General features: G+C 46.3%; 1 protein-coding gene across 2 annotated transcripts; it reads left to right on the plus strand.

Annotated features, from left to right (window-relative positions):
- The first annotated feature begins 2,778 nt into the window (after nt 1–2,778).
- Nucleotides 2,779–117,550, plus strand: LOC144124982 (synaptogenesis protein syg-2-like). Of its 2 annotated transcripts, XM_077657979.1 has the most exons (13): nt 2,779–3,176; nt 84,756–85,139; nt 89,362–89,472; nt 91,003–91,206; nt 91,760–91,824; nt 92,566–92,803; nt 94,990–95,280; nt 96,290–96,598; nt 99,153–99,461; nt 109,852–109,977; nt 110,648–110,675; nt 111,287–111,339; nt 116,547–117,077. In XM_077657979.1, the coding sequence occupies exons 1-13, from the start codon at nt 3,041–3,043 to the stop codon at nt 116,660–116,662; spliced, it is 2,370 nt and encodes a 789-aa protein (XP_077514105.1). In that variant the 5' UTR covers nt 2,779–3,040; the 3' UTR covers nt 116,663–117,077. The 2 variants fall into 2 exon arrangements, with proteins under 2 accessions (XP_077514105.1, XP_077514107.1); XM_077657981.1 differs by lacking the exon at nt 110,648–110,675 and having other exon boundaries at nt 116,547–117,550.
- The last annotated feature ends 26,629 nt before the right edge of the window (nt 117,551–144,179 follow it).

Below are 144,179 nucleotides of genomic sequence, written 5' to 3' on the forward strand. Positions count from 1 at the left end.
TAACCTCATTCTAGTAAGTTTCATTAAATAGTCAGATAAACCGGAGTCAAAGTATGGCTTTGGAGCGTGTCTGTGAGCACAGCGATGAAAGTAGCGCCATCTGTTGCAAACCTTCTGCATGCATCACAGCGGTTCCGTTAACATTCTCCGATTCCCTCTCTTTCAGGTAGCGCCATCTGTTGCAAACCTTCTGCATGCATCACAGCGGTTTCGTTAACATTCTCCGATTCCCTCTCTTTCAGGTAGGAGAACAAAAGGTTCCACCAAGTTATTCTCTCTTTTTTCATGACCGCCAGATTTGAAAATTGTGAAAACGTGCTGCTTGAGCCTAATCTTACTACACCGAGGTGTGTTTGTTCTGTCCTTCATGACATCTTTTACAGGAACTGTCGTTTACGCGTCATCGTGAAATGTTTCTGTCGGCCGAGGAATGGGAGTACTTTTTTATGAAATGTCATGGTTTGCTTGCGCATCACGATTTCTCTTTATCGTTTCCAGAATGCATTCTAAAAAGCTCCTCGCCTTGTTTGGATGAGTTGATGCCGCAGGCATTTGATTTCACCTTGTTTGCAATGTCTGGCGTCATCTCCGAACTGCGCCATTGAACTCAAGAGCTGTTCCTCAGTAATCCTAACGCACACGTTATGTTGTTGTAATTTTCTTGTTAAAACCGAAACTTGTGTTTTGTGTGTGCACCGTATGAAAGCATTCGCTGTTGCATCTGAGCTTGAACTGACGTCCAAAAAAATGCGGATTCCTCATCACTTGTGGGTGAGAAACTTGCGCTGGAGAAAATGTGATTTTCATTGTGTGGACGTATACGCCTTTTATTATCTTTGCAGATGGCTAGGCCAGCAATAATGGGCCTTATGGTGAAAAACCGCGCTTCTCTGCGCTCCTGCATGGGGCCGACGGCGCTGAAGAATGCGAATAAATTTCATCGCCATCATCAACATCGTCGTATTTTATGCGTATTTCCATCGTGCGATATATGCGCATGCATAGATATCTGCATTGCAGGAGGAGGTCCCGAAGTAAACACTTTGTGGGGATCACTTATGAGAAAATGCCTAAGTTTACTGTTTACTTACAAGGCATTTAAAGAACAGAGTTGTGTTAACGTTTACAGATTTTTTTCATTTAAAAACTGTGCTTTCTTTGCAGGTGGATGGCACAGCGAGGCGGACACTAGGTAGGTGAAAGAGGCGAACAATTATACTGTTAATTAACCGAAATAAACGTAAACTTTTTTCTGTTAAAATATAGGGAACAACGTCATGCATTGAGAAATTTTAGCCGCTAACATGATGAATGAGTGCAGTTTTAGAATTTTCTTAATCGGCAGTGTGGTTTGAAAATTCAAGCGTCAAAAGTGCGCATTTAAAAGCTCGTTCGAGTTGATTTTCTCGCGCTGGACATTTATAAAATGGCATCACTGCGCGACGGTAACTTCAGCGAAATCAAGTTAACTTCTTCTGCATTACCAAATACACAAACTGCGTTGGTATTTGATGCATAAGAAATGCAAGTCAAGCCACTTTATAATCAGGCAGTGCGGGGAGCCCACTCAATAACCTTTCAAATCCATATTTTGATGTTCGCTATTTCGGAACATGCTGCCGATTAAGATAACTTAAAAACAGGACTTAATTTCAATGACGAGGGCCTTAAATTGTGCAATGTGATCTTGCCCCTTGAACAAAAATAAAAAGTTGATTAGATCATTTCAGATTTTATTTCTTTATCCAAATCAGGTACATAATATCCGCCTTGCTGTACAATCAACCAGCACAAACCGCACCGACGTATCTCAATGGTTGGTTGTGGCAGTGGTTTTTTTTTATTATTAAAGTAATAGTAAAAATGAAGGAAAGATTTTTGCTAGCCCCGGCATCTGCCATCGATACTGAAGCACCTGAGCTGGGGCAGCAGAAATTAAGGATAGCAGGCAGAATGGAGAAATGAAATGAAAGACGTGAGGGGACAGAAAGAGAGGATATTGGAGAAGAGTTGAAAGAATCCTCTCACAGGTTCTGAAGTAAAAATCTGTAAGCGCTTAAAAAATCGCTCGGTATATTTATAAGTTATGCGTTCTTCTAATTTTAGAAATTTCCTCTGTGAAACTCAACGATAAGCTGCACACCACTGGCATTGTCACTCTAGTCTCCAATGCGACGTTGTCATCGCAAAACTTTCCATCAGGACTAGCTGCCAGGATGGCTCAGTGGTTTGGTGCTCGGGAGCTGATCTGAAATATGTGGTTTTGATCCCTGTCGCGACTGCCCCATTTCAACGGATGCAAAATGCTACAGAGCTCCATTCTATGTGCTGTCCGAAGATAGTGCACGTTAAAGAACCCCAGGTGGTCTAAATTATCCTGAAGCCCTCCACAACGGCGTCACTGATAGCCTGAGTCGCTTTGCGATATTAAACACATAAAACTGAATGAAACAAACCATGAAGGTGACCTTTCTTTGGGCAGCGGGCTCATACTCCTCATACAACATAAGACATCGTAACCAGCGCCTTGGTAATTAGCTAAATAAAAATGCAGCCGCCGCAGAAATCGCTTTCTGCCACGTAAGTTACCGACTTAGTTGTGTGCAGCGAGCAACATCACGCTTTATGCCAGATTTATGAAAGGTACTTGAGCCCTCTCTATGCCACCATTCGATCTAGCCGATTTTGTAGTTCTATAAACCATCGACAGATGGCGCTAGAGAATTGCGGAGCTCCTTGCCGGCGTCTTTCGCGCCGAGCGTGCGAACGCTGATCCTTGGCTTCCCGCGGGCGCTTGTCCCGACACTGAACTGCCCGATCGACACTGAGCCGAGCCACAGTGTTACGCCAGAGGCGCTCATCGATGCAGGCCGAGGAGTTCGCGAGCTGTTGTCAGCGGCGCTATGGTGCAGAAACGCCTCTGATCTGCGACACTCAGCCATGCGGCGCGCAACAGATGACTCGTGTCGCCTGCGCGTGAAGCTGTCAGCGGGACACTTGGAGGTGTCCGAGACGGGATGGTTATGAGCTGTGCGAGGCGATGCTCGTGTTGGTGAGAAGGAGGACGATGACAGACGGACGCGGTCTTCGTCGCAGAAGTGACTGGACTTGGCTCGTGGTAGCGGCGCTCTTTCTGCGTGGGACTGTCGTGTTGGGCCGCTACCAAGCTTTGACAGGTATATTAGACCTCTCTGCATGGTTACTTCCTAGCTGCGGCAAATGTATTTAAATTTTAGAAGTCAAGATTCTGCTGCAAATACTAGCGAAGGTGCGCGAAACCTGATAGGCAGCCAAGCGTAAGAAAGGTGCGGGGTAACGTGGTTTTCAAGACAAGTTTGTTACAAATTTTCTTCATAATTTTTCAGAAGTATCCGTTGCTTAATCACAGCGAGAAAGCCGCTGACTGGATGTGTTTGGGTATAAGTTTCAGTCGAAACGGCAACGCCAGATCTGCCAGATCGCGAGCACTTATGGGCTCCTCTGCCGCTTTTTCGCTGACTTGTAAAAAACGCAGAATTGAAGCCATATTCGATTACAGCGTTTACGGGTTTATGGGGGTTTAACGTCCCAAAGTGACTCAGGATATGAGGGACGCCGTAGTGAAGGGGTTCTGAAATTTCGACCACCTGGGGTACATTAAAGTGCACTGACATCGCACAATGCACGGGCCTCAAAAATTTCGCCTCGATCGAAATTCGACCGCCGCGGCCCGGATCGAACCCGCGTCTTTTCGATCAGCAGCCAAGCGCCATAATCACTGAGCCACCGCGGCGGCCTACGTTCGATGATAAGTGGGCTGGCTTTCTACAGGACTACAGTATTTACCGCCTCACTTGTACTTTGCCGCAGGACCATTTAAGTGTGGAGTGCCTTGAAATAATTGCAAACATCAAACATTGCATTGAGAAAAACTGCTAGTCGTTGCAGAAAAAAAAAATGTCTGGTGGGGAAGAAGAGTTTCGCACCTTCTAGGAGGCTGGATAACCGACATTCTTCATATGAAATCCAGAAATGCTTCTGCACAGTATTTCTCTCCTAAAGTGCAGCATGTATCACCTTACGCCTACAAGCCGCTTGGGTACTACTTTATGGTGTTTAGCCTGGTAACTACGTATGAAGCGTTAATTTGTGGATGCATCGATAGCCGGAAAAATACATCGAAAACATCGAGTCCAGCCGTAGCTAGCTGTTGTAACATGTCCATTATTATTGGAGAAAATTTCTGAACATTGGAAGATTGTAAGGCACTGTTATGAAAATATTGAAGGTAATGGCCTATTCTCTCAATGTGCAGCAAAGTCGCTTTTAACGTTTTTCCATCACTCGCATCAAGCAGTTAAAAGTGCCATAGAAAACCAAAAGGGAACGATTTTGACGGTAGCGATAACGTTAATAGTGCCGTGAATCTTTGTACTGTTCGTTCATTCTCCAAACGTGCCGACACGCGGCTTTATCTGTTTGCTTGAGATGCAAGACTCGACCCCATTTATCTTGACTGATCGCATCCAGGCGGTGCCGATTCTAGGTTGTTTCAGTCTGTTGTAAGTTTGCACGCTGTACCTTGAAAGTTTATTATCAGCTTTAAACTGGGGACGGCCGAGGGCGGTGGGTATTCTGTTCGACGACCGCCGAGCACGCTTGTTTTCGCCGGCGCCGAGTTAGTCAGCTCCTTTTGGGCGCAGGTCAGCCCAATGAGCAGTTTCCTTAGGAAGGCTTCTTTCGCTGCCTTCTTAACTGCCCGGACTGCTGTCGCCACTAGGTAACAATAGCAAAAAAAAATGCCAGCTCGCCAACAAGAGATCGGCGGATACATTGCTTGTTACAGTGAAATCTTGCAAGAAAAAGTGGCGTTCATAAAATCTTTCCCGTTCAAGAATACTTTTGCCCAGAATTGGTGGTCATGGAATGCTACGTGTGGTGTCTTACTGTGAATTCAAGCTCCGGCGCTCAGCGCTTTATCGCCTCACCGTGTATCCAGATGCGGCTTGTTCATCCGACACAAGTTTCGTGTACATGTTCTGTTCGCCTGCTTAATGAGAAATCTTAGCTGTCTTTGGACTAATGGAGGTGAAAGCAGTAAATTCGCAACTCAGTATAGTTGCGACACCGTTCGTTGCGATATCTTCAGCCGAAACTGTGCACAGGGTTCGTAATATTACAGAAAAGCGGCTTGCTTCTTAGGAGAGCATGCTGCAATTTTGGACGAGTGACTGTTCTGCCGTTTTTGCTTTACCATCCCAGCGGTTAATACTTTTATCGCGCGCCTGTGCTGCAGTTATGTCACGACTTTGTAAGCGATGTTCCCCGCCGAAAAGGGACTGCCGCTACCGGCCACTCAGTCGTTGCGCAAGAGAGAGATACGGTTTCGACCAGCTGGAGGTTTAATGGGTGCTACATCGAAGCGGGTGCTTCGCGCGAACAAGCACTGGACATCTGCGCTCTAATGCGAGGCAGTGTATGGCTGCGCCGCGTTTCGATGTAGAAGTAATGGGTGCCTCTGGCCGTTTGATTGCTTCGCCTTGTACAAGTGGTCCTGGCTCCGGTAATCTTTGGTGAGTAGCTTGGTTAGGTGTGTGTCCCCCCCTAGTACTTTTTTGCAGCGAATGGCCGGTCACAAATGACAGTCGCATTACGCGAGGTGGCAGCAGCAAAAGTACCATGGTTTTATACAACCGAGCAGCTGAGATCAACGAGAGGAACTACAGCCGGGCAACAACATCAACAATTTCAGACAGGAGTAAGACGGACCGGTGAGGAGGGTATTGCACGGCTTGTGTGTATTAAACCACACACAGTGGCAAACGCGAAACGCTGTGCATTTCATGTCCTTGATCATGTGCGTCCGCCTAGCCTACAAATTACGGTTGAACATTGAACTACCTACGTCAGCAGGGCAGCAAAAGAAATATTTTTGTGTATTCTTTTAACACCACATAATTTATCATGGCGTCCGTGGCATAGCCGTTTTATAGCAGACAGATGGAGGCTGAGCTTGCGCCTACGTGATAACCTGAAACAGTGGTCTTAGCGTCATATTTACTCTTTTGTTTTCCCATCAGTTCATGCTACATGTCTCTTGCAATGGTATCATGAGAAACGAAATAAACTTTATGCCACGAGTGCACTGCGGGTAACAGGAAATAAGTACCCGTCTTTTGAAGGCGAGCATGCCAGCAGTTCTAGAAAGTCGTGTGACGCTGAGTTTAAACATTGTACTGCAACATATATTTACTTTCTGAATGAATAAAAAAGCAGACATAAGTTTTTCTAAGGCAATAACAAACCTAGTGCTCGAATTAACCGTTAAATTTTCAGCATTTATAAATGAAGGTATCCCTGAGGGTTCGAGTTCTCTTTATCCACTGCGACAAATGCGCCACAATTGGGCCTAGTTTTAAAATGAGCGCTAGCATTGAGAGTATAGTTCATTTCAACAAGCTGAGATAACTGCAGATGCGCTTAGCGACATTATCGCTACGGAGAAGTGCGGTAGGCGGACTCCCCAAAAACAGAAATAGAAAGAAGACCACGATTTTCTGAAAAAAATATTTGGGCCCTGTATTGTAAATTTTCGCAGAAGCTACTTTATTTGTATCGCATGCTTTTCTTTAAAAGCAAATAACACGAGGAATGCAAGAACTGCTCCTTTTGTCCAAAGAACCACTATTTTCCTTTTCCTTGGGCGACTACTATTAATGATAGATTGGTGCTAGTATATGTTGAAGTACATTACTGGAGGTGACTCTCTTCGACAAGCGTGCATTGTGGATTTCCAAATGTAGGATTTTTGATAAAACGACGCTGCGTGCATCATTGCGCCGCAGAGCGAAGCTCCTTCAAGTTAAATGTTGGGACCAATTACTTTATTATGGCTGGTTACTTGTAGCCACCTTCAAGGAAAACCATTAGGAGAAATGAGCTTTTCGAATACCAAAAAATAAGAGTAAACAGAGATGTGTCAAAGAATCTGATAATTCCTCACGTGTGAAGCAAAACATGCACGATGCTTAAGCTACCCTTAAGAGTACAATGCGACAGCAGAAGAGATCCCTCCCGTACAAGTACTCCTTCTCTTTCATAGATTCATGGATCGCGGAGAGTGCTCGCATCACCACTGGCGCAGTGGTGCAGCAGTTAAGCGATGCGTCACTGTCTCAGCAGGTGGCTGCTTCAAACACTGCATAGGGCTTGCAAGACCCAGGTTGCTTTTACCGAGCTCCGTAAGGCTCACTTTTGCGCAGATAGTTAGTTCTTCGGGAGGCCGTCTCTCTGAGCAGTCTCTAGTGGCAAGGTTGCATTTGCGTGGACTTTATTTCAATTAATTTTATTTCCTCCTGCCATGGCGGGCAGATTTCCCACAACCCCTTGGGCAGATGGGCCATCTGTTTTTTTTCCTGACGCGGACGGGCAGATGCCGGATTTTCTCATGAATGCGACCTCTAATGTTATCGTATTAAAACTTGTTTCAAACTTGACAAATTTCCGGAATCTCGGAAGGGTGTTCTGAACAGAAACAAAGTCGACTGGGCACTTTACTGCGCTTTCAACGCAATAGCGTTAAGGGTCGTTTTCGTCCGATAAGACAAAAATGTTTGCCATGTGGGCATGCGTAGAACGTGTCATGCGAGGATAAGATAACCGACGATCGTTAACGATAACGGACTGGATTTTAAGAGAAGGCAAGCGTAGCGGTGGGCTGCCAAAATCTAGGTTGGCGGATGAGTTTAAGAAGTTTGCGGGTATTAGATGGCCACGGCTAGCGGAGCACCGGATGAATTGGGGAGATATGGGAGATGCCTTTGCCCTGCAGCCGGCATAGACAGACTGATGATGATGATGATGCTGATGATGGTGGTGGTGGTGGTGGTGGTAGTGGGGATGATGATGATGATGATGATAATGATGATGATGATGATGATGATGATGATGATGATGATGATATTGTCTTCGCGCCTTTCAGTCACTGTACAATAAAATATTTGCTAGGACAAAATCTCTTTACTGGGTGTAAAACTGCACGCAGTGTATTTGGAAGGTTAAGGGGCTCCTGCACTGTTTTGATCTTTTCGCAGCTTTTATGAAACTACCGCTTAAATGGACAATTTTCGCCAAGTCTTTTATTTCCTTCCATTGCGCGTCTAGGAAGAAATGCTGGCATCAAGACATCGCAATTTAACACACCATGTTGAAAGTTATGGGCGTGACTTAGTTGAGCGCTTCGCGCAAGTATGGATAAAAGCACAGTTGCGGGATGTGCTGTTGTTTTGAATGAAGAAAGAGCACTAAGGTAGTATTAGAGGCCCAAGGCGAAGTGTTAGCCTGCATTTGTCTTTTTTGCGTCTATGCCTGCTCTCGTACACGTGATCCTTAAAGGACTACAAATGAGATAAAACAAGGACCGGAAAAAAAGATAATCAGTGAAGAAAACGCAGCAGCTTAACACGTATTCCGCTTTCCTATATCTGGTGAACCGTGTATATGAGTTTAATAAACTTCATTTCATCTTCTTCAGAACAACATCGTACAATCGTGAGCTGATGCAGATAAGGGGTCAGAACGGCGAGATATATTTCTGAAGCGTTCACAACTTTATCGCTCAGGTCCTTATACGCCATTAACGTTGCGTAACATCGACCACGAAAAAGTACGAGTGGTTCTTGGCCGCTTCGCAGCTAATGGCAGCACGTTATATTCGCGCACCTTTATCGGTCCCGAATAGCGACCTGATTATTCTGGTTGTTGTAACCGCTGCATTCGCTCTGCTTCTGCTCTCGTTAACTCATTTTTTATCTTGTGTTTTTTTATGTAACTCATACGTCTACATTACAATGCGAAGGGATCTGAATAGGCAGTCGTCATATCGTGCCTTATGTTGTACGTTCGAGAGCTACTCTTTACTTTCCGATCTTTTTTTGCATTCAGTGGGACCCCACTTATTATTAGGAGTGCATAATTTGAGTATAAGCTTATCTACTACCTAACGATTGGCTGGCTCATACTTAATGTTAGCGGAAGCATACTTCAGCTTTGCGAACAGGAACCAGACCAACAGCACACACATCAAGATAGTCGAAACTTGTAGCGCTTGAGAGACACAGACAGATACGAAGCAGACAAAACGAGGGCTAACTTCGTATCTGTCTGTCTCTTCCAAGCGCTACAAGCTTCGTCACGAGAAACCAACTCGCCTGAACAGCCACCCTGAGAAAAAAAGAAAATGATGTGTTTTGAAATGGCTTGAGTTTTCATGTTTTATTTCAAATTGCCTAGAACTGATCGTTACCTTGCGCTAACAAGGACCATCGATCTATTGATTACGCGCCTACAGATACTATATAGAAAGCAAATGCTGCCTGGCCGTGTTCCAAGCTTCCCGGCTCAATACGTGCCGCAGGCTAAAAAGCGCGCCTTACCGTTGGAGCTGAAGGCCGCTTGTAGCACCCAGAGGTGCGATCAAGGAAAACGCACACTGAAAAAGATCTGTAGCACAAAGAATGTGATGACTGAGGAAGCTAGATGCGGCGTCAGGAAGTCAGCCGCCGACGAGTTCCCAAAGCTTGAGTCAAACGCTGGACTGGCAGGTGCCTCGCCTGTGTCACTTTTGGCTGTCGTGGCTGCCGATGCTACATGCTTGAATCAGGTCCCTGGCTTCCTTGCTGATCGTCAGCTGTAAATACTGCAGTATTTTAAAATAAACACCACGAAAAGAGTACGACGGACAGAGAAGAGAACATACAACTCTCGCGTTGTGTTTTCTATACGGACCTTTGCGCTGCTGCACTTCGCCCGTGTCGTGCGATTTCGTTGAACACCGTTTTCGCGAGCTGATCTTTATTGAAATATGAATTGGCACTAACAAGCGCTAATTCTCACTGGAACCCTACTTCGAAAAAGAGGCAACAAAGGAAGCCACGGACTCGAAGTTGAGTACCCGCCTAAGCTTCGGAGAGTGGTAGTTTCGACTTCCGCTGCCCATCGGGTACCAGCTGGTTTCTTAAAATGGGTAAACGCCATTCCCTGGCCTGGTGCTAAAATATCCTGGGCTTGGGAAAGGACCTTGCGCCTCCAAATCTCTCCTTTGTGGGTTTGAGGCAGAAAGAAAACAGAACTGCAATCAGGCTTTACCGCACAAGGCGGACATAGGTCGCTCGAGTATCTACGATCTGTCAAGGAGGGAGTAAGAAGTATACATCCCTGCAAAAAGTATCCCCTACCACGCACTGAGTAGGCCGGCGTCGGGCCATTTCCTAAGAAGTCTCACACTAGGGTAGGCTGACATACCGGAGACCCCCTCTTGTCTCAATTTGAGTCGGTCCGTCTTCGGCCCCGAAAGGCCACTCGGCGAACGTGGCGGTCTAGTCCGCTAATGCCACCTCGTTGGTTCTATTGTAGATCCAACCCACGTTCATCGGAAGAGCAGGGGCGCAACTCCCCGAGTCGACTCCGTGTTATGCCTTTCTGCTAGACGCCGCAAAATCCTCGAACTCTGGCACTCAATTCATGCCGCGTTCCAAACGAGAGCACGTCCCCAGCCATTGTGTTTCAGCGTCTCAGTTTGACGCTGCTCTTGCTTGGTCAGGCCAAAACGTACTGCGTATGTGCCGCAAACGCGAGTGTTGGCTTCGCCCTGCATCCCTATGGTCTCACGGTGGTGCAACACGGCCACGCCCGGAGGGAGCGAGAACCAGTTCTGCTATCGCTTCGTCTTTACGTACTTAGCCTACTGAGACGCCCACACGCCTCAAGGTTTCCTAGGAACGACCCTGGTTTTTGCCCCGAGACGGCCCGACCGCTGATGACTATTGCGAGAGGCGATATCCTTGCACCGAATACCTGCCTGAGAATTAGCCAAAGCAGCCCATCCTATGACTGTAGCGACGTAAAAGCTCTCGTCCACCCTGTCCTGTAAAGTTTATTTCCGACGATACTACCCTAAGAAATCAGTGCCGTAACCTGTAATCCTCTTAATTACAGGACAGTGCAACATCTCTCAGCCTTACACCTAGGGTCTTTCATCGTCAGTGCCGTACCCCGCTTGGTTAAAGGAGCACGCAGCCTCTCCCGGTGATCACCGAGCAGACGTCAATCTAGCCCATCAGCAGTGCAGTCATTGCAACGCCCCGTTAGCTTACAGCAGTTCAACATTCCTCACGGCGATTCCGCGCAGGTCAAATTCAGCGCCACCTGCGGTAGGTGCCACGGTCCTCCGCAAACCAAACCACCTAACTTCGAGTCAGTGTGCACTGTGAAATTGTGACACGTGACGGAGTCACATGCTGCGCCTTGACATGAGTGAGTGTCAACGGCCCTTAGTGAGGGTCAATGGAAGCCCAGCTAGCCTTGGGCTTGCTTTGCAGGCTCACGTTCTCTGCGCCTGGCACTTGGTTTGGGGGATATGTGCAGCACAATTCTCCATCCTCGACCATTTCAGCGCCGCCGATTCGGAAGGTCTGGGCTCCAATTCATTCTTTCGATGCACTAAAATCGATGGACTCTGGGTACCGGAGATCGACGCCTATCTCGGCACTAGGAGTGCGTACTCAGGTGGTACAGTCGGGAGCTTGGAGAAGGGATTAGTTTCTTTTGTCCCCGATAGTTCACGTGTACGTTGTTTGGAATAATACTGTGACTGTGTGACTGCGATGTGCAGAACACGTGCGCGCCTCTGTAGGAGCGCCATTTTATCGTAAAAAAGATTGCCGGGCCGGCAGGCGGCAATATACACTAATCAGCTGGAGCGCGTATCTCGACGATGTTTCTGCGCCGATCATGAGCAAGTAGCGCTGGCCGCGCGTAAAGGGGCAGCAGCTGGGCTACTGTTCTCGCAGTTCTGTCGGCTGTAGCTCAAAGTTACTTTGTGTATTTCAGATTCCTCAGTCTTGTAAAACATTCAGCCGTCGTCAGAGATTCAGAGAAAAACCATGGATGGGTGTGATGACGTTGGAATGATTTGATACTTGCCTGCATTTTGACTATCCCTTCTTTGGTACTCGTGATTAGCCACCTAAGCAGACCAAGTAATCGAGAGCCCAGCTCACCCGATGAGCCCCTTTATAATGCAGACTTTGAGTCACTGTCGCCGTATCTGAATTTCATGAGGGTTAACGACGTTTTGATCGTGAAAGTAAAGAGCGAAGTGAAGTGAGCTCTCTCTTTGGCAGTGACTTGAATCCACGCAAATGTAATATCATGCCACCATTGAAATTCAGTCACATTTAATAGGGAGTCTGAAATAAAAGTATGAAGGAAAGAGGTTTGAAGAAGACGAAGAGGATGGAGATAAGGATGACGCGGGTTAACCGAAGACTAAAGAAGATGAAGAAGTATTCAGTGAGGTGGGAAGAGATTATTGGTGGAGAAGAGAAGAAGAAGACGACGACAAGGATTACGTGGAGTAACACCAAGGGCTATAAAAGGGCGAGGGAGAGTGAGGCACGGTGGGGATGAATAGAGAAGTGCAGGCTCCCGCGGGTCAGGGGCGCTTCGGCTGGAAAAGAGCGACGCCGGCTACTGCTCCGGTGAGCTCGCGTTCTAGGGCTTCGCATAGTGGACTTCCTGCCGTTCATGAGCCCGTTCCGGGGAATTAACTGAAGACACTACCACCTGCTACGGCCAGGGATGTCTTCAGCGCTGTTGCCACCCATCAGGGTGGTGCCCCCAACGCCAACGTCACCGGCATCACTTCCACGGGCGCTTGGACCGGGAGCTTGTACGACGCAGCCAACGACGCCACCAGTGATGCCAGCCTGAGCTCTTCGAACGCCGTCAAGACGCCGGCTACTGGACCCATGCAACATTGCATCCGCACCAAACCAACCATGAGGACGAACGCCGAGAGCTAACAGTAGAACGCTAGTAGTAGACGCTAGTAGCAGTGTTCCCGTGTCGTGTGTATCGGTAGTTTTTGTGTTTTCTATGCTAGCGTTTGTGTCACGTAGGGTGTATTAAATGTGCGTCTGTGCGGGTACACCTGTCGCCTAGATAATTCTTTCGGTCCGAGTGTTATCCGGGGAGATCCGTGCCATATTCCCACTACCATGTCATGTCATCACCAAAACTCTCAGTGACCAACCAATATCGACGTTAATAGCAGGTCTCATTTTGATAGAAGTCTCACCCACGACTCCTTTCGAAAATGTAAGTGTTGAGTAAAACCAGTGAATATCATGGTGTAGTAGGAAGGGGAGTAAGAAAACTTATTTTTAGTCCAGGTATGGTGAAAAGTAGCCATTGACTGTCGTAACACTCTGCACACCAAAATATCACAGTATTTTTTGCAGCTTCACTTGGCATTTCAAATCACCTAGATCCGAAGAAAATTCAGAGAGCAGGTTCCTAATATTTCCAGTATGATCCCGCCTTGCATGTGTCCAGTGGGTTCAGTTTTGCTCTAATACATATGGGACGCCATAGCCCAAGTCACAAAGAGGTAATTTAGAGCGCGAACAAGCTGTTGTTTTGGGTTAGCAGGTGTAAATTGCCACTTTGTTAGAGCCAGTGGTATTCGCTCGATGTACTAAATCAAAGACAGTGTACGACAAGCTGCATTAGCGCGTTCACACGTGGCTTACAGGTTCACTGCATCGTGGGTCACCGGTGGGCCACTTCGTGTGCTCATGCTGTACGGAACTTATAATCAGTGGCGAGATGAAGCCGTGGGACAAATCAGGTTGTTCAAAAGGCCTGCGAAAAAGACACATGCCACGTTGCTATTGCAATTTGTGGTGGCTTCCAATAAGTTGGCTTCTCCGGATGCTCACTGTGGGGCCACGCCGCACCGAAGAAAATTTAAGGTAGGACCATCGGTGGGCCACGACTGCCGCAGTGATCATATTAAATGAATAAATGATTCTTAGAGCAGATGCGAACAAAACAAAAAGAAGAACAAAGTTTGTTGCTGACATTGATTAGCTTAGGAATTACACGTTAGAAGCACCATAGCCAGCCACTTCCGCTTCATCTCAAGCTGTTACTTTACTTTACGCCCCAAGGACAGTTTTCATCTTTTTTCTCGATAAATTAAAAAAAAATGACTTCTCTTGGGTTATTGTAAACGGTTTCTGAAAAAGCTAACCTGAACCGGGAATAATTTTTTGCTTATAAGCACCCTCTTCACGAGTATAAGCGACAACAGAAAAGGGTTCTAAGAGCACTAAAATATTCAAATTATACTTTTTTGCAGGAGCGGTTTAGAGTAACGGTATGCACAATGGGCAGAAACCACTTATCGGCTTAGATAAAATGTAAGCGGTGGTTGTATTATTTTCCTTCCAGCATCCCGTCGTCATTAATGAAAGTTAAGCAGAGCACCCAATAAGGTCAGTGTTTTGTAAGTTACATTGAGTTTAATGGAGCCAAAGCAAAATCAAGGCTATTATGCACCAAACACAGAGTGTTTAGTGCCAATGATGGAGTTTTGAAGCTTTTGATAATCAAGCCAGTGTGTTCGTTTGCAGTGTTCATAATTGCTTTACCATAGTAGTTTATTCGCGTTCCATTTAATGTCTCTGTCTTCTCTAATTTCGCCTGAGGGAGGCCTTCACCACAGAAGTAGATTAGCGGGACAACACAACGCAGCAGCTAAGGCAGACGGTCTTCTGCATGCCTAATATATATATATTTGATGCCATAGGTAGCATAAGAGGGCTCTCGCACAGTTTCCGCCCCTGCCGTTAGATGACGTTCCACGTCACACTCGCGGAAATACAGGACGTGCTACGTCCGCCGTTATGGATGAGGGTGACGCTGGTGAACACTCTGGAAGTTCGCTTACACCCAATAAACATAAATAGCCACGAGAGCAGCAGATTGGACAACCGTCACCGTAGCTCAGTTGGTAAGAGCACCGGACGCGATATTCGGAGGTCATGGGTTCGGATCCCACCGGCGGCATGGTTCTTTTTTTCTGCTGCGTTATAAGTAATCTTCTTTAAGCGATAGATTAATCTAAGTATTATTATCCCACTGATCAGCACTACACATTAAAAAAAATAAACATTTCCCTAGTTTCGGTGACTGTTGGCTCCCTTCATAAGTTTGTCAAAACGAGTTACCATGATTTATATATATATATATATATATATATATATATATATATATATATATATATATATATATATATATATATATATATATATATATTAGTCGGCGTTGCTCAATGCAGCAGTGAAAACTTGCACAGTGAATGGTCACAGCTGGTATTATTATCTTAGTTTATTTACCAACGGCTTCAGACGGTGGACCGTCCTTCATCAGGGCTTTAAGTTGAATGTGTACAGAGATGTGCGTATTTACAGAACAAAATGTAGAGGGGGAGGAGGAGCTCTCTCCCTCTTTCTTTTCTTTGAGGAGGAAAACATACGCACACATCACGGAGTAGAAGACAAGAGTGTCGGCGTCTATCAAAGAGAAAGGAGCAGAGTTGTGAAAGAAACAAGTTAAAATACAGAGGTAACAGACAGCAAGAAAGGTTTCTTTCGGCGGAAGCGAGAAGTTCGACAACATGGGAAGAAAATAATGGAAAAAAAACGGACAAACACAAGAAAAGAACAAAAAGAAAAGCACCAGAATTGACTGAAACAGAACACAACAGCGCACAAGCGGTGCATTTAAGGACTCTTGGAATGTAATTTACTGTAAGCTGTCAAGACTGCGTCATTTCCCCCTCTTAAGAGAAACCAGTGACAGTTACGAGGGCGGCGTGTCGCCTCAGCGGCGGAAAAGCGCTCGTCCAGACGCCGTGCAGAAACCCGATCCCGCGACCAGGCGCTGCAGACTGCAACCACTCACGGTTCGTCAGAGGGCGCCTCCGCCGCGCGTCCCGCTGCGGACAGTTCCGAGAAGGGGGCTAGGTGGAAAAGGAGGAAAAGGGGACCCGGCATGGAGAAAAGGAGAAAAGAGGGGGAGGGGGGGGGCGCTTGGCGAGCAAGATAAAAGAAAAACAAATCAAAAATAATAAATTGTAGCTTCTTTCACCTCTTTCAGTTGGATAGGTTTTTGAGGAAGGCAAAATTGCCCAAGTTCTCATTGATGCCGCGGGTTAATGCCCGAAATTTGTGTATGAAATACGACTCTCTTTGTTCTTTTTGGCGGCCTGTTTGGAAACCTGACTGGAGGTGGACGACCAGGATGCTTTCGAACGAATGTTGTGGCAGACATAGGTGCTTAGAAAAGGGTAGGTTTGGCAGTGCGTGAATGTGGGCCTTGTGGTTGTTGAATCGCAACCTGAATGAAGTTTCTGTCTGGCCGATGTATTGCATACCGCACACACCGCAGTGAAGCATGTAGACCACATTTGTACTGTCGCAATTTAGAGTTTCTTTGATTGTCGAAGTAAAGTCAGCGAAGGTACCTTTTGCAATGTTTGTTGTCAGCATGTGACTGCAAACCTTGCAGCGTGGTTTTCGGCAGGTTGACACCCAGGGTTAGGGTTGGTATTGGGCGATGTTCTGGATTTTACTAAAATATCTTTGAGGTTCCTACTGCGCCGGTATACCGCTCTTGGTGGCTGTTTAAAAATGCGGGACAGGTGACTGCTTTCTGGCTAATGTTAAAATGCTTAGAGAGGATATTGTTCACGCGTGGTATGTTTGATGAAGGTTGGTTTGCCTTTCACCATGCTGTCAGTTTTGGGGTGCCTGTTACCCAAAACTTACAGCATGGTGAAAGGCAAACGAACTTCGTTCTTATGCATTCATAAAACTGAATGAAGCCCGCTGTCCCATAATCAAAATGGGACAGCGGGCTCGTGCGCTTGCCGAAAGAATTCAGGAAATTCACTTTTGGCGAACATAAAGGGTTTGAGCTTCGGCACCGAATTCGCTCGAAAACTTGGTTTTACTGGCTGACACAGAGCACCGTTTTATGGCAGCTCTGTAAAAACTTGAGCCTGCTGCTCTCGCACATCACGAGGCTGTGGGCGGCCAAGCGAAAGGACATAACCGGAGGACGTGAGTTGAAGAGGGACGCACACTGATATAAGTTGGGAAATTGTAAGACCAGCAACTGCGGCGTAGCCTAACTTTGTTAGTGCTTAAAATATGCAGCGCACCGAAGCATATATAGAGACGCTCCTTCGAGAACGCGCAACGCTCATGCAGCCACTAAGAATATACGAATAGGTAGAATGTAAGCGCACTCACTCGAGGAACATACTGCGGCTACATACCATCACACTGGGGTTGTACGATACTTTCCTCAACGTGGTAAGCATACCACAGCTCTTTGTAATATGAAAGAGATATAAATATGGGTGGTGGATCGAAGGGCAGCTCACAGTACGGTGATAACTCAGAGAGTTTTTCGAAAGTTTTTTCCGTGCCTCTCCTGGAGCAAAGTTTCATTATTAAACTCTGCGGCATAACACGAACAATGCCAGGGAATTTGGCGATAATAGATGAGGGGGTAAAAGGAAGATCAAGTAAAAATAAAGCTTAATAAGGAAATCTCAGAACTCACGGCGCTCCGTAGCTTATACTCTAAGAAACCTCGGTCTAAGGTATTTGGTCTTTCAGCATAACCATGCTGCGATATAATGTTAATTCAATGGCGCTCTCGACTGCCGTATAAAACTTCTAGTTGCCGGCGCGGTGGTTTGATCCGTGCTTGCAAATAAAGTAAAGATGAAAAGAGCGAGCCCAAGATGAGTTGCGACTTGTACTGCACACTGCGCTTCACGCAAATATGATTCACAGCAACTGGCATGAAAGAAATCGATGCGACTTCCCATCGAGGCTCCACTGCTCCAGGTTAGTACGTTACTAAAAAAATCTTCAGTGTAATATTGCTGCGGACAGCACACCTGTTCATAGCGTAGCCCATGCGGGTGTAGTAAAGGGAGCATTATAACATGAGACGACCCCGAATAGTTGATGGGCTTTATCGTCCCAAAGGGACTTAGGTTATAAGGGACACCGTACTGGGGGGCTCCGGATAAGTTCTGTCACCTTGGGTTCTTTGACGTGCACAGATATCGCAAAGTGAGCGGGCCTATAGCATTTCACTGCGATTGGAATGCAACCGCTGCGGCCGGGATCGAACCCGCGTATTCCGGGTCGGAGCCGAGCGCCATAACCGCTCAGCCACCGCGGCGGCTCCTCGACACCAAATACCCTTCTTGTTTGCAGCACATTCAGAGCAGTGAAAAAAAGAAGGCACTGCAAAATGAAATTTGCGTTGTGTAATTAGTCCGAATTCATACTCAGAGTGCTAAAATGATGCACGGCAGTGCTTAATTGAAACTATTTTGCTCGGTGTACTGTTTTATGTTCTTTTTCTTCTTTTTTTGAAAGCCGAAATTTCTGAATTTTTTGGTTACCTGAACGAAGTCGGCTCGCATGGTGCTAGCGTGTAAAAAATATATTTCCTGCTTCATGCAAATGACTCCTCGAACTTGCTGCCAGCGAGCCACAGCGGCGTACGAAGGGTTCTGAGAAATTTTTCTAGCGTAAGTGCGCCATGTATTTCGCATTTTCTTGCTTTATTTTGAAGTTGCGTGAACACGCTTGCATGATTCAAATGGCGTTAGGCGTAAGAGAGCTCGTGGCACCACCTCAGAGCTCTGCTTACGTCCCACGACCATTAACGGGCTAAGAATTAGTAGAGGTTATTGCTCTTTATGAAATTCGCTGGGCAGTGCCCAATATTAAGGCACCTCTCTGATTGCCGCGCTTTATTTTTTTGTGGATTTGTTTTATGAGACGCCGGGTTCTTTCATCACGGCTGATATTCGCTCTTTTGGACCTGTCGTCACATAGGGAGTGTAAGCGCATGAACCACGTGTCATGACTGTCGTGGACTAACATTAAAAAAAATCATGAATAATAGTAAGATTAAAAATGAAGCGAAGGTTGTAATTTTGCCTGAAATATAAATCAACAAATACACAACACGTAGTATTTTAGTTTGTGCAGGATAACACTAGAGGACCATGGGAATGCGACGGTGCTTGTACGATGTAACAGTGCCATTTCACGTGCGCGAACAGTAGCTTTGCCGAAGTCATGTGGCAGCTCACTGCTTTTAACTGGTTGGAGACAAGCATTGTGATGTTTGTTGGAATCTCTCAATAAAGTAGTCCGTCCGTCCGTCCGTCCGTCCGTCCGTCCGTCCGTCCGTCAGTCAGTCAGTCAGTCAGTCAGTCAGTCAGTCAGTCAGTCAGTCAGTCAGTCAGTCAGTCAGTCAGTCAGTCAGGAAGGCATGCAGGCAGGCAGGCAGACAATCAATCAATCAATCAATCAATCAACCAACCAATCAATCAATCAATGAATAAAAAAATAAAAAAATCAATCAATCAATCAATCAATGAATCAATCATTCAAAATGCGTTTTTTTATGAAGGAACATTTCGAGGAAATAGTGCGGCCGATAGGTTGGTGCTCTGCCGAAACCTATTCCATCCCCTAAACACTCAGAAGGCTAAGTGTGGCTGACCGCAATATTTCTTGAAAAATGTATTTCGGATGAGGGTCCACTTTAAGGATTTTCGTTCGACACGTGAAAGGAACATTAAAACGGAATCTACTAGATGACATAAATTGAAAACTGAACCTTGAATTTGTTCCACAGAAAGACCCAGGTACCTAAGAACTCGCCCGTCGGTTAGCAACAGGGCATTAAAAGGGCCGCAAAGCCTGCACCGGCGGATATGCCACTGCAACCTAAGCTAGTATTTCCAAAGAGCACGTGTCGTGGTTGATGTAGCTAAGAAGCAAGTTTTATATTTTTGTATTTTGATATATTACTTGGCTGCTGAAAGCTTGCTAATTAATCAAGTCCGTACTCAGGAGAAAAAAAATGACCACTTTATGATGGCCTCTATAGACGGGAAAAAAAGGGAAGCCACCAATTCCGATGGGAATAATCACCAGCTCTTGGCCATGCACAAAGAAACACCACAAGCACGCACACGTGCGCAGTAATAAACAAAAACGAAAGACAACGCAAACACTCGCGCGCGGAGTGACGAGCACACAAGGCAAGAACACACTCGGGCGTTCGATCCGCAAGGTATCAGCCAGGCCGGTTAACTCGCGAGGACTCAAATAACAAGCTTCCGGGACTCGCAAACCAATACCCACAGAAACCCGCTTGCCAGCACCCGTACACACGCGTACACACACACACAGATGCGCAAGATGAAAGACCGCAAGAAAGAGAGCGAGAGAGAGAGCGGCGCAGTTGAGTGAGGTAGAAAGCGGCGCATCAAAGGCAGGCGGCGGAAACGTATTGCGGGATACCGACCGAGATTATACGAGCCGAGGGAAGCACAGCCGCGTGCTTCCGGCAAGGAGGCCGTGTTAGCGGCACGAATTCGAGGCCTTTCTTTTTCCCTGCTTTTCTCGCCGGGAGCTTCCCCTTTAGGGGGAACATTCCAGGCCCGCAAGCGAGGGAAGAAAGGAAGGAAGGCTCAGGGCGAAAGCGCTGCCTGGGCTACGCGCAACGGCGGCAGGAATCAGAGGCGTATAATGGGGCGGCACGCTGTTCTGTAACAACCGCGCGTCCGCGCAGATCTCCGCGGAGACGGGCCAGCTGATTAAACGGCCGCCGGCGGCGGAAGGCGAAACAAACGCGAGGCCGTAACAATCGGGCCAGCGAGTTGCTTCGTTCCCGGAGCCGTCGTCGCTTCGTCTTGTTCCTTAAGGCGCTCCCCGTGTAGCGGACGGCCAGGAGTTCTCTCTTGTTTGTCGGCGCAACGCGGGTGCTTCAGTTTTGGCAAAAGGGGCATTAAGGGCGTCGTCCTTATGGGCCTTTTATCCCTCTGGCTGTTACCGTACGATATCATCAAAAGTAGCGGTTTGAGTAAGTTTGCGATTGCCTTGCCACTTAATTTTATTTTTCTACAGTTGAGCCTTATTGTAACGAAGTTGAATTAAGGGGCCCGGCGATTACTCCGTTACAGCCGTAGCTTATTTATAGCCCGGGCTGACCGAGCTTGTAAGGGAAATCGTCCTTCTTTCGTTATATCCATCATTTCGTTATAAACAGTTTCGTTATAACGAGGTTCGACTAGCTTATTTCACCTGCAGTTGTGTTTTTCCGGTGTCTCATCAGGCAGTGATTATAAAACGTGGAGGTAAGCTTTGTCACGACAAGAGGAAAAAAAGACAAACTCTAGAAATTAAGAGTTATAGTGTTGATCACTCAACGCGTACAATATGCCATAATCCCAGTTGAGTGTCACACATAACTATATGCACTTCATAGAGAAGCTGAGCCTAGTCAGCCGTCTTAGTTCTCCAAGTAGCTTTGAAAGTGCGTCCCAAAGAGAAATGCACTTCACAGTACTGCAGAAACCACTAGCATTGCAAATTCATACACCTGAGTGGCCATGCGTGCTCATTTTTCTCCACTGCTCAGAAACACCATGTGCGCAAGGTGCGCAGCTTGAGGCTGTCTAAAAATTAGAAGCGTTTCCTGTCATTCTCGCTTCCCCATCCCTTGTTTTCTGCTGAGCGAATTTTAAATAACCACTGCTCACTAACTACTTCCCTCAGCGATCTTTTTCTCTCATTGCTCACAAATTTTGTGGTTATCTCAGCCAGTAAGTATGTCACCGAGAAAACAACTTTCTTGGAACAAAATTATTATCACCTAAGTAAAATGTGTTCCTACGAAGGAAAATACTGCAAATCTAGATTTTTTTTTTCTGACGTAGCGGCTCTGTCGCATCGAAACGTTTCACGTTTGGTAGCAAACTGGAGTTTACTAAACTGCGTTTTTAAAAAAAAAATTCAAGATAGTGCGTTTTTCTTTTTTTTGTTCAACACACTGCTGGTTACTAGCCACACTTTTCATTTGAATATGGTCATTTTAAAAGAAGCCGCAGCTTTTTTTTTTCTGACGTGCACACCATGTTACGAGGACAGAGCTGACTTTTGTCAAACCATCTGCATCCTGGCGCTACACTTAGCTTCTCACGCCATCTGCAATTTAATACAAGGTCGAATTTCGATGGAGGGGAAATTCTAGACTCCCCTTTACTGTGCGATGTCAGTGCACGTTAAAGAAACCCAGGTGGTCGAAATTTCCGGAGCCCTCCACTACAGCGTCCCTCATAGCCTGTGTCACTTTGGGACGTTAAACCCCCATAAATAAAACCGAACAAGGACACTATCCCGATCGTTTGCCAACGACCATGTTTCCGTCAGAAACAGCATCCAAAAATTAATCAATAGGAAACGTTCTCCCAGCTCGCGTTAATTCACGTACCTCAAACATTTAAAACCACTCTGTCGCAATCCGCCACGCAAAGACGTATTTGCAGGTCAGAGTTTCTTTAAAACGCGAATGCCGCACCGTTTAAGCCCCGCCGCGGTGGCTCAGTGGTTAGGGCGCTCGACTACTGATCCGGAGTTCCCGGGTTCGAACCCGACCGCGGCGGCCGCGTTTTTATGGAGGAAAAACGCTAAGGCACCCGTGTGCTGTGCGATGTCAGTGCACGTTAAAGATCCTCAGGTGGTCGAAATTATTCCGGAGCCCTCCACTACGGCATCTCTTTCTTCCTTTCTTTTTTCACTCCCTCCTTTATCCCTTCCCTTACGGCGGGGTTCAGGTGTCCAACGATATATGAGACAGATACTGCGCCATTTCCTTTCCCCAGAAAACCAATTATTATTATTATTATTCACCGTTTAATTCTTCCTCCCGCGTTTAGAACACATATTGTAGTACAAATGGCGATCGTTTGCGGCATTTTTAGAATGTAGCAGTCTCCACAAAAAACATGTTCTGTACCTGCTTAACGATCGAGCGTCCCGGGCTCCGAAACTGCGCTTTTCAACGACCTAAACTGTGGAGTGTTGGTAAACTTGGCAATACAGAAAGAACTGCGCCGATGCGAACGTTGCCGCTCCGGCCGCTTCTAAAGTGAAGTGGTTTATCGCTTATGCTCAACAACACAAAGAAAGCCGTCATTCGCAGCCATGGTGCACAGGAGAGCGTTTAATTAGGGCCGCTTCTGGATCGAAGGAAGGAAGGCGCTATCCGGGTCGGTGAATAAGTTTATTTTTCCTATTCCCTGTTCTCGTAAAGAAGCCCTCAACGGAAGGAAACGTAAAGACGATAATAACGTACCAAGAAAAGGTGGAATAAAAACAGTTGCGAGAAAAGTAATTACCAGCCCCGGTCCTTTCTCTTCCATGATCGCTGCGAGAACCTTTTCTGCATTCACGCAACAGAACAATTCCACAGGGCGTAACGAGGCCAGATACTGATAGCTCATGCATTATGAAGCAGGCATTCATCTTTTGCTTCGAATGGTTAGTGGTCGATTGTTGGAAACCTTTAGTGTACCTTTCCGCGTATCGAGCGGGCAACATAGTGTTTTTTTCTATTGCAGCTAATGCAGCGCTGCTTCGTGCCTGTAGCTCACAGGGCTTAGCGCTTACGAAGTGAAGAGCTACGTTTGGCGGGGAACCGAAAAGTAATTAAAAAAATAAATTGTTGCAGCCCGTGAAAATATGTAGAACGCTCGCCATTATGTTTGTTGTCCTTGAGCAAGATTAATGCTAATCTTCTGGGTGTGGTAAAATTTTTTAGTACAAGCAGATTAGAAGTCGCTTGTGAAGGCAGTGGGTATTTTTACCCTAGTGAATACCTCCAGGTCAGTGACATACATATTTGCAGGCATGCCCAGAAATATAGAAGCAGTCTCACACCGGATATCTAATGCCACGATGTTTTTACATCGCGTGTGGTTAGCAAGATAAGTATGGTTAATATGGCAAGATATTACGTAGGCGTTAAGTTAATCTATAAAAAAAGTGAAAAGAATCGCGAAAACGCTTTTTCGTGGCACTGTGGTAGCTCCACCCAGGACGGAGTGCTTACAGAAAAATAGCTTATTCACACGCACTTAAGCGACCCTCTTTTCTAAGCTTTTTTACCGCCCACCGTTTGAGAAACCGGTGGATGAAGAAAACGTACCGACGCTACGTGAAAGTCAGCGCTAATGAGGTATTTAATCGAAGTTAAGAACACGTCAGAGACTTAGCCTTCGTTTGGTGGATTATTGTTTTGAACTATATTTTCGGTCAGTTAGCGTTAATTGCTGACACGGTCCGGAGCATTAACGAACACAGTTTTTTAAGTTCGCTATTTGTGTCGTAACGAAGGATAACTAAGGCGACAAGCCTGACGGGAAGGATAAGACGAGGTGGCTAGCCGTTAGTGCAGCGGTGGATGTAAATGACGGCTACGCAGGCCGCTGTAAGACGCTGCAAAGACAAGGGAAACTGATGGGCGGGTTCGTGCACACTGCACAAGCACTTCATAGCAATATCAGTGTCTACTTTTTTTTTAACTCTGAAAGTGGAACGCTGAGTCGGTTTTGAAAGAGTACCTCTGTAAGTTGAACGCGTCTCATAAATATTTGCCAGCAGTGGTCCCATGACGAAGTGCGCATGGAAAATAACCCACACCTAACTGCAGTTAATAATGTGTTTTAATTCAGCCACTTTGCGCGCCTTCTTATCAAGCATTGAAAATGAGGAATCTGCGACCTTAGCGTTTACCAGAATCCTCCAGCCGGGAATTTCTGTAGTTGAAATACCAAGAGGGGCGGACACCGCATAGCTCAGTAACTAACCAACCCATCCAAAGCATACAGCGCGTATCTCAAGCGCGTCAACTAATGCAGCCTAATTGCTAAATCCACAGCAGTGACCATAAAGTCGTGTGATAGTTTTTTTTTTTCAGTATGTCCATGTTAAGCTCATCAGCACAGATTACCTATTTCGTTTTCCATGAGAGCTCGAATCAGGGTTGATTGCCCAGTATCTCCCGCCAAGTTCACTTTGTATCGTGGCGACTGTACATTTGGTATAGTGATCGCGTTTCTGCGCTTTTTTTTTTCTTTTTACAGCACAACTCAGCACTAGATGGATGAATGGCTACAATTGTGAGAAACTATTATCGACCTAATCTTAGCGTGGCTTATTGTCCCTAGAAATCAATGAACGGTGGTTCTTCTGTTTTAACTCAAGTTTGCATGCGTTAACGAGTGTTTCGAAATAAATCAACGTGTTGACTTTGTTGTTAGCGGTTATATAAAAATGGGACAAGCCAAAAAATATGAAGGCACAAACATGCTGGTTAGCCGAAAGAAGGCGATAAAAAACTCACCTGTCACAACTGCACCTTCATGGTAAATGAACAACCGATTATTCCCAATTATTCAGCTCCGTGGCAAATTTACTTACTTCATAGGCTTTTCTAGATTTCCAATCAATCAATCAATCAATCAATCAATAAATTGATCATTTTTTACTTTTATTCGTCTTCAAAATTCTTTGCTGCGGATATGATACATGTTTCTTTGGTTGCGCACTGCATGCACTGCGTTGCATGCTTCCTTGAAATGTAAACAAAAAGTAGGCCCAAATCACTTTTCCAAATAAGAGAGCAACACGATGTTGGTCGGTGCTTTAAATTTATCATCGAGTTGAAACCATTACTCCTGCGAAAAGAGGTTGAAACGGGTCAGCTAAAGGGTCTGCATATACTCTATATAATCTTCCCCGAGTTACTGGCACTTTGTATCGGCGAAACGTGCAATCACATACTCCTTCAAGACCCGTAAGTGCGTTTACGAGGATGAGAGAAAAGTAGAGATGAACGCTGGTCCATCGTAATCAATATTTCCATCACGTAGAGCAAACAGGTCCGATTGAGCAACACTCCAGACTCGACCCAGAGCTTTGCTTCAGCACGTGGAGCTCCGCCTTCCATTTCATCGATGTCCTTGGCTCTGTCCTGTCTATTCCTTCTTGCTGTCTTCTTCGGCTAATTCCTTTCTTTCTTCTCTCTCCGTGAAAGCCTAAAGATGATCTCCGTTCCAATAATGTTTTCTGTCGTAGTCCCCTTTTTCCTTTCGAGCAACCTGCACGCATGTGGCCGATGTGCTTGTAAACCAGCGAGTTGTGCTCTCTTGTTTGTGATTGGATCTTCGCAGCCATTGTGCTTCAGCGGAAGCACCCCTGCTCGTAGCTCTCTATCCAGACTTGACTTCTTCTTGAATTCTCTGGCGCGCTTTCCGGTGTTCCCGTCGCGGCAGCTCTTTATTCCGTGAAAGAGAACGTCATCCCTAGTCGCTTTCCGGCGAGAGCTTCGCGACAATGGCACTTCCCAATGATTTCACTGTCGATAATTTGCGCAGGAAGGGAGGAGGACAAGGCGTAAACGTAGGAAGGAAAAAATACAAAAACTAAACAACGTAAGGGTCATAGAAAGATTTGAAACAAACGGCAACAATCAGGAAGCCGACGTGAAGTGGGGAGCACTATTGGGCTTAGGCGGTACTTCTTTCTCGTCTTTGCGCTTTTGTTTGTTTGCTTTTTTTTTCTGGCGGTTTCCGCACGCATTCGGCGCCCGCCTGCTCGCAGCGCCGCGGGTGGCGACGCCCGGCGCGGCTTTCAAGAAAGAAGGTTTTCCGCTGATAGCCATTCGCTGATAGTCGCACCCGGTGCGGCTGAAAGGACCCCGTCGAATCAATCATGGCGGCCCATGGAGAAGATGAACAAGTAAGAAGAAGACGGGGAGAGGAGTGGAAGGGGAGGGAGTGGATGGGAGAGGGCGTGGAAGGTAAACGCAGCGCATGGCCATCTCGTCAGCAGCGTTCGGCCATTGTGGGGCTTTTCTTGGAGGAGGACCACTGCTTTGGCTCCTTGCAAAGATTTCGCCTCCCAGTCCTCATTTTTTTCGCCTTCTTTGTTTTTATTTGAGCCCTGCTTGCCGATACGTTATGTTTGGTTTTCGGTTTTTCGTCACGCACGTGTTCCCGCAAACTCTCCTCAATTTTTTTTCTGTTCTTTTCTTTTTTTTATTCTTCGCCAACGCAGCTTTCAACGAGGTCCTGTTCGAATCTCCCTCTCGCACTCACGCTGAACCTTTTCTCTGCCCCCCATTTTTTCATCTCTCTGTCTCTCACTCTTCTGTTCGCGCTCCGTTCATAACGCGTCGGACTCTTTTCAAATTTCTCTGCCTTAGGACCCGGCGTATTGACCTGCCCCGTAGTACTCTTCTGGTCTCCGGATTGGTTTGTTTGTTTACTTCGAAATCCAAGAGAGCTGGCACCGCGACGACAAGGCGTCCGAGTTTGTTTTTTAACCGTTTTATTTTAGATTTCCTTCGGTTTTCATCCTTCTGGGTCAACGCAGTGTGTCCTCCGGTGTGTGCAGGAGGAAATGGGGCGCGAGCAGTGGTGGCCTCGCCAGTGTTCGCTGCTCAGCGATGAAGAAAGAAAGAAAGAAAGAAAGAAAGAAAGAAAGAAAGAAAGAAAGAAAGAAAGAAAGCGGTAAGGCGCAAAACTCTTTCCAGAGTGCGCGACGCGCCCGCGCTCTTCACGCCGTGCACATATCAAAACAACACGACGACTCAGGGGCGACGCAATAAATGCCGGCCCAGATTGCGCCGCCTGCTCAGACAGGGCGCTTTCGCTTTACGACTTGGGCGTTGCCTTTCCCCCTCTCTCTTTCTTTGATTCTCTCTCCTCCTCTATGCTCCATATACTCAAAAGGCGGCCCGTATAGAACCGCATTTGCCAAGTGTTACTGTTGAATGACTCTCCCCTGGTTCTTCAGTTCTGGCCTCTGTACTGATGCCAGTGGAATCTGTAAAGCGCTTCTCGCTTACTTCTTAGTGGGAAGGGGAAGGGGGGGGGGGGAAGAAGACTTCAGTAAGTGTGCCTTGAGCCGATATACGTACATGCCTTAGTTTTGTCTCTGAGGATCAGCAGGGAGCATTGGCGGTAGAAATACGACGGTCTACTTAGATTGGTGCTTGAAAGACAAATGACCCCGGCGTTAAGACAAACGATCCGGAATCATTGGTACTTTAGCGTCAATAGAGCGTCTTGTCTTGCTTGAAGAAACAAAACATGAAAGTCACAGATGGAGTTGGCAACGTCGGCGAAAGCGCGATAAGGAAGTCTTCGATGAGCAGCGAAGCTGTGCTGCATTATCCAGCAGTCAGAAACACGAGGTCAGCAGTTACAGGAAGCAAGGCGGGTGTTTATATTTGATCGAAGACCATACGGCAGGTGTCCACCGACACTGACCAAAAGGGTGCGGTCGAACGACATTGGGTATATTTCGAGCCGCTAAAAGTATACAGAGAGAAGCCGTTAAAGTAAGTCCGTAGTTTTAGGCCTCAAACCTTTTGCGGAAATGATTGCCGGGGCCATCGGGTCCGTAAACTGCGCAGTTACTCAAAAAATATGCGATGATCGACAGAACAGCTCGCCATTGGATGAGCATTGCGCGCGCAAGTGTTCGCTCAAATGTGGGGTCGAATGAAAGACGTTAAAGCCCAACTGCTGCTCGCATCCTTTTGAGAATCCTTCTAAGCTTGCGTGTGCTCGGCACGGCAGCACATACCGCACCGATAAACCGCACACTCGCTTCATCGTTGCGTTCAGCAGTTCGTTCTGCAGTCCGCGGCTTCTCCCTAGAACTTCCCGTACTTTATTTTGCAAACACGTAGCCTGTTTCTGCAGTAGACGTGTGTTGAAACAAAACGCAGTCGAGTCTTATGCGATGGAGCGGAGAACATTTGCCTTTATGGGGAAGTGAAGAGAGGGGGGGGGGGGGGGGAGATTGCACGCCTCGCATTTTTGCCGCCGTGACGGGTGACTTGGCCGACGTGCTAGTTCCGGATTTCGGCCATATTTCCGGTCTTTGCAAGTGGCTTCTCTGATTGGTAGGAGATCTCCGTCGTGAGCACGTTAAAGATAGAAACTCTGTGCTCATGTTTTGCGGGAGACTTGAATGTCGACTGCATGCTGCCGGACTAGTTGGCGCTGCATGATGGGAAGACGTCAGCGTGAAAACTGTCTTACGTGCCTTTTTGTGCCCCTCATCTGGTTTTCGCGTTGACTTTTTCCATAATGTGGACGGGTTTCGGAACTTTCATTCGTGATTTTGTCAGCAACGCAGCCGCCTTTTCGCGCATAAAAATCGTCGGTATTGTTCGATATCAATAACCTACTAGTCTTGCCTATTTGATATTTAACTTTAGTGCCCCTTTTAAGAATTTAGTAGTTATACAAAGATTTGCACGAAAAACAGTTGGCAACCATTTGTTTCTGGTTTCAGGTTGCGGCATGTTCGAATAGCGTGTTCAGGAACTACGTTCAACTTTTGTCTTGGCGGATTATCTCAGCACTAACTCGGCAGAGTGTGGCTGGAGAATCCGATGGCCCTCTCATTGAAGCTCTTCAACCTTTCGAACATTGCTGGCGTAGCGTTAGCCCCATTTGCAGCGATATCAACAAAAAGGTCTAGCTCTTATACAACACTGGATTAAAGGATAGTACGATGGGGGGGGGGGGGGGGGGGGGGGGCTAGTTGGTAATCCATGAACTAAGAACGAAAACCACGCAAAGGACGATACACAGAAGTAGACAGGACGAGCGCGGACTTGCAACTGTTTATTGAAACACATCTTCCTTCCATCACCAACCCTACGCATGCGCAACAAGCAAACTCTATCTTATCGAGTTCAAGAACTTCAGCTCCTTCTTGTACAGATAGACCGAAGCCTCGCTTACACGCGTCGTTATTTTCTCTCCTCGTGAGTGAACAATTCGCCGAATATTTGCCGTACGTGATTCCGCTTGAAGTGTCACGTTCCTTGGTAGATGCCGACAATGATACTCTACCTTTACCGCGTCACGCTTCGCCGACTTGCCGAAAGTGCTCCCAGTATAGTGTTTCCTGTCAAGTTTATTAAGCGCTGCCGCCGCGTCATAAGCCTGGAGAGCTTGGCACTCTCCAGAGATTAGGTGAAGCACGCAAGCTTTCACCGCAGGCGTGTCGCGACCCAGCTAGCCTAGTGTTTCATAACCTGTCCGCAGTGGAGACGAAGCTACGAGCGCGCTTGCTATCCAGCCAGCCGTGTCTGGGAGCCGTCGCCTGGAGCTCGTAGCTTCCACTGACTATAAAGCAGCCCTTACGCGAACTGTACTGAGAACAAGTTGTGCGACGGTGTGTAAGACTAAGCGCTCGCAACGAAATGTCGTGTAGTTCGACGCTCTAATTCTAGTGCCACTGTACGTCATTGAGCCGCATGTTGTTTTGAGTCTACCTCGCTGCAAACGACAGAGCAATGCTCATACGGGAACTTGGGACATTACAGCAGTCCCTTAAGTATAGGGTGTTTCAGGGAAGACTTTAAGTAAATCTCAAAAATAGGTTTTTTGAGGTAAAAATATGGCTTTTTTAACATAGTATAACCAGTGTTGGCGGACACAAGGAAGCCGGTGAATTGTTTTCAGTAGTAAGCTGGTTAACTAATTTTTAACGATACATTTTTACTAGTACAGGTAGGCACCTATTTGCAATTAAAGATTTGTAGCCTGCCTTTAGTGACAGTCATATCAGTCTTTGGAAATTCGAAAACACGATTACCCTCGGCGCTGTGGCTCTACAAAATTTGTTTTTTTTTTTACTAGTTACGTGCCCTAGAAAGTGTGCTTTGCCTGCATGCTTTACGAAAGCGGATGCCTTTTGGCCCTATGTAGCCCAATTTTGTCGAGCCACAGCACCGAGTATGTTCGCGTTTTCGAAATTTTAAAACTTCAAATGGCTATTACTTACGATCAGCTACGAATATCTAATTGCGACCAGTTGCCTGCAGCTGTGGTAGCTAAAAGGTTAATTATCAGAAATAAGTTAACCATCTTAGTAATTAAGGCAATTCATCAGCTTTCCACTTTCCTTCAACACTGATAATACTATGCCACAAAAGCCATATTTTTTCCCCAAAAAGCCTATATTTGCGAATTTAAGTCTTCCCTGAAATACCCTGTATATGCATGCGCCGTATACAACGCGTTCACCGCGCGCTGTGCGCAAACAACGCTAGGATGCAAAACTAGCAGGCTGGCTCGAGTTCGATTTCAGGCAGGCGAGTACGTGTTTGTTGATGTTTCTTTTTACCCTATAGCTCGATGTGGCACAACGGGCAACAAATACCGCCAGCCGCGCAATGTGGCGCTTTTAACGCTATATCCATGAAAAAACGGCACTGGCGAACGACAGCGGTGTCACAACGGAGCCATTGACTCGCATGTTCTCACGACATTCTGTTTACACTAGCGTCAGTGCCTTTTTTATTATCACTTTTAAATTTAACTTCTGCTGGATTTTTATAGTGCCGTTGACGTTTCTACAACTGTACCCTTTAAAATATATATCGCGGCATTTCTGTCACCGCCCGGCAGCATTTGTGTTCTATGGATCTTTATCCTTTTCTTTCTTTATCGCGTGAGCACCTTTACCAAAATATTTTTACCGTTCTGCTTTCCACCCTCTCAGCTGCTCGTTTTATTTCCCGCTTTCTGACTCTTACTCTGCCCTCTTCTCAGCCTCTCACTACGCCCCAAACGTGGCGCCGCGGTCTTTATTTTTGACGCAACGCGCAGTCTATATCGACATAGAAAGAAGCCAATTTCTCCAGCTCCGCGCCTTGTCTCAATAAATCTTTCCACCCTTTCTTCTCCCCCCCCCCTTTCCCCCACCTGCATCTATGACTTGGAGATTTCCCTTTCGCCTCTGCCCGGGAGTACGTGGTTCGTGCCACCCCAAACCAGCACAGTATAGCTTCGGTTGGGAAACCTCATTTTTAGGCGATGGTGGTCGCGACTTCGCCGCGTCGCATGCATTGGGGGACGCAAGCAGTGTGCGTGTGTGTGTGACTGCCACCGCCGTAAAGCGTATCGAGGCGCTACTGTCACTTTTGGATCCTGTTGTCGGAGAGGATATTGCCTCTCGGGAAATCGATCGCGGCGCCGGAGGCGGCCAACGGTGGCAGCAGCATCATCTCGTCGTCACTGCGCGGTGGTTGGCAGTCGGCGTAGTGTGTACTACTCGGAGGCGAGTATGAAGTGTACACCCTTCCGGCGACTGCAGCAGCTCGGACGCGTACAGGATAGCACTGGTCGGAAGAGCGCCGTCTGTCCCGCGTCGCGCGCACTCTCCGCAGTTCTCCCAGCCAGCCGTCAACTCCGTGGAGTGCCGTGCCGTCAACGTCGATTTTCGTTGCGCGGAAGCGGGTCCCCCCAAAAAAACCCGCTCTCCTCGGGCAGTGATTGATGCGCTCCATGCTTGCGCCGATGGTTTATATGTGCGCTTTATCCTTTTCGCGTTCGCAATTTTTTTTGTTTTGCCTTTTTTTGCGGTCAGGCGTAGGGCGGAAGCGGCCTGTCTAATGACATCTCGCGTTGCGATGACAATTTCATTGAGTGCCACGACGGCGCACCGAGTAGCGAGAGAACCCAATCTAGAACCATATCTCCCCTCTCCCGTATATCGAACACCCGCGTGCCACACCGCGCGAAACGTATATGCAGATGGGGTTGGTGCTGCCAGTGTGTGTATGGCTCGTATGTCCCGGCCGCCGCGGGTGATGCCCAATTTTGCACGGGCGCGGTGTTTTCTTTTCCACGCGATGGAGAGATCTGTCACGTTTTGCGTGAGATGGCAAATATGTATTACATTTTTCGGCATTGAGCACGACGGGCGGGGCAAATATGGAAACTTGGAAGCCTGAAGTTACATATTTTTTCCATTACTGCATCCCGGCAGCCTCACTATGTTCGCGTTGATTTGGCTGCAATTATGATATGTAAATACGCCCCCTCCTCTGTTGATGTACCACTAGTCGACTGTTGGCGTTGTCGCCTATGCCTATACCCAGCGATATGCCATTGCTAAATAAAAAAACAATGCAGCCTATCTCGTTGGCAAGAGTAGGTACAAGATCTAAATGCATTGCAGGAAGAGGCGGGGCCTATTTTATGGCGGCTTCTTATTGAGACTTTGGCTTCCAGGGTGGAACGCCTTCTCACGAGGGGGGGGGGGGGGGGGTTAAGGAGGTGGGGAGGGTGACACGTTCAGCTGCAGTGACGTTCACCGGCGTTGTGGCCGTTTGAACTTGGCACAAAGACAATGATGGATCTACGGCAGGAACTATTTAGCGCCGCTGAGCACTCTTCTCTTGTAGACGCGCAGGGTCTGTTCGTTGTTTGGTCCCAAGCGTAAAAGTAAACGTCCTCTCACCCTCCCGTCAACACCCCCGTCGTCCTGGTGTACATCAGTGGTGGTTCCGATTACATAACGACTGCCGTAACCCCAGGAATCTTCTCTTTGCCACCTTTCGACACTTTCAGAGGCACGCAAGGTGCCCTTTCGTTCGTCGCGCACGTTGCTTCAGCGCGCACCCAGCTGTATACCGTTCGGGAAGCTCGGATGATGTTCGCCTGAACCTGCCGTAACTGCTGCTAAAAGCACTCGATGCTGAAAATTGTCCACATAAGTCGTGGCGATTTCGCAGTATACCGCTCTGCTATATTCGAAAGGACGCAAAATGCAGAAGGGCCAAAATTTGTAGGTATATGCGCGTAGGTATCTACGCAGCACAACAGTGAAAATTCCTCCCTTCCTTTCGGCAGTGAAAGCTGTTCTAAAAAAATTCTTCTACAACGAACGGTCATAGATTTCTATACAGGCCGCTTGTTTCTGGCGTCCTGCGCTTAATGTCTTGCTAGGACGTTCATCACCCCGTCTAGAAATATCATCCTCACAGTTACTTTTCTGAACATATGAACTATGTCTCACAAGGGACTAGTAACCGCTCGGTTTTCCATGACCCCAGTAATACGTGTACCAACATAGGCTGAGAAGCTCGCATTGAAAAGCATTGCCAAAATTAAGCTTCAGCTGTACACTTTTCAAGTAAAACAGTGTTCAACAAACCGTTATCGCTTGTAATAACTGTCTCCAGCCATTCGATGCATCTGGATTCTTAGCGATGACATTAAACCACGCAGTATTCTCCCCACATGACCTCTGGCGTATTTCGACGTGGCGCGCCCGGGAAGGGGGGAGGGAGGGGGGGGTCAACATTTACGGAAACCGATACCGAACGTTCCATAGCTGCCCGCAGGCCTCGTTCCTTTCAAATCAAAAGCGCATTAGTCCCCCATATCCCCAGGTTCTTCTCCCTTTCACCGCCTCTAGAAATCTCGTGCTCGCGGGGAAACGCCGCCGAAATGAAGTTGTTTGCCAGGGAGGAAAAAAAAAAAGAGACGTTTCATTCTTTCGAAGAGCACTCGCGTGCCTCTCGCGAATGCCGCCACCCGCCAGCTTTCTGGCCATCAGTTTCGAAATATACGCACACCATGATGAGAGCGAGCGTAGCCGTCCGAGCCACGCTCTCCGCGCTAGCGCTATGCGCCTAGGCGACCAGGACATGTCGAGCATAATTAATGACACCCCGGACAGAACTCAGTAGAAAAAGAAAAAGAAAGACGTAATCGACAACATACACACACAAAAAAAAAATATTCGTCCAACGGCGCTTGAGAACATAAAAGAGAAGAGGGAGGGAGGGGGCGGGAAATTCGATCGCACACCAGCAAGCTTATGTATCGCGTCTAAGTAAGCAGTTCGTGTGTGTTCTCATCGGCCGTTTGTCTTTACTTTGCCACACCGCCGCACCAGTGTTATTAATGGCTGCCGCCCGAACCGGGACCGAATGAAAAAGGAAGGAGGAGGGGAAGAGTGGCGAGTTTCGCTTTGCTTTTTTGTTAATAACGCGCGACAGCCTGCGCCGTTCTCTTTTCATTAAACGGTCAACACGGCGCCGCGCGCGGTTGATAAAGAGAACGGCGGCCGCTGCTGTCAGAAATGATGAAAAACTGTAACGATCACAACGCGTTGTTGCACTTGCCACCGCTGCTTGCCCACGTGCTGAAGGAAGAGACGCGGTGCCGCGAAATATAAGCATCTCGAGTGTGCCACCATTCGAAAGAAATCGAGCCGGGAAATCTTCTCTTCCGTATTTCCAATGTAAGCGTAGCTCACTTTGTTTTTTTTTTTTTAATTCTGGAACATAAGTGTCCGCTACGCGTGTCCGCAGGAAAACTCATTTGAATAATACGTGCATAATAACTGCATCGTACATACACAAGCGTTGTACAAATATCTGGTGGCTTTCAAACTTTCGTGTTTGTCAAGAACACCGTCATTAATTTAGAGCCACTGAATAGCCCAGAAATGAATGTTTGTATTGTGTTTTCTAGAGCTGCGAGCAAACGCAAAGGGCGGTTCGCGTCCACACAGCTTTATATCGACGTTACGACGCCCCTCCCTCGCTAACTGAGCGGCAGTTGAAGGTCACTTTGATGTACAGTGCTGGTCAAATTAAACGGGAACAAGATAACTGCAACGCGAACCGCAGGGGGATATCTGAGATGAGGCGGGCACCAAATTACCTCTCTTGATCTTGACGAGCACCGACTGCATTTTCAGTCTAGGAGGCAATATGTTTGCGTCTTTATAATTGTTGTTTCATTTCACGATCACTGTGCAGTGAAGCTCATACTTGTGTTCGGCGCTCCAGTGGCGCTCTGCTCTGCTAATAAGGGGGACCTAGCCGAAGCTACTGCTTTTTTTAACAGCAACATGTGAGTAAACATAGAGTCTCAAAGACCAAGAAGCCATGTGGGCTCGAGTGCGCACGCGAAAACCATCTGCTGATGTCTAATTCAGCTTTTTTAAGTTCATTGCACGCCACTCTAGTACCTTACTGTCGCGAATTCGTAACGCGTCGCCGACTTTCCGAAGGGGAACACTATCGCGTGCAGGTGCGAACAAGAGAACAAACAGATTAAACAAAACAGAATGAAGCCGTACTTATAAATTAAAGGAAAAGAGCCAATAAGAAAAAAGACAAAAATAAAATACACACACAACACGCGTAAAACACTACAGGTTAAAGGAAACCATTCACTAAATATTGAGCGTCCCAGGTGAAGTGGGGATGCCTTGCAGACAGGATGGAGCGCCGGTTGATGAACTGCGACGTGTCGCTGGCGTTGCGTCGACGGAAGCGGCGAAAAAAAGTCAGGTGGTAGTAGGAGCGGAGAGAACTACAGGAAGACACCAGGTGGCCTCCCGTCAACAGCCCGAAGAACTTGGCAGCAGCAGGAGAAGCGTAGCCAGGACCTGTCGACGGCGTCCCGAAACGGCGGAGGCTTAATGCAGGCTATCCAAGGGTGCCTTTCGGGAGAAAGGACCCTCAGTCCATCGGCTGCCACCCCAGGCTTGCAAGAAACGCAGTAGGCTTGGGTCGGTGATCCAAGGGAGGTGCACGGCAGCATGGACCCAACGTCCGACGGCTACCACCTCCACGCTTGAATGACACGATCTCTGCTGCTCTGTCTCCCTTCACACCTCGGTTTTCTGGCACGTCAGCTCTCCGCCACTATCTTCGTCGCCCTCGCCTCGCACACCCCATTCGCACGCGCGAAACGCTGGGCTGCCACGCGCAGCGCTCTGCTGTCCGACGCACCGCAATCAAAATTCCCTTGAGGATTTGTTGTACACCTCACATTTATGCCCCGCCGCGGTGGCTCAGTGGTTAGGGCGCTCGACTACTGATCCGGAGTTCCCGGGTTCGAACCCGACCGCGGCGGCTGCGTTTTTATGGAGGAAAAACGCTAAGGCGCCCGTGTGCTGTGCGATGTCAGTGCACGTTAAAGATCCCCAGGTGGTCGAAATTATTCCGGAGGCCTCCACTACGGCACCTCCTTCTTCCTTTCTTCTTTCACTCCCTCCTTTATCCCTTCCCTTACGGCGCGGTTCAGGTGTCCAACGATATATGAGACAGATACTGCGCCATTTCCTTTCCACCAAAAACCAATTAATAATTATACCTCACATTTACACAATTCTGAAGCCGACCGCACCATCAGCCTGACGGTCAGCTGCGGACAGCTCAGGTCGATCAGTCTAATCAGATTATCGGGCACTAAACTGGGCTAGTAAGTAAAAGCTAAGCAGGCTGAAACAATAGCCCTAAAAGACATGGCAGCATATGACGAAGTGCACACGGCCACGGTAAAGACGAAAAATATCCCCTTTTAAAAATGCGCTGAAACTTCAGCGCGTTATTCTTCCTAGCTCATGTCTCGTATTAGGTGGCACTCCCGGTAAAAGAAAGAATCCTGCACTCTCCTTTGCGCGTCAGAGACGACGGCTACGCAGTGTTTCTGATGCTCTGAATGCGTGGTTAGAAGCAGCAGCGTCAATAGTACTGCGTCGGATGGTAACAAGAGGCCCAGTGCAAAGAAATGACTGTGTTCGTTCAGCGACACGTCAGAGCAGCGCGCCGTGTGGCCAGCGTAGTACCGTCGACAAGACAGACTCTAATTTCCTGATACAGGGGAAAAGCCAGCTACTCTGCAGAAGTACCTCCAACAAACCATCTCCCGAGCCCACCCCCATGGCTAGGGGGCTGCATATCCACCACTGCCAACCCCTATAAACCTCCCAACCCCGCTCCTCACCCTGCAGAAGCACTACCCACCATCCACTCACTATCCTCCGCCCACCCTCACCCTCCAGAAAAATTCGGTTCCTTGTGTGAAGCCTCTACTGAGCAAAAACCGTCAGTAGAATAAAAAAGTATAAAAGTAATCATCGACATACATCTCGTATCGCAACTTTCTCGCATCATGTTTCAGGATAGTCCTGTCACTGTTATGTAGCGATAGCTACATTACGGTAGCATTTAGAGCCTTCAGCGTGGCGCCGCCACGCTGTCACGTGGTTTGTCACGTGGTGCGGAGCAGCTGCTGGCGGCGCGGTGCCATGGCTGATCACGTGGTTCGTCAAGTGGTTGGTCACGTGACCAGCCACGTGGTGCGGAGCAGATGCTGCTGCCGGCGGCGCGGCGCGCCGGCGAAACCGAGCTGCACCAGCTGTGCGCATGCGCCGTGTCAAGTGGCACGAAGATGAAAAAGGAACTCCCAGTGAAACGGAGCGGCGAAAGACTGACATTGCAATTCAACTGAGCAAGTTTCACTCGGCCAGCTGTAGCTATCGCGTCACTCCAGGTTTAACCAGAGCTAAACCACCACCATTTTCTTCTCAATAAAATATACTTGCGGTTGTCCTTCATTTTTCTCTGGTGCCAATCCCTTTCAGTACCAATTTTTTTGTATGGCTAATAATAAATGATTCATTTAGCAGACGGGAAGGAACACTCCAGAATTGTCGCGCCGATGTGACACATTGCAAGCGTGATAGGCACCCTTTCATGATCCTCTGTGTTGGTGAGTGTGCGAGTGTTTTGTATGCTTGTTTCAAACCTTTCACATTTTCTTTTCTCCAGTCTTTGTTCCTCGTTTTCACCCCCTTCCTTCACCGTCATCTGGAATAGCATAAAGGCTAAAAACCAGGCAGACCTCTCCTGTACATGACTGTGTATTGCTTTTAAAAAGATAAAGACACCATATTTTTCGGTTTTCGTTATTTTTCTGCTTTCAATGAAGCCTACGGAAATATCAATTGTAGAAATGAACTCAAAAAATCTGTGCGTCGCAGTAATAATTCATTACAAATGATTTCTACTGGAAGTATTGGACTCGGTTGGTGCTAGCGCTGATTTGCACCTCGACGTCATTCTCGACCAGTCAGCCACATGCCATATGCCACATGCGTGATGATGTCGGCCTCGCCGAGAAGCAATGGTTTTTAGTGTGAGCAGCCACTGGGTTTGGTTAAGTCCCAGTAACTGGGGAAAATGCACCTTGACATTAATCGATTTGGGTGGGAATGCTGAGGAGCAGCTCAAACAACGTTAAAAATCATATTAAATTATGCTCCACTCAAAGCCTGCGAATGAAATTCGCTAGAAGACATCTCCTTATGCCCATCAAGCAAATTCCGTCGTTGATTTGCTTTCGAAATTTTGTTTCTGCACCCCTTTAACGGTCGTCTTTGCCAGGACTGTCAATCGATGTATCGGCTTTACGTGCGAGCAAGCTGTTTAGTATGTCGAAGCGTCTTTTCTCTTTAAGGTTGTCAATATACGGCCCGTTTTGAAGGCATCGATAAAAGACAAGCGCTCGCTTGAAAAACAATATAGACACGGGCTACCAAGGAGAAATGTAAAGGGCATAATTGCAAGATCACCATTGATACTACGCTAATGCACTGAGCTCGAAAAGAAAGCTACTTGAAGGACCTTGAGGTCGTAGCTGTTTATCCAGCGTGGAGAAGGCTTGTTTTGTTCTTTTATTGTTGCCTGTGATAGAGGTTAACAGAAAAAGGTTATGCGTCTTACGCAGTGGTGCCGTGAATTTGATAGCTGCGGCAAGCTGAAAAAAATTGAAATTAAACTGAAGAAAAAGAATAATGCTACGGTAACCGTCACGTTTTCGTAATAGGACATATTCATTGTGAATAAGTATGCAGCTTGGGCTAAACGTAGTTGTTTTTACAACGCGTTCAGAAACGCGGGGCACGTGGGTGCAATTATCGACATGAAGGGAAGGAAACCGATTGGATTTTGTGTTCCCTTTGAGAAGACGATCGAAGCCTGTGGGGGGGGGGGGGGGGGGGCAAAAAAAAAAGACGGAAGTTGATTGTGAGATCTTTCGCAACGTTAGCAACTCATGCGTGGGTACTGTTAACGGGAGAAGACATTCAGTTCTTGTATGACCTCAGGGTGGGCTCGATAGTTCTCTACAACAAAAGTGTTTTCTTCTTAATGTTTCGCATTTGAGTCACAGCGAGATAGCTATAACAGTATTACAAAGAATTGGTTGTGTCACGTCAGTGGCGCTGCTGCTTGCGCTGAAATTGGGAAACCTAGTTCTAGATAAGGTCGATTCATAAACTGGCGACGTTTGCGCCATAACGACATTGCTCAAGAAGAGGTGCTGTCGACAGATTAGACAGCCTCTTGTTTTTTGCTTTCTTGCCTATTAGGAGTCTGAAACAACAAAAGTGCGTAAAAATTATTGCCGTCGATAATGCGCTGTGGCCGTTGCACTTGTACAGAATGATCGAGCAGAGCACTTAAGTGGAATAAAAGTGCCGCATTGCCCCTTCGACCCAGTTTCTCACTTCTAGGGGCACAGTTTACGCGAAAGTAAACACACATAGACATATAAGTCTGGAGGACATTATCATAGCACCTGAAAATCAGCTGATGTTCTCTGTTCTTGCTTGCTTTAGCTTACTGTGTGCTGCTGCTCAAGTCCGACGCAGTCTGCTCTCTGAAACCGAGCTTTTATGAATCGCTTTGATTTTTTTCACACTCACAAAAAAAAAAAAACACAGCGTGTTCGTGTTTCGCTTGCACAGCAAGAACTCTTTGATAACACCAGTTGAAAATTACCCTCATTGCAGCCCAGCTTTCAAAATCCAGTATTCTAATTGGTCTACAACTAGGAAGCCTGCAGATAGTAGCGGCATCCATACGGCATGGAGAAGAACACTTCAGAGTCCTTCAAAATCCGCAAGCGCCGGCCGCGCTGATAGCTGAAAGTGTACATTTAGGTAGCTCACTTGTCTTCTAACCTCCAAAAAATTATGGCAGGTCATGTTCTAATTTTTGTTCATACTTCCAGAACTGGTCGAATTCTAATGAGCTGCTGATAACAGTGAGGTGAATACACTTATTAAAAGTCTTCGATCAGGCTGCACCCCCCAAGCATGGCTTGTTCCGCGCAGCATCAGATACTCAGAAAGAGTGACTGCACTAATTAATGTTTTGAGGTTAAAGGGTGATGTACAGCGTCCCCAGGTTACGCGGTCCGCTTTTGAGCCATGCAATTTTGTTCCATTTACGGCTCTCCTGACCCTCAAAATCTCTATTCCGCCGAGCTTTCGTATATTCTAGCTGTAAATATGCCATGAAAGGTTCCACAGTGGAGATATTCAGGTTAGTTATGAGCACCTAGGGTTCTTTAACGTGCCCTAGCATCGCACAACACACGGACATATTTGCATTCAGCATCCATTTAAAGTCGAATCCAGGATTCGATACCGCATCCTTGGATTCGGCGACCGAACGCCAAAGCCACTGAGCGTTCGCGACGAGCCTTTCTCTCCTTCAGATGGCTTCGTTATAGGAAGTTTCACCGAAGTTACAGCGGCCGCATTTTTGTTATCCTTGTGGCACTGCGAAAGGCCGTACGCGTGAATAATGTTATTATCGCCTGCTGTTCCGATCGGCACTCCTGCAGCCGCACCCTGGACAACAAAATGGCGCCCGTGAAATAACGAGAACAGCCCCTACAGACCTACGGGGGGGTTGCTGTATCTTTTATCCCGGTAGACGACTGCGGATGCGCAGCTTAAGCGCAAGTCGCACAATCGGGCAGGTGGCGCTAAAGCAAATCTAGAATGCAAAACATTTTGAAAACATTTTGTGAAAACTGAATGTGAAAACATTTTGTGAAGCGATATATGACCGGGTTGCTCGGCCGTAACTCTTTGCATAATCAATAGAATTGAAAGACGGCGAATTCGAACAGAAACTGGCAACGGCCTGTTTTCCAGTTTGAAGAATTCGCCGCTTTCAGGCGCACCACCACGACAGGGAATGTGCTCCCGCCAGCTGTGGTCTACACAGTTTTCTGCGTGCCGTCGAAGATGGGAGTGTTAACTCAGCCGCTTCATACAGCACTGGCCTCGCGCCATCGGACTTTTGGCTGTTGCCCAAAATGAAACAACGCCTGGTGGTTACGCGCTTTGCGTGCGACGATGCCCTGATTAGTGCAGTGTTGTGCAGTTTATGCAGTCAGCAACCGCCCTCATTATTCTACGCTGACATGACGTGACTAGCGCTTCATTATTCTACGCTGACATGACGTTAGTAGCGCTTCGGTAATGAAACTGTGTGACCGCTTTTTTGGCATTGTATCAAAAAATTATGTACCCCTGGGAATGAAGCTTTGGAAAAATCCATTTAAATACCACATCTTTTTGGTCTAACGCTTCCCTAAATACGTTACACCTGTGCTGAGAGAAATGATCGTAAACACGCCATAACACGATTCTAATATGAAATAAGTAGTTATAACAATCACCCGTGTTCAATTCAGAAAGCATATTGTGTGCATGTATGCGTGTTGTAATTGTGCAATTGTGTGCCAAAATACTACATTTCATTAAAGGCCAACTCCAGTGGTTTTTTGAACATTTTCATTTGATAATGACATCACATTTCTTAATGTCCCGTCTCTCCCGTAGAAAAAGACCGTTGTTCAAAATACCGATTAGAAAAATATTAATATAACAAAAATCAGGAAACAGAAAAACGAAACTGGGTTTCGACCGACCGATGACGCCACTATAGACTAACCTGTAACGTCACAGATACTGTTACAAAACCTATCGTGTGCGCGTGGATTGACTGAACTGGCGACTGTAAGTCACAGCTTCGGTCTCTATTTTCTTTTAAACGACTAAAAGTGAGCTCGAAATTTGGTACTTCAACAAACGCAGGACAAATATGGACGGCTGTGCTTCGAGTGACGTCACACGCGCATGCTTGCCGGTCGAAGTCTCCCCGATTGAGGCAAGAAATGGGAAATTTAAAAAAGAAAAAAACATCTGCGCTGCAACATAACGCCGTCCCGTTCTGAAATTTAGCACAGAGAATAAGAAAACTGCGCAGAGCGTACCGCGAAAGTTTCAGTAAAATTCTAAGAGGTAGCAAAAACTCTGAGGTTGCACTGTAATCCCCTTATCCTTCACATCAGCGCAACAAGATCAGAGCAGCTTGTTCCGTGTACTTCTTAATACACTTGTACGCGGGGAATGTTTGTGACTCCGAATCCCAATCATCCAGTCTAGACATCTTAGCCAGCCTCTATACTCAAGCTCAGCACATCTTCTCGGCGTTCGGCCACCAAGTTTGCGAAGTCCACGGAAAGACCGGCCGTCCCTCCGAGGATTCAATGGCATACACACCCATACGCACGCACATTTGAACCCCGCAAAAGTGCGGCGTTTCCTCTTAAGACCGGTGGCCCAGTCATCACCAGAGAGGCACTTCAAGCTCCGAGCGATTCCAGACGCACCTCGCGATAGCTGTCGGCCCATAGCGCGCTGCCTGATGCGAAGCCGCGACCGCAGCGAAAACTGCCGCCCGCTCGCTGACGTCCTCCTAACGATAACGACGTGCCGCTCGCCACCGCAGTTCGAGGTGCTTTCTACGGAGTGGTGCTTGGGGCACATTTTCGAGACGGTTCAATGCGGGGCTTGCGTGCTATACCGTTACTTGCGAAAATACAAGTGCACGCTGCCTTCTCGTGTAGAGAGCGCCTTCCCGTGATGACAGCTATGCATGTTATGCATGCGTGGAGGTTATTTGTGCGCAACGTCCGTGAGATGGAACCGAGCAAAGAAGCTCAGCGCTTTCACATCGGGCGCACTAGTATGCTAAGCACCGTGCTAACGAATGTAGGGGGTTGGCCAAAAGTCCCCGGGCTACAGGTTCTGATTATGAGCGTTATAGTAAGACATTCGCGACTTCCCGCTCCGCTGAAAATCCCTGGTAGGCAAAAAATGGTTGCATACCCGTCCATATGTGGACGTTGGTACCTTCGTAAGCGCACTGAATGCAATATTATATTTATTTATTATGCATACTTTCAAGGCCCGTAGGCTATACCACTGAGAAACAAAGCCTGCAGCCTGGGAACCTTGGATAACCTTCTATAAGTATTATATCCGTAATCCTTGAAAAACCTTTCCAAAAAGTGAAATCAAGGAAAGGCGTTAGGCCGTAGAGAATACGGTTGTATGTGAATGACCTATTTTTCTATTAACCCACACTCCTTTAGAATGCTTCGGCGATTGATGGTTCTGTAAGTAATCGATTTCTACTACTGTTCGTTTGAGGCGAAGTAAACCCACCGTCTAGTGATCAATACTACGAAGAAGTACTTGAGTCCCCAAATGCAGATATACTACTCGTGATTTCTTATTGTCCGAAAGTGGCGCCGCATACACGACGGTAAATATCGGCGCTAGCTTTACCTGCGGCTATTTGCCCATAGCAGTAAGAGCGCTGAGGGCGATTCGATAATCCTGCGCGTCACATTAACACTCTGTATTCTTTCGATACTGCTCCGAGTGGACGCTCTTAGAAAAGGTACAACTCCTTGATTGTCTGCTATCGGGAAATTTGGGCCAGTTACAAGTAGGTCACGGGCAAGTACAGCGACTACATCCGTGCCCAAGACTCCGCGAATTCCATGGCTCCAAAAAAAAAGGAAAAGAAGCAATATAGCAGCGCTCTTTGGTTGTTGTCTAGTGGGGCCATATCTCCTTTCAGAAGCAGTAATGAACACTGAGCGTCTGAGAGAGAATCCAGGATTATATTATAGTCTTTCGCCGAGGAACGGCGGAAGCGTGTATATATCTATATATACGCTTGGTAGGAGGGGGGCACCCGAACTATGCGGGCCCGAGGGGGCTCCGAAACCGCGGATGGCTTTCGGACGAGGACCATCGCGGATCGATTATTGACCCATCTGGGCCGCTTTTGTTCGCGATCAATGCGCGCCAGGCCGGTGAAGCTACCCTCCTCGAGTGCGCGAAAGTAAAAAGCAAAAAGAAATAAAATGAAAGAAACAAAACAACGAACCCGAAAACACGCGAACAATGTCCGAAGCTCGAATCGGGAAGGGGCGGTGGCAGAAAAAAAAAGAAGAAAAATTTAAGTGGAGACGCCCTGCCGTAACATTACATAGAGAAGTGGAGAAGCCTCGGATACTGGCGGAAGGAAACAAGGCCGTTTCGGAACGACAAACAAAAATAAGGGAAGTTCGCACCTAATTCGCAAGAGATGGCGCTTCCTCTGCGCTGCGTTTCATTTAGCCCTTAACTGCGGAAGCCTGTACTAATATCGGGGCAGCAATGTTTTTTTCTACGCTTCGTTCTTTATTCCAGCCTATTAGCGCGAGGTTGTATATAGCCACGTGGAGTGCATAATGGGTGAATGTCGAGAGAAGACCCCCTTATTTGCACTTTTCCTTTTGTCGTTGTTTTTCCCGGCGCATCAGAAAGTTCTCGTTGCAGGTTTAATGACAAAAGGATATGGGAAACAACCGCTCATTAGTACGTGCTTACGATATCCTAGGTTTAGTCAGTTTCTTTTTTGCGCGTTGTTTGGTGTGCACGGCCACAACATAGGGAAGGTGTAGCAAATACCATTATGAACAGAGGTTTACCGTACGAAGTCCCACTGAAGGCCATGAAGCGCGTTTTCAGTAGAGCACTGCGTGTTAATTTCGACTATCTGGCATACTTTAACGTGCATTAAAGTTCCGGTACACGGTGTTATTTCATTATTTCTCCTTCCAGTCAGTTTTACGTTCAACTTAAGAGGCACAGAGGCGGAAGCTGCCGGGTGGAAAATGTCTTTTTAATTATCTTGACCTGGCGCTTCGTACAACTTGTTAATTTGCGCTGTATTAATAGCGGAATTCATGGCACACAACAATATAAACCATTCTGCCAAGTAACTGAAAACCAATTATTCTCGACTAATATAACCATGCACCACAAATTCAACTGCTTTTAAATTGCGATTCCAGGACATGTGGAATTTTAAGAATAGCGTTAGTGAACTTACGCGCCTTCATCGCTGATTTTGAAGTCGTAAAAGCTTCCAAGTTCATGCAGCTTGTTATTATACCAGTACTTAACGAGCTGCCATTCTGCCAGCTATTGCTTGGACATGGCCAACAGCGAAACTGCGTGCACCGAAACACGTTCGCCGAAATATCGATGTCACGCGCACTTGACGCCATACACTATATGTCTAACGGCATTGCTTCCCTCAGACAGCCTGTGTATTTAAGCCTGTTCGTGTGATTGCGTGGGAGTGCCAGGATATCGACGTCATATTTTCCTTCCTTTCACGTCGTTTCTTCCTTTTCTAACACCACCGGGTGAGGTGACAGTTGTAATTTTATTCGTCGTGTTCATAAGACGCGTCTGCAGAGTAGACTTTACCGCTGCTTTCGGTGGGCGTTGCGTAGAAGGAGAAAGATATTCGGAACTTGGCTCTTTATACGAACGAAGACAAACAGGAATAAGCAAAGACACGAAAAAGCAGTCAAATCTGCCGCAGCCACGAATCCGTATCACTTTTCATTTGGAAACCGCAGGCGCTCACTTGCAGTACGTCTCTCACACTTCTTGTCTGTTCTTTACTATTTCGTCGTCGTGTCACTACGTTGCGTTGATTAGCCCTTATTGCGTTCGTAATGAAGAAACGAGCCTGACAGGCGCCCGCCTCGAAACTCTCTTTCTCTGTCACTATCACTCTATATTTTTTGTTTGTCTCGCGTCTCGCCTTGGTTGGCCGACCGCTGTTGGCTTCTCACCGCTGCCACTCTCTAATTCTTGTTCCCTTCTTTCTCAGGATGTCTGGCGTTCCTTCTTGCGGCTTCCCCAGACCGCACAGTGGTGTTGGGGCTGTAATTTCCGCTGGAAACTTGGTCCCGTCGCTACCCCTCGGGGCGAGCCAGTCAAACTGAGAACTTCTCGCCCTGCTCCCCGCAGCGTAGGCGACGCGCCGAAGAATCCTTGGGCCTGTGTACACGGCGAGCCTGTCAGAAGCGTCCGCTGGCAACGGCGAACGCTAACGCTCACTGCGATGATTAACCGCGGGAAAACGGTGCTCCGAGTCCTGGCAAAAGCGCTCAGCGCGGTCGGATGGAAGACAAATTGTGTTCGCAAGCAAATGGCAGTCGGGCCTGTAATCAAATTCACTGGGTCGACCAGCAGCCGTGTGCGCATAGCTCGTTTCTTATCTACGTGGCCCGGAATAACCGCCCGCCATTGGCAAGATCAGTTGTTTCTCGTTTCGAGAGATGACTTACGCCCAGCAGAGGCAGTCCCGGTGCTGCGAGTCTGGGCAAATGGCAGAATAACTGTAGTTGTTTATTTATTTATTCAGATACCTACAGCGCCCTGAAACGGGCATTATTGTAGGGAGAAAATATAGAAAAATCGTACAGGTAGCACAACTCAACAACAAACAAAATGTATCGCGATGTTCAAAAAATAACGCATGATACACAACGTATTCAAACAAGAAAAAAATTGTTCAAAACAACGTATATACAAGAACTGGATACAAAAACTACAGTTGTGTATACAAAGCACACGAAGAAAATTTTACACACTAAGTAAACAAAAAGTCGGCAAGAGCACCGTAAAAAGCTAGAAAACGGCGCTGACACAATATGCTCCGGCAAACTGTTCCAATCATGAAATGTTATTAAAAAAAACGCCTATTTGGGTATGTTAATTCGACACTTGTATTCATGAACTTTTAATGAGTGATCTATGCTGGCTGATCTGTACGTAGGATCAAGTATATATGTTTCTTTCCTTATACCCGTTGCACCGGAATACATTTTATGGAATAGCTTTAGGCGGATGTATTTCCTTCTTAATTGCAGAAGGGGCTAGCCAAAATTGATTATTATGTCAGATGAGGTTTCAGTGAAAGTATAATTTGAGGAGACATCGCGCTGCACGCTTTTGTATGCGCTCTAATTCGACAATACATATTTTTGTGGCAGGATCCCATGCGGCGAATCCGTATTCTAATATTGTGCGCACGTTTGAAAAGTAAAGTGTTTCTTTTATTCTAGCAGGGGCTAGCTTGAACTTCAGTTCTAAGAAGTTAAGGACACGGCCAGTCTTAGCTGCAACGTAGTCAATATGTTCATTCCAGGAGAAGTCATTTTTAAACAAAACACCTAAATACTTAAAACTTGGTTCTCTCGACAGATTTTCGCCTTCGAGCGAATAGGCACTATGGAGAACTTGACATTTGTTAGTAAACTGGACAACTTAGCACTTGGTAAAATTCAGGGTTATATTCCACGTTTCGCACCACAGTAATGTAGAGTCAAGGTCACTTTGTAACTTTACTCTATCATGAAAGCCATTAATTTCATGGTACAAAGAACAATCGTCAGCATACAATCTGATATGACATCATACCTGTTCACATATATAATTAATAAATATCAAAAAAAGGGGCCAGATGACAGATCCCTGGGGGACACCTGAGAGGACTGCTTTATGCGACGAACTCGTTCCGGTAAGCAATACACACTGTTTTTGGTGAGCTAGATAGGCCTCAATCGAACGTAAAAGATGAGCGGGAATATTCAGCGCAGACAGTTTTACCATTAACAAATTATGTGCTACAGAGTCAAACGACTTCTGGAAATCTAAAAAGATTCAATCAACCTGTTTACCATTATTAATTGATAGAGCTATATCATGAGAAAACTTAATTAATTGGGTGTCGCAGGAAAGTCCCTTTCTGAAACCATGCTTTGTTGGGCATAAAAATTGGTTTAGTGGAGATGAGCCATCAAATTAAAGTAAATAATGTGTTCTAGTACTTTTCATGAAACTCTGGTGAGGAATATTGGTCTATTGTTTCTGGATTTTGTTTTGTTTCCACTTTTGAATACAGGAACTACATTTGCAGTTTTCCAACCATCTCGTAAGATGGAATGATTTCTGAAAGAGAGACATTAGGAATGGGGCAAATGACGCGGCACAGTTTTTTATTAGGTAATTTGAAATGTGATCTGGACCGGGGGCAGAGTTCTCGTTTACTTTTTGCAGTAGTGTTGTTATGCCCTGTTCTGAAAAGGATATTTCATTCATTTGTGAAAAATTCTGCAGAGTTTGTATGCCACTAGCCTGGGGATTGGGCTGTAAGTACACGGATTCGAAATAGCTATTAAACTGTTCAGCTTTTCCTTTCAGGTCTTCGGAATAATTATTGTGATCTATAATATCTGGAATATCATCCTTTGCTCCTTACTTGCTTCTGACGCACTTCCAGACTTTTTTAGGGTTGGTCTTTAATTTTTCACCCAGAACGCCCAGATGCGTACTTTCTGCCTTGCACATCTCTTTTGCCATCTCTTTATTAAGTTCTTTCATCTTGCCATGCAATACAGGTTCCGGCGATTTGCAGTACAGGCGGTACAAGCGGTGACTCCTGTTTATCAATTCCCGAACATTTCTGTTCATCCAAGGCTTATTGGTGCGATGTTTGGAAGTGATAACACGGGGCGGAACGAATGACTTTGTTACCGATTAAAGTTTGGCTTTCAGTAGATGCCATGCAGAGTTTACATAAAGGAAAGGCGTGCTTTGTCTAAAATCGGGAAGGAATGCGTCTAATTCTCTAGATAGTGAAGCGTACTCTGCTCGGTCATAGTAGAATACCAGTCGCGGTGGCGGACTGCGGCGACGGCTTGCAACGACAATTTCATGGCCATTTATTCCGGGTATTAAATGAACAGAAGGAATGAGCGTGCGATCGGAGCAAAACAATAAATCTAATAGAGTTGCGCCAGTGGAGGTTATTCTCGTAGGACTTTCCACAAATTGGGACAGGGAATGCGCGTTGATCCTTTCACGAAAGGCAGAGTAAACAGGCGAACAAGCGTTAATTTTCACCCAAGACAGAGCCAATCCATGTTCAGTAAGTTGAAATCTCCTCCGAGAACAATACACGTTGCATTTAAGAACAATAATATATCGCTTAACTGGAATAAGGGTTGAAGAATTCTGCAACCAGGCGGCCTGTAAAACAACCCAAATGCCATCGAGGTACCATTGTTTAGAATAACCTTGCACCAGACTGTCTCACATGATTTGCTTCCGACACTAATATGTATGCTTCTAAAACTGCTCTCTACAATGACAAAAACACCACCGCCGTGTGCGTTACGGTCCTTTTGATAAACGGCGTAATTAGATGGGAATATCTCATTGTCGCTTATAGTGCTGTCTAACCAGTATTCAGCACCACTAACTACGTGTGGGTTAACCAAATATAAGAATGAATCAAATTCATCCTTTTTGTTTTTTAAGACTACGGCAATTGATGACAATGAGCTTCAAGTCATTTGCTGGCTACAATCTTTTTACTGGACCATTCCTTGGTGGCTATTGGCCCATACTGGTTACTTTATCATTCGTACTGTCATAGATGAAAAATTAATTTGACATGGTGAGCTTGTTAAAGTTCAATTTAAATAAGCACCACGGTAGCGTGCGAAATGAAATAACTTTTTTAGAGCAATTCTTACTGTTTTGAGTAATCTTGGGTGACAGAAAAATTCGTATTTTTTAGTTTAGGAGCACTCGCTGTTTGTCTCTAAATGACAAGAATTTGACAATCAATGACCGTATACCTTCTGGTTCGTACTGTCTTAGTCGGTGCGCTCTTCCGATAAACTGCAGACTAACCGAAATGTTTAGCATTTCAGAAAATAAATAAATAAAACGATTGTTGCCTCTGATTCTGTCCATGTTTCTTCCTCTGCTTCCGGGAGGCCATGGATTATGAAATTGTTCCTTCTCGACCGGTTATCTAAGTCATCTTGGCCATCGTTTAATGCCGCAAGCTTAGAGACTGCTGTTTCGACACGTGTTGAAATATTTTCTACTGCGCCCTTCAGGGGCGGTACGGACAAGACACAACTTTCGGCGCTTTCGACCTTGGCGGTTAGGTCAGTTACTTATTGCTCGAGTACCTGCCGGTCAGACCGAAGCGAACGAATTTCATTAAGAAAATCAGCCTGTGTTTGCACCAATGACGGTGTCTGCATGATAGCCTCAAACTTTTTCTGTTCTTGCTCAGCTGAAAGAGGCCCAGGATTTTCCTCGATTTCACCACAACAAAGTAAACGCGTTTTGATAACTTCAACAGAACCTTCACAACATCACCAAAGAAAAGTGGTTAAGTCAAGAGCTAATGTATACAGACGTAGAGTGGGATCTGACGCCAGGTTTTTGAACGCTTTGCCATGTACATTATGAGAGGAAACGCCAACCTGTAGTAATACAGCGTGTAAGCTCCTGGCGTCCATGGCGGCGCCAGATCCCCTGAGTAATAAGAGTAGAACAGCGTTTTGTTTGCAAAGGTGACCTACCGTTGCAGTCGTATTTCCAGCAGTGCCGTACTAGCCTATAGATCTTTCTTAGGTAGGCGATCCTGTGCTGCAGTAGCCAGATTAGATTCAAAGACGTATAATTCTTGAGGCCAGACCGTTTTGCAACCAACTGCACCTATAGTCATGCAAGGATACAGCATACGCTCAACTGTGGTTTTGCTCAATCGCACTTCGTTGCATTTCGAAGTCACGAAGAGACTCTGCTTCCAGCTCGTTTTATTTTATCTTTTGACAGTTATTTCGGCGGCGAGTTTCCACCGATATTTTAGTGGTTTCGAAACAGCGTCGCCAGACCCTAAATACACTGCATTACATGATCGTAAGCATACCATATTAGACCAGCTTTTCCAAATACGAATTTGTCTGTCTGGCTGTCACATGGGAGACAAAAGAAGTCAATTGATTTTCTACGTAATTTAGTTTTGGCTTTGCGGTTTGTTGGCGTTCCTGTATTGGCAGTCGTGTCAATCAGGGGTGTGCCAGACGGGCGTATTTCGGTCATTTCATTTGTACCAATTTTTTTTTACGTATGCGCACTTCTTTCGCAGACTTAACTAAGGCATCCGCTGTAAAAAAAAGTATAAATACAGTATCATTTCTCCACACAGGCACCGTTCGTCGGTATGGTGACGTGTAGCATTGTGGTAACATGCCGAAGGCTCACTACTCCACCAAGCGCGCTGGCGAAAGTGACGCTTTAAAGTTCTCACTGACTCCCATTCAGTCTAAAAAAAAGATTTATACTGATCGTGATTATCTCTTCAGCGCTTGGTTAGCATGGCGATATGTCATTAGGGTATCGGGGAGAGACTTAGGGCTTAAGCAGATAGTTGCAGCCAGGATGTACGTTATCAATTCGTATAATGAGGTCAGCATTGAGCGTTTATGACGATGCAAGAAGCCCTAAATGAACATCATTGATGAAAAAATAAAAGCGCATTTTATCTTATCTAATCTTATCTTATCTCATATTATCTTATCTTATTTTATCTTGTTTATACAAACGTGAAATAGTACATACGCAGGGAAAACAGTCGTAAGGGTTTGTGTGGCGCTGTCTTTCGTATCTATGGCAAGCACAACTGCCGTGGTTTGACAAATGCGCTTAGTGCCCACAGATGTAGAGGGAATGTAAACTATCACAGTGTTTGTTTTGACGGCGCACGAGGCAGTTCTTCGGAGAGCCCAGACATTCACATGTATAGAGTCGGGGGCCTGAATGACTAATCGCATGACGCTCTATAAAACCTCCGCCCTTTATGGGTCGACAAATGGCGATATATATTGCTCTACTGTGCATACTTTCCGATAGTCTGATTCGCTACTTTGGGATCGTTAGCTGCCCGTGTGCTTCCGTAAAGACGGGCGTGATTTATCGCACTGGGTGGACACTGCGAGTATGGCGTATGAGAAACGTACGCGAGTTGTCAGGAACTTCGAAAAGCAGAAAAGAATACAGCTCCCTGCGTGAGCGTGCGTAATCTTTGTTACTTATCAGGCCAAAGAAGCAATTGTGGTAAACAGCTGCTATAATATTTGGAACCTTAATACGAAGAGAACACGCTAAAGGCACGAGGTAATATATGCGTGCATGCGGTACTGCTGTAATAGCAACCACTTGCCATCGTAAATATGCGCTAGAAGCGTGCTTGTGTTGAGTGTCTAAAACATGCTCCGTATACAAGTCCAGCTTTCTCGGGCAAAAAATTTGAAAAATGAAAAATTGTAAGATACTGTTATGGAAATATTGAAGTTAATGGTTCATTGTTCTGATATGTAGCAAAATCTTTCTTTTAAAGTGTTTCCAGCGATCTCATCGAACAGTTAAGACTGCCGTAGAAAACCAACGGGACCGCTTTTGGCGATAGAAAAAACGTGAGTAAAAAAAAATACAAGACTGCCGGTGGGTGATCTCCGTATATATTGATTGTTATAGCGAAATCTTACATTATATAAAAAAATGTATTCATAAACGGTTCACCGCTCAAAAATGCTTTTGTCCAGATTTCCTAGGTATATTTTCATAATATGCCCTGAACATGTCCCGTGAATGCAGCATTAGTGTTAAATGACCTTCAGGGCTCTCCGGAATGCATTCAAAATGAGAAAACGGTTGAGTGTTTAAGCTGCAGTTTGTGGATTTAACATGTTTTGTTTGTTTCGTGACCTTTGAACGGTCGCATTTGTCAATGCCGCTTTTAATTTCACTGCCAGAATTTTATAACAGTGCTTTGTGTTTTGGAGGAAGCACCGTGTCGCATTTGTCAACTTCACCTGTGACGCAATTTAAGGGAACTTTAGAGAATGTTTGCTGTACTTTTCTCATTTGTTTAATAACTATCATCGCGACCATCACAGTACGTTACGTGTTTCTGTAGTCCGTTCCTCTCTGCGTAGGTAAAGAAAAATACACAGATATGATCCGCAAATAATCTTCCCCCGACGACACGCGCGTGTTGACATTGGGTGAAAATGCGTTGCGCTAACTATAACCTTTTAGCGTGCAGTGTCTTATAAGTTCAAAAACGTTTTATCTGTTGAGTATAAACCATGACCAGTAGCCCAGCTATGCCAAATGCAAGACAAAAGTCTCTTCCATTGATCTCCAACTGATCATATCTTGCGCCGGCTGCAGCCATCTTATCATATCTAACTTAATCCTATAAAGCTCACCGCATTATTTGTAATACAGAGTGCAAAAACATGGAAAGTTTTCATTTCACCTAGGAGAACTACTTGAATTGTTAACATAGCTGTGAAAACACTTTTTTACAACAGGTTTATCAAAAAAAGGTCAAAGTTTCAGCTGCCAAAGATGCAGAATGCCGGCTAAATAACAAACTTACGCATTATTGAACTTTAACGCTAACTATAAACCACTAACCCTAACCCCAAGTCTAAAATTTCTTTGGTCGTAACACTGCACTGCACTATTATTTATGTTCTGAATTTACTGTGTGCGCCTGCAAATTTGCGCGAAGTTATATCATTCGCGGACATCCACAAATAATTAAAATGAGCAAAACTGAGTTAGGCTTCAGCGATATTTTTTATTAATTAATCTCTCAGGTTTTTACATTTTTTCACATGAAGGGACTATAATTGATGAAAGTGGTGGTTCAACAGCGCAAACACACACAGACCAAGTAAGAGACGAGACACACAAACCAGCGCTGAACTTACAACTGATTTTTTATTAGGAACAAGCATGTCATATATACACACACGAAAAAACAGCGCACATGCGCAATGTCAACAAGACTCCTAGTGCTATAGTACAAGTTACTAGCACAAGCATCTGTTACATTATCGCTTCGAGAAATCAATATGCTACATAGTGGGTAGCGGTTCTGCAGATGCGCACGTGCTTTAAAGCCGTTTTTACCTTGTACTAGCACTAGGAGTCTTGTTGACATTGCGCATGTGCGCTGTTTTTACGTGTGTGCATATATGACGTGCTTCTTCATAATAAAAAATCAGCTGTAAGTTCAGCGCTGGTTTGCGTGTTTCGTCTCTTACTTGATCTGTGTGTGCTGTTGCGCTGTCGAACCACCACTATGCATCAACACCAAGTAGCCCAATCTGCAGTTCTTCTACAATTGATGAAATCCTGGAATTTCGCAACTTTTATCCGCCGTTTAGAATGCCTGGACATTTCAGGACTCTCCTGACTGTCTATCGACCCTGCTACGGTACTCTTTTCTCGGAATGTATTCCGTGAACCTAATAGCATTTTCCGTAAACGACACAGGTTTGCACTGGTGCACTACAATTCACACAGGAGCGCAATTTGATTTTCAATAAATTGTACCTGAGGGCATAGGGCTCCGTTACCGTGCGCTTGATCCTGGGCCCTACGCACTGCACGGTTTTCGGAACAACTGCGATGGAATTTTATCGAAGATGCCATAGGAGACCATGAGTTCTCCGCATTACGAGCTCTACCCATGTCCATTTTTCTTTCTTGATTCTAGCTAGGAGATCATTAACTAACGTTTTCTCCTCATGCCTGCTGTCTTCCTACTCTTTGACCTAACTCCTTTCTAACTTAATCCTATATACTCCATTGACCCTATTCGGGTAGTTAGTGAGCATTAAATACTTTGGTTTGCTTTATAGCGTTTAACGTCGCAAGGGGTTTCAGGCTATTAGGGACGCCGCAGTGAAATGCTCCGGATAGTTTCTACCACGTGGGATTGTTTAACGCGCACTGACATCGCACAGCACAACGGCCTGTATTATTTCGCCTCCTATGAAATGCGACCGCAGCGGCCGTGATCGAGCAAGCGTCTATCGGGTCTGCAGCCAAGCACCATAGCCACTTAGCCACCGCGACGATGGAGGCAGCATTAGATAGTTTATCGACGAATAAGCAATTTAGATTTCTACAAGTGTGTACCATCAGCGTGAAATGAAATGCCAACAAAACAACCGAAACGAGGGCACGAACGAGAAAAAATATCAGCCGCCGGAGAGAAAACACAGGCGTTGCCTATTAGCGCTCGTAAAGAGCGCTCTTTATGCCTTCGATCCGAAAATCAACCGCTATGCAATCTGCCTTTCCAGCGTTGTAATATATTTCAGTTTTGAAGTTCGCGTTTGAATTTTCCTATTTTCGTTCCATTTTACATGATAGCACACGTACCGTGGCTCGACAATTCTCGCACGTTATACTCATGACTTTTAACGACGATAAATGAGATTAACTTTTTTAGCCGTAATGTATGTTTGGGTGGCTTTTAACTAAACCGGTCATGGTACTGCGCATTCTGTCTTTTCATGCAGAAGTGCTTAATTAAGCATTTTTATTTTATGTTTGGACAGAATTTTGTTTGTGAAGCGCATTGGCTGCATTATTAGGATATGTCTAGTCCTAGGCACTTCAAGGCCGTCTGATGTTCTCTTTTCTTAACTTTTCTTAGAAGACCAACCAGCGATGTTCGGGCTAGAGCCCCCTGAGGCCAGATAATTCCACGGTTATTTTTATTCCATCCATTTATTACGCAAAGCAATCATTGGAGCGAGGGCCACACAGCCACTGTTGCTGTCAGAGATCGTTAATCTCTCCAGTAAATAGCGAAACTTTAACTCTTCGATTGCCTTTTGGTGATACTTGGAAGTGCACTTCGCCTAGCTAAGACTTACTTTGTGGTGAAGCCTACCTTTCTTTATTGTGCAGGTGCAAAGACGAGCAAATTATGTTAGCGTCAGGCTCTGTAAGAAATCATGCGGTCATGTAGAGACGCCAGCGAAGCGTTCAAGAGACGCACTGCCGTCATGCTATTGAATTTATCGACGCGATTTGGAGAGCGAACTTTATCAGTTTGACGTCTTTCCGTAAGCTATGTTAAAGTCTCGCAGTGTCAGTAAAGGTTGCAGTTACCTTTTAGCATCGGTCGCGCAACTGAATGGCATATTAGCATTCAAAAGTATCTAGTGTTGTGAGCAAAAGGCGCGTAAAATGTTGTGTCAGTGAGTATGAACCCGCACGAGAATGGAAGAACCATTGCACAGAACTCATGAATATTAGCGCTAACTCCCTCTTTCATGCTGCTTTCACAACCATTGCATATTCAGGTGGTTCTAACGTTTTGATAACATTGTACACTGCATTTTGATTTTGAATATATTGTAATTGCATTTTTGTCTCTATCACTCCCCATCTGTACTGTCTTTGATCCTGGGATGTAGAATAAGTGAAATGAAGCACCGATTTGCTAAATTCTATGCTATTGCAAGGGGCACAGCTGGACAGTATCTCGACATGTCTTTTTTCCTTTTAGCCACTACTTGGGTTTCACGAAACGCCAAACGAATGCCAAAAAAAGAGAGAAAGGATGGTTAGTAGCCCCCCCCCCCCCCCAAAAAAAAAAAAAAATCGACCAGTATATGGAAAGAATGCACTAACCACCAAAAGCTGGATATACTGTACCACATGTTCTCCACAGCACAACTAGAAACTCGTGGCGTGGCTCTTTTCACGCCACTACGCGCCACAGTTAGACAGCCGGGAAACAGGTGCGTTCGCACACGTATGAGACGCACAGCGACCTACCTCGACAGTTTCCCACGCCATGAAAAGAAAAAAAAACAAAATAGAAAGCGGCTGTCACGCTAATCAAATCTGAAGCGACGTGCACGCCAGCCAGCAGATTGCCTCACTACACGCGGCTCCGATAACGACGGCAACAACAAAACACGTCGAAAGAGACAGAGCGATGTAGCGACGATACGCTATCGCCCCAACGAGTTGAGGCATACCGCGTCGCGACGGCAGCGGGGAAAGCGTCTGCGGAGCAGCGCAAATTATTTAGAGCAGTTGTTCGGGAGGAGGCGAGAAAGAACGGGACAAAAGGGAAAAGAACGGGATGCGAGGGGGGGGGGGGGGAGCAGGTAAAGCGTGGTTTGTGGCCGCACCACGGCGGTCGTGTCGAGGTGAAGATAAACTGGTCCCACGAGGCAATTACGCCTAATGGCAAGAGAAAGCAAGTGTCAGCGAATGTAGACGGTGGATGAGCGATGGCGGTGCGCGGCGCGCACGATCATGTAATAACGAGCGGCGAAGAAAAAACCGAGGTCGTTCGGCTTGGCCGCCGGAGCGTGATCGGAGAATCGCCACGTGATCGGGGAAGGGAGCGGTGAGGGGTGGAAAGGTATCGGGGGGTTGACTGCCCCGCAGGCGCGCTCGGGGTTTTCACTCCACTTTCTTGTTACTATTCTTCCTTTTGTTCTGGTTCCCGTGCTTCAATACTCTGAGTAATTGAGTTATAACGGGATGAAAACTGGAGGCGTGGGGCGACGCGCGGGGCCTTTTGCGGCGTGCGTTACTGAACACATGTCGCGGAGCCGCCGGCTCTTCTTTTCTCTTTTTCTTTCTTGTTTTACGCCGACGGTGCCTTTCCGTATCTGCTAGCATGGGTGTGCCCGCCGGATTTATCGGGCCGCGTCTTTAGATGTTTCGGATCACGGTGGCACGTTCACTTCCCCGCTCGAAAAAGGTAGCAGAAAAGAAGGAAGCAGACGGTTTCGTTATGACTTTAGAGGAGCACTAAAACGTTGTTTCCTTTTTTCGTGCTCTTGCTTTAGCCATCGTCTTAGCCTGAATTTCGTTCGGAATGGTTTTATTGTTGTGAGGTATACGGGCTGGGTTTGATGCTGCTCTGAGCGTGATCCGCTTACCCGACATCTGGCTTACGCCGGGTAAAACTTAAGCAAAGCTGAAATACAACAAAAGTTGCAAAGACTAGTCTCCTTCATTATTGAGATGAAAATATTTTAACATACAACATGTAGGGCTATGGCTGCTATGTGCTACATCAATGAGCATGAATTCCAACAGTGCTTTTCAGTCACATAAAGCACAGCGTTAATAGATCCTCCTCTCTCCTTTGTCCACATTCGTACTGTAAGCCTGTAGGCATGCCTGGCAACGTATGTGAAAAAGTGGGTGCCAGGCATCATTCTTGGCCTATGGTTTCCAGCTACTCGTGCAGTTTTCTGTCTTGCTTAAATGTCGTCATCTTTTGAAACGTAGAGAAGATGTTTTATCAAAATATTTGTTGAAATCTTTTAGCCGTCATAAACGCGATGAAGCGTACAACGATCCGGTCTTGACATCGAATCATCAAGGGCACAAGAGTAAAATCGGAGAAGACGCTGCGGCGGAGATCACAAAAAGAAGGTAAGTGCGTGGCGGATAAATATTGACTGATTCGTCAGTACGATATCCGCGCCGTACGATATCCGCGCCTTTTGATTCACTGCTGTGATACCATCTCTCTTTATTCTTTTCTTTCTTTATTTTTCTTCATTGCGCTATAGATTTTACGCAAACACTGCTTAGACCCACAGTCAGCAGACAGTAATGGGTCCAACAAAGAAAGGTACACCCCCCGTCAAAAGTCTTCAGGCCATAGCGCTCACATGTAGTGAAATGAATGCACTTTTAATTCCCCCAGTAGTGGAGAATTCAAAGTAGACGGCGAGCTGCAAGCTTCTCAACCGCTGGAAGAAACCTTCCCCTAGCATTTAAACGCCCTGTGGTATTTAATGGTGCCTTCATGGTTCCATTCTGAGTATCAAACGAAAAGGCTTTGGCCTGACGACTTTTGACCTATACTCTACACGAGTTGCTACGTAAAATGAATGCATAATATCTTATCACACCACAAATTAAATACGGGCAGATGTGTGGGGTTACATGCAGATAATATCGGGCGAATGATGTAAAGTTAAGTAATTAAGTGCAGCTCCAGGTACCAAAAGCAGTTCGTGTTTGTCCAAGCCGTATGACTGTCCCCTAAATTCTTATTGTAACGAACGCTCCTTTCCTTATTTAGGCTCATTAACGTCTAGCTGGTGCGATATAGCCAAGTCAGATACAGAGAGGATGCAAAACGAACCTTCGTCTTTTCGCTGCTTGAGCTCACTTTTTATTGTCTGAATTTAAGTCATACATCTTGTGTGCTTTTGAGGGAGGGAAAGTATTACCCAGCGACGAAATGTGCAGCTCGTGCAAAAAAATAAAGAAAGCTGATTTAATAAATACCACCATCTACCCATTGGAGTCAACATGCGGTCATTGTTTTCGCATTACGGTAGCGCCAAAAAGGTTCTTTTGCATGCTCAGCTATTTATCTTGCATGTTCTTAAAGCACTAACCTCCAGCCCCCCCCCCCCCCCCCTCCCCCCACCCCCTTCCTCCTCTCTTTTTTCACCGTAATACAAATAAACCAAAGCGTGCTGTCTCATTTGGAGGCAAATTCTACTCTGGCGTTGGCCTGTTGGCCAAAGTGTCGAAGAAAGGTGCGCGGACAGGGAGCGGGCAGTCAGAGTGGACGAAAGCCGCCTGGTGTCATTCATGGTCCTGTGTCGCAACGCTGTCCCCTATGAACCTCCAGTGCAAACCTTTTGTCCGCTTCACCACTGCGCTATCCCCAAGCATTTGGTTATCCTTCATGCTCCTCACCCTTATTTTTACCGCCTGATGCGCACGCGTCATTCAGCGCAACAGTCGCGCGTAGCCGGTGACGCCTGTGTGCGCACCTAACGAGGAAAGAGAGATTGAAAGAAGAGGGAGAGAAAAGGGAAAGGAAAAGCGCCACAGAAATGGCTGTCAAACTTTGTGCCCGACTCGGATTAGCGGGGCGCGCCAGAGAAAAGCGTTCCGAAAGGAGACTAATCCACGCTGAAGGGGATTAACCCTCCGGGTCGCTGGGTCGTTGCATCCTTTTCGCCACGACTGCATGCACAAGCGCGCGCGCGCAACGCTGCCTAACTGCTCTCCTTTGTGAACGCGACAAATATTCGCAGCGCGCTCGTTCGCTCGAGTGACGGGCTGGCTGGCGCATTTTATAGAAGGCAGGAGTTTGTGTCTACCCCCCCCCCCCCCCCCCCCGCCTCCACTCGGGGCGGGGATTGGGGAGGGCAGGGGACGTGGTGGAAGAGAAAGTGTTTTGGATGCCGAGCGGACTTTCTACCCACACTTCGCCATTTTCACTAACTGGCTGCCCGCTACCACCGCCGCCACTGCTCTCGTTCAATGCCGCATTCTGGTCTCGTAATGCGGCCGGTGACTGCACGAGTTTGGCCCGGTCGAGGTCCGCCTATTTTCGACAGCTCGAATGTCGAGGTTCTTCTTCTACGCGCTGCCATGGCAAGCTTTAGGGAACGCTGATGGCCGTGCGGCAGTTGGGGCCGCTGGCTTTATAGCGTTGAGTCGGGGCTGCGTTTGTCGAACTGGCAAACCCTCGTTCACGGGACTGACGTTAAGTGAATGCTTTAATTTGTACTGTTCCCCGCCGCACGCGTTACTTTAGGAGTAAAAGAAATAAAAGTGAAAGTTGGAGCGAGCGTGTTGTGTTGGGCGACAAGTCAGTATGCGCCTGCCCAAACGACTTTGTCCGATAGTCTAACAGCGTGCTGGAGCGCAGGCCGTTCTAGCACGCTTCGAAATTTCGACTAAACTAGACCTAGGAAATCTAACCGTTGTTTACTGTCGCTTAGGCAGCCTGAGTGATGGAAATTACAGGCCCGAAACTTACCAGACAGAAAGCTCGTTTAAAGCGATGTCAAGGCGCGAAAGAGAGAAAAAAAAGAGGAAAAATAAGGCTTTTATGTGACGAGCAAACACCGTCCTTATAATACCAGAAATTGAACAGAAAACCTGTACTTGCGTGATACTTTCGCATCGAACAATTAAAGCTCTGTCTTCAGCACGACAAAATTGAAACTGGTTGTTGGGGAAAGAAAATGGCGCAGTATCTGTCTCACATCTCGGCGGACACCTGAACCGCGCCGTAAGGGAAGATATAAAGGAGAGAAGAGGACAAATTGCAGCGCATACGTGGTAAGCCCTAGAAAATGCACGCCATATTAGACGGGTGCTTTCATTTTTTTTGTGACGTTGAGAGACCACGTCTGCAAGCAACAGTAGTTAACAATATGAATGCAGTTTTTGGCTTTCAAGAAAAAAAAAACAGAACGCAGAAGAGTTCCACTCTCCTTAAACGGCCTGCTGCGGTGGTTTAATGAATATCGCGTTGAGATACAGAGCCAAAGCTCGAGGGTTCGAGTCCCGGCCTCAGCGGTCTCATTTCGGTAGAGGCGAAATTCAAGAACGCCTACGGGCTGTGCGATGTCAGTGCACAAGAAAGGAACCTAGGCCGTCAAAATTAATCACAAGCCCTCCCCTATAGCGTTTCTCATAGAACCTGTACGCTTGGGGACATTAAGCATCACATATACCACATAATACTCTTTAAACGAGAGCGTTATAGCGGACGTTCAGAGGGAAAGTAACGTGCGTTGTCGCTAAATTCAGGATTGGTCGAGAGAACAAGTTGATGCTGTCACAAGTTGGTGCTGTGGAATTAAAATTATAAAAACTCGAGTTTAATTCTGACTGTGAGGTCGTGGTAAGACTGAAATGTCACTGTGACGTGTAAGGATGTACAGTAGATTGTTTTGCTCAAAAGAAAATTGAGGTGATTATCTGCGAATGGAACCCATCACCGTTGAGATGCGAGGGAGACACGTTAACCCTAGGCCACTGAGGGAAGTTCGTTCCACTCGGTTAAAGGAAGAACTAGTGTGTCTTGTGGAGTATGAGCTTGTATATATGCCTACTGATGTATTCTAATAAGTGCGTGTAATTAAAAGAAGTACTATCTAATAAAGAAAGCAGCAAACAACTATTAAAGCTGTCGCGTCATACCCTTCCTAATTTTTGTTAAATACTTTCTAACCCCAGCGAAACACGCCTGCTTGGCCCCCTTCAACAACCTAGTGCAATTTTATCTCTTCCATACTGAATAAAGTATCGCACCAAAGGCAAACATGCGTGGACAGTGCGACACAGCGAACGCATGGGAACAAGAGCAAGGTAGCATTTTTAGGGTGTCGCCATCATCAATCGTTTATTAAGGGCACAGGGTAAGCCCTATACTTCCCATGCATTTTAGGCCATGTTGAGGTACATGTTTCTCACTAACTAATAACAGTAGCCTAATAATACATATATCATTGTTTGCCAAATTTTGTGCTCTTTTTACTGAACTAGAATATTTGAAATGTGTTGAGAATTCGATTTTTAATAAAAATTTTTCCGGTAGTACACAAATCTGGCCTTTCATTGCGCATTTCAAAATTCATAACAGAATAACTGCTCAGTGAAATTGCTTAATTCTAGTTCAGTAGTTGGCAACACTTATGTAGATGATTGCAAAAAAAAAATCAGCCGTCTGTCTTGAAAGGCATTGGAAATAATGGTACCTTTGTAAGAAAAAACACTGTTTTGAGATAATAGAGCGTAAAGAGAATAAAGATGTGAAAAAACATTTTTTATTCGCAGAAACGCCTCCATAGTAATTGGTTTATTAGCCCCCTGCTTCGTAGTCACTGTCGCTGTCATTTTTTCGCTTTTCGGCTTGTCGTTTTGACTGTCGGGCCTCTTTTGTAAGCTGTCGTGTTGCTCGGTCCGCAAAGTACATGCGCTTATGGTCAGCTTCCCTCAGCCACTTGATGGTGTTGCTCCCTGGGTTCAATCCACACGCCTTAAAAACGTTGGCCCGTGCGATGCTACCATCATTAAATGAAAGAACAGCATCCAGTGTTGCCATCCGTAGGGTCCGAAGCCTAACATACACATTCTTTGGCGCGCGTTCCCAAACAACATGGTTGAACGACTCATTTGCATTTTGAGTTCGCCCATGCAGGCACTTCTCTAGGAGCTCAGCCTTCGATAGCTCCCTATAAATGGGTTTGATAGCCTCCAAGACAGATGCAGGCAAACTCTCCTTGTGGAAAAATGGCTTGCCCTCTGACTGACTTCTGTTGAAGGCACACCACGTATCAGGTCCCTTTGGACAAAGTCCATGGCATGGGTCATCGTCTGTGGCCGATAAGTGGAAGAAGGTTGCCCAAACGGCCTTTCGCATTTCATCCAGGTTTCCTACATTTCTTCTGATGGCCAAACCATAGTACGTCTGGAGCTTGTCTATTACTGCATCAGTCAGTCGGCCTCGGCCCGAGAGGCTCTTTCCATCAGAGAGTTTTCCTGCTTTGTTTCCTTTTTTTAGCCTTCGTAACCTTGTGCCCATCCTTTTTTGCACGTGCCCTATGCACTCAACCTTGGATATTTCAACGGAATCACCATATGGCATTTGTGCCTTCACAGCCATAAAAGCCTTGCTGTCACCATCCCCAAGGTATTTGACGTATCGAACGCCGTGAAGCTCCTCACTCCTGCCGAAAATTTTCAGTGCTCCTGCGACTTCCATTCCACCGCTGGTGCCTTGGTAGTTGCTTTGGCACACCTCTCTATGAAGGGGGTCACTGTTTGTACCCTTGATGCTGCACTTTGGACAACGTTTAGACAAAACCTCCACATCCAGCACTTTCCCAGAGTCTACACTCACTGGTCGCAGAGACTATGCCGTTATTGGAAGTATGGCCTCGCTTCTGCCAGCTTCCACCAAGAGCAACTGCGATGTCTTTATCCCCCTCATTCAGCTGCACAGCTTCGTCAGCTGCCCTTTTCATCGACTCCTGAGCAGCAGCTTCGATGTGACCTAGAAGCTCTTGATTGTATTTCGCAAACTTTGTCGGCGGCTTAGGAAGGTTTAGCATAGCACAGAGTATATTTCCTGCAGCCATTCCCTTACCAATGGACCTCAAGGCATACACTAACCTGAGGTTGGCTTCATAGAGGCCAGAAGTAGTTTTCTTCGACGTCTCAAATCGTTGTGCGGCACTACACACTTCACAGTTCAAACTGTAAACGCTTGCAACACCTACCCGTTTTGTCACAATTTCGATGAGCTCAACACTTCCACCGCACTCTCTGCACACACAAATCTGTGTAATTGCGGCACAAATGCCGTCCATGTCCATTAAGGCAGATTGGCTGCTGCTCTGTAGCACATCCTCTTCCTGGAAGCACAGAGAAAATCTTGAAAGCTTCGATGTCGAGGAGCTGGCACGTTCGGCGTTCGGGATCTCATTCGGTCGTGGACATCCTTTTGCTTTTTCACGATGAGCGTAGCGGTTGCCGTGAAATTCACGCCTGACGAAGGCCTTCTTTGCCCTGGGCATCTCAACTTATCAGCAGCAACCAACACCGGCACAATTTACAATACTGATCGAAAGGGATAGCACTCGGACGCAGCTGCATGAAGGTTGCAGAAACGTGGAAAAAACGTGCAAAGCGTCTCAGGATTGTCTTGGCTAAAAAAGAGGAGCTGTACAATAGTTGCCAGACAATATTTTATATTTAGCTGATTTTAGACAAGTTTTGAAATCAGGTGGTGGACTTTTTGGTTGAAAAAATTGACGTTAATCCTGAAAGGGGGCGTGGCCGCTCACTACTTGGTTTCGGAAAAAGCGTTTTTCAGCCGTAAATATGGCTTTCTGAGGAAAGTGCGATCATGGAACATGTGTAGAAAGAATTGAACTTCTAAAATTCCAAAAAAAAGATTTTTTTCTAATTTTACCTTACCCTGTGCCCTTAAAGGCCTATCCTTAACCCAGTTTTTGAAATACTCTCAAACATCGCCGCATGACAGCTAACGGCGATCAACGGCATTAAAATCAACGATAAGCGGTTCTCCCTCGGATCTTCTTCCATTCTTTCCGCATTCGCGGCCACTCCGCGCCAACGCACACGGAATCCGCTCAAGTGCTCCGAACGAAGCAAGCGGCGCGCACCGACGCCTTTTCTGACAAGGCACGTCGCGCCGAGCGTCAAGCGTTCGCAGGGTTGCGCGTCCTTCGGTGCATCGACCTGTTTTGTCGAGAGCCGCCAGGCAGGAACACCGGCGGCGGCAGCACCAGCAACATTTCCCAGTCGACGCCGCACAAGATTTATTTTTTTTTTCTCGCCGTTTCTTCACGTTCGCCCCAGTGTTCTGTGCCGAGCTGAGAATCCTACTGAGGAGAGAAACCAAAGAGGGCGAGGCCGCAAGAAGAGAGATCGCAAGCTGTGCTTGGGGATACTGCCTCCTCTTCCTCGCTCTAAACACTCGCCGCTCCTTCCGAGGCGGCGCAGTCAGTAGAGAGGAGCAGTGGAGAACACACAGAGCGACGACGAGTAGAAAGTAACTCCGGACTGGGACACAAAGCAGAAGCACTGCGGTGCGTTCTTGAAAGATGACGCTGTTTTTTAGATGAGCTCAAGACGCGATAGATCCCTATATTATAGAAAAAAAAGAAAACGCTCCTGCATCCCTCTACGCCTCTCAGCCATCTCTTCTCTAGTTTCCTTGTGTTCGTGTTTTTCCAAGCGGAAGAATGAAGATACTGAAATAAGGGCGTACGAACGAACAGAGGAAATTGATGCGAGGCTCGTGCAAGTGAGAGATGAATTCTTTCTGAGAGACTGTATACGTTACACTCGCATAAAGTGTACCGTCTTTTCCAGTCCCGCGCGCTGCGCTACGCTTGCAAAGAGCGCGGGTTTGATGGGTGCAGCTTCTCGCTTTCTTATCTCTGCCTCTGCGTCTTTGTACATGCAGCGTTGTACTGCGTGTTTCTTGTGTCAGTATTGAATTTCGCGTTTCGTTAAAAAGTACGGGAGTGCGTTTTATCTTTTCTCTTTTTTCCCCTTTCTTTTTCGGTTTCGGAATTCAGCTGCGCGGAAAATATGGACGCAGCAACAATAGCTCGAGTTATCGAGGAGAAAAAAAAAACAACCTGAGGCTGTCTACTAGAATATGTTTCGCCCAGATCAGTGAGGCTTTTTCGGTTTTTCTTTTTCTTTAACCTTCTTTCGCGCAGTGTCCAAACTACTCGATTTTCAGCGTTCTGCGAAAGGCTGTCGCTGCAGAACGGCTCGGTGCGGCGGAGTTCTTTGGGGCAAGTGCACGAAACGTTGAAACTTGATCTAAATATTCTGGCTGTATACGTGCGTCAGAGCAACGGCCTCGCGAATTTTAGAAGCGAAGTTTCGGTGCGGTCTTTTTTTTTTTTTGAGTGAGTTAGGTTGGTTTCACCTTTCATACTCATCTTGTCTTTTTTCCTCTGCAATATCGGGAGCTCTCAGATCGAACCGCGGTCACTGACCCTGCATCAACTGCACACTGAACGCACCTTTGTAATTCAGCGTGTTACAGCACAGGTAGCGATGTACTCCAGGAGCTGTGCCTGTTTTTGCTCAGTGCCCTCCAGCATTATCACGTATTCTTTTCGGTGGAGGCCTCATTAACAACGCTATGTAGGCTTCCCATTCCTAAAAGGTGTGGTGTTTGAAGCTGCGATGCTACTTGTCCTTGGCACCGAGCACTTCCTATGTGGAATCTGCTTTCCTCTCCCCATCCACACACACGCGAACACTCACTCACTCACTCACTCACTCACTCACTCACTCACTCACTCACTCACTCACTCACTCACTCACTCACTCACTCACTCACTCACTCACTCACTCACTCACTCACTCACTCACTCACTCACTCACTCACTCACTCACTCACTCACTCACTCACTCACTCACTCACTCACTCACTCACTCACTCACTCACTCACTCACTCACTCACTCACTCACTCACTCACTCACTCACTCACTCACTCACTCACTCACTCACTCACTCACTCACTCACTCACTCACTCACTCACTCACTCACTCACTCACTCACTCACTCACTCACTCACTCACTCACTCACTCACTCACTCACTCACTCACTCACTCACTCACTCACTCTATTCGGGTGGCCCGGTAGATGAGCGAGTGATGTCAGTGCCCAGACACGGCGGCCGATCGTCGCTGGGATCGAACGGGGAAAGGGAAAGAAGGAGAGGGGGCGTGTCCGGCCAGCAACCGCAGACGCATTCCGCTTCTTCGCCGCGGTAGTCGACGCACGCTCCGCAAATTCAATAGTAATGGATGCAGCGGCGAGAACGGCAGGCAGCTCCGCGGTCAGCCCATCGAAACGGCGAAGAGCCGCCACATTGACAAGAGCTCTCACGAACGCACACGATGGGCTACATAAAAGAGAGAACGCGCGTTGGCAGTGAGGATCGCGCACGGAGAAGCGGCCGGAGACAAGTGCCCGTGTATCCGAATATTGCATGAGACCTGGAAAAGGAGGGGTGGTCCTGGAGCGCGCGCTTTTCCTCTCCGCCTCTTAGCCCGGCGGCAAAGCAGAAAAAGGAAACCGAAGCACTACTATATGCCGCCCAGCTACGCGATGGCATGAGCGAAGCGCCGCCAGTGGCGACCGACCGCTCTTTGATCTGTCTCGCCATTCTTTTCTTCTCGTTTTGTATTCCGTAAGAGGCCGAATTTCTCCTCCTTGAAGAGCAGGCGTAACGGTAGCGCGCTGCAAACACAATAGGTCTCGGACTGTTTTGCTTCTAGGGTCTGCCTACTCACTCACACCCTTGTCCCACAGGCTCCAGCTCGGGAAAAAAAAATCAAAAGTATTATACGCAGGGGAGCCGGAGGCCCAGGGAAAGCGCGAGCGCACAGACAGCGTCGCACTTATTCGCATTCGAGATTGCGATCACGATGCAGGCACGCCCGTGATTTTTCCTTTGGCCGCACTGCGCCGAGAACAGCGTCCCCTTCCCGCTCCTACAAACCCGTTCAGCTACTTGCTCCTTCCGGCAACAAAATTCTGGCTTCAAATGTTTCATATTTCTTTCTTGGGTTGTGTTTTAAAGAGGCTAGCAGCTTCACCTAGGAAACGATGTTTTGTAAAATGATTACATGAAATATCCCTGGGCTACTGTAGCTGTTGCTTCTTCTCTTTCTAGCGCCGAGTGATCTTAGGTAGTGCCGGTGATGAATAATTTACCCGAGGCTCATGAATAATCGTGTTTTGGTCGGTCACGGAAAAGACTATGCGTCGAAAAAAGAAAAAAATTCCTTTTTTCTTACTTACACTTTTGGTCTGCTCCTCAGAGAGGCAGACACGCTGATAGAATGCGTCGAAATGGCCAATCGAAAAGGAATGGTGCCCGTGGGAATATCTATGGATCCATTACAAGATGACTTTTCTTCTTAACTCAGCCTACTGCAGGCCAGACGTCAGACGTTCGCTCGCTCGCTCACACACTCAAGTAACACTTGTTGCTGGGCTAGTTGGTGCATAGTTCTATGTACAAACGTTAGCGCAAAATAAGACACATTCACAAGCGCGTTGTCTTGTCCACCTTTCTTGGGAATGTCTTATTTTGCGCTAACGTTTGTACATAGAATCACACACTCACTTCACTCACTTCACTCACTCACTCCCCTATAGGCCCGAAAGACGCGGGTTCGATCCCGGCCGCGGCGGTCGAATTTCGATGGAGGCGAAATTCTAGAGGCCCGTGTACTGTGCGATGTCAGTGCACGTTAAAGAACCCAAGGTGGTGGAAATTTCCGGAGCCCTTCACTACGGCGTCTCTCATAGCCTGAGTCTTGACGTTAAACCCCCATAATCCAATCCAATCACTCCACTATGAATTCCCACTTCCCTCAAAGATAAATCTCCCCTCTCCCTGCGTACGCTCCGCGAACCAATGCGCTGAAACAAACCGATCTAACAGCAGAGAACCGCGTTGATGGAAAACGCATTGTAGTATTTCGTTTAGACGGCTTCTTAAATTAAATTTCACTGCTTGATGTTCCCACTTTTGTTTTTTGCTTTACAGTCGTGTTACGGTATTGAGGACTTTAATATCAGATTGTTTTCCTTATTGATATGTCAGCTATGGTACGCTCTTGACCGCGCTACAGCGAGTACGTGACTTGTGCAAGAATCAGGCACCATCGTTTTACACTGTATTTAAAACAGTAAAGGAAAAAAGAACGCGGCGTACAGACTGTTCCGGCGTACAGCAATGAAAATGCAGCGTGGAAGCAACAAGAAGAAGAACGTTTATTCGTGACCGCTTGCCGATTATATAGCGTAGGCGACTGCCTGATAACAGCCGAGTGATATCGCGGTCACGCGAGGCAGAGGGCCCGTGCAAAGAGCGCATGCGCAACTGATGTGATACATCTCCCTCGGTGGGTGTAATAGTTAGGAGTCTGCGAACAAGATACGAGACACTTGACTGAAATCCCGGTTGTAATAAAGCCGGTTTGGTTGCTGTCTTTGCTGGGTGGATCGCCTAGGCACCGGTTGCGTAGGCAGCGTTGTTAACTGCGATGCACCTGGGGTTGCTTGAGAGATGTCTTCGCCGTCGAAGTAGTCTTCTGAAACGTCACTTCGGAACGACTGACGTGTGGCTAGAAGATGCTGTCGGTTGCGTCGAAGTAACTGGTTGTCTTCTGTAAGGACACGATATGACCTTGGCGCTATCAGGTCCACGACTCGTGCCTTGCAATCCCGACCTCCCCTCGTACTCTCACCAGTGCATCTTTCTTCAATTCGGGCAGAGGTTTCCCTTTAGAAGACCTTTGGTTGCGTCGTTGGCGCATAGCCAACTGTCGACTGAGGCAGGGCTTGAAGTCCGGCAGCCGGGTGCGCAACTTCCTGCCCAGGAGTAGTTCTCCTGGGGACCGGCCCTCGTCCAGTGGAATTGCGCGATAACCGAGTAGACCCCAACCAGAAGTCCACCTTCATTTAACCTGTTTCCTTCATGATTCTTTTCACGATTTGTACTCCTTTCTCGGCGTGACCATTGGACTGTGGGAATGTCGGGCTCGACGTCACATGCGTGAAGTCATATCTGGAGAACAAAGCAAACTCATAAGATGAAAACTGCGGATCATTGTACAAACTTCTAATGGAATCTCATGTCATGAAAAACTGAGCTAACTACCTATTACAGTGCCTGACGTTGTGTCCTCAAGTTTTTCTACTTCAGGAAAATTTGAAAAAGCATCAAACACACACAAGTAGGAGCTCCCGCCTTACGTAAATATGTCAACACGGACTCTGTACCAGGCATGGTCTGGCGTTGGCCTGAGTACCAGTGGTTCGTATTGTTGCTTGTATGCATATTCTTGACACACTGCGCAACCCTTAGCCATATTTTCGATGTCCCCGTTCAGTCCAGGCCAGAATACCAAGCGACGGGCTCTTGCCTTGCACTTATTTATGCCCAAGTGACCCTCATGAATGCGACTGAGTATTTCCGCTCTCATGGTCTTCGGGATGACGACTTTTGTTCCCTTCATCACTATTCCGCGAACTTCTGATAGCTCTGGGCAGAATGGTTTCATCCATCCTTTGATTTCTTCTGCATTTCTTAAGCAGCGCAACACCGTTTGCAAGTCAGGATCGTTGGCGGTTGCTTTTCTTGCTTACCAGTTCTGAAGTGACGCCAACAGCATGAACATCGACGTTATCCGTGAAGTCATCCTCGCCGCTTGGCCCGACCGGCGACGATATAGATAGCATACCGGCCAGGAACAGTTGTTTCCCTTGGACAAAGCGAGGACGTAATCATATCTGAGTAAACGCTGTAGTCATGGTGGCATTTCCCCAATGGCTTTCGAAGCGATAGCTATCAGTGGTTTGTGGTCAGTTTCGACGACGAACTTGCGGCCATAAAAAAAGTGAAAAAATTTTTCGCACCCGAAAGTGATGGCCATTGTCTCTCGATTTGTGCGTATCGTTGCTCTGCCTCAGTCATTGTGCGCGATGCGTAGGCTACCGGCCGCCAATTGCCGCCATAACTCTGAAGGAGGGCAGAACCGATCCCATTCTTTGAAGCATCAGAAACGACCTTGGTTTCTCTGGCCGGATCAAAAATGGCTAGTAAAGGCGCACTGCTCAGTATGCTGCAGACAGCTTGCCATTCGTTGGAGTGGTTTTCAGACTATTTAAAGAGCATGTCCTTTTTAACGAGGCTTCGTAGACAATCCGTTCTCTCTGCCAGATGTGGTATGTACTTCCCAAAGTAGTTGACTACGCCAAGCATTCTGTGGACTCCTGCTTTGTCCGTGGCAGCGGCATTTTGCTTAATGGTGCAGTCATTGCGAGATTAGGTCTTATTCCGTGCTGGTTTATGATGTCTTCCAAAAAGTCAATTTCGGAGACCCCAAATTTGCACTTCGCAGGATTAAGCGTTAGTGCTGGCTTTCTTGGCTAACTGCAATGCTGTGCGGAGCCTGGCATCGTGCTCATCCCTTGTGCTCCCCCAAATCAATATATCGTCGATATAGATTCGGACCCCCGCAGCTTGGTCAAATATTTCATTCATAGTTATTTGAAAAACCTCAGGCGCGGAAACGATTCCGAAGGGAAGTCTCAAAAACCGGTAGCGCCCAAAGGGCGTGTCAGTTGTACACTCTTGATGTAGCTTCATCTAACGAGATTTGATGAAAGCTCGAGTACGCATCGAGGCGAGAGAAAAACTTGGCCCCAGCTAGCTCAGCCTCAATGTCTTCTCTTTTTGGCATTTGATAATGCTCTCGTTTAAGTACTCGTTTATGCGCCTGGGGCCAATGCACACGTGCAGTTTGCCATCCTTTTTCCTTGCTGCAACAAACGGGCTCACCCAGTCCGTCAGTTCGCCGATTCTGGTCACGATGCCTGCCCGCTCTATACGGTGTAGTTCTTCTCGAAGGGGCTCCAGCAACGCCAGGGGCACCCGTCGCACCGGCTGGACCACCGGTGTTACATCCCCTTGCAGGACCATGTGGTACTGGCGTTTCATGCAACCAATTCCCTGAAACAAGTCAGGAAATTCTCCCACCACTTGGTCAGTGCTTTTCGTGTTTACAACGTTCACGGAAAGCGACACCAGTCCTAAAGCTCCGCTCGCCGCCAGTCCCAGGATGGCCTGATTGCCCTTCTTAACGATGAAGAAGTCGAAGCAGGCGCTTCGGTGATTCACGACCACTTGTAGTGTAGAGACGCCGATATGCTTGATAACATTGCCGCTGTACGATCGCAGAACTGAGGGGCTTGCACTTAAATCAGACTTCGCTTTCAACCTCTGAAAAACTGAGTACGGCAACAAATTCGCTTGTGAGCCTGTGTCTACCTTCAGGGACACGAGTTGGGAAGCCACACTCGCGTAGACGACCCAGTCTTCTTTGATGTCGACGCTGACGTCGAGGATGTCGAAAGTTACTTGTTCATCGTGTACATTTATTTGAGGCCCTCTCTTGCAACAAGCAGAAAAGTGGGTAGCGCCACGGCATTTCAAGCACGTTTTGCCGAATGCTGGACATTTACTACATTCGTGGAAGCCGGTTGCACCGAGAACATTTGAATTGCCTATGTGTTTTAATCGGCGCCACTTCCTTCTCAAGTCGAGCGCCGTTTTTACCTGAACATTCAGCACTTTCTTCACAAGCTGCACATTTCGACTGCCCGCGCATTTTAATTGGTGGAACTTCCTTCTCCGCTTGACCCCAAGCATTGTTTTGCTCGACGCACAGCTCTTCCGCTTTACCAATGTCTTCCGTATTGAGTAGCGTGAGGTCCTTAACTTTCAACAACTTTTCCCGCAATTTTGAGTTGATTGAGCCAAAGACAATCTGGTCCCTGACCATGGAGTCACTCAAGGTTCCAAACTTGCAGCTTCGTGCTAGCTTTCTCAAATCCCGTGCCAAATGCTCGAAAGGCTCCCCTTCACCTTGCGATCTCGAGCGGAAAACATACCGTTCGTACGTTTCGTTCTGTTGCTGTCGGCAGTACTCATCAAACTTCTTTGTAACTGTTCCATAATCTTCTTTGTTTTCTGTCTCCAGAAATGAATAATTGTTGAATACCTCTAGGGCGTCCTCCCCGGTGACGGTGAGCAGGAGTGCGGTCTTCGCTGCAGGCGTCCTTGGTTCTTTCGGCGACTCGGTTGCCTGCAGGAACAGCTCGAACCGCTGCTTGAACAGGCTCCAGTTGTTCGCAGTGCTGCCAGAGAACACAAGTGGATGCGGCGGCTTCACTAAATCTATTGTGCCAGTACCCTCGACGCCCGTTCTACCGACACGCTACCACATACGCAAACGAACTTCTGACACCATGTTCCGGCGTCCAGCAATGAAAATGCAGCGTAGAAGCAACAAGGAGAAGAACGTTTATTCGTGACCGCTTGCCGATTATAAAGCGTAGGTGACTGCCTGATAACAGCCGAGTGATACCGTGGTCAAGCGAGGCAGAGGGCCCGTGCAAAGAGCGCATGCGCAACTGATACCATACACAGAGGTTTTAGCTTTCTGCCCGTTTTATTATCAGCGGCATTCTACTAATCGATCGACAACACGCCGTATGGACAAGACATAAAAAGGGTGACGTGTCATGACAGGACTGAAACCAACCCAGAGCCAAGACATCGGTGTCAACCAGTTAGTACACAGCTCACACTCGATACCAAAACTGGACACTGCGGTGATCAGGCCAGAAAAAAGAAGCCTGTTAAGAGAACAAAAGATACAGCGTATAGAAAAGCAGTACAGCGTCGGAGCTTGAGTTCAACACGCCGCAAGAGAGCTCCGGAAACGTTGAGGAAAACACGAACAATAGTCGAGCTATGTGTCGAGTGGAACAAGCGGCAAACGGATACACAACCAGCTGTAGCCATGGAGAAAAACCGGACGAACATGCGGAGATGGCATCGTAAAAAAAAGGTTTCTACGAGAGGGCGCATAGGGTTGGGAGGTGGAAAGGAGAAAGAGAAGGAGAGGGAAGCCTGTGAGGTGCCAGGGTATGGGTAATGTGAGAGTGGTGTTGTAGCGTCGGTAGTTTTGCGCCGGGCTTTTAGTCTCCTAGTTGCGAAGACGGACAACGTGCCTCGGGCGGCCGGACAGCTAGGCTGTCGTAACAAGGGCGCCAAGCCAGGGCCGTAGGCGACAAAAAAGAGGAATCGATGATCCATCGGCGCGACTCAAAAGAACGCGACGAGTGCACTTAAAGCCGGCCTTGTGTTTCCCCTTTTTAACCTCACGTACTCTGCGCACTCCCATCTTCTCTACCACCCAGAGAATGCACGCACACGCACGCACACCTTTTGCCTGGTATCGATCAGCGGTATTTCTCTGCTGTATATGTAAGAGCTGCATTTCTCTACTGTATTCTGTAGCTGTATTTCTCGTCGGCCTCTTTGCTTATATTCTCTATAAGCCATTATTAGCTGATATCCTATAAGCTATGCTTTAGAGAACTACTCGATACATCTGCTCCATTTATTCTAATTCGCAAGAGAGATCTTTTGACACGTGACTGATTTCATGGTGACCGGTGAGCAGAGCAATTATTTTTTATGGCGCAAACCCAAGAGCCCTCTTGTCTCACAAATTATTTAGGGCACTTGATGATCGTGTCCAGAGGGAAGCAAAGCATAACATACTGCGGACACAATAAAAACACGACGTACACGACGGCTCGGCATCGACCATGCTGTCACCTTGACCAGAAGAGCGTCTAACACGCCCACAGCTCGTTTTAGTGCCTTCAGGAGCTGGTAGATGGAGCCATGTAAACTTATTTATTAATGCCGCTCTGGACAAGCCGGAAACTAGTGCAGAACGCTATTGCCATTCTTGCTTCGGGGCTGAGGATTATTGTTTATTAATCTTTGTTCGATGTGCACTGGCAGCAGGAGTGCTAGGTCGCATGTTCGGGTGCGAATTTTGGGTCAGACATTTGGCGAAAGGAACTGTACCTGTACGCAGACTAACTGGCAGTTTGGTCGGCGGCAAAATGACCAAACTGAGAGTTTGTCTGCGTGCAGGTTGGTCTGGAACATAGAAAAAATGATAAGAAAACAATACCCTGTCTCGAGGATGGATGTGGAACTAAGCAGAAAGTTCATGCGCGCAGGTACGAGTGCATCCTGGTATTTTGTCGCGAATGGCTCAGGCGGTACAGTGACCGGCTACAAAGCAATGGGTCAATGGCTCAATTTTCGGCTTAATTAGCACGAATCGAGTTTTTAATTTTTTTTCTTGACTACAAATGTCTAATTTTCGGGAGTGGGGGTGGAACTCGACTGAAACTTCATGAACGCTGTCTAAAAAAACTTTCGAGATTTTCAAGTGCACTGCTTAAGAGAAGACAAACAAAATCATTTTCACCCAAAGTCTGCGAAACAATAAAAATATGAAAATGAGGCAGTAACGGTTTTAGACGCATGTTTCAGGAAATAAGAGTTCAGCTCCTAACGCGCCAGCTGGCAACGCCTTCCAGTTGGTGGCTGTCTGGGGAAAAATAGGTTATTGAATGATTTTCATTCTTTGAGGCCGTTGTAGGGTTTTCTCGGTAGGGTTGTTGGCGGGCAGGGTAGCTGCGGCCCTGATGGTGCCATCCTCGTAGGCGGCGACAGCGGTATAATGACCCGGTAGGGTGTGTTGACCCGAGTCCACGTATAGGATGTTGGGTCTGTCTGTGTAGTGTTTGCTGTAATATTTAGCTCGTGCCTGACATCTGCCGCTGTGTAGCTCGGGGATCATATTTACGGGTAGAGGTTTGATGCCCATTTGGAACTGGATATCAGGAGGGATTATCTGATATTTCGGGGCAGGTGAGCAGATGGTGGGGTCCAGGTGAAGATGCCGTAGGAGGTGTTGGCCGGTTTCTGTGTGGGTTATTGAAGTATCTGTTTGCTTCTTGGGCTTCGAGTAGATCCAAGATTGTATCGAAAGTGCCCGTTGCGATTAAGCGATTTGTGCTAACGGAATGTAATAGACAGAGCGCTAAGGTGGTTGCTTTTCTAATGAGAAGACCAGCTTTGTCTTGTTGCGTTTTGGTGAGCAAGTGATAAGGACGGCGATAATTCAAGCGGCTGGTGATGAGGGCGTCTGTCATATTAAGGGTTTCTCTCTTCAACAGGCCGTGGTTCCCTGTGGCCACTCTGTGGATGAGGCCCACGATTTGTTTTGTTTGCTTGTCTAGGAGTTGCAGAGTAAAGACTGCATCCAGTGTGTCCTGTATATAAAGATCAAGAACCTTGAATCTATCGACCAGTGCTATGTGGTCGTCATGCATTAGGAGGTGTATGTGTGGATCTCGGGGAAGTGGTCTAATAATGAGCTGTATCTATTTGTGTGGGAAGCACATAAGGCCCATACTCGGGATGTTCGAGGTGATGAAATCAACTGCCAATTGCAAAGTGTCTTGCGCTTTCCCTACGGTGCCTTCAGTCGTTCATAAGATAATGTCGTCGGCGTATACAGTATTGCCGCGTGGAGGTAAGATGCGTTGGGGAGTTGTTTGTCCAGCGGGTCTATGGCTACGTTTAATAGGAGGGGGCAGAGAACTGCCTCCTGTGGAGTGCCCCGGTTTGGAAGGGAGGATTGGGATAATGATATAGTGCCGATTTAGTGCCGATATAGTGCCTCCTTCAGGCGGCGTACACGTGCTCTTATTCCCCCGTGTACCCACCCTCTTCCTTCCAACCTATCATGGATGAAGGAGGTCTCTCTGAGGCGGCTGCCCTTACGCCCGCAGTTCGGCACCAGTGGCAAAGTGAGAGGATTCCTGCGCCGGAAAAATACCCTTACTGCAACACACCGGCTTCTGATGCCACTGTCCACCACCTTTTGTGGATATGCCCAGGAACTTCGCTAGTGCGTGCTCGCGTTCTTCAAAAGGCAGGCCTGTCCTCAAACAACGACTCCGATTTCCACTTGTGGATAACGAAAAACATTTACGCCCGAAGATTATGTAACTTTTTAAGCATAACCGGACTTCATGCCTTTCTGTAACATCTTAACGATTAACGTTTGTTAATTACAACACGTTTTATGCCGTGCGGCACATTTAGCGTCCTAAATAAATAAAGAAATAAATAAATAATAGCGCCATATGAGCGGCCCACAGCCCGTAGTGGCCATGGTGCCTCAGAATGTGGTCGTGGCTAATATTGTTGAAGGGTTTTTGAAGGCCCGGGGCGAGAGTGGCGCCGATGCTGGCCTTGTGCTTCTTGATATAGAATAAGGTTTCCTTCAGAAAACCCCAGGCTTCTACGAAAGATTACAGTCTGTTGAGGACGACATTTTCGAATAGCTTTCCCTCGCAACTGGTGAGGGAGATATGGCGAAGGTTTTGGAGGAGGAGTGCCTTTGCCGGGTTTGGGAATAAAAGTGATGTGTGCATGTTTCCAGGTGTGTGTGTGGGGGGGGGGGCAGCTTCTCGTTGCGCTAGTGTTCATTAAAGAGATCTGTCAGTTCCTGAATTGAGGTGTCGTCAAGATTGCGGAGGACCTTGTATGTATGTGGTCTGGTCCGGGTGCTGTAGAACGGCGTATGGTAGTCAGTGATCGCTTGACCTCACCAAGAGTGATGTCCTTGTCGAGGTCTGGGTCAGGTGAAGGGGTGGTAAGCGGTTTCATCCCAGTTGTTGGAATGGTTGTCGAGATTATGTCTTGCAAAGTTTGAGTGATGTAATGAGACGATGGGTTTTGCTGTTCGTGGGGTCTAGGAGGGCATTTGTGTCTAATGCGCTTTGTTTCTTATGTGCCTTGAGGCTTCTGCAGAAGGAGACTCGGTTGTTTCGTGCCCGGGGGGTGGCATATGCTTCCGCGGCCTGTTTGATTGCGGAGATGCGGAAGCGGAGTTTGCGGTTGAGGCGTTGTCAATGGCAGCGTCTTAGGAGTCTTTGGCGGGCTTCCCAGAAATGTAAGAGGTGTGCGTCTGCCTGTGGTGTCGTGGGTCTGTTCTTGACATGTTTGGTGGACGTGTAAATAGCTTGCTCGATCCTGCTGGTCTAGTGAGCTACTGTAGGGGAGGGGGGCTTTTAGGTCTGCCGCAAGATAAGTGCGAAGTTTGTTCCAGTCTGTCAGGACTTGAGTTCCTGGAACAAATAGCTTTGTTTCGTATGTTATGGCAGCGTTAATGAAAAATTGATTTCTGAAGAATTTATCTGCTTGGGCCCCATGTGACTTCAGCAAGAGGTGTGGGATTGCCCACGTAAGGCCCGGGTTGGTGTCCCTGGTAACACTTATGCCGACTCTTCTGGGTGTGGTTGGGTTTGCTAATAGTCCTAGCCCATGATCAGTCATGGTGGTAGAGACTAGGTATCCTTTAGGAGTGCTGGAAGGGAAACCCCATAATGTGAGGCGGGCGTTGAGGTTTCCAGTGAGGAGGAGCTGCGAGCTGCAAAGGGCGCGCACAATGCCTGGCATTATTTTACCATTATCTTCTGGGAGGCTGTAAATGTTCAGGATAATGAGGACGTGTGCTTGTGCCAGGGAAATGAGTTCGATAGCCAAAAACTCCATACCCGGAGTCAGGGTTTGTGTAGGTGTGCGCTCGATAACCGGTAATGCTTTATAGGTGAGGATGGCTGTGCGAGTTATGGGTGATGCCACTTGATAAAATTTAATGTTTACGCTGGTGGTTCCGGTTTCTTGTAAGGCAATAAATTGAGGAGGGTGTGGGGTTTGCGCACTGTAGAGGTTGAGTTGAGCTTGTTTTTGGCGTGTGCTACGACAGTTTCATTGACAAACGACGGTGTCTGGTAGCGCCCTGGGGCCCTGGGTTGAGAGGTGTTATGATAGCTTCGTCTGTGTACTCGTGGTTTAATTGCCTGGTCCATATTGCGAGATTGGCGGAGTGATGGGCCAGGGTGCGGATGGCTGTTGGTGGTGGAGGGAGATGCAATGATTTGAGGAATGCGCTGCTTGCGGGGAAGGTCGTGGGAGGTCAGGTCAAATAAGTGGTCAATAATGGCCTCATGCTTATCCATGCGTCCGTTCATCAGGACCTCCAGCCTGTCCACCATGGTTTGCAAAAGTGGCGATCGTTCTTATAGAAGCTCGTGTTTTGGGAGTCTGACAAGCCCATTTTGGTGTCTATGCGCTCACGTGCATGCTCGGTCTTCCGCTTGCGGTCAATCGCGTTCCCAGCAAATTTCACCGAGTCCAGGACCCGCTTGCACGAGGCAAGTAATCTAGTTTCCAGTGTTGCCTTGAGGAAAGGAAAATTGCACAACTGGCTCACTGAATCAGTGGACACCTCAAGCGCGCTGTGAAGTGGTGGTTGTGCCCACCTAACTTGTTAAAACTAATTATTAACGCATTATACGTAACGCAGTAAGTTGCCGTTGTCCCCTCTCAATTGCTTTTACTAAATGGCTGGTTCAAAGCTATTACAGCCTGCTCCGTAAATATAAAAATTGCGATTTGCTCCCATTAAATCGTATGAGGTCGAAAGTGCTCGCCTTAGTATGGTTTGTGCGAATGATGTAAACATTTCAACACAATAAAGAGACAGCTATAACCATGGTGGTTAGCTAATATTAACACGACATACGTTTCATCGGTAGGCTACCAAACATACGGCGCAAACCTACCGTGAGTTGCCATCCGCATTTCCTGTCAGTTCTGTGCAGGATTTGTCAAGCAGCGCTGTATTTTATACGCAATAGGCACTTGCAGTTTTGAGATCTGAGTTTTAGGAAGACAAGCCTCGATCGTCGGCAGAGTGTGGTCTACATGTGCACACAAGGCCAGTAATTTAGACTTAGGATCCACACATTAACATAATTGGGCACTAAACGAAGCTAATCGTCCATCCACTACCCAAGAACGTACACCCAACTCACAACCGGGATTGACTCGAAGCATGCGCCAAAGCCCCGTATAAAAAACACGCGGACAACTAAGACGCAGTCAACGCAGACGCGGCAGAATATCCATGCAACCCAGCCTACGCCCTAAGCGTGGTGCCACACGACCTCAAACACAAGGCTTCGGGCACGATAAGGGCAACCACCTCCCTCGAAGCGGAAGAAGCGGCCTTAGCGCTGGCCATAGCAGCTTCCACTGTCACATTCATAATGAGCGACTCCAAAACCGCAGTCAGGAATTTTGCAAAGGAACAGATCTATTCGGCCACCTACAAAATTCTCCAATCAAGCCCCCACGACCCCAAACCAATTCAACTATTTTGGGTGCAAGCCCACGCAGGCAAACCCGGAAACGAGGAGGCGCACTCTATTGCTCGAGCGTACGTCAACCGAGCAGGTCAAACAGTCGAGAGGGATTGCACGCTGGACCGATTAATCACCTACAACGAAATCATGCTACACTATAGAGAGGGAAGGCTCACATAACACCACACCCTCACGAAGGAACAACAGGCTATATGGAGGCAAGTCCAGTCCAGAACGTTTCCTTCACCGGCCTATCTGGCACTAATACACCCGGGTCAACACAAGCCCGAATGCTCTCTTTGTGGGGCTCCGAGAGCAAACTTCGAACACATACTGTTCATATGCCGAGAACTCCAACCACCATCTCTCTGGAACCACACAGACCTGGCAGGTTGGGTGATCGCGGTCTCTAGCTCAGAGCCGGCCTCACAGAAGAGGCTGGTGGAATGGGCGGAGAAAGTCGCCAGAAGTCATGGACTGATGGCCGCCAACCGGGATTAAGAACCAAGCCAACCAAACCTCCCCTAACGCCTTCCCTTACTTGGTTCATCAATAAAGGTTTTACCTACCTACGTACATACCTACCTTCCTCAGTCAGCTCCGCGTCATTTGTTGACATAGAGAAGGCTGCCTCGTGTATGCATGAACATAATGTAGGCGGCGAAAATTGAATGCAAAGGCAATCAATCAATCAATCAACCAGTCAATCAATCAATCAATCAATCAATTGATCAATCAGTCAATCACCTGCTTTAACCAGGGTAGAGGGCCTTCTTGTTTTGGACCGAGGAAATATTGAGACTTGTCACCAACACCGTGACAATAAGCTACATGTTGGTTGGAGTAGCCTAACCGGACGAAAGACAGAAAGAACATGAAAACAATGCACACTATATGGCGCTTGCCTGTGTTCTTCCCTTGTTACTTCTTCTGTCTTTCGTACTCTTGTGCTGTTCCACCCATTATGTACTTATACCAACTCGCCAAAGTTTTCATCCTACTAAGGAATAAACTGCGTTGGTGAAGGTCCACCCTGTTGACATGAGGTACACACGCCGCTGTGACTCACTCGCTACGGAGATCGGCTACTGAACACGAGCGCGCTGGTTCAATCCTGACTGCAGCACCTGAATTTCGGCCGAGAGCGAGCATCTTCGAGCATGTTTGAATGCAATCATGTTCGCGTGCTCTGATTTCGGCGCAAACCAAGAAACTCCAGATGGCTCAAGTTATTCCGCAGCTTTTCCTGCGGAGCTTCTCATAGCCCAAATATACCTTTAAGCCTAAAATTTTGTTGATTATGATTTTTTTTTTATGACGAGCGCAGCGCCATGCTCTGGATTCGTCCGAATGCTGACCGAGGGTTTTTCAACTTCCCTACCGTGCCTACGCTTTTCGATTCTGCCCCATCAAATACGCTCTCTAGCGGCCACAGATCAAACCTGCCCTGTCGTTATCCAATACAGAGAAATGCCTCGGCCTTCTAGCCAGAGCAGAGTGGAAATAAAATAAAAATAAGATACATCAGTCCACTCTGCCAGAGTACTTTCTCGTTTTCCCGCCAACCCTTCCATTTGTAGGCAGGGCATGTTCTTATTCCTCACATAAGGAGAATCTATTTCCTCACCTGCGTTCTGCTTGTCGGTCGGCCTTTAATGACATGACACAAAAAACACCGCTGAACCAAATCTTCTCGAGGCACGCAAGTAGCGCAGCTCTGTCAGCGGTGTTAGTTATTTTTTTTTGTTTCTGGGTTTCCTGCGGCGGTGTTGCTGACAGCTGTCCCTGGTTCCGCGGCTGCCATACCTTTCTTTCAGTCGTACGTGCAGGTGCCAGGTACGCGCTGATATACCGCGAGAGAAACAAGCTCGCGAAATGCAGCAAGAAAACAACCGCCGGTGTCATGCAGAAGTTGCCGCCGCGATGTTCGTGTGGGAGGCGCCGAATCTGCGCTTCCGCCTGCGAGCCACAGGGGGCGCTCGATACGCGCTTCAGAGCAGCGCGGTCTCATTTCCATCTTGCGTTGCCGTTTCCTCAGCCCACGTGTCTGTGTGTGTGAGTGTGTGTGCTCCGTTGGGAGGAGAAAAAAAAAGGTGGGAGTGATTGCATTTGTGTTTGAGCGTAGCCGTCGCGAAGAAGAGGCGTGGAAGTGACTTCGATTTTCACACCGTATACGAATTGAAGCTCGCCGAAAGAGAGGCGAAAAGCAGCTGCAGCATTTGCTGTGAAACGTGCTTCTCTTGTGAGTCTTTTGCTGGCGTCAGCAGTATGCGCAGTTTGATACCGCGAATGGGGAGATGGCATATCAGCATTCAGAGACACGCTTGTTTGTAGCGCGGTCCTCGGAGGTTCCTCATCTTATAACTGACTGATATTGAGAGACAGTACAATAAAAGTGAACTTGCTTGATAGGCAGCGCCATTTTGTCACTGTGCTGCACTCCCGAGTAGAGCAAAGGCAAGAATATGCTTCTCATGTATTTCAGCCATAACACAAGTTTTCTTGGCTGATGAGACCGAATGCCAAGAACGTACCAACCATCCGCTTGGAAGCGTTGTAACTGCACGCTTTCTGCCATCTTTCCTGTGGAGTTGCGTATCTCTCGTTCGGACAATTTGGTTTTCATTAACAAATATTCGCCTCTATTCATAGTTCTGACGTACTGGGCTAAGTATTTCTGCCATTTTCGTAGAGCTGCTATTCCGATATCCATTTTTTTATTTTTCGAAACAGGCACTGGAACACAGCATGCCAAAAATGGATATCGGTAGATGGGCTGGAAAAAACTCCGTTTCGCTTTCCTTTCCTTCTCAACGCAGTTTTCGTATCTTTATTTCTTTCTTTGATTTTCTCTCTTTCTTCCTCTCTCTGTTTATTTTATTTATATCTTATTTAATCCTTTCTTTCTTGCTTTACTTTTTTCAATCTTTCTTTCTTCCCTTTTTCTTTCTATTTTCTTCCCTACTTTCTTTAGTTTCTTTGTATGGTATTTAATCCTCTCTTTCTTACTTTCCTTCTTCCTATCTTTCTTTCTTTCCTTCCTTCCTTCCTGCTTTCTTTCTCTCTTTCTTTCTTTCTTCCTTCCTTCCTTCCTTCCTTCCTTCCTTCCTTCCTTCCTTCCTTCCTTCTTTCTTCCTTCCTTTCCTTCTTTCTTCCTTTCCTTCTTTCCTTCTTTCTTTCTTTCTTTCTTTCTTTCTTTCCTTCCTTCCTTCCTTCCTTCTTTCTTTCTTCCTTTCTTTCTTTCATTCTTTCTTCCTTTCCTTTCCTTCCTTCCTTCCTTCCTTCCTTCCTTCCTTCCTTCCTTCCTTCCTTCCTTCCTTCCTTCCTTCCTTCCTTCCTTCTTTCTTTCTTTCTTTCTTTCCTTCCTTCCTTCCTTCCTTCCTTCCTTCCTTCCTTCCTTCTTTCTTTCTTTCTTTCTTTCTTTCATTCTTTCTTTCTTTCCTTCCTTCCTTCCTTCCTTCCTGCTTTCTTTCTCTCTCTCTTTCTTTCTTTCTTTCTTTTTTCCTTCCTTCCTTCCTTCTTTCTTTCTTTCCTTCTTTCTTTCTTTCTTCCTTCCTTCCTTCCTTCCTTTCTTTCTTTCTTTCTTTCTTTCATTCTTTCCTTCCTTCCTTCCTTCCTTCCTTCCTTCCTTCCTTCCTTCCTTCCTTCCTTCCTTCTTTCTTTCTTTCTTTCTTTCTCTCTTTCTTTCTTTCTCTCTTTCTTTCTTTCTTTCTTTCATTCTTTCCTTCCTTCCTTCCTTCCTTCCTTCTTTCTTTCTCTCTCTCTTTCTTTCTTTCTTTCTTTCTTCCTTCCTTCCTTCTTTCTTTCTTCCTTTCTTTCTTTCTTTCTTTATTGTCAGTGTTTCAAACAAATGTACAAGTCTAAGCTGAACACAAGGTCTGTTGGCAAGTGCTTGTTGGCAAAGACTGATTGAAAGCGTCTTGAAGACTCGTTACTGCATTCGTGGGTAGTAAATTATGGCTGAAGGCAATCAATGTTTCTCGCTAGAGGCAGCAATACCAAGGTCATCACTGTGTTCGAGCAACTGTTGCGCAAATCACCGACAAATCAGCCTCCTGCCGGCGTGTTTGCGAAAGCTGTTGCGAGGGACGTCATAATTCAGAGCTGATTATGCAAGTGCCGCGACGAGCCGACAGTTTCATTCGTGATTCATTGCGCTCTTCTCACTCGTGTTTGCGCTGTAATATCTTTTGGAAAGTCCATTATTTTTCGCTGTAAGCTTGATGCGACGGTTTTTTTTTTTTCGTTTCGTAAAATTTGTCACCGATTGACGAGCACCCTCGATGCAGTCATTGAAAGCCGTTTGAAGGCATTGAAAGCCCTTTGCATTGTGCTCTTTGTGCGCCGCTGTACAGATATAATCAAATATAACATGTTTAGAAAGATAGGCACCAATTAAAACAACTCAGCCTGTACAGGAACTATTCACGCGACATCATGCGCGCTATTTTGGTGTCCGACGCCCAGCTGCAGCTGTGCAGGAGGGCGGAGGGGAGATAAGCCGATCAGACACGCGCCGTAGAGCTTCGCCGTGCTTCGTGGATGCCAAAATGGCGACCACTGTGGCTTCAGTGCATGCCTCCTATGCTTAAACTACTCTTGTGGCACTTGATGAACTGTATTTCACCACAGCGTTCCTAACTGCCTAACGTTCTGCACACCTTCCTTCTCCAACGCACCCGCAGTCGAGCCGCACATTGTCAACGCGGTGGAAGGAGGCCAAGCGCAGCTGAGCTGCGACGTCAGAGCCCCGTCAGCCGACGACTTCGCGGTGCGAATCCGCTGGCTCAAGGAGCTCGCCGAGCCTGGCGGCGGCGATGGGGAGGAGGAGGAGGCCAGCGTGGCCGTGTACAGCGTGGACGTGAACTCGCGCACGGGCAGCCTGTCCCAGATCCGGCAGCGGGCGCACCTGGGAAGCCTGCGGGGCAGGGCCTACTTCTCGGTGATCCAGACACCCGCGGTGCTTAGTGTGGACCGGCTGAGAAGCGCCGACAACGGCACCTACGTCTGCGCTGTGGACTTCAAGAAGGGATGGACGCGCACCGCCACCGTTCAACTGGTTGTCGTCGGTGAGTCGTTGCATGTATCGCTACACTGCTGTCCGTTCCGTTAGCGCCGCTGTATGGCCGAACTTTATTTGTTGAGCCTTAGGATAGCCTTATTTCCGCTCTCATCATCATCATCATCAGCCTGACTACGCCCACAGCAGGGCAAAGGCCTCTCCCATGTCTCTCCAGTTAACCCTGTCCTCCCGTTAACTCTCGTTCATGATCTGAGAGAACCTGCCATACGCGCTCCACCCCATTCTTATCCTTCTAGTTATTTCCCTCTCGTGATCCGGATCAGCTGTCACTACCTGCCCCAAGTAGATGTATTCTTGTGCCACTTCCAGCACCTCGCTCCCAATTGTCAACTGCTGTTCCCCTGCGAGACTTTTGAAAACTATTCAACAAAGTAATCTATATCTAAGTGATTTTGCCTTGTTCCGCTTTGAGCTGGATGGTTTCTTTGAGCCCGCATTCGTAAAAAAATTTCACTTAGTCTACCGTATGTCGCTGCCAAAACATACCGTTCGCGAAGCTGCACAGGCAGCGATGCAGGCACGTTTCATTTATTTCGTCATTTATTTATTGGCAATACCTACCTCACTAAAAGGGTATTACTGCAGTGACAGCGCAGCGCGAAGTCCAAAAAAAGAAAGGCCACGCAAAACACAGGAAAAATGCTCGGAAATGAAAATAAGACAAGAACATAAACAGATAAAGCAACAACCAAAAAGAAAGCATTCAGGCCAACTGCTCATATTGATGTGTGAGATGAAGACTCCGTCTCATATGATTACAGCTGAAATTTAGAACCGTGCCTGAGGCTGGCAACGTACAGCCTCCGTCAAAGTGCTTTAGGTCCCGTGGTTTACTTTTGACCTTTTTCATGTTGGCAATCATGGCACCACAAAAGGTCGAAACATCTCAAAAGAGCAGGAGTCGCTCGTTTCGCATGTCGCCCAGTCAGCCTGCGCGTAGCCGCCGTCCTGATGTGCGGAGGAACTCTAATGCTTTTCGCAAACTAAAGATATTTGTAGCGGCACCCGCGGCCCTCCAGAAGCGCTCGTCGAAGACAGTAAACCGCCACTGCCTCTCTCGCGTCTCAGACCGCTCTAGGAGTACCGGCAGTAAGGCCACTGTTCGTCTCGCCACTGAGGTTCTCTTCTCCTGCAGGAAATGTGGCCGCGGTCGTCTTACTTCGGACCGGCACATGCATTGTAAAGAGCCGGAAGTGCCGCAGATCCCCCCCTACACGGCTATGAAAATAACCATGTAGACTGTGGACTTTTGACTCATGCTGTACAACAAGCGTAGCCGACCAGCCGACGCGCCAGGTTGGAGCAGACTCCATGACAGAACTTAACTGATCAGCGAAACTTGTTTGTCCAATGAAAAGTGCGCCTCGACAAGATGGCCCCGTAAGGAACAAGCCAACTTGGCCAAAGCGGCTCATATCAACAACACAATTTGGAATGAATGAAGCTTGACCAAACAGAAACGTTTATATTAAACACTATCACCAATTACGAAAGGGGCCCCAATCGGGCGCATAGCTAGTACCTGCAAAAGGCACGCTGATTAATTACTGATTCAATAATTGCATCGCAAACATTGAACGACTCCGACTCGCTAATGAATTACGCGGATGTGGGTGGGTAGGATGGCGCACTAGGGGGTTCCGAAACCTGAGGCGCACTTTCAGAGCCGTATTTGGTTCCATGTCTGAAGCAAACTGAAGAGAGGCTCCTGGCTTCCGGTAGGCAACAACGCGGCGAGACGCTCAGTTCATTGTATTACTTGGCTGAGGAGGAGAAGAAGGGGAGAAGAAAAAAGAAGAAAGAGTAAGAGGACACGCAGGAGACGGCTGGGACCGGGCTGCTGCTCAAGTATGCAATTTGTCGAGGTGGGAGGGGGTGATCCTCGTCTGCCGTAGAGCCCAAGGGAAGGACGAAGACATGGTTCGGGTGTGGGGGAGTGTAGGGTAAGTTGCGTTGGGAGGAGGAGGGATGTAGTGGGGATCGGCCTAAAGCGGCCAGCGCGGTTAGGGAACGGAGGGAGGGGCGCGCATTAGATATTCCATTACGGGCCGCTTCTCCGGCGCGCCTCCAATGTCTATATACCTAAGCGGTTCTCGGCAGCCGCCCCTTCAGCATCGTCAGGTATTCAGCTAAATGCGCGCCACAACCACCGCTTCCTCGCCTTCCCGCTGGCTTTGGCGACGTCGTGTTCCTTTACTTTCCTTATTTTTCTTGCCCCGACGACTCCATTTCCCGGCCGTCCCTATACTTCCCTATAAGCGTAGGTTGGCAGGGGTGCTGAGCGTGTTTTAGCCGATCCACGTCTTCAGTACCCTACACCACCCAGTTTACTGTGCTGCCCGCAGAAGACGCGCACGCCCTGATCCGGCGCATCTGTTGTTTTGCTTGGCCGCTTCACCTCCACGCTGCGGCTTCCCGTTTTTTTTCCTTTTTTTCTCCTTCTAGGGAAAGGGGGAAGGGGGGGAGGTGCGACCAAGCCCCACCGCAGCTTCCCCAGCGGTGAAGCGTGCGCTGGCCACACCGCAGGGTGCAGCACCTATACGCACTACACTAAGCGGCCGAAGCGAACCGAACAGGCGGCTCGGCCCAGCGTTAACCCTAATTTGGGCGTGCCTAAGTGAAAAAGGTGATGGCTCTCGTAAACGCGCCGGCGGGCGGGCGTGCGCGTGCTGAGCGCAAAGGAGGCGGAAGAATCGAGAGTGCCGGCCGCCGCGTTCTACGCTGCAATTATGTGCGCCATCCTGGCTGCATCGAACGGCCTCAGAGCCGTTAATGCTGCCACCCTCCGCGCCTGCCCTTCGGTGAGCTGGCATGGCGCCACGCGCGGTTATTCTAGCGGCACCTCTCTCCCCGAATTTATGTTTGTTGCTGGCCTGCTTCGCGCTCCTTCGCCGAGCGAATCTCCTCCACCCTCCTTCAGGCCTTTAATTTCTGGCGCGAGAACCTTGTCGGTTTATGCTAGCGTCTCCCAGGAGAAAAGGCGTGCTTTGGCTGTTTATTATTAAAGAGAAGCGCAATATTACCCTCGCTTCTGTAATTAAGTTGGAGAAAGGCTTTATTTACTCACTGAGTGCCGTGTTTTGACCCTGCCGAAAATGCAGAAGAGAGGTACGGGGGACTGAGTTGCAATCCAAAGAACAGGCCTGGGAGTTGGGGCAATCGCTGCAATTTCTCAGAGAGGTGCTGGAGAACTTGAATATTCAGACTGAGTTCCACCAGTCTCGCTCTTTGCTTTATGTTCATTGCTTTGTATTTATTTGTTTATTTATCTGGATCAGACGTCTTTCATTCGAGAAAACGAATGCACAGACACCGGGAGAGTTCATGACGGTTTTCCTAAGCGCTTTCAGTTTTCCACAAAGCGCTTTTTCAGAGGCAGCTGCGGATTACCTTTCATTATCTACATCTCACTTCGGGAAGCGAAAACCAAACATGGTAAGCATTCTTACCTGGAAGGCATAAGAGCTCTTCCGTGATAACCAAATGCGCGAAATGTTTCATTTATGCTCCCTTTTTGTACCGGTCTGTACGCTCTGAACGCTATAAATATGATGCTCTGAATACCTTTTGGTTTTTCTTCCTAGTTCAACTCTCTATTTTAACTCTTGCTGTGTTCAACGGGAGAATGATTAAAGGGCGAACTGGCTGTTGCGTGAATTCCCTCTTTATTTTTTGCTGCCACGTCTTATTCTTGACCTTAAAGTGGGTTAAGCATGATGCAGTAACGCACACACACAAATTATAGAGGCCTATTCTGAGACAAAAAGAAAAAAATGCTTGAGGTCGAATAAGTAGAATTTACTCACAAACATAACAACTATGGCTTTTATGACGTTTTACTGTGACTTTTTCGAGCGTGTGTGTTTTTATTTGCGCTCTTGCTTGGATAAGATCACATGTGCGCAGCAGCAAAGAACACACTAACGATGTTTATTGCTGTTTATTGCTGTTTTCTGATGTTTATTGTTATCCAAGTTATCTTCGGCCAGTAATGTTATTCAGATGAGAGGGCACAGCGCTGTCATAAAAAGTTTACTTTCAAAAAGTGGCAGGTTAGCCTTAGAAGGAATTTCTGCATTAAAATACACACATCTTGGGTTATACGTTCGCTTCTGGCAAACCGGCAAAATAGCGGTTTTTGTTCAAAACCGCTTCAGGAGCAACAGTAAGACAGATAGACAGGCATTTGCACAATTCGTTTCTCGCAGTGCCCCCTAAACGACCCGTGATCACGGACGAGAACGGAACGGAAATTCGCAATCTTACCCGTCCTTACGAGGAAGGCGAAGACCTGACACTGGTGTGCGACGTTTACGGCGGTAAGTGTGAACTTCTTTGATGAATGAACCAGCTCAGCAGTTGGCGATGAGATCTGCCAGAAAATAAAGGCAGCGTGCACACCACCTATTTTTTTTTACTCATCTGGATGCTACCTAGACAGCCAGAAGGTGCAGAACAAATCTAAGCAAAAAAAAATGAAATCCTGTACTGCGTAGGTTTACTGCAATGTCTGCATGAAACCAGTAGAAGTCGCACATAGACTAACACACTTGTTAAAAATATTATTAAATTCAGACTCTCAACATTTTGTTTCGTTACTGGCGTAAAATATTTCAAGCTAGAGTTGGCGAATTCATGACGTGAACGAGATGTCACAGTATCGAGCACCATGACTGAGCCTACCAGATGATACGATTTTCGCCGCTATGATGCTATTTTTTTTAGCTCAGCCCATTGTATTATTCATACGCCGCTCTGAAATGCACGCTCCAGGGCACCAAGTATTTCGTTTTACGCCGCTGTATTTATTGCTGCTTAACGATTCACGATGTTTCTACCAGTCAACGTACTCGCCTCGAAACAGTTCTGTCCCGAACTGCTTTATATTTATGCTACTTGACATTTACGCTATTTTGTGTTTTAGAAGAGCCATTTTTATCTGCACATTTGTTGTATTTGCGAGGTAATATATTGATCTACACTCCGTTTATTTCCGGGTTGTAATGAGAACCTGATGAGGCTAGGTTTCATTGTCAAAATAGATTACTCTTGCCCAGAGAATAACCTGGAACATGACAGGGATCGAGCGGGAACTTCGCAAGTCTCTTTGTTGCCAGTTCCGGGAAGAAAAGTACTCAATTATGGCTGCAGATGAAGCCTCGTCTACCACTTCTCTAGACGCGATGAGGCTCGTCTTGACGCAAAATGAGCACCGCTCACTCAGTTGTGTCTCTACACATGTCTTTGCCTTCTTTGTTTTTATAGGAGGTAAACGCCGCATATCCTTATTGCCTTCAACTTTCTTTAGAGCTTTAGGAACGTTTAATAACGCCAGCCTCTCGGCACCTGTGTGTGGCTTTCTCGGAATGTTCAAACGAGGAAGGTTGCTAAGTACTAGCGCTGAACAGATATCCACATCACTGCCTTTTCTGATAAGGAGTTTTGCATTCAGTGATAAATAAGCAGGTTACAATAAAGCTTCAAGAATATCTGAAGAATCATTTTCTGAGACCAATGGACTCTCGGGAACAAGGGCTTTCTAAAGAATTCTTTATTTGTCCTGGCAATACGGCAAAACTATACAGAGCAGAGAACTATCATAGGACAGCTCGCACAAGGCTCATGTGACCACCTTGTTCATGCTCTAAACTTCCTTCACGTCAATTGGCCAGGCAAAAAATTTCTCCAAATTCTTGGCACGCTCTTTGTAGCGTGTGCTGCGACATAAAAAATGCGGAACAAGACGTACACTACGAAGCCCACAGAAATAAGACTAGTCGTTCGAGCGGGACGCTGCGAGCCATCTAACTGGCGCACTACTTTAGAGAAGCCGCCTTCGGTCGGCGCAGGGCAGCCGGAGCCTGTGGTGACGTGGTGGCGAGGATCGCAGCTACTGCAGCAGGCCCTGAGCAGAGCACCCGACGGTCATCCTCGTGCCACTCTGCTACGGTTGAGGCTCACGCGTGCCGACTACCGGGCCACGCTCATCTGCCGTGCCGCCAACAGCAACGTCTCCGAGCCAGTGACTGCCAATGTCATCGTCAACATGCACTGTGAGTGGGGCTTTCCGACGCTGGCATTTGGTGAGGAGCAGCTTAAACCGACTCAGCCTACTTTATCTCTGTCAAATGAACAGAAGAGTTGACGCCATCCCCTGTATAGCAGTCTTATAATGCTACAGCTGTATTTGTATGTGTGTATGCGTTGAAATGAAGCGGTATAACGTAAAAATTGACAGAGTTTTAATGCTGTTAAACGACTATGCAGTATGAAAGCACTTGGTTCCGAGTTAGCTGGACTCTTAATTGCCTAACATTGCCTTTACCACCACATCTCCAAGATAATTTCTTTTAAACTTTCGTACCACGTGACCTTACCCTAGCCATACCGTATCCAAGTCACTTCATCTCAAAGGTCAAAGCTCAAAGTTCAAGGGTCAAAGTTCAATGGTCGAGGCTTCAGAGACCCGTCGATTTTTTCAGGATTGCTGGTGAAGTAATTCTTTCTAACTACAAATATTGCTTCCGACTCTTTACCGTCTGATTAGTCTTGCTAATTTCTAGACATAACTTTATCGTTAACCTTGTTTGCTTTGCCCATTCGCAGTGCAACCAGTATCAGTCGAAATAAAAGGCAATCGAGGACCTCTGTCTGCTGAGATGTCGACGCAGGTGGGTACTGTGCCTTGTGAAATGTGGCCATTTGCGCGTCGATGCTAATAATATTTGCAGCAATATAGCGTTCAGTGTCACTATTGGCGGCTGATAACTCACTACGAATCAAGTAGTATCTCTGAAGCTTTGCGTGCCTGGAAAAGTGCGAATTTGTTCGCAAGTGACAGTGTGTGACTGCGTGCTTGCTCTTCACATAACAACTGTCTGATATGGCATCTAGCCAAAGCTGGGCGGCGCGACATTTGCATGGTGCGACATTTGCATGGTGCACGGTTTTTGTAACATGGCGCCGGTGGAAACGAAGGAAAGAGTATGAAGAGCAATCTGCGTCATTCCATGCGTGTCTTTAAAGAAGCACAGTTAGCCACAGATTCTGTCCGTTCGAGTTATCCAGCTCGTTTTTCATTTCGTCAGTATACCCAGCCTCTCAACTGAAGCCAGGCTTCATCTAACGTACGGAGTTTTTATTATGACCGCTCAACACATCAGATATGACGCCTAACTTTCCGGCTAACAAGCGGCACTGTAACTCGTCTACTATAGTCCGACGCACTTCATATCACCGCACAACTGCTAATTTGAAGAGTAGGCTTGCACGCAGACAACTTCCCCGCAGTTATCCACTTACTCTACAAGCATTTCGCTTTCCACTTCAAATGTTTTTCAAGCGTAAAGTGAGCTGACTGATATCGATGTCGGCTGCATAATGAGCCTATTTATGCTTAACCTTGGTGGCAGGTGATCTGCCAGGTTGAAGGGTCCCGGCCGCAGGCCTCGATTCGCTGGCTGCTGGGATCCAGGGAGCTGAGTGACTTCGCCACGCGGGCTGCCTCGAGTGACACCACGCTCAGCGTGCTGAGCTTCGTCCCCAGCGCCTGGCATCACGGCGAGCGCCTCCGCTGCCTCGCGTCCAACCCGTTCTGCAGCCGGCCGCCGCCAGCGCCGCTGGAGGACTCGTGGACACTAGACATTCACTGTGGGCGACCTTTTATTTTCTCTCCTGGTACTCTCCCCTTCGCGTACTGCAAATGACAAGAGTCAGAGACTTTAATGAGGGAAAAAGCTTAGATGTAGAAGGTGAACAGCAGTTGGTGGTAACGCGAGCTCGCGGCACAGGGGCTCGCGCAGCGCAACACAAAGGGCGCCTCGCGTAGTCATCGTGGCCATGCAGATCAACCGTTGCGATAGGCCCCTCACTACGCGTAAGCTGTGCGATGCGCCCGCAGCTCGCGCAAGTGCAGATCTAGGCGTAGAACCGCGGATCTACGCGTACATCTGCGGTTCTACGCAGATCAACGCGTTCAAGTGCTTTCTTTAAGTATGGTCTATCGTGTGCGTCCAAGAAACGAAGACCAGGTCGGTAACTAAGCAGGGAGTCAAGTGATGGAAGAATATTAAGATGCGTTTGGTGCTTGCATTGCTTAAAAGCATAGTGAACAAATGTTCTCCTCATAGCTTCATCTCACGGCAGCTCTTTTGAAGGAAGTGCTAAACAGCTCCTGTTACCCGATGAAAACTCCATAAGCATGCCCAGGGGTTTAAGCTAACCGCCTCTAGTTTTGACCTGAGAACCAAGGAGAGATACCCAACAATTCTGGAAAAAAGCGTTTTTGAACGGGAAAAAGTCGATGAACGCGATTTTTTAGACATATTGTAAGGTTTCACTATAACAATCAATATATCCGCAGATCTCCCCTCGACAGGCTTGCATTTTATTTTTGCAATTGAAGATTTGCTATCATCAATAGCGTTCCTTCCTTTCTTCTTTCACTCTTTCCTTTATCCCTTCCCTTAGGCGCGGTTCAGGTGTCCAACGATATATGAGACAGATACTGCGCCATTTCTTTTCTCCAAAAACCAATTATTATTATATTAAAAGCGTTCCTCATTGGTTTCCTATGGCAGTCTTAACTGCTCGATGCGAGCGATGGAAAAAAATTGAGTCATTTTTCTACACATGGGAAGAACGGATCGTTACCTTCAACATTTCCATAACATTACCTTACAATTTTTCAATATTCGTAATTTTTATCCAAGAATGTTGGACATATGCAGTGACGTTGGTGCGGACTCGGGGCATTCAGTCTTTGTAAGGAATGCCCATCGCAATTTTCAGTGCCTGAGCAACCAGTAAGGTGCAGGGAACCTAGAATTAAATTTGCAGCAAGCGTGACTCAGCGTAGTAGATTTGGATGCCCTCTAACGGTAGGCGGCAGCCTTATATGCATTTGCCTGGGTCTACTTATCAAATTTGATGTTTTTGTTACTATTTGTTTTTCAGCACTGACACGCACACAAAACTGCTTGCACCAAAAGGCTTGCACCCAAAGCCATGTTGAGCTGGAGTAAAGAAGTTATTATCATTTAAGTGCTTCATAAGACAACAATATATGATATGTTTGAATGTTTTGTATGTAACCGAGGTTAGGGACGCTGGTCGATAATTATACATATGCAATTGAGCGATCACGATCTTTATGTATATGTGTTATATTCGCCAGTTTCCAGTCACTGGGAAGTTTTTCATGCGGTAGTGATTTATTGAATATTAATACCATAAAAGAAGCTATTTTTATTACACAATGCTTCAAGATATGGTTACGTATACTGTCAGGACCGTGAGCAGAATGCGAATTTAGATCAACAAAAGCGCTTTTACAGCCGTCTTGTTTCTATGTAACCTTCCATTTTTGGTCCCTTTCTGAGCACCTCTCAACATCGATGTTCAGAGGCCTGGCTTCTTCGTGCAGAACGACACGCAGTCTACACGCACTGCGGCACTGCCCTCTTTCTTAATCACAAAACCAATTTTTTGCCGCCTTCTCTCTTTTCCACCCCTCCATCGCCCTAATCCCTAGGTTAGCTGGTTCGCTCCAGGGAGCCCAGGATTTACAGTAAAGCCGCTTCTCATGATCGGCAACAAATGCTCGTTTGACGCGGTCGTATTCCTCTTCTTATTATGAGAGTCCGTTTATCCGAGCTAATCGCCTGGAGCCCATAATGTAATTATGCGGTGAACAGCGTCCGGACCTTGCACACATATGACATGACCATGACCTTCCATCCTCTTTCAACGACTTTTTGCCTGTTCTCCTTCAGCTTTATTGTACTAAGTTTAGATAAATTCTATTTCGAATGACTTCAGTGTAATTTTCTGCGCAGACGCGCCAATCATCGAGTTGAGGCTGGGCGTTGGTCTGAACGCGGCCCACCTTCACGAAGGCATGGATGTGTACTTCGAGTGCCACGTACGGGCCAACCCTCCGGTCGGTGAGGTCTCCTGGACCTTCGACGACCGTGACCTGCACACGGACGCGGCGCGAGGCGTCATCGTGAGCAACCAGTCGCTGGCACTTCGCTCCGTCAACCGCACAAACAGCGGCGCCTACGCCTGCCACGCGACAAACTCCGAGGGGGAGGCGAGCAGCGACAGCCACAGGCTGCGGATACAATGTGCGTCCCACTTGGCCTGCTCTCCCGTTTTGAATGGCATGACTTTCGAAGCAAAGGTCTCCACCTGTAACATGGAGCAGTGAAACAAGAAAAGAAAAAAACGCTCCTTTGCATAACATCAAAACAAATGTCCGTCGATGATACTGATATGAGCAAATTCTTTGAATTGGGGGCCTCTTTTTTTTTAAACTCGAGCGGCGAAAAAAATCGCATACCAATGTTGTTCCTTGGCTCCGGTGGATACGGTGTTTAAAAATTAGAACCGATGAATGAATCATACGTCAATCCGCAGCTTCCAAATATCTAGCCTTCAGAGGAGCAGCTTGGCTCGCAAGAACTAAGGCTTCAAGGAGATCAGAGAATTGGTTGCTTTTTATGTATTATTACATGTATTTTTTCGTAAATAACCGAAGCGTAATAAACACAGGCTTGTAGAGACTTGAAAAAGGGTCTGAATCTTTAATAGCAATAAAATTTTGCGCAATGTTGTGGCATAAAACCATAAATGTATGCGCTAAATTTCGTGATCGCGCAACTCGCGACGCATTTGCAATCACTTCTAGATGTGGCACTCGAAAATCGTAAATCAGAACGACCTCCCCACTGCATCGTGCAAGTAGATGCAGTGTGCTATATCATTTTCGGGAACGGCAGAAAGTTAGGTAGGTGGATGAGATTAAAAACTTTGCGGGAATAGCGTGGCCACAGCTGACACAGGAGAGGGTTAATTGGAGAGATATGGAAGAGGCCTTTGTCCTGCAGTGGGCGTAGTCAGGCTGATGCTGATGGTTGTGAGGATGATATCATTTCAAAGAATTCAACATTTTTGAGCCTGTCTACACACATTCATGATCCTCTCTACAGTGCGAGAGTATATCGCAGTTTTGATCGTTTAGTGGCATTATTGCTGAAAACGTTGTCGTTCCAACGCACCTCACTTAGCGCCGCTCTTCTCCATTGTTTCAAGGTATCTAATAATGCACCCATGTTCTCTGCATCCTTGGCACAGATGCCCCCGTGTGCCGTTCTTCACAGCAGCGACGCGTCTACTCCATCGCCAAGCACGACACCGTGCACGTCATTTGTGACGTGGAAGCAGATCCAGTTCCGGTCACATTCTCGTGGGGCTACCGCCAGGGTAACCGCGACTACCCTCTCGGGTCAGAGGCTTCTTTCAACACCCCCTCCGGACAGCCCCTTCGCTCCGTTCTTCGGTACACACCTCGGCACGACGCTGACTACGGGACCCTTAGCTGCGTGGCAAGTAACGCCATCGGCGATGGCAGGAGGCCGTGCATATTCCAGGTGGTACCTATAGGTGAGCTGCGCCCACTGCAGTCGTTCTATGAGGTGCGCCGCTGAGTACCGGCCTTGTGGTTGTGTAGAAAGATGCCTGGTCCATGCTATTAACCAGCTATTGCGATCTTGTGTTCCAGTTAACCTCTCTTGTTCATCGGCTCTTGTCTAAAAAAATAATGAAATCTGCTTCATTTAAGGGTATGCCTAATAGGGTTCAAGTGCTTTGTTTGAGCGGTTCTTTAGGGCCTGGGACATGACAATATTTAAGAACCGGTTATATTGCGCGTATCTATAATTTAGTTGAATTTAAACTCTGCCTTCTAGCTTGTACAGTGCCTGGCTATTTAACGAATATGTTGTGAGGTCTTGCTTGAAACTATGCCCGCATATATCTATTTTGAAGGCACGCTTTGTTAAAGGATTGCGGTGCTTATTTCCGCACTAGATTTCCTCTAGAAAATAAGTGTGCTGTAGATACAATACGCTATTCAGAAGCGGAAAATTTTTTCACTTCAAGCATAAAAAATCTTGGAATAAGGAAATCTGCAGTAACAATTTGTTTTGTATATCAGTCAGATTTAAGGAGAGAACGCCCAAAAGCGTTTTCGTTTTGTTCAAACAGGATAGGTGTATCTAGGTCGTGACAGTTTTTTTTTTCAAAGAAAAATCCACGTGATAAAAAAAAAGAAAGAACATTAGAGCTCAAAACATACTTGTGGCTCTACTGCCAACTGACGCACATTTATTAGGTAAAGAAAATACACAAAGACCAGGAGAACCAATTGGAACCACTGTTGCGTTTTGCTGTCACCTTCTACCCCAGCTATAACTCTTCCTTGACCAGATTTTCAGTCAGATTTAATTACTCTTCAATTTTCTTTTCTTTTCCTGCAACCTTTAATCAATTTTTAACAATGCGTATCGCCCAACCTTTGCATTTCTAACATTAAGACCAGTGACAAACGATTGTCACTAAGAAGTCAAAGCTTGAACAAGAATGCTGTTAAAACAAGTTGCTTGAAAGGAAGCACAAAAAGGAAGGAAGGCCATGTAATACAATGGCTGTTACCACACAGTTTCTCTTCTCCTTGTCATTTGTACCGCGCCTTGAACACCTTCCAGTGTTCCTTTGTTAATACCATGACAGGCCAGTGCATTCAGCAAATGATGAGATTGAGTGAAATAAAAAAAACAATCATTTACACCTTTCAGCGTGAAGTGAGCAAAAATCTTTTCTACACGTCACGGTATAAACAGATGTGAGCCATTCGCAGTTGCATTGCAAAGTTCAGTCCTACCTTGTTATACAGCGCGTGGTGACCTTTCTATACTAAACCCTGCTGCGTCGCCCAGCGTACCTCGTAAAATGTTTCTTTCAGGTCAACCACCAGCTTGTTTGCTCTCAAATTGTGTGCAGCTGTAAAATATGGCGTTAAGTTTTGTTTTATAACAGCTCTGCTCGGTATTTGTCTGATTCAGTGGAAATTAATTGCAAGTGTTCACATCGCATGCGGTGGTTCCGAACCGAGAAAAATGCTTTCTCAACGGCTGTACTGTGCGCGCTAGCTCTTGCCGACGGCAGAGTGACAAAAGGAAACAAACGCCAGACTGGAAACGAAAAGTGCTCCCCAACTCTCCAGGGGCCGGGGTGAGGGGGGGGGGGGGGGAGTAGAGATGGCGCTGCCAGTGCAGCGGTCGCGAAAGCATCGTTGCAGACGCTGTGCTGTTCCGATTAATTGTCATCGAATCAGTCGAGTACCTGACCCAAACAATGCATGAAGCAAAAATTACCACCAAGTGCCTCCGCTGTGCGCAATGTTAACGCAGACAAGCTGGAGGTGCAGCCGAGATAAGAACTTTACGAGGCTCTCTGAGCGATGCCTCAGGCCGTAAAGCGCTCCTAGTCGCGTTAATCTTTAATCTAAAAGAATAAAAGAGATGACAAAAGACGATTGCGAGAGGTCCTTTCATCCCAGGTCTGACGAAATCCTTGGCGCCAGGCTTCGTCGCAGTCAATAGCAGGAGGGTCTCAGCACATTCAACCGGCTGTAAAAAAAATAGAAGCACAGAATGTCTCGTTGTACTGTTTTACTAAGCCTTCAGGGTTGCCCTCTAGCGGCAGCTCCAATTACAGAAGCTCGCTCTGTGAGACTGCCTCGAACGCACTGTTGTCACACAGCTCAGGCAGGTTGTAGCGTATTTTCTAAAATTTATGACGTGTAATAGAATAATATGTTACTAGTACTATTACTGGTGGCACTATTGGCCTAGTTGTTACAATTGGCGCGCTGCCGACAAGCTGCTGAAAATACTGGCAAAGAAAGTGAGACATCACCTTTTTTTTTCACTCAGTTATTCCCGGAAAACTCCGTTAAATCGGGTTTAGTGGTCATTTGTTTTGTTATTTCGGGTTATTGAGAACATCGAACCGTATGGGCACTTGCCGAGGAATCAAATTTGTTCGTTATATTGGGAACTTCGTAAAATCGCGTTTCGTTAGATCTAGTTTTAACGGTATGTCGCTTTCAATCGAGTGTTTTGTGTTTTATCTGCGTATTTTATACCGGGAGCAGGCGGCCCCGTCCAGCCGTCCAACTGCGTGGCGCGTGAGGCGACCTCGGACGCGCTGCTGGTGTCGTGCCAGCGGCGCGACGGAGCGCCAGAGAACCAGCACTTCCTGCTCGAGCTGCGGGACGGGCCTCCGCAGGCACCCATCCGGGCCAACCTGACCGCTGCGGGACAGCCCAGCTTCCGCGTGCACTCGCTCCAGCCGGGCACCCTCTATCGCCTGGCCGTGTACGGCGTCAATGCCAACGGCCGCAGTGAACCAGTCCACCTGACGGCCTACACGCTGCCTGTGGAGCAGGAATTACTCGAGCAGGGTGAGAGTCAGGGATAAAAGCAAAAACATACCCGGAAAGTCTGTACAGAAGTACTTTTCAACGGGAAGGCGTTTATGAACGCAATTTTTTCATAATTGCAAAAATGTACTATAACAATGAATATGTCTGCAGATATCGCCTCAATATGCTTGCATTTTTTTTTCGGGGGGGGGGGGGGGGATAACGTTCTTGCCATCGTCAAAAACGCTCCCCGTTGTTTTTCTGTGACACTACTGGAATCGAGCGATGGAAACGACTCAGAAGGACTATTTTGCTACACATCGGAAGAATGAACCATTACCTACAATATTGTAGGTAATATTTCCATAACAGTACCTTACAATATTCTGGTATTCAAAATGTTTGTCCAAAAAGGCGATATGACTGAGTGAAAATGCTGTAGAAATCCATTCCTCGCTGCAACTGCCTGCAAAAGCTCCTGTGCTCTATTGAGGCTATCTTCTACTACGTGTACTCCTTCTTTTTCTTCATCATCTCCCTCCTCTCCCAAGTTCTACGCGGATAGCTTAGATAACCTGCTTTTCTTACCTGCTCCGACATCTTACTTACGTTTTCAAATACTAATACGACTGAACCTTCACGAACGACCTGGAGTAGCATGCCAGGCCGGCAACCAGGCAGACCTCACCTCTTCCATTAAAGCTCCTCCTCCTCCTCCTCCTCCTCCTCCTCCTCCTCCTCCTCCTTTTCCTCCTCCTCCCTCCACAAACGATGGGCGACGGGATTCAATTCTCGTAGCGCAGTCAACTGCCCATTTTTCCTGCACATGCACATGACTCCACCGCTGGACCTGGCACATTGGAGATTAAACACAGATTCCTCTTCCTCTGACTGAACACTGGAGGCATCTTTTGTAACCACACCTTCCAACATGAGCGGATGATTTAATTTAATTTGATTTAGTTTGCTACGGCGGTCATGTCCAAGGAATTTTGGTTATTTTCAAGCGCGCCCAGTCATGCTTTTCCGCTGTTATTTTATAGTTGTCTCGGTGAACCAGTCTGCCCCGTCTCTTGCCATCGGACAAGAGTTTCCGGCTTCACTTCTGGGATTAGCTTTTTTTCAGTCCGCTTCACAACTCCACCTGTTATCCAACTTGGTTAGCTCTGATGGCAGGGAGAGTTTTCTACCCCAGTCGTCAATACGGGTTTATAACTCCTAAACCACAAATAACTTTATTTGATTTATGAAGACTCTCCAGATCGGTATATTTTTCATCCTCAACACGGTCCATGGATGTGTATCATATGTAACCACTATTTTTTATTGTCGCTTAATCCCGCGACTTCAGCTGCTCCTATTTCGCAGTTTAGCAAGGATCCTGCTGTTGCATTTAGACGAACATGCGTATTGGGGAAATGACTCTGCGTGCGAATTAGCACTTAGCAAAGACCTTAACACATCCGCTTAAAGGCTTTCGGCAAAGTACCCAGCTAACTTTGCTCACATATCAGCCGAACTTTATTTCTGCAATGGGGCTCCTGCTCCTTTATTTTCTGCCTCCATGTGCACGCCAGGCTGCGTGATGTTGTATCACTTCTATTCGTGTTTATTGCGTTGTACACCACCGCACGGTGATTCAATCTGTCAATCATGTGGGTGTGTTTACGCATTTGTGGGCAGCTGTAGCTTAACGCGCGCAGTTACGCACCGAAACATGCTCACACAAACCAGAAATTGCTTATTTGCGCAAAGATTTTTTTGCGAGAACTGCTGTTGCGTTATCCCGCTCTTCTTTTCATTACCCGTTTTCAGGTCACGAAAAAGTGGCCTGCTGATCTGTTGTCATTAACAATAAGATCACGGATGTTCCAGTGCATGAATAATTGATGCTTGATGTTACTTCGTCAGCACAGTTCTTTTTCTTAATATGCGCAGGGGGTGTTGGGCGCATAAATTAGTTCCGGCTGTGTTGCCTTTCATCTTCAGGAGGTGGTGGCCTTAATGTTTGCTATTCCCCAATCAGGAACAAAATTTTCGGTAGCAGGGCACTACTCGACGCTCTTTTTTTTCTTTTTTAAACTAGCGCGGACAAACGGCCGCCACGTTAATACGCATCAAAAATACAGATAAGGTATTCCTGCAAAGGTGTGGCAAGAGCGGGGGCGGGGAAAGAAGAAGGTACTTAAGAAAATTATGACTGCTTGATTCGAAGCCGAGTAACCTATCTTCATTAACCGTGAGATCATAATTTACTGTCACTGTTAGAAACGATAGATCTCAGCATTTCATTGTGAGCAATTAAGTACAACAAGCTGAATAAGGCTTTGACAGACATACTATTTACTTAGACAATTGGCCCACATCACAGCATTCAATTTGTACTTGTGCAGCGTCTCCGATTATTATGACGAAAAGACACTTAAGATTTCTTACGTGTGGGAATTGGAAAGAATTCCTGTCCCTGGGTGCATTGTTTACACATAATGTTTGTACCTGCATTAAAGTTCTTTTGTACGGTTTATGAAAGCCACAGCGTGGTACAGCGTTCCGGGCGGTGTCCACGCGCGTATGACACCACCCGGAACTCTGCATGACGCACGGTGCCATACAATTGAGGGTGCATATGTCGTCGGTTTGAATCCCTGCCACAAGCTAGCTTCCAATCTGACCACCACATGTAAGCTATATGAAGCGAGAAATCGTGTGACACCACTCGGGACGCTGTACGACAAACTTGCATTACAATTTTGGCACGAATGTGGGGAAAACTGGCGCCATATGGAGGTCCGGTATATACCAAACAACTACATGCTGCGTGCGTCATACGGCCGCTTGATGACGCCAGCCTATTTTTCCTTCCATCGCTGCGATGTTCTATACCTTATGCGAGTACACGCGCGCGCGCGTGCACGAACGCATGCACGCACACGCACACACACACGCACACCGCCGGCTTTTCTCGGAATGGGACTAGTAATGCTTCAGCATTAAAAGTACATTTTTGTAAGTTGAGACTATGTTGAGTTTTGGCTTCTTGTAAAGCGTGCTTTGCCGCACTCTGCTGCTTATTGCGAAGAAGCATCTAGCAGATTGTAGGAGCCAGCAGTACTGTGGCCGTCCAGATTACAGGCCTGTCTGCCTGCCCGCATGCCTGCTTGCTCATCCTGGATAACATGAAAACAAGTGGAACTTTCTTTGTAGAGTGCCCGCTTACCAGCCTACACATAGCTTAAGCTTACGACCACATGAACAGCATTGTTAATGAGCGGCAGGGCAACACTCCAATTTTCGGCAATATGCGAACTACGACGGCGACATGAACACTGTTCAACCCCCCCCCCCCCCCCTCCCAAAAAAAAAAAGCCTCTTTTAGAGACATCGCTGTAAATGTCTCAACGACAAGGTTACTTCCAGAGGAAGACTACTAAATGGTAGAAGGTGGATTAAAGGAGAGGAAAGAGGATAAAGAAGCGAGAACGATAGGCAGAAAAGTTCCTTGGATTAACGCCTACTGCAAACAAGGCTGGCGAACCATCAAACAGTCGACCATAATGCGTACTACGATCTCCTCAGTCACAGGACGCTGCGTACTTAAGTTAAGCTCTGTGATTAAAATTAGAATACTTAAAAGTGAATAGTGTACTGGAGGCTACAATGCACACTACATATGCTTGTGCATATTTACACGAACACTGAAGAAAAACCGAAGCTGCCCTCCATAGATCGATAACAGCTTTGTAATGGCAAATACGCTACTTTCACTGAAAGCGTTGAATCTGCAAGTCAGGAATGGTCAAAACTGAAATTAAAATGCCTACATCACGGTCCATTTTCACAACCATACTGCCATGACGTCAGGTACTATTGTTGCGGATCTTAGAGGCTAGATGACTCCACCATCCACCATGAGTAAACTTCGCGTTTATAAACTTGAAGCTTTTCAGCAATAAATACACTCATCGAATTTAACTACGAAAAAAAATTAGAAGTAGTTGCCCTCACAGGCCCTTTAACGTGCTGAAACAACATTCAGAGTTATTACACCGCTGATGGTCGATGGTATGGTGAGAAGGGGAGCTTAAAGGAAACACGGAACACATTAGACTAAGGAAAGCTGCTAGGAACTGTTTCCATTCTAAGCTGCTGCGGTGCAAAGTGAGATTCTAAAAAAGATACATAATTTCCACCAGGAACTCGGGAGAAGAATTGGAGACTGTAACATTGCAGCAACTGGCCATATCCCTACATGACAGCACATTCTCCCCCACAAAGACGAGCCATATGACAAAATCTAGCAGATAATCCAGAGTGGTCACTTTCAGTCTCCCATGTTTCTCATTACTCAGGTCTACCTAGGGAACATTTCTTCTGCGCGGGCGTTGAATGCTGATGGCATTTTACCTTTGTGAAGTTCCCTCCGACAGCTATTGAAGTAAAAGAAGAAAAAACACATGCATAGCATAGGAGTCTACTTTAGCGTAATTAGGACACATATATAGGCCTAGGATTTTGCAAAACTTTCACTTTGTACGCTGGGGCCCTTCCACGCTCGACATAAAAGGCGAATAGTGCGTAGTCTAAGGACGAAACCAGCTGGCCAATCTTCCATGTAGCGTGGCTAACTCGACAGGCCGTTTCGTCTCTATATATCAGGATAAGCAAGGCCTTTGAATATTAGGCGTCATCTGCAACTCTCTGCCTGCACACCATATTTTTTTTCCCTGGATACGTATGGAATCACCCTACTTAGCATATATGAAACAAAAGGTATACCTATATTGATCCACGTGCTAAAGTGCGCGTGGATATGCTAATCGTTCGAGCTTGACCTACACAGAGCTCTTCCTGCTGCATTTATTAGGGCCGTGCTACTCTGGCTGCTTCCCTTGCTTTTCGGTTAAGTCAAAACGTTCTTTAAATGGCTGTACGTAGAGTTCTCATTTTACTAATAACCCCAACGTGGCACTGCACTCTGTGATGTGCTACACGTGCGTAATCTTTCGACCACCATGCGCTTCAACGATCTTCTTCGAGTTCCATGAGGAAAAACAAAGTATATAGACAAAGGAACATATTTGGTTACAGAGAGAGAGAAACTCGTAACAGATGCGAGTAGATATGGTTTATAGCGGCTCTAACGATTTCTACGAGACGATTGAACATCCACTCCTTTGCCTAACGAGCTGAGCACAAAAATTAGCATAAACTTCAACATCGGCAAAAATATCTGTCAGGGTCGATGATTTACATTTCACTCCATTCGAATATGATGTCATGTATACCACTTTCATATTACTGCAAATTATCACCAGCTTATATGAATATTGACATCTCTACGCTCATATGATTGCGGTAAAAAAAAATAAAGGGCGTTATTGTTCTTTGTTGAACGGACAAGCATAATGCGCACTTGAGCACGTGCAAATTTTTGCTTGTGAAAATATTATCATGAATAATGGTAATACTTTTTGGTCTCATTGCTCTCCGTAGGCGCTATAGTCGATTTTGTGTTAATATCGCGCTTGCGAAAAACAGTGTGCAGAGTTGCCGAACACTCGCGAAGGTTGATGCACTAGTTGTCGTGATTAGTTTTATTGATGTCAGATGCGCTAGCTAACGTGGGGCCATATTCTATAAGCTATCCATTTTTCGTTGTCCATTTCGCGTCGCTTCGGTTCTTTGTCAGTGGTCACTCAGATATACCCGCGGCTTTCAAGCGTCTGGGGCAAGCGACCCGGCCTTTGGATGGTTGGCAATCGGACCTCGCCATTGGCTGCATATTGCAGCCAATGGCAACCAGTGGGCAGGCCCGGTCGCCTGATTGTGACGGAGCTCTGCGATGGACTTCACTATTGGTTGCGTATGCATCCGATTTCAGCCAACCGTGAGGTCCTGTCGCCAACCCCGAACGGCCGGTTCGCTTGCCTCAGAAGCTTGAAAGCCGCGGGTATCTGAATGACTACTCAGAAAGGACCAAATGGACTCGAAATGGATAACGGAATATGGACAGCTTATAGAATACGGCCCCTGTAGCATTACCCAAGCACGAAGTGAAGACCATAGTGTAATGCTCAGCTCCTTCTGCGCACCTACCTATAATCTGTCCAATTTGTACACACAGAAGTTTTTCGCACTGACGCTTGCGAGCGCACTCCTTAACTAGAGGTGAAATAGATTGTGCCAAATATTATTATGATGCAGAATGTATCGTTTAACTTCCAATAAGTCCTGAAAGCAGAAATTTGAGATCCCAACATGCTGTTAAAGTCCTGGAATATGTCCTATTTGATTCACTAAAGGCGACATATTTCATTACAAGTTGAAAATTTTGTTAGCAGGTCAGCTGAAGACCATTCTGCTTTACTCAGAGGTTGCCAGACCCCAAAGAGGTTTCGCTTTCACTCCCAATGTAAAATAACTTGGAGTGCATGTAAATTGAGTCAGTGATGACTCCAGCAGCTAGGATGTCACGTATTTAGTTCTTAAATTTCTTAAAATTTGCGAGAGTGTTAAACAGAGCTTTCTCTTGAAATGAGGCTTTAATAATGCGTCGATCGTCTTTTGCAATGATATGTCTGTCCTTTGTGACGACATATACTCGGCGTCCCGGCTAAATCATCCACAAAACTGGCATTCTCAATGAACAATTGACAAGGTATACATCGACAGATGACTCTCTGTGCAGCTTGATCCGTACCTCGTTGCGCTGCGAAGTGCGAGCATTTGACGAAAGCTTCCCTATCCACTTGAGAAGCTACTTTATTGTGGTAGTACGTGCAGTTAAACGTGCGAAAGTTAACCGTGGGATAAGAGATACGCGTTGCGAATTAATTTTGGTCACCTGGAGTTTTTTTTTTTTTGAAGCGGTAGCTTCACTACTAGAGGTAACGGGCTGAGATGGCCGTGTACTTCCCATGACCTTCAAGGCTCAGCCGAGGTCAAACCTTCAGTTTGGAGAACCAGAGGATTCCAAATGGCAAGACCAATGGTCAAGCGATTGTAAAGGTTGAAGCCATACCAAAAAGTCAAGGTCATTTCAAGGCCCCAAGTCTATGCCAAGTCATCACGGTCATCAAGGTCAAGTCAAGGCCAAACAAAATCGGGTCACGTGATCTACTCTTGGCTCGCCTAGGAGCCGAAACGCGGCGTTTACGTGATAGGGTGTGACGTCCCGCCCTACTTAACCGAGTACATAACGGGAGGAGTGCCGGCGCGCCTAGGAGCGAAGTCGACATGCGATGTTCACGTGCTAGGCCATGACGTCATGCATTCAGGCTATCATAAAATGATAGCAGTGGTTTAGCTTTGGTTCAACCGAGGGAGAAGCAGTAGCTTCACGATGGTTTAGCCTGGCAAAGACCAAATAAATGACCAAAGCATTGCATAGCAAGCCTTTTCCAGGCCAAACCATCGTGAAGCTACTGCTTTTCCCTTGATTTAACCAAAGCTAAACAACCGTTAATTTTTTATGCTCACCTGAAGGCGTGACGTCACGGCCTAGCACGTTTTGTAGCAATAGCTGCATTACGGTAGCATTTCGAGCCTTCAGCGTGGCGGCGCCATGGTGGTGGTGGCGCCGCCACCCAGTGGCTGCGCCGCCACGCTGTCACGTGGTTGGTCACGCGGTGCGGAGCAGCTGCCGACGGCGCGGAGCCATGGCTGGTCATGTGGCTCGTCACGTGGTTGGTCACGTGACCAGCCACGTGGTGCGGAACAGCCGCGCCGGCGAAACCGAGCTGCCACAGCTGTGCGCATGCGCCGTGTCAAATCGGACGAAGATAAAGAAGGACCGCCCAGTGAAACGAAGCGGCGAAAAACTGACTTTGCAGTTCAACTGAGCAAGTTTCTTATTCTTATTCTTATAAATAAGAATAAATGGAGAATACCTAAATAATCTGAGATTTGCTGATAACATTGCCTTGCTGAGTCACTCAGGAGGTGAACTGCAAATCATGATCAACGAGTTAGACAGGCAGAGCAGATCGATGGGTCTAAAAATTAACATGCAGAAAACCAAGGTAATGTTCAACAGTCTAGCAAGGGAACAACAGTTCACAATTGGCAGCGAGAGCCTAGAAATTGTGCCGGAATACGTCTACTTAGGGCAGGTAGTGACAGCTGATCCGGATCATGAGAGGGAGATAACTAGAAGGATAAGAATGGGGTGGAGCGCATATGGCAAATTCTCGCAGATCATGAGTGGCAGTTTACCAATTTCCCTCAAGAGGAAAGTGTACAACAGCATAATCTTACCGGTACTCACCTACGGGGCAGAAACGTGTAGGCTAACGAAAAGAGTTCAGCTTAAGTTAAGGACAACGCAGCGAGCCATGGAAAGAAAAATGATAGGTGTAACGTTAAGAGATCGGAAGCGGGCAGAGTGGGTGAGGGAACAAACACGGGTTAATGACATCCTAGTCGAAATCAAGAGAAAGAAATGGGCTTGGGCAGGGCATGTAATGCGAAGGCAAGATAACCGCTGGTCTTTAAGGGTAACGGAGTGGGTTCCAAGAGAAAGTAAGCGTAGCAGAGGGCGGCAGAAGGTTAGATGGGCGGATGAGATTAAGAAGTTTGGAGGCAAAGGGTGGATGCAGCTGGCAAAGGATAGGGTTAATTGGAGAGACATGGGAGAGGCCTTTGCCCTGCAGTGGGTGTAGTAAGGCTGATGATGATGATGATGATGATGATGATGATGATGATGATGATGATGAGCAAGTTTCACTAGGCCAACTTTAGCTATCGCGTCACTCCAGGTTTAACCTGAGCTAAGCTACCGCCAATTTTTTTAAGTGCACTTACATCGCGTAGCATAAACGGCTTTTTCCACATCGCCTGCATTGGAACGTGGTCTTGCATACCTTGGGTTATGGAGCTGAGCGTCGAAGGCACCGAAGTCTCAATTCTTTCTTTAATGCTGAACCACCACATCCAGTAGCTTCTTAAATACAATGCAAGGTAAGTGCTGGCAGGCCGCTATGAGTGCGTGTGTGCCGCATTCTAGAATCTCAACAGTAAAAGCTGTGCCTAAGTCATGAAACGTAGAACGCAAGCAGAACAAGCAAAGCCTCATTGCATCGCTTATTGGCTGTCCAGTAACGCTCCTCGTGGGCTGCGAACTTTTGAAAGCTTAAAGGAGCGACCACTCCCTTTTCTTGTATTGTACCCTCAGCGGCAGATCAATGGCTGTCGATTTCTGCGCTGCTGAGCAAGAGATCACGTATTTGGTCCAAGATGCAGTGGAGGCTGCAATTAGATGGAGGCGGAACACAAAACAACTCGTGTTCTGACATTTTAGTGAGCGTTAAAGAACAGCAGGCAGTCGAAGTTAATCCCGATCTCTCTTCTGCAGCGAATATCATTGCACACAGGGTTGCTTGAGCACGCACAATACGGTAACTAATTTTCTCGCAGACTAGTTGCTGCTCCACTTTTTTGTACTGCAAACCACCCTGACCTGTCACACTTCTAGGACGGACGTGCGTATCACTTGCAATACGAGACGCGGAAAATTTCCTGTGCTGCACGAAAGTTCTATGCGCAGCGCGTGAAACGCTTGGTCTGAAACCCAAGTGGAGCGATGTTTGGCAAGACATGAAATGTTTTTCTTTTGCACGAATTGCGATATGAGTTAGTTTGTGATGACAAGCATTATATTAAATTTAATGACACGGAGAAAACGCTCATCCTCTCGACATGCTGTGCGAAACCGGTGGCGCGATAGGAATATTTAATACTCGGTCTAAGTTAGCAAAAGTAATCTAACACAATCAGGAACAAAGACGCATTTACCTATCTCTCTCAAGAAGTAAAAAAAATGTTAAATTTGGGAATCTTAAAACATTACCTTAACCTCCAATATATATGCACAGATTATAAGTGATCCTTTCTTGTATGAAATCAAGTTTTTTTTTTATATTTGGCTTGAAAAAATACCGTGCGGTCTATTTTTCTGTCAGAAATGCTGGGACCGAATGCAGGCAGGATAGCATTTTCAAATAAAAACGGCTTATAAGCGGTAATAAACTGTGCGAAGTTCGAGACAGAAACGTTATGACCATTCTAAGCAAGAGATCTAGAAGAAACAAACTGAAAAATGATACGAAAAGAAATGCAGTTAAGCGGTGCACACACATGAGAAAAGAAGAAAAATCTATACAAGAATGAAGAGTGGTCCACTTGTGACATTTTGCAAATAGGTTTCAAAAACTATCGAAGAATTTTATAGCTTTATTAATATTAGCTGTATTGCGTGCAAATCTCCTGTGTTGTAACAAAATAAAAGAGTAGTCAGGGAAGGAGAAAATTCAAGCATCTGTGTGAGCTAACACTCCAAGATAAGATGGCACACTTCTCTCACTAAGCATCATCAACTAGTGCTACGTACAAAATTATGTGGAAATTCTGTTTGCTTCTTTGCTTTTTCCAGAAGCCGGATTTATTGTCAACACCGGAACCCTCATCGCAGCGGTCCTGAGTGCGGTTGCCGCTTTCCTTGTGGTCTTTATCGCCCTCATGCTAATCAAGCTTCGGCACAAGTTTATGACCAGTAACGGTATGCACACAACACAATTGATCTTTCCTCTCCACGTGAAGTACTTTGCAGAACATTTTTTTCGTCCGGGTGATGTCATTAAATATCCAAGTCTTTTACTCCTTCAAATTGTCTTGTATTAATCATGTTCTCTGAAAATTAAGTTACCGCTCTCTTTAAAGGCATCAATCATAAAGCGCTCATACGTTCTTTTTCTTTTGTATGCTTTTAGCTAAGTTCTGCGATGATTCACTGCGTGTTTTAGGCTTAGGTTCTTTCTTGCCTTTATGTAATAAAATATTTCTAATGAATTATTCCCGTCAAATCTTGGTGTTCGCTCAAACTCATGCTTTGTTTTACTAGCATGTCGATAGAAATGCTGGGAACAGAGAAGAAGCCCACGACCTGCGTCCGGCATGTTTTTGAAAATCAACTGCACCAAAATTTAATTGAGTGCATATACTTAAATAATTACTAATTTTAAAGTACTGGACGGCATTAAGCACAGAGCTGGGCCCGGTTGAACCTGAATGAAAACACAAAACTATGAAGATAATACTACAGCTGAGGGCGAGAACCTTTTATCACTCAAAAGGCGGACTCTAAATGCAGTGTATTTTTAACTCGCCCTGATCCCGAAACATTTTTGAGCCATTTTGTTTTACTCTTTACTTGATTTCAACGCATGCAGCGATGAATAGATGGAGCCAAGGTGACAGGTAAGTTTCATATGGAGAAAATTAATTTCCACCACGAAGTGAGCACTTTGATGAATATGTCTACAATGTTTTAGTCAACCATTTTTCTTCCTAGCACACGTTCAAATCTAATTGGGCATAAAATATGCGTTTTAGGTTGCTCCTCTTCGTGTTTATGTACCTTTAGGGAGCGAAAAAAGTATGTTTTAAATAATAAAATGGATGAAGCTTTGTTACTTGAATTTTATTTCTTGTTTTGCGCAATTTCTGGGAAAACTTCAATGAAATGCAATCTTGGCCGTCATGTAGAAGTGCATCATATATAATTGGATTATAAAACAACCGACATGTCTTCACCATTCGAAAATATACTATTGCATTAGTATACTGCCCGAAATTCGTGTCGCGATCTGATATCCTGAACGAGTATTTTATTGAGTATGCTCTTCCATAGTTCACATCTTATGCTGAGTCCTGAGTTAGTCACTATTAATTTGTGTTTGCAGCTACGTTTGCCTGAGGAGGCTGATCATTACACTGCACCTGCGCGTATTTTCTTATTTGTCTATTTTTGACAAAAATGTTGTTTCGTGAAGCTCATACAACTTGCTTTGAATGTTGCACCTTGCCAGATCACATTCCAGCTATCCAGCTGAAAACGAAGACCTGAACACTGATCTCAGAGGTAAGAGAACAGAGAATGAAATATATATTTTAATTTCGTTTTTAATCAATTATCTTTCAACCATAAAATGATTACACTAATTTTTCTCACTGATCAACACCTCCAACTAAGAAAAAAAAATTCTCTATGCTTTCCTTGGTTTTGATGACTGTTGGCTTCTGTCATATACGCACTGTATATATATATAAAGGAAGGTAACAGTGATACTTAACCAGAATAGCATGGGTAATGTTTTTATTTACTATTGTTATCAATTGTATGTTCTAACAGATGATTAGTAGTGTAATCATTTTTTACCTATAAGAGTTTTGAACACTCTGGAGGTAACGCAACAGGCGATATAAATATACTCGAAAGCTGATCATCCCTCGCGACATGGGGACGTAGTGAATTCGACCCCCCCAACAGCATGTGGTTGTTTCTTGTTGAACTTTCTAGTCAGTTTTATTTTAGGCAAACAAGTGATTAGGCTACTGATTTACCATTGGTCAACAAAAGAAATACTGGTAACAGTAAAAAATTTTCCTTTGATACGAGTCTCTTAATGAGCACATCGTTTCCTTATCTTTGCGCATATATATATATATATATATATATATATATATATATATATATATATATATATATATATATATATATATATATATATATATATATATATATATATATATATATATATATATATATATATATATATATATATATATATATATATATATATATATATATATATATGAGTACGTTTATCTTTCTGCGCTATATATATAAAACTGCGTGAAAGCTTGTCCATAGGTAAAGAAAAAAGTTATTAGAGGCATCAATATTTGTATAATTGTTACCTTATAAGAACTAGAATGCACTTGAAGAAATTGCGGTCTGCTTGCCCTTGCCATAAATATGTACTGGAGGGAAGCCAGGTGAAATAATTGAAAAAAAGGTCCCATATTGAGGAAATGCGCGAATATGTTTGCAATGCCACATTCACAATGCATCAGGCACGCCTGTGTCAAAACATCAGATGGCATCTTTTGTAATTTACACCGCAAGCTATTTTCTCTTTTTTCTTTTACCCAAGGTAGTTGTCCGCTGCAGCTACGTTCTCCACGCGTTCTCTACGCGTTTAGAGCAGCGGCGCCACCTATTGGAGTCAAATCAATACTGACGCGCGCTTGCGTGCTAGGAAGTCGGCGCCAGATGGCGCCTGCTTCCGATTTTTCCCTAACTTTTCCCTAACGTTTCAGGGACGCTGGCTCTGGTTACGGGCAGTGGGCAGAACGTTGCGAATTTACGATGTCGACCCAGGAAGACTTTATGAATTGAAGTGCCGCAAAATAAAAAGCACATTTAGAAAACTTCCCCGCTCGAAGTTAATACTAAACAATGATGACTCCATTCACTAAAATCTGCTACGGAGTTTGAAAATTGGTTTCAAGGAAAGGACCACGGACAGGACGAATTTGTCTTTAACTACGAAGTTCCTGAGAAAGCTGTGTAGCTTTCATTTGTAGCCGTATGGCTGCGCTTGGGCGGATGACAATCAGTGATTGCTCCCTTATTACAAGGAAGAAATAGGGCATCGTAACTGTCTCAGTTCTCCTCAGTTCTCTGTGGACACACCAAATGCGCCGTAAGAAAGGAAGACGGTAGAAGTGAAATAATAAGGGAAGAAATAGGTGCCGTAGTGGAGGGTTGACCAATAATTTATACCGTCTGTAGATTTTGAAGTTGTGCTGACAATGCATAGCACGCGGGCACTTTTTTGCGTTTCGCCTTCATCAAAACAAGGCTGCCTCGGCTGCGATTCGATGGAAGCGAAAAACACAGACAGTGACAATCCCAGATTCTTTAGGCGAGCACGTTCAAAATAGTATTTTACTCCGCGCCCTAATTCTGGACGTGAAGCAAGAGGCAGCTTTTCTCTGTCTCTCTCTTTCCCGCTTGAAAAGAAAAAAGAAACCTTATTTTGTATTGTAGATCTTGTAATTTCTCCATTTGTAGATTCTTGTTCGACAGCTTTTTTGCTAGGCTTGCTTAGGCTTGTTTGCATGTGTTATCTTGGTGAACTGTGAAGCAGCACGCAGAAAGAGAAGGAAAACGTCTGAGTGGACTTTACAACCCCTGCTTCTCCCTGTCTGCGTGTTTCTTAGCCCTAAGCTTCTCTGAGGTCAGAAAGAATGTCAGAAACGTAAAGACCGTTATCTTGGTCGCAACAAGCTTTTCTGGAAAAATACAGCGCGGTGGGCTGTTACACGAGTCATAGAGCAAGATTCAAGCATAGAATCTCATAAATAATTAATTGGAAAGCAAGTTGTGCACCCCCAATTAGTGAGATGTTGCATTTTCGGATGACTTTTCATGGAGTGCACAAGTGGACCATGCGGTTGCTAAAGCCGGCAGGGTGCTGACTTCCGTTCAAAGAAATCTAAGATGTTCGCAGCGAAACCTAAAGAAACCTGCTGTATTTACCTCTGTCAGACCTATCATGAAATATGCTATTCTTGTAAGGGACCCTGCGCACCAATCTTTAGTAATTTCGAGAAAATTCACAACAGAGCAGGAAGGTCCGTCCTGGGAACCTACGGTAGAAAAGTAAGTTATACAGCAATGAAAAAAAAATATCCAGTTGAAGCCCATTAATTATGCTTGAAGTTGCGACTGGAGCTTTTGTAATTATATTTTATGAAAAAAAAACGGAAATTAATCTTGTGTGGTGGGACTCCGCCTTCTTTAGCGGGACTTACAATCACGATACTAAAGACTGGCTCACATCTGGCTCACATCATACGAGCGGGTGTGCATATATAAAGTGGGACGATGCTGCCAATTTGAACAACGTCCATTTTTTATTTACCTGGCGTTGCCAACGTTTCGTTTCGAAACCACGAAGCAGACTTCTCAGCGTGGACCGATTGCAAGGCGAAACACGGTCCCCAGTCTGTCAGGGTCAGCAGGCTCTCGCTCTGAGCGACGGCAGTGCTGCTGCGCTAATGCCCTTCTTCTTCTTCACTCTTGAAATATATTTTAAACAGCTCTTTTATGGTTCTAAACAGAACGAGCATTCCTACAACATTCCAGTGTACAGTACCAGGGCTAACTTGTTTCCCAATTTCTTTTTTTTTTGGTTTAAACTGTGCGACTATGCAACCTGCCTTCAGATATGCAAGAGTGCGCCACAAATGAACGTGTTTTTTTTTAACTTGTTGCCCCTGTGCTATAACGCCTGCGGGCAATGCGGGGTAATTGTTAAATAATAAATAAGGGATGATGGCTTTCCTCCTGCTACGAGTCTACATATCGCACAACTTGCTATTACAGTCGGTAGAAAAAATTTACGGATAGGGGGTGCACGTAAAACTATTATTTCACAGGAGTCATGCAAGATAATTACCTGAATCGCTTTCATTATTTATGGGATACTCATGTTCCATCACCTGGCGACAGGGCGATTCAGTCGCAGGGCAACTTCGATAATACGTTTGTTCCCAGGCGTACACAAACAAACTTTTGGAACACATTTAGAGACACAATGATCCAACTCAATAACTCAGGTGGAGGAACTGTCGACAGGCCACTGTAAGGCTAATCCCGATTGCGCATTCACACCTCCACCACCCTCCACCCTGTACATATCTGCTGCACATAGGCGCCTTAAGGCTGGTTCACACGCAAGGGAATCGCCGAATTGAGCGAACAGTGTCGCGGCGCTGCAAGCGTTCCGCGAGCTTTCGTGTCACATGCGTCGTTGGTGCCCCACTGCTGCGAAAACCAATGTTGCTGGCAAAAAATACGCGCTTGCAACCAGTTTCGACGGCCTGCAAACACCGAAATGCGTATTATATAAGCATTATTTGGTCATTTGTTCTCATAAATATATTTAAATAAATTTAAATATTGCGTTTTAAGGATTCATCACCACCCAAAGGGCCTCTTTGGACATCTTACTCCTGATGTTTTTGCCTTTAGCGTCCCATAGCAGCGGCCACTTTGAGAATTAGAAATAAAGAATTGGTTAAACAACTAGCGTGACATGTTGTCGATTGCAAGTGCAGCAAGGAAATAAATAATGGCCTGTGCGCAGGCTTTCCTGCACTAGGCTGTATTAGTCACGTGGCAACGCCGGGCCGTCACTGGTTCAGAAGCGGTGCTGCCGCGCTGCCACAGCGAACTATTTCCAACTTGCCCGAACCTCGCCTCTCCAGCCGCTTGAGAGAGGGTGCACGCACCGCGGCGGCGGGATTCGCGAGCGTTTCGCTTGCATGTGAACCAGCCTTTACAGGTGATGAACGCGGTCTTCTAACAAGGAGAGTCTGCTAGAAGAGCCTTCTTCACGGACATTCATGCGGTATGTTATACGCAAAGGTACATCCGGCTTCAAAAGTACGCGGGGGAAGCGAATGGTGAAAGAGACTCGCACCAGACACTGCGTGTAACCTGAAATAGAAGTGCAGTCGGCCCTTTAGGGCGGCAACGCGCAGCAATTCCTGTATTTTTTAGCTGTGCGCATAGGCCGCACAGAAACAGATTTCTAGTGTGTAGTGTGCCATGCAAACTTTTGGTGCCTATAACATCGACCATTCACCTTGGAATCGTTAAGCACATCACTACAAGTCGTCACTGAGGTATTTGAGCATCCGCCCTTCCCTCGTGCCACAATGTGCTGCGCTCCAAATGCTGAAAAGAAAATACCTGGTTCGGCAAGTCGAGATATTCTCAGAGTTGACCACATCAACATGACAGCAATACATGGTCTTCAATGAGTTGTACGCATTTTCACTCTGACTATTGTTTGAACTGTTCGTTTACAAAAATAACAATGCGCCATTACTTTGAAAATAGTTCGTCCCCAGGAGAAGTGTGCTCTATTAGAGTCGCCTAAATTATCGGCTTTTACATTAACTAGACACGACCCCAAGCCGCTCTTTATTTTTCCTATCTTACCGCACTCTGCAGTAGCTCATTACAATTAGTTTCAAGTTAAGTGGAGGATATTACGAGGAGAGCCACAATATCATGAATGTTTCGCTCTTTTGGGGGTCACTTGAACCATGCTTTAAGGGAAGAGATGAAGAGAATGAAGAAAAATTACCACTAAGAGCTTGTTTGATCCGCGCCAGTTTCGCAAACCACAGGCCCTTAGCATTAGGGGCGCATGCCTAATGTTTTTTCAAGCAAGGCAGTTGTTGTTTATAATATCTTCTTCTACGCAGCCACGCAGATGCCCGACATGATCTCCTCCAAGGACGCTGTTCTTGTGAAAGCAGGCGCTGACGGCACTTCGAAGATCGCTCGCTCCAAACTGCAGCGCGCTCCATCGCCGTCCTAACCCTGGTCACCGTTCCCGCTGCCTCGCGGCACGCGTCTCACTCCTCACCAAATCCACAAGAAGGGGTCTGCGCTGTGCTTGGGAGGCCCGCCACCATCGTTACCATCGGTCGTCGACAAATGCTCAACCTCGCGTCGTGCCTTAAAGAAAGCCGCTGTCCTTCGCGCCAGTACGTTGAGACCCTGTTCGGCGTTAACGTATGTTCAACTGCGCTCTGTCAGGAGTGAAAATAAAGCGAAATGAACGACGACGACGCCAGCCATCTGGATGCTTTTCATTGTACTTGAAATATCTCGCTGCGGCATAGGGTGGCTCGCAGTAATCAAATAAAAAAAAAGGGGGGGGGGGTTGCAGATGCACACAAGCGATACGATGGGTGCAACTGCTTCAGAAACGCATTTCCCCTGACTGCCCAAGAAAACCTCTGTGTCACTACCGAGGCAATCTTCTTCTTGGTCTTCTATTTGTAACTGTCCTTCCTTCCTCTTCCTGTTCTTCCAAGCTCTACCTGGATAGTATGAATAACTTGTATGCCTACGTTCGCAGCAAAATATGCAGTGTGTGCGGTAAGTTGTCAAGCATGCAGTGTGTGCTTTAAATAAACAGGTTGTTTTTATTGTTATCCAGGCGCCCTCTGTATTCCGAAATGGAGATGAGTCATCGCGAATCACTTATATGAATGTGGGACAACATTCGTCACACAAGCCCTAGTATATATGACACTAAAAGGGACATTTGATCTTTTACAGCGTTCAAATGCCCTCTTCAGGAACAGCGACATCAGGCCTTTTTTTGTTTTTGCTCTGGTGTCTTCATTACAGTGTGTACATCGTTCCTGCCGAGAAACTACGGAAAACAGGAGAAATGAATAAAAGTTGGGAATTTCTGTTTGCGTTTTTGCTTGCGCATGTGGTACAGCGTTCAAAGGTATATACCTCTATTCATATACAAGGGTCTAAATCTGAAAGGCTGCAAGGTGTTTACAATGTCCCATCACACTGTACTGTACTGGCATTGTGAAATGAAATACTAACAGCGGAAAAAAGATTTTGCTTGACGGTGACAGAATACTAGCGGGTTTAATTATCACAACTATGGCGCGAAGATCGCCGCATGGAAGTGTTTATTGACTATGCCTCTATTTTTTCTTCAGCAGCTAATATAATGTTTAATATAATATATAATATTATATTAGTTTTCTGCGCCACAGTTAGGCTGTTTGCGTTTAATTTGACGTTGATGGTACGCTCCGTAGTCATATATGGCGTATAGGCCCAGCAAGCGAATCGTTTGCATGGCAAGATAAGGAAGCCACGCCACTAATATTGAGAAAGGAATCCATGTTCTGATCTCTTGGCCACTCCCTGCGTTAATGTTTTCAGGAATCGTGAATAACCCTATCACATAAGGGGAGTAAATATCAGCGACCGAAAGCAAATGAGTACTACTGTTCATATTTCAGTCGATTTGGAGGGGTATCGCAGGCAGTAAGCGAATGCTCGATAGAGAAGATAGTTCCAAGCAAGTAAAACAGTACGCGCATGCTATGGTTCAACGTAACAGAAGACTGCAAACACGTTATTATTTAAATAGCTTTATTGCACTGCAGCCAATGTCAACATCAAATACCGCTAGTATTCCCAAAGGGGAAATACAGGAAAGCTCTAATTTTGCAAATTATGACATTTGGCGCTGAAACTTGGAAACTAGCGAAAAGGCTTCAAATTAAAGGGATGGGAGACTTTAGAAATAGTAATAACAAAAAATGCTGTACCAATTGTATGTTAAAAGTCATGTTGATAAAACTTTGCACAACAAAGTCACAGGAGGAGTAGTACGAAGGAGATTAAAATTTGTAGATAAATTGCATTAGGTTTACTTATAAGAATATTTTGCGCGCCTTAGTACCTCTTCCTCTGAAATACTTTTTTACACAGTGCTAAAATAAGCAGTGTAGAAAGGCCCATTTATATCACAGACTTGGAACCATATTTGGAAACCTGAAATAAAAATCAGCGTTTCTAAGTTTTCCTGTCTTCACTGCAGTGACATTACGGAGAGCAAACAAATAAAATTTTCTAAAAAATTAGGGAACGGTGTGGAATGTTTCCCCGATACCCTTTTGCCAAGGATTTCACTCCCAGAGAACTTAGCTCAAAACAGGAGAAATCTACCTATCAGAAATCGGTAGGTATGCAGTGGAAAGGGGATCGAACTCAAAACCTCTGGAATGCGAGGCCGATGGCCTTGTCACTGGGCCACAGCCACCTTACTTAGTGAGTTCACTAACTGAAAACAAAGAAAAATTTAGGAAATGTACTTTTGATTGGCGGTTTATAATTTTAATCCCAGGTCTATAAGATAAGTAGGCGTTTCCACACTGCTGATTTCAGCGGTGAGTAAAGCACAATTCGAGATATAGCACAGACGTAAAAGCATAAAATAATTATGTAAATATATTGTAAGCTTTACGTTCTTCGTTAAATACTTCTGTGCATTATTTGTGTCAACATTCATTACCCTAACTTTGATTACACTATCCCTCGAGCAAATTTATTTTTCCTGCATCTAAATTTTCACGCAACTTAAATAGTGCACAACAGAGCGAGCTGTACAAATGAAAATTGTGGGTTAATGTTAAGAGATGGAAATAAAGAGATGTAAATCAGCAAACAAACATGAGTTAGCGGTTACCTAAATTATAAAGAGATCAAGAAATAGAACGTAAAGTAACTATATAAGATTAGATTTGCGATCATGCGGTGACCGCAGCCGGCTCAGAACAAATCTAATCTAACTGGACTGATGAGGGTGATGATGGATATACTGTATCTTACCTTCGTCTGAGCATTTAATGGAACGCTGTAAAGCTGTTGCATTACTTGGTGACATTATATGCATCTCATTTTATTACCGGTTCCTTACAGAATGTGTACTGCATGTGCGGTGAAAAGAAAAGTGCGCTGCCTTGCTTTTGAAAAAGGCACCAAATTTTACTTCGAACAAAGGTCGAGAAACCTTCTATCGTGTTTTTATACGAACTAGGAAACTAATTAAAGGATTTAAAAGGACGAAATGCATTAAAGGATATGATTGTAATAGGAATGAAATAGTGGAGCGGTGCGGTTGAGGGAGTACGCAGGTTTTCTTTGTTGCTGTAACTGGAAGGAAACACTCCACTTCATGAGGGATTTATTCGTGCGTGTGTGCACGCTTCCATACATTTGCGCGTGCGCGCGTGCGTGCGTGCGTGCGTGTGTGTGTGCGTGCGTGTGTGTGTGTGTGTGTGTGTGTGTGTGTGTGTGTGTGTGTGTGTGTGTGTGTGTGTGTGTGTGTGTGTGTGTGTGTGTGTGTGTGTGTGTGTGTGTGTGTGTGTGTGTGTGTGTGTGTGTGTGTGTGTGTGTGTGTGTGTGTGTGTGTGTGTGTGTGTGTGTGTGTGTGTGTGTGTGTGTGTGTGTGTGTGTGTGTGTGTGTGTGTGTGTGTGTGTGTGTGTGTGTGTGTGTGTGTGTGTGTGTGTGTGTGTGTGTGTGTGTGTGTGTGCGTGCGTGCGTGCGTGCGTGCGTGCGTGCCTGCGTGTGTGTCTTCTTTGTGGATGTAGGAAGAATGGAAAGTGGGAAGACACGGGCTTGTCTACTGGAGAGCTAGACCAGCCCATGTATTTCACAGGGAAAAGAAGCAAGAGCTAACAGCCTGCAAAAATCAGTTTTGTCTCCGCTCTTCCATTAAGAATGATGATTGACATTCTTTGTCGCCATCGATGACACTGGTTTTTCAGTAGAACTACTTCTATTTCAACACGCACTAACCCACTTCCAGCTATATGAAGATGAAAAAGTTTCCTAGCAACCTAGGTGAACCCCAAAAATCATCATGCTCTCCCTGGCGCTATCAGGACGCTTCGGCTAGCAGAAAGAAACTAAACAGGTCCTTCATTCGAGGCCGCAATAAATGTGGTCTCACGGCATGTACACCCTGCGCCCTTCTCAGATTCGTGGGCAAGATAAACAGAAGAGAAAGATTAGAGGTAGATAAAGCAAGTACACGTTTAACCAAGAGATCCCAGGCGACCCTCGCCGGAGGTAGGGGCGGATGCTCTCCGCTATTACTACGGCGCCCTCTGGTTGCGAGAATTGAAACTGTAGTAACAAGAGGAAGTGGAAATGAAGGCAATGAAAAATAAAATAGCGATATCAGGCATTGCTTCGCATATTGAAAGAAGAGACAGTCAAATTATCTGAAGTAGGAGCATTAAACTGCAAAAAGTGAGTTGGAGCTTTTGGAAAACTGGTTGTATTTGACTTGGTTGGTCAAAGTCCCTCAGGATATGAGGGACGGCGTAATGGAAGGCTCCGGGTAATTTCGGCCACCTGGGGTTCATTAACGTGCACTGACATCGCACAGTGCGTGAGTCTTTAGCATTTGGACGAAATCCCCTTCAGATTTTCAAAATGCTCTAGAAACGCGAAAACTTTATGGAACGGCGTCGTACAAGCGATAGTATACCCTTTGTAACGGTGTATTGCAGCACGGCGACGTAGTACATGCAATCTTCTTACGTCGTTTGGGCCCCTTAATTGACTGGTTTATTTGTTGATTCGTAGTTTTGGACCTTTTTGCATAAGAAGGGGTGGCAAATATTACTCATTCTAAGTGGCTTAGCGGGATCATTATTGCGCCAAGCGCTTTAAGCAAGGCGGAAGCTTCACTAGATTTTTAGAAAAAAAGTGAAAAATCGTTCTCAGAAAAGGAAAGACCGCAGTAAGTGTCTCCCTACTTGCGGGACACCTTAACCGCGCCTTGAAAGAAGACGTGAGAAAGGGAGTGAAAAAAAGGAAGAGAGAAAGAGGTGCCGTGTACGTAAAGAAGGGTAGCAATATAGTTTCTTCCGGCTGTGGATGAAAATGAAAAATGGTTCCGAGAAATTGAAAGAGCGCAGTAACTGTATCACTATTCCGGTGGATATCTTAACCGCTGTGTAAGAGAAAGAATGAGGGAAGAAGCTAGAAAATGAGTAGAGAAACAGGTTCTGTTGTGGAGAGCTTCTCTATTAATCTCCATCACCTGGGAACCGACACAAAGTTTTTGGGTTACCGTTTTTTTTTTGCCTTGAAATATGCTTACGGGCATTGCAATCATTAAAATCAGGTTGAAACAGCAACGCGCTGCGCGAATATTTAGTTAACAAAAATTTTCTGCACGCAGTTTTGGTCTTGGCGCAAGCGCTGAAGTGGACAAGGACGTCATGGTTGACGGGGTAACCTGGACTAACAGATTCCTAATGACGTTGGCGCAGTTGACAAGCACCGATGCAGTGGGGCACTGAAACAGGAAGGTTCAGTGATGTCGCAATATCTGGGTCAAATGCGCCTTAACATCACTGGATAGGGCTAAGCGGACAACATTCAGAACCACATTTAATAATGTTCTACTCAATGCCTGCGACTGAAACCTGCTAGAAGGCATATCCTTACGCTCATAAAAGAAACCATATCATTTCTTTGAGTTCGAAACCTTGATTCTATAGGCTTTTAACTTTCACTCACATCGCACATCACTCGGGAGCCCTCTGTGTTTCGCCCCCAACGAAACGCAGCCGCTGCTGCCGGGTTTGATCGTTTACGAGGCTTCATTATTAAGGAGAGCTAGAGAGATAAAGGGACTTGCGCCCTCACATCATCAATCCTCGCAACCGGCGGTCACTGGCTTGCGCCGTTGATCGCAGCGCCACAAAAGTGGCGCGGTGCGGCGGCCTGGGAACATTTGACCCACCGTGCACATTATAACTTGCTAGTTCGGTGCGCTCAATAACCAAATGATTGAAAATGGGGAGGGGGGGGGGGGGCGGGTCTGAGTGATCTTTGTAAAAATCGGAGGGGACCACTAGACACTGGTAACATATTGAACATCCTGATATCAACACTAGTCATCAGCCGCATCGACAGAAGTAAGTCATGGCTACACTTTTTCTTTCCCTGTGAAATTGAGCAAAGTCTGTCCAGCGTTTCACAAAGCTTCGAGCGTTAACTCTCTGAAATTGTTTCCAATCTGGCGTAGTTTTTAAAAGCCTGAAACGGCTGAAGACTGGACAGAACTCTGCGGACATGGCATGAAGAGAAATATTTTTCCCTGTCTAAGACATGGCAGCTTTCAAAAGCGCATTTTCGAAGCTCCTGAACAAATTCAGAAGCATGCCGAAGCAGATGAATCCTGAAAAATTTATAGACAAACAATTTAAAGGTGGTACTTAAGCTCCGACTTAACAGCATGGGGCGATAGCCCTAATGGGTTAATGCTCATGTATAGGGAATTGTTTATTCCCGACTCCTGGCGCAATCGTGCAGCGGCCAATGGTGCAGCGGCTAAGCCAAGCGCCACTGCCCTGAAAACGTAGGTGCTGCCACCGATGGGGCTTGTGCGACCCACGTTGTTCTTCCAGAGCAACCCCTCGCGAACAATCATTCACTATCTGGTGGGCAGGTTGTGCTGAGGTCAGACAGTCACGTGACTTAGGTGGCTCAGCTAGGAGGCTTCTCTGGGGGTTGCTTCTCCGTGGACGGCAGCCTTAACGCTGGAAGGGGCATATTTTCTCTGCTTAAAAGCATGAGTCGCAGAGACGTATAACGTGGATTGGTACAAAAGAAAGGTTTTCATTCCAAAATGTTCTCGATTTATGAAAACCCTGTGTCCTGATTCTTGTAGAAAGTGAGTGCCACAACAGTTTTCTTCTGGTCTATATTGCGTTTGCTGCTTCTTCAAGCCATCAATGCATCAATCTATCGGTCGATCGATAAATGAATCAGTCAGTCAGTCAGTCAGTCAGTCAGTCAGTCAGTCAGTCAGTCAGTCAGTCAGTCAGTCAGTCAGTCAGTCAGTCAGTCAGTCAGTCAGTCAGTCAGTCAGTCAGTCAGTCAGTCAGTCAGTCAGTCAGTCAGTCAGTCAGTCAGTCAGTCAGTCAGTCATTAATTGTTTTATATATTGCATTAATAGAAACTATAATTGATTATTATCCAGGCTGTGTTCACTAGGTCGTGCCTTTTTGGCCAGTTTCATCACACATCATATGGTATTACTCTCCTTTTGGCTGCTCACTGCCTAATGAGCGGCTCGATTTCACAAACCCGATTAACCTCCCTCCCACAGTCTAGAATACAGCTCAGCTCTAAACCCTCGCAACTGATAGGCTCCGCCGGCAGACGCTGTGCTTTTCTCTGATTCACTTCGAGGCCGCCAATGAATACTTCATAATCTGGACGCCCGTCCCATGCATAACGCAATAGCCCTCAGCCCGTGCCTGTTAGCAATTAATAATAACAATAATAATACTTTTGTTTTTCATCATAGTGATGGCGGAAGTAGGGAGAAAAATCTGAGCTCTCAGCTTTACTTGTTCCAACCCCTCCACCACACTCTCTTCCCCGAAGAAAAAACAGAAAGAAAGCGAATAGACATCAGCAAAATAGTGTAGCGTCCCCAGAGAATAAAGACGCACTAGAAGAAATATCACAATAATGGATTGCCTGTTCAACAATTACCGAAAAAAAAGCGACAACGTTTGCACGAAACATGCGCAGAAATAAAGAAAAAGCGAAGGCACAGTTTGGGCGGGAAAAAGAAACGCACGACCGATTTGGTTCCTAGTATATGAAAAAATAATGAGACACAAGGAGAAAGTTCAAGCCTTTGAACCCGCGTCAAACTTTCGCACTCAGAAAATAATAAACTACAAAAATACAATGCCATTTATTAAACAAAATTTGCAGCTTTTACTGAAAGAGAAAGAAAGTGAAAAAAGATCACGATCGCGGCAGATCAAGCGAACAGAACATTTCCTAGCAGAAGCATATCAAAGCACAAGCATGTAGCCTTCAAAAGTCTTCAATAAAGGAGTGCCCAACTCCCTCCCTTCCTCTGATACCGAGGCGCCGGGCTTATATGCAGAGTATTTCACCTAAGACTTTCCGCAATTAAAAAAAAATCTTGTTGAATTAGAAGAGCGCTTTTTTCGGCATAGCATTGCCAGCGGTGCGGTACATCAGACTACAGCTAAGACGTGGTAACTAGCAGGTTGAATAAATAATACTGAGTAGATAAATGTGGTTGCCCCCAGCGCTGTGGCAAAGCAAATTCTACCTACTTCGACGAGTTACATGTACTAGGGAAGTTGCTTCGACCGCAAGGTTCTAAAAGGCGCATGTATTTCGCCGCGATGTAGCCAAAAATTGTAAGGCCACTGCGCCGTATTCGTAATTCTACAAACTGATATTGAGATTGCTTACCGTGGGTTAAACGCCTCTCAATAATTAAGGAGCGAAACAATAATAGTTATGAAGTTTACTACTAAATATTAGTTGCCCAGCCTGCTAATTAACTGGTCCCAGGTGAACTCCAATGCAATACACGGCCGGCAATGCTATGCCGAAAAACGCGCTCTTCCAACTCAAAAATCCTATTTTTAGACATTGCAGAAACGCTTAGCTGAAACGCCCTGCATATCCGGCGCCAAAAATTACCTCACGTGTCCAGAAGGTGTTTCGAAATGTTTCTCAGCGGGCAGTGGCGTTCCTCCGCATCCTAGTTCAAGGTTTTACTGCTCCTAAACAGTAAAATATACACAAAAGCACATGCAATATACGTCTCCAAGTGGCGACACGTGGGCCTCCTGAGACAATGAAAACATAGCGGCGGAGTTGAAATGAGTCAACGACCACGAGCTCCCGCGTATTCTTTATTCTGGCGCAACTCGTCCTCAACAGAGCCGATGCATATGCACGTTTAACGCGACAGCGTTAAGGCTCCCGTTTTGCTGAAAATTCGGAGTCGTCGTTGCCATCACAAGATGACGATCCTGGAATCGCCGGACTTGTGTTCCTATATTTGCGAGAGCATATATAGGAACACTACGCCTGACTATGATGGGGCTTTGCGCCGGACGGTCACAGGCGCACTTCCTTTGAATAGCCTAGCTCTCTTTATATCTGTACTTCCACTTTACTGGAAATAAAAAAAAAGCAGCTCTTGATTGCAGTTCTATGTTGAAAACTATCAAGTATTATGTAAATTTTGGAAAAAGAAGTCTGGGGACCGACTGCTTATAAGCCACTGTCCTCGGAACGGTCATTACTGCAAACACATTGCGGGTAAGAATATTTGCGGTTGATAGAGGCTGCACTTTGATACCCCATTGATATTTGCTTCAACTTGATACTGAATTTACTGAAACTTGGTGGATTTTGGGAATTTTCTGAAGCATGTGGCTAGTCGTCAAACATTATGGGCACTATAGCACGAACACAAAATTTATACGACTCATAAGCTCTCCAGACGAAGACAAGACCCCTTGTCGAAACGTTGGCAAGCACCCTTAAGCTTTCCCTTCCCTTGTTCACTTTGTAATTGCCAAGTACCATATGTACTTACCTTCTCTCTGTCATGGGCTTCAGGTCAGAGGACATTTATCGGTCGGCATTTTTACGGCACACGTGAACACAAGAAAAATTGTGCGTTTGAAACCCGAACTCTATCTCACCAATGTTCTCGTTCAATTTCTTTTCCCTTCTAATACTGCACCTCATGTTTTATTCTTCTTGTTTGTCTTCTAATTCTGCTTAGACACTATCTATTACTACACGTACTTGATCAATCTACTGTTATTGAATTTGTAAGTCAGAGCCTTTGTTACTGTTTCGGGTCCCGTTCTTTGCTGTAAGAGCTGAGCTGTCCAAGAGATATGCTGGCTTTCTGCAGTTTTTGTCAGCGCGGGAAATTGCAGGATCCGTAAGTTATTACGAACCATGGCAATACACTACGAATTCTCCGCACTTTTGTTTTCTCCTAGCACACATGAAATAGGCGAAAGTTTTTATTCATATAGAAACTAAGTTTTTTAAGGCCCCCCGCCCAAACTGTTAACATGTATTAGTAATTGGTTATAGGAAGGGATGGTCGGCTGATGGCGCCCCAAGTTCTCGCGATGCCGCCAGCTCTAGTCCTTTCAGCGTTAACACTGGCAGGGCTGAGAAGTGAATTTCCTTTAGCCAGAGACCGAAGAAGATGTAGAAGAAGAAAAGAACAAGAGAAGGAATGGAAGAAGAAGAGCGTCGACGACTCAAGCAGACGTGCTGACATTTACGTGACAGCGTTTTGTCATCTGTAACGATGTCCAAGGCAGAGCGGGACCCTCAGCTGTCTGAGGTGCCTCGTGCTGTAACCGATAACAGCGGTACGTACTCTGCCTGCGTTTGTTTCTGAGGTACAGGCAGATCCTTCTCGCACCCATCTTAGCTTCATGGCTTAAAGACCGTAACTTCGTGCAGTCCAGCCATTTAATACAGTCCTCGACATGTCTATGCTTGCGTATTTGTGTGCGTGCAGTTTAACGGCCCGAAGTGACAAATGGGCTACTTTGGACGCCGTACTGGAGGGCTCCGGATTAATTTATACCACCTGGGGTTCTTCAGCTTCCGTTGACTTACCAGAGCACACGGGGGCCTTTTCTATTTCACTTCAATTTTTGCTTTCCTCCTTCTCGCTTGCTGGTTTCGTCCCATTGCCTTAGATCAGCTGCCGAATGCCAAAGCCACTGAGCCACCGCGACAGCTTCGTCTTGAACAGCACAGAGACCGAAAATGGATCGGTGGCTTGCACATCACTTAAGGGGCTCCATGATGTTGTCGTGGATCCTTTCGTTGTCGCCTTGTTGAATGTCGTGACTCGGCAAAACCCGTCAACAATTCGAGTTGTCTACGGAAGCTTGGCTCCATACATCGGCCGCCAATCTGTTTTGCGTTCTTCATGGGGCCTTAGTGAAAAAAGTGGTAGGATTTTAACGTTCTTAAACTAAGTAGTATTGCGAAATCAAAATGATGTGTTTAGCCTGTTGGCTCTAGGTTTGCTTTGCTGGTTCGTCGGCACGTGTATCGACGACGATATTACACTCAGGTTAAGGTCTGACCGAGGTTAAGCTGAGCTGTTCGCGCCGCAGATTGGAGTTGATGAAGACGACGACGTGCAATGCACAGTGCGAGAGTGTTGCAGTTTAACACGAGGCGTGACCGGCTGCGGCGGCAGCGTAGTGCTCTGGCGCATTGGCCAACAAAGCTTATCTGTTTGCGCCGTCGCGAGTTCGACACCTAGTAGTGGCACTATCTATTTATATATTTCATTTCTGCATGAACCAGGGTCATCCTCAAGTTCAAGCTTCACACATACTCGGTGAGACGTCGTTAAGTACTGCTTTCGCACTAAAATACTTTAGTTTCAGCTCGTTTGTGAATGGGCATAGCTAATTAGATGCAATGTCGCGAGAAAGTAAGGAGAGGAACATACAGTAGACGGGCTCCTGTCCTGACTACTGTGAGTTCTCACTCTTGTTTTCTGGCGTCATCGCTTTTCATCAGCTTAGCAAACGTTTCGATGCCACAAGGTTCGCTGAGAAATCTTGTATTCAGGCACTTACGGCAAGCTCCAGAAGGACTGGGAAAGCGACAGCTAGAGACTTCTTTTGTATTAGCCGCACGGACACTTTTCCCAGTAAATATCGTAAGCCCGTGACTCCATGTAACCTCAGCCACATTGGATTACAGCTCCCTGCTGTTCGCATCATCATTTTGGCGTGTGGACGTGTGCACTTTGTCTTGCATGCCCCCTGCAGCTCGGTTTCTTATGCGATTGTCACCTACCACCTTCGTTCTCTCACACTTACTGATCTTCCGCTTCCCTTCCTTGGGTTGGAGTAGCAGGCCAGACACACGTCAAGTCAAGTCAATTCTAGTTTATTTCAGCTTCTGTCTTACAAAAACTGTGGGTGACGAAAAAAAAGTGGTTCGCAATGACCGCTTGACAAGCTTCGTCATCCGTAGAAGTTGGCAACATTAGCAGACACAGTTACACATGATAGTCATTATACATTGTTAGACATTGTTAGAGAGAAAAAAAAGAGAAATAACAGGTAAAGACATTCAAGAGAGTAACAAAATGCAACCTAGTCAATGAACAGTTCCCTAAGTGCAGAAGAAGTCATTTTTGTTAACTTGCTATAGAGAGGGGTGTTCAAACATTTCGGAAGAATATATTTTAACATCGCACAACCGTAGTTTGTTCTGCATCTGGGTATTGCAAACATTCCATAGTCTCTAGTTGCATAGGGTGTGGCATATGGTACAAGAGGAACAATGCGGCTCAAAAAAGGGTTATTTCGTGCCGTGATTTTTTTATGAAAGCAGGCAGACCTGTAGTCAAATAGCTTATTAACAGAAATAAATTTATATCTTTGTCTTATGGGGCGAGTCGGGGCGTCAAAGGAAGCATTTGTAATGATCGTAGCATTTTTTTCTGTAGTGTAAGAAGTTTTTGTATATTTGACACAGTAGTATTTCCCCATACGAAGTAACAATAGCATATATATGAGAAGAAGAAAGTGTAATAAAGGTCGAGCTTCGTTCATCCGGTCGGCCTCTCTGCTCTTCTTGGCAGGACTGAAACCTTTGGCTCTATGCTTCTTTTCGGGAAGAAGCAAATTTGCTACCGTTTGCTAGATTTAGCCGCCGCGGTGGCTCAGTGGTTATAGCGCTCGGATGCTGACCCGAAAGAAACGGTTTCGATCCCGGCCGCGGCAGTCGAATTTCGTTGGAGGCGAAATTCTAGAGGCCCGTGTACTGTGCGATGTCAGTGCACGTTAAAAAACCCCAGGTGGTCGAAATTCCCGGAGCCCTTCACTACGGCGTCCCTCATAGCCTGAGTCGCTTTGGGGCATTAAACCCCCATAAACTTAAACCTTTACCAGGCGCTTCCCGTATACTCTAACGCGATTTGCAGGTGCTCTGTTAGGCGTTAACCTACTCCGATTAAAGCGCTCTAACACAGTTTATTTTACCCCCCAAAAAGCTGCTACAAATACATGAGCTCAGCTAGGCGAAGGATTCTTCTACAATACACCGTCATATTTGTTGCAGGCAAAGCGACCGTCACGCCACAAAAACTTTGTTGGTCCGTTTCAGTCGCAGCGAGCGCGATAATCTTCAAATCGAGCTAGACTGCCTTTGGGCGGTGCGCTTGCGCGACAAGTTACGACTCAAGCGCGCGTACATGCTTATTTGAGATATTTGTTCATTTACATCAATCCACCCCTTTCTTTTTACTATTCCCTTTTCCTTTCCCATAGTGCAGTGCAGCCAACAGGGACGCTAATCACGTTAACCTCCTCGTATTTCCTATCCTTCTCTCTCTCTACGTGGTCGCCAGGCAACAAGGGTCAATGGGAACGAGGATTTTTTGGAAATATTCCACACATCGCAGAGCAAACATTTGAAACTGAAAACACTCTCGTGGCACGCACAGGCGGCAAGACGGACGAAGCCGAGACCATCACAGAGGTGACTTCTTCGGCCGTTCCGTCCAGCGGCGCGGCGCCGTCGGAACTGCGCATGGAGCGTCGGAGCCTGCCTTCGCTGGCGGTCACCGATCAAGGGCCTACGTCATCGTTTCTGACGTCGATGCGGATGTCGCTGTCCCGGTTTGACGCGCCTTTGGTCAGCACCTCGGCAAAATCCAGCTCGCCCGTGCGCACCTCGGGTGTATCGGGCAGACCCCGGGACAGCTCTTCCAAACTAAACACCATCGCCAGGAAGCTAAACGTCCGGTGTAAGTGGCAAGTCTGCATTGACGTCTTATCTTAAGGAACGCAGTCAGGAGGACAAGCCCGTCGGTAAATGAATGAGCGGGTATAACTGGACGGTTATTAGTGCACTCGCTCGTTCGCAAGCTCGTTTGTTCAGATGCTGAAGACGAAGTTACTAACGATGTAAGCGCAGTCATACGGGTAGAAAGGAAAGCTGTCCAACTTTTCTGAGAACATTCGCGGTTGAAGACAAGTTCGTTCTTGGCAGGACATTTTCTTTCTTGCTTATATTTATTATCCGCATGGCGGCGCTCGGGTCCATTCTAATAACTTTCTTGATTAGAATCTACTCCACCATGTAGTACTATGGACCACTGTCGTTATTCAGCTATTCTCACAACTATTTCTCAGAGTTATTATTATATATTGAACTTCATAGTAAAAGGTAGCCTGAGATGTAATAACTGCCGTAGATTGTGGGAGGAGGAGGAAACAACTTTGTTAAGTCGCCTGCAGAACGACACCATGACTAAATAGCGCAGTGACGCGGGCCTTGACGCCTTCTCAGCGGGTGGTCTCTACTCAACTCCGGCGCGTGTTACTCCCACGGTCGGTCGCCCTGAGGGGCAACGTTCCGTCGGTTTCGCTCGGCCTCTGTCTTTCAAGGGCCGCCGATTGGGAAGAGCCGTATGTTGAGGGCTCCCTGTATGTAGCGTGCAGTCATTTTCGCCATTTCCGTCAGCCTGAGGCTGAAGGCAATCTCAGTGAGCCCGCAATTCCGCTCTACGCTGAGTATTCTGCCCTGTCTTATACCTGCAATGAAGATCCAGCTTAGCGTTATGGCGCCGAGGCTGCGTAACTGCGAGCGTAGATAAGCACGCTAAGCTTTTGTTCGACAGCGCTTTTTAACGTAAACAGCACGCTATGGAGAAACTTGTTCAGTGATAGAAAAGTCGATTCAACTTGCGTCATTTAACTTGGTTGATAGCGGGCGAGTTCCGGGAACAATGTTGCCACTACGAAGATTTCATTGCAAATGGACGAAGGCCGCAGTGGGAAAGAGGGTGAGGTTAGTCGCTGCAGTTTTCTAGTAATAATTCGCTCACTTCGACGCAGAGCAGAGAAATTAACGATCGCTTGTGTGCACTAACACACGTGAGCTCATGCTCGCCGCGGTGAACAGTTTGGCAAGAAATATCAAGGCCACCCAGTATTTGGCACGGTGTTATTGATGACTGAGTGGTCTGGCGTCATTCTCTTGTGACCGAGTACGCTAAGTTGGTTTGTTTGGGGACGCACGCAAGTGATTGATGCGATGCTGGCGTTATCTGCCACCAGTGATTATTTTTAGGTATCGTTGTAACAAGTTTCTTGCAGGTTTTCTGAGCTACTGAAAATGAAGTAGCACGGAAACTGAGTCGATCAGCTGCACGCACTTGCATAGAAGGCCTCCAAAACTTGAAGCGCACAAAGAGACGAGGACGAAGTCACGTCTCCTTTCTTCGTCCTCGTCTTTTTGGGCGTTTCGAGTTTTTGTAATGTCTCACCAACGCGCCCTAAGAACCATTTTGCTGCGCTATATAAGGGTGTTTACTATCTCCTGTTAAAGAAGTGTTTATATGTAGTTTATTGATCATTGTTCATCAGTTATTTACCAGCCCCAGCGGGGCCTGTTACAGGCTTAAGCAGGAGTTTGTATTTGAAGAACGTGCAAAAATATAGCCTAACACAAGCAATCGTTTTCAATGCTTTGTTAGTTAATGTGTTCGGACGCTCCAGCTAACGACGCCGGTTATTTCGTCCTCGCACTACTGACGTTTCCTTTACGGATTATGTTCCGCATCTGACTTCACCTCGTTCGCCGGCTTTATTTCGCCCTGAACGAGGTCGGCTACTGCTTTACTTTGTACAAGGTTATTGCGATTTCGCAGCGGGGAGTAGCGAGCACCTTTTCTTTAGTATAGCCTTGAAAGTGTCCTCAAGCGAGAATAACTGAGAAATGTCCTTGGTTTATTTATCTTGCGCCGCGCTCATATTGCGTAGCAGCTGGCCATAAACCATTGATGTAATGAAAAATTGCAGGATTTCACTTAAGTCTGCACAAGAGCGGAAACGCGAGAGCCTTTCTCTTTACTCTCTTTCGCTATTTTTCATTTTTAATTTTTATGTTCATTATTATTTTTTATTTTAATTTTATTTATTATTGATAGCCTAGTTTTTCATTTTATATTGTTTTCTTTTACTTAATTTTTGTTTACCTTTAATTTTTATTTCTCTAAATTTATTTTCAATTTTGATTTATTTTTACATTAATCCAGTTTAATTATATACCTAATCACAATTCAGCCAAGCTTTTCCCATTTCAGGATCTACTCACGCACTACCTAACACAATCAAACTTTTGCACATGTGTATCCACAGGACTTCATAATTGTGCAGTCAGAATGTGCGGACACTTTTTAGCTGACGCGACATAACCATATAATGGTTTCGCATTAAAAAACAATCTCTGAATTTAAACCAAAGAATAGCCGGAAAAACTTAATGAGTGAATAGACGACACCCTTGCGATCGTTGAGTCGTAATTTTGCAGACGCGCTTGGCGTCTGTTTTGTGCATCTCGACTACCTTCAAGCGCGCTGAGGTACATAGAGACAGTCATCTTTGCAGTGAGGCCTTCTTGCAATGGCGTAATGAAAGGCGCTGTTCGTGTCCACGTGAACGTCGTCCGGCGTTCTTTAAATAAAGATCGAGAAGTTCACAATTGTTCTCTTGGCGTGAAGCCGAGCGCCCGTGCCCAGTGACTCTTCCGGAAAAATAGGGGCAATAAGAATCGTGGTTGCGGCTGCCATTGCCGTTTGGCGACGGCGCTGGAACGGCGCCAACAGCGTTTCGGCCTAGCGCGCACCCTGATGCGCCACTTAGCGCCCATCGCGCCCGACTCTATTGATGGCCTCGTGGGAAAATTAGGCGTTAGCCTTTTAGCAGTCACCCACAGAAGAATATCTGGCGCGCAATTTTATGGGATAAATAAAGAGAGGGGGAGGAGGAAGATGCTTACAATGGTTTGTAGCTTGCATGGGAATCAACGAGCAGCCCGCTGCTACACACCAGTACTTCTCAGTCAAATCAGAGAAAACACTCGCATGTACTTTGTTCAGCCACGTTTCCTTTCAAAAACTTTGCATGAGTGACTGCGCCACTCTTTATTTCGCAGAGTCCCTCTACCTCTCAAAAAACGATTCAGGGGCAACGAAATAGTGAAGTGTTTTCTGTCTACTTGCATTACAAAGGATCACTCCTTAGTCTCAGAGGATAAAAAGGGTCCGAATTTTTTCCATGTTTTATTTTTACAGCCACGCACATTTGCCTTTGTGTGTGTCTTTGCCTCTTCGCCACCCGTGTCTCGTTTGCGCAGTTTTTTCTTTGCACGTCTCCCGGCCGAGCGGCGTCGGTGGAACACAGCCCCACGCTGATTGGTCAGCATAAATGACGACACTCATGGCGTCACTGCAAAGCGCCGTGACGATGTGTCATGCTGAGTGGTTCGATAAGAGTGACGCCACGGTTGACAACGTAGTTATGTCACACTCACCCGGTCAAGAAAGAAGACTGATAGTAACAGTTAAACAACATTATGTTCGGCCCGGCGTATAGCTGACATGGAATCTCGCGTTACACAGAGGTAAGCGTCTTGCGAACCATATTTTGTTTTCCTTGCTGGTGGTTCCCGCAGTCGGCAAGGTCAGCTTCCGCGAGTACACGGCGTCGCTCGGCTCGGCAGTCCGCCACAAGGGCGGCCTCACCATCGCAGCCGTCGTGATGGCCTGCGTCGCCATTGGGGCGATGGTGGGGCTGCTGCTGCTGTCGCCCGGCTCCAAGAAAGAAGTGGTCGGGACGCAGCGCTGCGCCACAGACGAGTGCCTGCGCGCCTTCTACTACCTCGAGGGCGCCGGCGACCTGCTGGAAGACCCTTGCCACGACTTCCACAGGCAAGGTCAAGCGGTCGGGTATGATAGTCGCGGCATAGCTATTGAATCCCGGCGGCTGCGGACCAATGTTTCGAAATCCGGCTATTCCCCGTGACCGCGTCGCGAAGGTTTACAGATGGTATCGCCGCCTATTTTTGGCAGTCTCTTTTATTTTTTCAATTTATTTGTTTTTTAATCAACGCCGAGCAATTCCTCTGAATTCCACATGTGGCGCTGCAGTCTGCTAACCTCAAAAGTTGGCCCAGTCATTGTGACATGTTCTGATGCGTGGTTTTTAGGGGGCTTTCAGCAATTGGTACAAGGAAAGCTTTGAGTGGACTACCCATGCTGCGAGTTCTCTGGGAAACTTGACTGGGCGTGGCGAGAGAGTTCTGGAAGCGATGCGCACGTAACTGTTCTTTAGCTTGAAGGTTACTAAAATGCATCGACATATAAAACAAACTATATCTTTAAAATGTTAAGAATAGACCTTTAGCTTGAAGGTTACTAAAATGCATCGACATATAAAACAAACTATATCTTAAAAATGTTAAGAATAGACCCTTTTATAAAAGAACTAGCGACTACATCAGTTTTCCAAATATCCTGGATACGACACCATAACGCTTAACGCGTCACGACGTCCAGGTACGTCTGTCACCGTTGGCAGGAGAGGGGCGACATGGTGGAGGTATCGGTGAACCACTTCTACGATAGGCTGGACAATAACCTTCGCTTCGACAGCGCACTCGAGCTGGGCAGCGAGGCCGGAGCCGTGCTGTTTGCCCACGCCTACAGGTGGGTTCGCCTCGCGCAGTGTCCCTTAGTGCGGGTACAGAAAAATTGGAATTGTGTTTAATTTCAGTTAGAAAGAATAGTAACCAAAGAAATGAAAAAAAACGACGTTTCAGAACCTACTCATTTCCTTCATTAGGTGCGACTGGGGCGAGTTGCAGCTTGCCTTTTTGAGCCCCGGTTTAGTCGTCCGCTAGGTCACTGAACGCAGACCGTGGATGTACACATGGGGAAGGGTTCCCCAGGAAGTGATTAACAGCAGAGGGGGCAATGTTAACCGCTACCTTGGAACCCTTCTCTCCCCCCCCCCCCCTCCCCATATGCACGGTCTACAGTCAGTGACCCGGCGGATGGCTAAACGAGGGCTCAAAAAAGCAAGCTGAAACTCTCCCGCGCTCACACCTCATGATTGTACCGAGTAGGTTCTTAACCGTTGTTTGTTCATCTTATTGTTGGCGTCCTTTCTAACTTAAATTAAATTCCTTTCCTAAACAGACAGACCTGTGTCGAATGTATATTGAATGAGTTGTGTTGTATTGCTGAAGGGTGGTTTTGTTTAATAATGAAAAAGTAAGCATTGCAGAACTTCGGACAAATATATTTAAGAATTGAAAATTTTATTTCCCTCATCAAGAAACCTTTACTAGAAAGTTTCAAAGCACAAGAGCTCTTTTATGCTACATGTAACATACTATTAGCGTCATGATTATTATCTCTTTGAAAGTGGTTTTGTTGTTCAGAATTCTTGCCTTCTGAGGCAAAGATATACGGTGCCAAGAAAGCAGTATAGCTACGCGAAGTTCTGCCCTATACAACAAGTGATAGGTGGTGCTCGATACTGGACATTGCCGTTTCTTTTGAATTTATCGGCTCCACTGTTGCATAGTGAAGCACTAGAGTGGCTGCAGCCTTCTGTCTTTCCAGCGAATCGTAAAGTTCGTTCAGAGCGTAGAAACGGGTTTCGGCTTTATGTCAGAAAACCAAAAATGCCTCAATAATCGCTGAAGTCAATTGCGCCTTGCTTTCTTTAGCTCACTGCCTTTAGCAGTTTCATCTATTCTAGTGGCATGTGCTACCAATAGTTTTGCTTTCTGGCAGCTTTAGTAGCAGTTAAGTACTCAAACATTTGCTCTTGACATATACGCAAGTTGCCTTTCAGGTCCTGCCATCAATTTCTGAGCTCTCCAGTCGACTCTGACTTTCCACCGAGAGTGCTTGATCGCCTCAAGACAGTGGTTCAGCGCTTCTCTGTCTCTTCAACGATGGACAACCTCATCAAAGAAATCGTCCGCACCTCGGTTACCGATGGCATCGACGTGCTCCTTGACGTCAGTCTAGCTGTCCACGAAAACGACACGTACCCGATCATAATGCCGGGCAGGTCACTGCGTGAGAAACTGGGCAGTCACTTTCAACATCCCCTGTTTAAGGACATTGCAAATCCCTTGGTCCCTCTTTCAAACACCATACTTTCTGACGTGGCGCAGATCGACGCGTCCATGCATAAAGCGTTGTCCGGTGACAAGCCCAGGACCCAGCTGTGCGACTTGAGCACGCTCTTCAACCTCACTCCGATTGTGACACCGTCACTGTGGCCGTCGTTATTTAAGGCATTCTTGAATGTGTCCGATGCTGCCAAGGTTCTTGTAACTGACGCCGGCAAGATCAAGAACGTGACGATGCATTTGGGAAACGTCCTCAAGACGCAATCGCTTCGGGCGTACCTATCTCTTCAGGCAGTTGCAGACATGATCTTTTTCTTTATTCAGAAGAAGTTGCTGTACGCAGATAGCGCGGCCGTGGAAAGGAACTGTCTGCAGAGGACCTGCCTCGTGATGAGTCATCTCTGCGTGCACGTGACGTCTCGCGTCTTCGGATGGTCCAGCCAGACCAAGAGGACCGTCGAGGGGCTTTACGAAAGCGTGCTTAAGCAGTACGTCAGTTCGGGCTCCTTGCTTTGGGCAGGTGCCGGCAACTGGTCGCTGCTCTCCGAAGGCCTCGACACCATGCGGCTAGTCCAGCTACCCAGTGAAAGGACAGATGTCGCCGAAGGCAGTGTCGCTCGTTATGAGGCCAGGCTGAAGGAGTGGCCGGAGAGTTTTCCGGAGGTCTACCTCGTCCTCTCGGCTACGCAAAAGGCGGTCTCCGTTGAGCTACCCCTACCCAGCACGCAACGGTACGTCATCGAAGCCTACCTGAGAGGCCTTATCTTGCACAGTGACCTGCTGCCTGGACTGATGGTCCCAACCGCGCTCACTTCGGCCCACATGCTGTATTCTTCCATGGTGCCTGTGTGAGTTTCATCACATCTATACTAGTCGCAGAAACTCAAATAAGGATAGAAATTAGCGCAAGGTGACTTCGCGATTGAATGGTACACAGGGTTCAGATAAGATTATAATTATTGCATGCAAAGCGCCTCAACAAACTTGAATATTTTTGCTTTGTTGTGGAGTCAAATGGAGCCTTTCGAGTTCCTTCAGAAGTACATGCGGTAAGCTAGTAGACAGATTTTTACATGCCTATTTCATTCCTTATTGTAGGTTAATGCAAGTTATAAGCTTCACCTTTACAACCGTTGACTGCGCAGAGAACTAAACCTGGGAACTGTGGGCGCACTGATTGCCTACTCGCTGGTGATGGCGAGCACCCCAGCGCGCGGGGGCAGTCTATGGACTCCGAGCATGCGTCGTGAATTCAAGGTCAAGACCACGTGCTTCTACAAATCGCACAGGTAAGTGAAAAGTTAGCAGACATATCTTAGCACCTCCACGCCCATGCAAAAAAAGGAAACCCCAGCTAATAAGTAACGCCTGTCGACAGTATTTTTCATGCATTTATCGTATATTTTACGAAGTTAGTGCAATTCTATTAAATAATAATAGATTATAGTTTATTTTTCCGACAAAGTATTTAATTTAGGACCAAGCTCTGCGCTTTTCTAGTACTTCTACGCGTGTTTTACAGGATAAGTTGGTTGCCTCTGCGGGAATACGTGTCTTCCGTGTCTTTCTCCAAATGGAAGGCTGCATCTGCAGTCAGAGCTGTACCATGGTGCTATCATTCTAGGCGCGTACCAAACTCTCTCACTGCGTTACACAGAAGTTTCAAGACTTGGAGCAAAGTAATGCGTTATTCTGATAATCCTGATCTAATACGTCTGCATACTCAGCCCTAAAAATCTCGAGAAATGCTATTAGTTTGCGCGACTACCACCACGCGCAGCCTGAAAATGGACATTCAGAATTTGCAGGGTATGACAGAATATTCGCAAAGCTTTACTGATCTGTGGTGTCATGGTTTGCCGTTGCGAGCGTAGGAGCCATTTTATCAGTCAAATATGGCAGTAATAAGGAAGATAAGCTCATCACTATAAGCAGTTCAGCGTGAATTTCAGCGAAGTGAATAGTTTTCAAACATTCGAAAGTAAAAATGTTCACAATTAATTAGTGCATCAATTAAAAGAGTGAAACAAAAACCTTCATTTGCAGGCCTGGTTCCGGTTCGAGTCACTCATTCAGGAGAGATTCAATATATGCCCCCGTGTGCTGTGCGATGTCAGTGCACACTAAAAATCTACCCTACACCGGAGCCCTGCACTATGCTTTCTTTCTTTCTTTCTTTCTTTCTCTCTTTCTTTCTTTCTTTCTTTCTTTCCTTCTTTCTTTCTTTCCTTCTTTCTTTCTTTCCTTCTTTCTTTCTTTCCTTCTTTCCTTCCTTCCTTCCATCTTCCTTCCTTCCTTCCTTCCATCTTCCTTCCTTCCTTCCTTCCTTCCTTCCTTCCTTCCATCTTCCTTCCTTCCTTCCATCTTCCTTTCTTTATTTCTTTTCTTCGTTCTTTCTTTCTTTTCTTCGTTCTTTCTTTCTTTCTTTCTTTCTTTCTTTCTTTCTTTCTTTCTTTCTTCCTTTCTTTCTTTCTTCACTCTCTTTCGCGAAATCTTTCAAGACATTTTTTTCACTCCTTCCTTCACAAAGCGCGGTTAAACTGTCCCCCGAGGTTTCCATATGTTCACGCGGTATTTTGTTTCTGGCTGCACACAGAGGTGGCGCTAGTTGGTGGTGTCCAATTAGTAGCTTCGGGTGTTAGCATTCTCTTAGAGCGCGCATGTCTCCCCGTTGCGATAGAATTGGCCCAGTCATCATCGTCATCGTGACCGCCAATAACATTAGGAAAGAGGAACTTATTGATTACCGACTCCTGCGTGTGCCCATCCCCACAGCAGCCTAATGACAAACAAGACGCTCCAGTGGGACGAGGCGACGGTTTCCGTGCTCTTCGCGTGGACCTTGTCCGTCCAGCTGGCGCTCCGCTCCCTGCTATCAACCGACTGGGGGCTGTCCTCCGAGGACAAGCACCACCAGAGGGCAGCCGAGCGCACTCTGCTGCGGCGCTTCTGCCTGCTCTCGTGTGGTGCCCACGAGGGCGACGAGCCGGAGGCGGCGCTGTCGGCGCGTTCCCGTTGCCTCGTGCCGCTCATCGGCCTGTACGATTTCGCTGAGGCCTTCAGCTGCCCACTGGGCTCACCCATGAATCCAATCGACAGCTGCCACCGCGACGGCCGACTCACAGTGGCCACCTCGGCGTAGTGGGACAAAAGGCGGCGCATTAGCCTCATACTTTTCACGAGTGCATTGCCGTCATTCAGACATTTTATTTATGACATATTATGAAAATTTCGGTGCAACTTGTGGACGGAATTCAGAAACTTGGGCGATGGTGATTCAAGTACTACCATAGAGAAGGCTCGTTGAGCACAGGTCTCGCTCTTGAGTGGTCCGCGGCTGCGAAAGCTTTGGTGTACTTTGTTTTTCCTTTTTGGCGAAAACAGAGTCCCACACCACCTGGTCAGAAGAATTCTCGTGATCGGAACGTTCTGCTAATAGTATGCTATTGCTAAGCTTTAGGTCTGTTATTTAGGTCTTGATTTCTATTGTTTTCTTCTTTGGATTCAGAACTATCATTTCTTACATGTTTGTTCAAATTTTAATTTTAATGGGTGAATTTCGACGCCAGCGCTCTATATATAGGTCATATTACTCGGCTGTTTTCTGTCAGTTTAATTTTGCAATGTTGTTCTTTTTTTCTTGTGGTGAAGGCGAAGCCTTTTCGCCTAGGAGAAAATTTTCCTCCAAGTAGTCTTCTTTCTGAGTGATATGCTATGCTTCCCACTCAAGTCTAATGATTTTCGTTGTCTGACTTTGTTGCGGGACGTACTTATCAGCCAAACAATTAATTTAGATCAATAGTGTATTCGGTGTGCTTTTATTCTACTTTGATGTCAACTTTGTCAAGTTTTTTTTTTTTGCATCAAGAGCGTGCGCTTTTTTCAAAGAGCGAAAATGTTCTAACAGCGCGAAGTATTTTTGCGTTGCTATGTGTCGCAGCAATCCAGTTGTTCGAGAAACATTATTCATCTTGTGTCATTTTGTTCACACTGGCTGCATTTATTCGTGCATTTTATTTTTCTTCCTAAAGCATAATTGTCAGTACTCGCAAAGCATTTGGATGCATTCAATGTTTGCTAATTCCATTCCTAATGTCAGGATTTTGCTCAAAAGTCTTCAGTAAACAGGAGCATGAAAATATAGACAAAAACTTCACACGTGTTTTTTAAAGCGCCAAAACTTCCTGCGGAGGTAACGAAAAGCCGTTGGTTGTCGAAGCAATTCTTTCGTTAGGTTTGCTTAACGATACTTGAGGCCACGGACAAATCCGGGAACTTCGTATTCGACCAGTGAAAAATTGTGAATAGTTTCGCGCTTACTACGGCGATTACTGGCTGCGAGAGCATTCAGAGTGCATGACCAGTATGTACTGCGCACCACGTCGGCACAGAAGTCAGCGCTTCTCTGGCGACAGAGTGGAAACCACGGGCTGTAAAGGCCTCGCAATAGCGTTCCGGAAACCATTTTCCACGGCAGCACGACAAGCATCCAGTTTAGTAAGCCGTTTACCTTCCATGTACAGGCAAGCAAACGGTTGATAAAATTTTTCCCTTCTAACGCTTCGTGCTTCACAGTGCTGCCGTGCCCAAGGCTGCTGTCTCTCCAGCTCTACAACCTTGCGCGTTTTGTCATGAATGCTCCATTGCTGGCTGCAGAGGACAAAACCAACCTTGTTCCAGGCACAACCCCGCTTTTAAAATAAACTGCAAGACATTGCGGAGGGTCTCAAGAGAATCAAGAAGGAAAGCTTAGCTTTTATTATTGCAAGACGAATCAGTCATGCCCTCCTTGAAAATAAGATCGCTGCTGCATGGTCGAAGTTACCATCCTGCAAAAATTTGTGTTTTAAAAACATGATCTCGAAAACATCTCTCTTAAATCTAACTTCTTCACCTTAGGTGTCCCAACGGCCCGATGAAGACTTATTACGGATTTGAAAAGCCGGTAGACCAAAAACTGGGCGAATAATTGTGAAGCTACTTCCTCTTCGAGACAAAAGCTGTTTCTAGATATGGACTTCGGTATCAGTGAAGACTTCTCAGGTCGCATACGAGATGTTAGAAAAGTATTATGGGATCCTGCTAAATGAACCAGGTGACAAAGTTACAGAGTTACGTCTCAACGGAAGTTATGCCGCTGGGGTCATGAAACAAAAAAGTAAAGTCTGAGTCTTTGAGACAATAAGCTTTTTGCCGACAACTGTATATTTATTAGTTTTGAAGATCATTTCGCTCTGAACAGTTCCTGGCATATTGTATCACGATGAAGCACGGACTGGCAAATGTTCAAGTAAAATCAGCTTTGTTAACCGTAAGCATAAAATACAACAATCAAATTTCCGATATAGTATCAATAACATCCTGCTCATTGCAGTCCACAATATTCTCAGGAGTGATTATATCATATCGCAAGACACCAGGTAAGACACAGATATTAATTAGCATTGCATCAAGCGCTACGAAACGACTGCTGTTATTTAAAAGGCGCCTTTGACTTGCCCCACGTGATGAATTGTCAGCCGGCTTGCATTCATCACATCCATCTTGGAGTATGTTGACATCACCTGGTTTCCACTTACCGGAGAACGAATTAAAACTAGAGCGAGGGCAAAGGAAGGCGGTCAGATTCCTTTTTAATAAGTACAAATTAGCAGACTCTGCTACTGAGCTACTCAAGAACGTTAATACCTATATTCTCACGCCCAAAATCAGAGGGAAACTAACGCGCTTATGATTAAAGTACCAGCTAATTCGCCAGCAGATACATGAAATGACCAACAGTAAGGATACATCAAGGATCTCAAGACGCCAACATTCACAGATGCAAACGAACGACCATTTCGTACTGACTACCTCAAATTTTCAGTCTTTTTTTTTTTTGTGAACCAGCCTTAAGGAAATGGAATAACATAGTCTCTTCAGTTCTTGACAGCCCTTCAAATGATAACTTTGTTTCAGTTCTTATAAACCGCTTTTAGGAGTCATCACTATGAAATATCATTGCTGTTTTTTGCGTTTTTCAGTTGGAGTGGTGTCTGCGATCCGGTTTTTTGAAATCTATATTTAATACGATTATGTATTTCTGTAATCTCAATCTTTATTTTCACGCTTCATTGTTCTGTTACCCAGCCTGTTAAAACTTGCTCATTACACTAACACGATACCAAACCTTGACCATTACAGTGTGTTATATGCACCTGCCAAGCTTCCGCAATAGTCCCGGATGGGCTTGGCAGTATCCGAAAAGGGATTAGCATATAGCCAAGGAGCAAATCCCTGGATCCTACTGGGTGTAGGATGCATACCCCTATTTGGATGAAGGGGGGGGGGGGGGGGGGCTAGATTTTTATTTGCGCGCAGTGAGTAGGAGGTGGGTAGAGATAATTATGGAACTACCGTTAACGCCTCCTCCTTCGTAGTTTTCTTTACTGTTTTCTTAGCCACACAGACAGACATGCGACCCGTTTAGAAATCATGTCCAGCAATTTCGGACAAAAATTTCGAAAATTGGAAAATTGCAAGATATACGGTAATATTGAAGGTAATGGTCCCTTCTTGTGATGTATAGAAAATCTTTCTTTTAAAGTGTTTCCATTGGTCGCATCGACCATTTAAGACTCCCTTAGAAAACCAATGGTGCACGCTTTTGACGATAGCAAAAGCGTTGGTACAATAAAATTAACGACTGCCATCGGGTGATCTGCAGATATGTTGATTGTTGTAGTTAAATCTTACATTACATGAAAAAATTGCATTCATAAATGGTTTCCCGTTCAAAAATAATTTTGCCCAGAATTGCTGGGTATGGACTAACCATGATTCTGTGCAACACGTCATAGGTTGTCAAAAGAATGGTCAAAATGTACCTGACATTAGCGTTCCGCAGCCTGGCGTCGCAAGCATGCACACGTGCCGGAGTCACTTTCACACAAAGTTTAGAGAGAGCAGGAGAGAAAGCTATCGCCTGGTCCCCTTTTTTCCCGGATGCTCCGTGGAGTTGCCCTCAACGGCCTCTCAGGCTAATTGTGGGTGAAAAATCTAAAATGGCCGCGCCATCGTGTACTGTAACACATGTCGCTTAGCGCGTTAGCGCCACGCGCGTAACGATGCATGTTTCCAAAATGCACGAGTGGTCGGTTACACGAAAAGCAACTTTTCAGCCAGTTGCTCGCGAAAACAATTCGCAACGAAACTTATACCACAGCTTGCATGCTAGCCTTGTTGGGTATGAACGGAACAAGAGCGATCAGTTCAAGCGCCATTAGCGCTGTAAATGGTTGCAACAGCACGAAATGTAGCGAAAGCATTGGCATGCTTTAGTGGGAAATTTTGAAACGGCTCCGTCGTGGCAGTGAATGCGTTTCGTGTTATTCTAATGCACAGCTGTGTTTTTATGCAAAACAGCATGCAGCCTAAACGAACCGGTAAGCGAAAGTTAATTAGAGCAACAACAACAATACAGATCCAAACGCCCTGCCACTGCCTAAAAACTCTTGCATACAAAGGCATCCGCTTTGGTGGCGGCGGCTAAGTAACAGCACTCAATAGCCACTAGCAGTCGGTCAGCAACCTTCTCACCAGCAAGCCAGGCAGGATTTTTTTTAATTCTTTATAAACAGTGCAGTGGTCCCATTGCTTTACTGCACTTTGAGTGTACGCATGAGTATCCCACTAAACATATATGGAATAA

This window comes from Amblyomma americanum, chromosome 3, assembly GCF_052857255.1.
Source record: "Amblyomma americanum isolate KBUSLIRL-KWMA chromosome 3, ASM5285725v1, whole genome shotgun sequence".
Taxonomy (NCBI): domain Eukaryota; kingdom Metazoa; phylum Arthropoda; class Arachnida; order Ixodida; family Ixodidae; genus Amblyomma; species Amblyomma americanum.

Bases quoted from the DNA above. Each gene is read 5' to 3' on its own strand.
- LOC144124982 (XM_077657979.1), top strand. From the start codon at position 3,041: ATGCTCGTGTTGGTGAGAAGGAGGACGATGACAGACGGACGCGGTCTT. The intron at 85,140-89,361 runs GTGAGTCGTTGC...CGTTTCTCGCAG, and splicing joins CGTTCAACTGGTTGTCGTCG to TGCCCCCTAAACGACCCGTG. The intron at 109,978-110,647 runs GTATGCACACAA...CAACGCATGCAG, and splicing joins CAAGTTTATGACCAGTAACG to CGATGAATAGATGGAGCCAA.